At 38.9% G+C, this 144,179-nt stretch overlaps 3 protein-coding genes and 1 long non-coding RNA gene across 7 annotated transcripts; 1 reads left to right on the forward strand and 3 right to left on the reverse strand.

Annotated features, from left to right (window-relative positions):
- Positions 1 to 1,919: 1,919 nt before the first annotated feature.
- Positions 1,920 to 25,164, reverse strand: TGFBRAP1 (transforming growth factor beta receptor associated protein 1). Its single transcript, XM_034419692.3, has 12 exons — positions 24,518 to 25,164; positions 21,093 to 22,038; positions 19,374 to 19,568; positions 18,177 to 18,331; positions 14,699 to 14,781; positions 12,143 to 12,484; positions 10,508 to 10,565; positions 7,795 to 7,938; positions 7,017 to 7,163; positions 6,107 to 6,266; positions 3,515 to 3,948; positions 1,920 to 3,039 (listed from the first exon to the last, which is right to left on the reverse strand). The coding sequence occupies exons 2-12, from the start codon at positions 21,775 to 21,777 to the stop codon at positions 2,851 to 2,853; spliced, it is 2,592 nt and encodes an 863-aa protein (XP_034275583.1). The 5' UTR covers positions 21,778 to 22,038; positions 24,518 to 25,164; the 3' UTR covers positions 1,920 to 2,850.
- Positions 25,165 to 29,356: 4,192 nt separating this feature from the next.
- On the reverse strand, positions 29,357 to 32,515 carry LOC148113536 (uncharacterized). The gene is made up of 2 exons (XR_015734538.1): positions 32,064 to 32,515; positions 29,357 to 31,671 (listed from the first exon to the last, which is right to left on the reverse strand). It is a non-coding gene; the product is annotated as an uncharacterized LOC148113536 (long non-coding RNA).
- A 512-nt stretch (positions 32,516 to 33,027) lies between these two features.
- On the forward strand, positions 33,028 to 40,080 carry TSLIG2 (tRNA splicing ligase complex subunit 2). The gene is made up of 4 exons (XM_034419678.3): positions 33,028 to 33,209; positions 35,224 to 35,390; positions 36,890 to 37,253; positions 38,539 to 40,080. The coding sequence occupies exons 1-4, from the start codon at positions 33,045 to 33,047 to the stop codon at positions 38,584 to 38,586; spliced, it is 744 nt and encodes a 247-aa protein (XP_034275569.2). The 5' UTR covers positions 33,028 to 33,044; the 3' UTR covers positions 38,587 to 40,080.
- Positions 40,081 to 43,432: 3,352 nt separating this feature from the next.
- FHL2 (four and a half LIM domains 2) lies at positions 43,433 to 76,189 on the reverse strand. 4 transcript variants are annotated; one of them, XM_034419644.3, is made up of 7 exons: positions 76,099 to 76,189; positions 64,941 to 65,018; positions 57,719 to 57,898; positions 52,713 to 52,887; positions 50,506 to 50,675; positions 46,491 to 46,677; positions 43,433 to 43,655 (listed from the first exon to the last, which is right to left on the reverse strand). In XM_034419644.3, exons 3-7 carry the CDS (start codon positions 57,872 to 57,874, stop codon positions 43,504 to 43,506), a joined length of 840 nt encoding a protein of 279 aa, XP_034275535.2. In that variant the 5' UTR covers positions 57,875 to 57,898; positions 64,941 to 65,018; positions 76,099 to 76,189; the 3' UTR covers positions 43,433 to 43,503. The 4 variants fall into 4 exon arrangements, with proteins under 4 accessions (XP_034275535.2, XP_034275553.1, XP_060542597.1 ...); XM_034419662.3 differs by lacking the exon at positions 76,099 to 76,189 and adding an exon at positions 62,131 to 62,189 and having other exon boundaries at positions 64,941 to 65,146; XM_060686614.2 differs by lacking the exon at positions 64,941 to 65,018 and having other exon boundaries at positions 76,099 to 76,174.
- Positions 76,190 to 144,179: the final 67,990 nt, after the last annotated feature.

Here is a 144,179-nt window from a genome sequence, read left to right on the forward strand (position 1 = left end):
GCAAAGGACTGGCCCGCGGTGCCTCTGCCAGCGAAAATGGAGCTCAGAAGGGCCACGTGAGGGTTGCAGATGGCCATCCCAGCCAAAAACGGAGCTTGAGAATCTGTTTTTGCTGGCGGAGTGCTCGGGCCACCATAGGCGCCCCTGACACAAGTGACATCAAGCTGGCCACACCCACCCTGGCCATGCCTCCTGGCCTTCCCGAAGTCAAACACAACCCTGATGCGGCCCTCAATGAAATAGTTTGACCACCCTGCCCTAAACCGAGGGCACAGATAAACCTCCAAGTGGCCTCAACAAGTCTCAGACCAGATGACTGCAAGGAATATAAATCCTTCCATTCTCCACCACAGTCAGAAGTGAAGCTTTTTGGATGAGAAGCGAAATGTCTTCAAGGAAAAACAAAGTCCAGTTGCCTTTTGAAAAAGCACTTTTGGAATATTAAAGCTACACAACATATTTTCATTGCACAGAAACCTCCTAATCCAACTGGATTTAGTTTAATTGAAGTAGATGGGAACTGTTGACTAGAAAACTACACACACTTGTGCATGTTGTTGCCAGGAGTCAAGAAGGACTTGAAGGGACAAGCATATATGTTGAGTCATAATGCCTTTCCTCAGACCAAGGTGATTAGTAACTGGAGGGGTCCTTGGTGCTCTCTAAGCTTGCTTTTTTTATTGCAGAATTTTCAGTAACCAAATTAGGTAACATCGTCAGTGCAAGAAAACAAGCTCAGAAGCACCAAGGACCCCTCATGTCAATCCTGAGCTACAAATATTCTTCTTTATTGATGATTAGTAACTGTTAGCCCTAGAAGCTGTATAAGGCTGTAGCTGGTGAGTTGCTTGCTAATATACATTCATAAGCATGCAAATAATATAGTTTATTCTTCCAAATGTTTACAGTGCTCATTTTCTAGAAGACTTAATAACTGTAATGTTCAATTAGTATGAAAATCAAAGTATCTGATTTCTAGCATTCACACTGAGCATCATCTATACAATGTCCTTTTAAGAAGTCAATAGTAAATGCAGATGGCCTAACATCTGGCATTGGCAAAGGAACCGTATGTAGCTGAGGGGCCGGTTGCCTGTTCTGCTTTAAACACCCAATTTCATAAAGCAACCTGTTAGTTTCTTTGGTTATGTACCTAAGACAGCTATGAACAGCAAAAACTGCTATTGTGTGTTTCCCTTTAAATAATTCTGTTAAATTGAAAAATTGAAGGAGCTCAACAGAAGAGATCCATTCTAAGACTTCCATGTGGTATAGAAAATATGAAGCTATATAGTGGCGAAACCTATAAGTTTAAGCAATCAAACAAAAGTTAAGTTCAGAACTTGAAAAAAAAATTCTTATCCTGACCACCTGAACACTCTTCTCCTTTTTTCCCTATTAAGAGAATGGACTTCCTTGCTACACGGTCTACACGGTGAAGTGTGAAGTATGTGAAAAACACCTTAAAAGAAATAAATGGGATTCTAAAAGAAAGCTTTCCATCTGCTGAGCTTTCTGAACTTTATCTTATTGTCAGTAAACTTGCTAAAAGACAACCTTGCTTTCAGTTGAAATGGGTTCTCAAGAATATGAGCAAAAGCCTGTTCCGAGTTTTAAGAAAATAAATTTAAATCTAATTCATCAGCTAACCCAAGGACACAGTGTTTCCCTCTTTAAATTCGGTAATAAGACCGAATTGGAGAAGCAGATTCAAGTTTGTGGATATGAGAGACAAAGAGAAGGGGGAATATAAATGAAAAAGCAACTTCACGTCATCATATTTTTGATTTTGTACTTTTAAACTTATTTGCATATATGTTCAGAGTTGGTTCCGATTGGATGGGCATATAAATTCTGCAGATTTATATAATGTAGCAGGTATTACAGATACATGGCAAGTTTCAAAGAGTTTGGCACACTTTCAGAATTCTTGAAGTATTTTATTAACTGTTACCAAGCATACTCAGCACCTTGAGAAGTCACCTGTTGATTTGTTATTTTTTTTTTCTTCATTTTGTTATCCCTTCGAATAAAAGTTTTCATGTCATTCCTGCAAAGGAGAGGCACTGGTTTCTTTGCTTGCAGGAAAGATTAACAATGGCTCTTTGTAATGATGGGTATAGACTCTTAAACAAAACAAAGAACACTACCCAGGAATCACTGATTAGTTATGTTAGTTCTAGAGAATGTTGAGATATAAAAAAAACCTTTTCATTCAACAGTATTTACAGAACATTTGTATGGTAATAAATAAGTCATTACAATTACTACAGCCTGTTCCACCAGATCTCCCTCCCTCCCAATCCCAAATGTTATATGCTTCCTACATGAGAGACACCCACATTTTGACTTATTCCTAAGGTTGGAAATGGTGAGTCAGTGGTCTTTGCATTGTCCTGCCTTGCTCATAACTAAAGCAGGAATTACTAAGAGCTCAGTGCTTCCATCAGTTTGTAATAGGTGAACATCCAAGGCAGAAAAAGGAGGAGAACAAAGGCTCAAAAGTGCTTCAAATATTAACCATATTGAGGGCACAGAACAGTGATGCTGTCCCCTCTCATTTCAAGACCAGTTGATAACCAAGTTCAGTGCAAATTTTAATTAAAAAAAAGTTCTTTCATGCTGAACCACTCACCCTTCCTGTGAGGAAAGGATCCATTCTACATAAACCCCTGTGATTTCTTGTGCTGTCACTTTTTTAAAAGTTCAGTGGCTCCGTTTCACATTGAGCTTGTGCCTTTCCATCTACGCCAAGCCAGCCTCTTCTTCTTGCCTTGTTCTTTTTCCTCCAGATCCTCCTTTGTTACTCCCAGGAATCCAATTCTAGCACAGCCACTGACTCACTTCATTTCATGTCCGTCCACTGGAGCTGGATAAGTGATGGTTTGTGTTGGAATTCACAAGTCTCTTTGCAGCACAGTGCGTGTGGACCACAGTGTCGTTGGGATACCGGACAAAGGCAGGTTCACAGAAAGGTTTCTGGCACACCTGGCAGAGCTTTTTGTCAGAGAGAAGGATTGGGCTTTCTCTTAGTTTCACCTAAAAGCAGCAAGAAGAAGAGAAAACATCTGTAAGGTTCTTCCAATTTTGTTTTTGCAAAGCCACTGTTGGTGAGGTAAGAAGTTGACTAGAGGAGGTTGAATGACCATTCTCTTACACTGGCTTTCAGCATTCATCGCGATACAATTCTAATGTTCCTTTAGGGAAACCCTAATACTTAATGGAAATGATCACACTAGATCTTTGACAGCACCCTGGCAAAGGCTTCTTTGAGGATTGGTTGGATCCTTGGAAAGCTTGGGAATCTAATTAGTGGAAAGGGAAAAGTAAATAAAATTCAAGAAAGGTAGACCCACTCCTGCTCACACTTTTTAATACACAAATAGCACAGGAAGGAGAGATAAGAATCATAAATTATCATGTACATATCAATCAGAGTATGTTGTTCTACGATGAATTAAAAAGGAGAAACTTGCAAGCAAAACCCCCCGTTAATTAGCCCCTATAAACCTACCTTTTCATGCTTGTAAATAAGGTTCTCAGCTTTCGCTAAATTCAGTGCAATCTCAGCCATTCTTTGTGAATGGAGACTTTCCCTCATTGCACCCATCAGAAACGAGGAGAGAAGCTGTACAGACCAGCTGGCAGGAATTAGCTGCAAAACCCATGCAGCATCAAATTCAGCTGCATGATTGTTCAGTAGGTCAATGGCTGCTATATTCAGTTCATGGTTGGGTGTGCTGGAATTGAGATATGTTGAGAGCAGCATATGAAAAAGCTTCCGTCTGTAGGGAAGGCCTTTGCTCTCGGAATTCCATAGGCAGTAGTCCTCAGCGGCTGAGAAGTCCTTCAGTTCATGGACCAGAATCTGTAGAGCTTTGTCATGTTCTTCTAGCTTCCCATACAGTATTGCACACTCAGCATGAAGATCTGTGCCAGCAATTTTATCTGCCAAATGTAAATTTAAATATAAGCTTTGTAAACAGAAGGGATGCTTATTTCACTTGGGTTGGCCTGCAATACATTTCATATCCAGATATTTTATCTCCTTCCATAGATCAGGGGTCTCCAACCTTGGCAACTTTAAGCCTGGCGGACTTTAACTCCCAGAAGTCCGCCAGGACCTTTGCTGGCTAGGGAATTCTGGGAGTTGAAGTCCGCCAGGCTTAAAGTTGCCAAGGTTGGAGACCCCTACCATAGATGCACACCTCTCTCAAAATACTTCTACATCTAGTGAAATGAATCACAGTTCATGAAATCTACAATCAATCTGTGAACTTTTAAGGTGCTACAAGACTCTTGATTATTTTATGCAATAAAAAGTCAACTGAAAAATACATTCAGAGCAAGATGCCTACTAGAGTTCTGACCCATCATGACCTCTCATAAAGCAAAACTGGAGTGTGTGAATTCACATTTTGTTCTGAAGATATGTCCAAAACATTACACATGCAGTATACATATAATAGTAGGGCATCATGATTATTCATCACAAAAGACTGATAACACTAGTTTAAAACAATATTTTTTATCAGCCTTTTCAGTAGAAAAGCACGTTTGCTTGCTCAAAACAAAAACATACAAAATTATAGTCTACTTGCATTATAAAGATGATTTCTTTAAATTGAATCCAAGTGGATAATCTAAGAGATAATGTATCCTGACAGCAGTCATATTCACATATCAAGTGACTGCTCTTCGAGGATGGTTCTTAGACAAGCTCAAAATATTACTTACTATTATGTAAATATTCTTAAATATCCTTAAATATTTTAACAGCTATTTAAATTAAGTAATCAGCATGAACAGTACCTCTGTCACAATCTAGGTGACATGGAAGTAAGCAAAACATTTATCATCACAATCTGCCTAACAATAAACTTTACCCAAACCTTTGCCACTTATAAATAAAAATTCTTAGGGTGAGGAGAATTCTTCCAGGCATATTTTGCCAACATGATCACAAATCATATTGGAGAAATGTATGATTTCTTACACGTAAGGCCCAATGCTGAAGAACTATCTACTCTATTTAATTTGAATCAACTATTAAATCTTTTCTGATATAACAGGCAAATGGAGAACAACCTATTTCTCTTCTAACTACACAGATATGTCACCTCTTTAGAAATCAACCATACATTTTAGAAATGAATTTTCCAACCATATTAATGCTTCTTCCATGGTTGACTCCCAAAATGCACTCAGAGGCAATGACTGATTACTTTAACCTCAATGCTTTTTCTACATGGGAGAATAAAGCTGTCTAATTCCCAAATGTTACAAACTTCATGAAAAAAAGGTTTAGCAAAATACTGTACAACACTTCCTGAATCTTAGAACCTAGATTAAAGTATACTCCCAGATCCTTAAAACATATAATAGTTCAAGGAAAGTTACGTTAAAAATGGCAACATAGGATCTTGGTTCCATTTCAATTAAGGTTTAATACAACCAATTAACAGTCATCCTGGAGCAGTATTCAAGTATTCTAGCGCTAATTAATGGAACCATTTGTAATGGGGCAGATTAATATACATCCTTTTACCCTAAACAACCAGTATTGGCTGTTTGCTAGAATTAAATTTCTCAATATCAAATATTGTGGCAATATACTGTATGTTTTCTAATAATTACTTGAACTGCTTCGTATTGCATTTTACCAGACTTCAGATTTCAGTTTGTTGGATCAATTATGAGTTATCCTGAAGCCTAAACTGACTATAAAGCAACAAAAACTGGTCTCAATACAAGATCTTAAACATAATTCCTCAATAACATAACTTCACATCACGTTATACCTTTCTTGGCATCATACCTTTGAGCCTCTATAATAAATTTCAGACTGTAGATTCTGTTTCTTGGCAGCCCACCAGACAAGAGACACAAAAGGAGATAAAAATGTGTATGTGTGTGTGAGGGAGGGAGGGAGGGAGGGAGAGAGAGAGAGAGAGAGAGAGACAGAGATGATAGATAGATAGATCAAACATTTTGGAGTCTGGCAGTACATATCAGGTCAGCCCAACATTGGACTCAAAAGCAATAGATTAAACCCTGAAAAGAATAAATTTCTTGCTTCAGATTAATGTAGTTTGAAGTGTCTTACCTAAAATGAAATGAACTCGGTAAAGGTCAGATCTCTGCAGAAGACTGCGTAGTTTTGTCTGCATTTTTGTTAGCTTCCCCTGCCTCTTGGCATCCAGTGACTTCAGATGGAGCACTTCATTGAGGTAAAGCACTGTTAGATGGGTATGGTACTTTTCTTTCTGTGAAAATAAAAGTAACCAAGCCATCCTCAAAACAGTTTTCATACACCATTTTTATCAATTATTTCAATAAAACTCAAAGTATTAAGACATAATGTCAACAGCTTCTATTATTTAGCTGTGTTAAAAGTATAATACAGAAAAAAACAAAGTCATGATCAAAGTAATTCTGGGAGAACAATATTTTAATTTCTAAAGTTGTCCAAATATATACCTCTGAGATTAAAGGGAAGTTAAAGAAAATTAAGTCAAAATCTTTATTTCATATCTGTGCTGCAGTGCACGACACAAGTACAGCATTAGACAAAGCAGAGAAGGATACCTATTTTTATAGGATTTTATCTAGTTTTTTTTTACGCAACTACAGAAACTAACAGAGGAAATAATGTAAAAAGTAATTCTTTGTTTTTAAATTTATCACGTGTACCATAAATACAAAAACTTGTATGTGTATTTAAAAAATGTGAATTTTATGCCATTTCCACCATTTACTTTTAGTTTAGTTTAGTTTACTTTTACAATATCCAATGTCATTTGGCAGTTCTACTTAGAATTTGAATAAACAAGGGGGGATGAGAGAGGGTTCAACCCTCAAGTTACCCTACAGAGAATAAGAGAATTAGACAAAGATGTTGAATATAAAACACAAAATGTAAAGGCACAAGTATAGCTTGGAACATTCAGACAAACACATTTACATAATTCCTTTCAAAGCATTGATATTCTACAGAAGTCCTCACCCAAACTTACTTTTATTCTTTTCTCTAGAACTAAGTACTCCAAGTATTTTACTAGTGACACGGGATATTTTTTAAGGCATTTGATGACATCATCTGGGTTAAAGCTGTTTTTCTCTTGGTCTTCCAGGGGCCTTTTAGTGAAAATGTATACACCAACCTAAAACAATATAACATTTAGAGATTCCAGAACTGGATAAGTCCACTTGACAGACAATTCACAGATTGTTCTGAAACACTTGACTCTTTTCTTGCTTTATTCATATAGAAATTTAAAAAAACCTCATTGTGTAACAATGACCAAAAAAAAGCCCAGAATAAACTTGTGCAACATTTGCTAGATACGTTTTTTGGTCACATTTTGTAATACACTGTATTACAACTGAATGTAATATTTGAAAAAATCAAAACAAAACCTAACATATTTGCACTTCCCTCCTTAAAGTGAGGAATACAATTTAGACTTCATAAAAATTCTAGAGAAAATATTGCATTTCCCAGGTATTGAATTCTATGCTCCAAAATCAAGGAAAATAAACCCTGCCTTAAATGCAAGAGGAACAACAAAAATGAAGGTCCCTTTTAGGGTTACACACTAGTACCTACAACTATAATTTCATCCAAATGATAGTTTTGACACCTTAAGCACTGTGACTTTTGCTTGGGGCTTATGACACTGGAATATCAAGGGGACAGCATTAAAGATTTCAGGAATAAAACCCAATGTACAGATCTAATATTCTAGACAAGGTATCCAAGCAACAGCAGTTTTAAAGGATTTAGCCACATACCTCCTCGTTATGCTCTAAGATCCATTCTGCGTACTTCCACACCAATTCATGGTCAGAACAGGAGGTTAGGAAGTCTACGATATAGTCATATAGATCTGTGCGTGTAGAGTCTTGAATCTCCCCGTTGACTATCTGTATCCATATCTAAAGTAAAGAAACAGAAGTTTCATTTCAATCTTTAAAGGACAAATGCTATTTTTCTTTTATTCAGCCCCAGGCTACCCTCCTAACAGGCCCTAAGGAACAGGCCCTAAGGAATAGAGGAGAGCTTCTTAAAGCCATACGTAACAGTTAAGGCTACGCAGTGTTTCACATTCAAAAGCAAGAAGGTGCTTTAGAGATGAAGGTTGATGTTCTGTCCCCCTTCCTCACACAGGCAAACGTAATACCAAGCACACCTGCCAATATTTTATTAGGTAAACAGATTAGAATTCTTGGCAGACCAAGGTTTTGGCAGCAAACTGCCGAATGCCTGCCAAGGCTGGTTTCACTCCCATAAAGCAGAAGAGGACTTATCTTCAATCTGTTCCAGGAGCAACAAATTATCCACGACACAAGATTAGTCAATGTTCAGTCCAAAATATATCCAAGCTGAATTTCAGAGATCATGATGTGACTTTCAGGGTTTAACTTTGTCCGTCACAAAGCCTGAAGAGCAATCCCACCCATTTCTGGTGGGGCATGGCTCCGTGACTCAGTTCAATCTCTGGCCCTCCCACGCCTCTTCCATTGCTGCGCACACTTCTCCCTCCAACACTGCCTGGGATCAAGTCAGGATTCATCATCCTCGCTCCCTATCAATTGGTGCTCGATATGCCTTCTTCCTGGCACATCCCAGGCTGTTCCTCCTGGCCTTCGGATGCAACCTGAGGCATTGCCAGAAAGGAGGGTCCTGGAGAGGGAGGCCTTGTCAGTTCCTTCCTATCACCTTCTGAGTCCTCTTCCTCTGTTAGGACAGGCTCGGGAGTCGGGGTCACAACAGTCACCAGCAAACCACCTAGCTGCTTTCATGAGTTACAGACAGGTTTAACTCCTCACTTCAGATTATAATATCTTCTTCTTAGTCCACAGAGCAGTGATGGAATTCAAATTTTTTTACTACCGGTTCTGTGGGCGTGGCATGGCAGGTGTGTCAGGGGAAGGATACTGTAAAATCTCCATTCCCTCCCCACTCCAGGGGAAGGTTACTGCAAAATCCCCATTTCCTCCTGATCAGCTGGGACTCGGGAGGCAGAGAATAGATGGGGGTGGAGCCAGTCAGAGGTGGTATTTACCGGTTCTCCAAACTACTCAAAATTTCCGCTACCAGTTCTCCAGAACTGGTCAGAACCTGCTGAATACCACTCTGCCACAGAGTAACCTTATATTCTCTATGTATTTATGTACACATACTCTCACACAGAAACACAAATTCCCTTTTATCTATTGGGGGGGGGAGGCATATATTTCAACCATACAGATCTTTCTTCCTCTCTTTCAATGTACAAATCTTTATTTTATTTTGTGTAGGTCTTACTAAATACCCTCCATTCCCAATATTTTTCCATTTATCTAAAATGTATATTAGAATGGCAATTAAGTTCTCTGCTATTTCATATTAACAACCTTGATCCAAAGTCATGTGATATTTGCACTGAGCTGATTATAGGCAGCAAAACATTTTAAGTTTCTGAAGTGCACACTGTCGCCCCCCCCTTTTTTTTTTTACATTGGAAAAGTAACTACAGAGGAAATATTACAATAGGACTCCCCAACTTGTGGGCTAATTGCTATTGGACCATGTGAATGGTCGGCCGGTGCATGCGCCTTCACGTGTCCATACGACCCCACTCACATGAGTGTCGTTGCAGGCGCTTGCAACCCCACTCGTGCTAGTGTTGCCACGAATGTCGCAGGCACTTGCATGCACACATGTGATTTCCTCTCCCACAAAATCATACCGGAGAACCGGTAGCAAAAATCCCTGCCCCCCCCCCGACCAGCTGAGCCGTGCGATCATCAGAGGCTTTTAAAATTTTTTAAAAGAGGTTGTAGAAAAAAATGTTTTTAAAAGGAAAAAAAGCCTCTGCCGATCAGGCAACTCATCTGGGATCGTCAGAGGCTTTTAAAAGCATTTTTTTTACAACCTCTTTGGCCAAAAGAAAAAAATGGTTTTAAAAGTTAAAAAAAAAGTTGGCCACACCCACTCAGTCACATTACCCACCACCACCAAGCCACGCCCACAGAACCGGTAGTAACAAATTTTATATTTCACCACTGATGGAAGAGCTAAACATTTTTAAAAGTGAATAAATAGAAGAGGAACACAGAAATAAATCAAGGATTTCATTTTCTTTGCACTGTCGAAGTGTTTGCTAACAATGAATTTACTGGCTTTAAAAATGTCCACTTGTGACTACTTTGTTGTTGAGTTCTTAAAGTTATCCTACAAGGTTGCTGAGTGTACTTCTTTTGCGCCCTGCACTTACCTAACTTACAGCAAAGCTATCAATGCATGATATAACAACAGGTTTTGTTTATCAGCTGGTTTGTTGCAGAGACTGATGCTGATTAAGGAGTGACTGGCTTAAAAGTTACACAGCAGGCTTACATGCCTAAGGTAAAAGTAAAACCAATCTCCCATCTGCAGGTTCAGGACCTTCATCACTCCACCACAAGTTTTGAATGGACTTAAAGTGGAAAAAGAAAGAGCTAAGCCATTCTGTACACTAACCTGTAGTGCTGCAGCATCTTGACCATTTGAGTGATACAGGAGCCCAAGTGCAAAAAACCTGTACAACAAGGAATATGAAATAGCAAGTGACTTAGGCAATACAGCAGGAATAAGTATGTATTATTTTAAGGACTTGGAGAAAAGTTCGAGAGCCCTTGGTTTAGGTTTTCAATACATCCCGATTCTTCCAGTCTCAGATTAGCATAACTTTATTCCAAAATTTGCCTATAGCATCTACTTCCTCTACAAGGTAGAAGAAAAATGAGGGCTTAGCAATGAAAGTGTGCAAGGAAACAAACTCTATCCATAAGATGGCCTGCTACACTACCTGCATTTCATTTAGATAGCAGAGATTTACCAGGAAGGAGTAATTTTACTAGCTCAGCAAAATTGCCCTCACCTCAGAAAATGGGAGTCCGTCCTGGGCCACCAGTCATGCAATGGTCCTTTGAAAAATTAACTTGGATATATCTTGAAAATCAGATTCTTTCTGATTTATTTAATCCTATCTTTATGAATTTTTATAAATAATTCAAGGTGGCAAACATACATATTAGTTCTTTTTTCCTCCATAGGAACCATGTGAGGCAAGTTGGGCTGAGAGAGAGTGACTGGGCCAAAATCACCCAACGGACTTTCATGCCTAAGAACTCACAGACTCCTGGTTTCTAGCTTGGTGCCTTAACCAATAGACCAAAGTGGCTCTTATGACTTTTATTTCTGTAAGCTACCCGGAGTCACCATGAGTTGGGCAGTCATATAATTTTTCTAATTAAAGAAAAAATAGAATAGAATAGAATAGAATAGAATAGAATAGAATAGAATAGAATAGAATAGAATAGAATAGAATAGAATAGAATAGAATAGAAAAGAAATTAGAATGTTGTCACTTTAAATGTACACCAAACATATAAACCAAACAGCATACATTAAATGAAATTTCGTTGTATTCAGCTCTCAAAATATAACTAGTTGACAATTCTAGCAGCAAAATAGTGCACATAAATTTTGAATCCAAAGGATCTAGTTTGGAAAACTAAGATGATCTAACATATGATTCAAACTCTTTGGAAATTGTGAACCATATAAATTTGAAGGCAAAGAAGCAGTAATAGTAGTATGTCTAAGGAGATTCTCAGTCATCCAAGTCGTGGTTGTCCCAAAGATGCTTTTACAAAAGACAACAGGACTTTGTTTTTTCCTGAAGACATTTTGCTTCTCATCCAACAAGCTTCTTCAGTACTGACTGAATGGTGGAAGATGGAAGGATTTATATTCCTTGCAGTCATCTAGTTGTTAGCACTTTCTCTGAGCATCTGAAGAACTGAATAAGTTTCTTGGTTGAGAAGTAAAACATATTCAAGAAAAAACAAAGCCCAGTTGCCTTTTGAAAAAGCATCTTTCAGAGTATTAGTTGTAGCTGCGCAGAGGTAGTATTACAGTATCTGTTTGTAAAAGGATTTATTATTTTTTATTATCAAATGATAATAAAAAAGATGGCCACTATGAGTGGCTTATGCCAAAGAGATGCAGGCCTCTGGTTCAGTATACCAAAAGGTGAACAGCAAAGTTGACAGGGCAATTAGGATAAGAGATGTACAAAGCATAGGATTATCTGGGGAATTTTGTGCTTACTTTTTGTGCTTCTCCAACCATGCAGCACTGTCTGCCAGAAGGCAAGAATTCTCAGAGACCAGAAGATCCAGAAGACTTTCATGATTGGACTCTGCATAGAGTTTCAACAGGGCTGTGTCAATATCCTCCTTGTAGCCATTTGTGACGTCAGTGCTGCGGACCTCACTCAGATAGGTCATGAGAAATTGTTTGCACTTGATCATCTTCTCCTGGTCCCCTTGTGTAAGTTGGTTTAGGTCAGCATATTCGTGCAGAGGAGGGTGTGACCGCATGAATGAAGAAGAAGTAGGCAACAGTAAAGGGTAGAGAGAAATCAGCTCGCGGACATCCAGCTGGCTGCTTCTGCAATTATAATGTCAAAGGAGATGTAATAGAAAGGAAGACAAGCATGCCTCACACACACACACGCACACACACTAACAACAATGCTCCTTCCTGGTCATCTCTTGGTTGGATTACTGCAAGATACTCTACCCGGGGCTATGCTTGAATAGTATTTGGAAGCTACAGCTGGTACAGAATGCAGCAAGTTCTGGAAGCCCCTTAGATGGCACAGGTGACACTGCTTTGCATGAGCTACACTGGTTTCAACTTGCTTCTGGGTCCAATTGAATGTGTTGGTCATTACCTTTAAAGCCCTTTATGGCAAGGTATCTGAGAAACATCTCATCCCGATGGGACTAGCCTGATCACTCATTACAGGGGGAAAGGTTTACTTTGGATCGTATCTGCCAAAAAATTTTGACTGGCATGGTCCAGGAGAAAAGCCTTTTCTGCTGTGACGCCTACCCTCTGGAATATACTCCTGTTTGAGGTGAGATCTGCCACCACACTCCTGGCTGTCCGGGAGAGCCTGAAAACTAATCTTTGCCATCTGGCCTGGGGTCCCAAGAGAGATCTGCTACATTGGGGTAGCTGAGGAGGTAGAGAAAATGCCTACCTTCATGCTACCATTGTCTTTTGTTTCTAGCTTCTCTATTTAACTCTCTTAAATTTAATTGCTTCGTACAACTTTTTTACTTATTATATTGTAAGCTGTCTAGAGTCATTGTACAAGTACAACATAAAAAACTAATACACAAAAAATAAAAACAACAAAAAAGACAGTGCTTTCTAATTCAGAAATCCTACACTTGGGGTTTTTTTGTATACAACAGCTGGGTGGCCATCTCTAGCCAAACTTGGTTCGTCTCAAAAAATTAAGATTTACATCCAGTTAATATTTGGATGGAAAACCACTACAAAAACACGAATAGACTGGGAAGTCAGAAAGTTTTCCAGAAAAAAGCGACAAATTACTCCAGCATTATTGCTAAAAAGTTACAGAGATGTAACTTTGTGGACAAATGTCCACTAAATTACTAGAAATTTCATCTGGGCTCAAAGAAATAGTAAATGAATTCTGCTAGGATTGTTAATGTATATCCAATGTGTGCACTTGAAAACTTAAGAGGCAGATTCAGCAAAGAAAACCCAGAGAGGTTTTATAAAAGTATGTTTCAAAATCCTAATCCGACTGTAAATCACTACTTAAAAAAAAAATTCTGCACAAAACAACCTGTTTTCAAATTGTGTGCCCCCACCATTTTTAACAAAATGGAAATTTGTTTGTTTTCTCCTATTATGAACAGAACAATAAAATATCTATTTATAAATTAAAAGTGCTTTTAACAAAGCCAGGCAATAATTTCAATTTCCTTTTTTTAGTCAAAGCAATTTTTTAAATATGACAATGGTTTAAAATACATCATATAATCGGAAAACTTGGACTGTACACATTTCAGATCAATCAAACGGTCATTTGAATAATATATTAATGTAACTGTTTCTTCTTTGAGAACAGCCTACAAAATAATTTCTGCCTGTTTTGATCTTGGCTTGCTTTTACTGTATATCTCATACAGTATACAAGAAACTTGGACTGCAGAGAATGTAAACTGGCCAAAATTGTTATCAACCGCATAACACTGAGAGGTACAGGATGTAATCTAGTTCCGAATCGGAATTTGCTTAGCCTAAATACTCTGCATTAGAAATCCAGCTCCCAAATTTCTCTCCCAAATTCTTCTTGGATTGAGAAATTTAAGATTCACTTATAATTATCAAGTAACTCACACTCAGCTGCTTGAGTAGCAAATACACAATCTTATTTCAGTATTAACTCTCTATCCACTGTATCCAACTAGAAAAGCAAGTGAATCCACCGGCAGATGAGAAAGACAGCAGCTTACAGTCCTGTCACAAGCCCAATGTACAGGAATCAAGATTAGTCTGTTTCCTTGGATATCACTTAAAGACCAGCTCCAATTTCATTTGGTCCATTGACTAAATCTCATGCTTTTTATATGCTTTGGGCCAATGTCCTAAATTTTTTAAAGCCAAATGTATGAACCTAATCAAGCAATGGTGAGCTAGACCAATATTTCTCAATCTTGGCAACTTGAAGATGGGTGGATTGCAGTTTTTATAACTCCCTAGGCAGCATCTACTCATCTTCAAGTCACCAAGGTGGAGAACTAGACTGCAAGAATGTTTCTTACCCCATGGCAGCATTACCTGAAGAGTTCTTTGGCTTCAAGGAACTGGAGCTGTGCAAACTGGATAAATCCTGCTTGCTGCAAAATTCGCTTGTACATTGTCTGCAAAGGAAACAACGAAAAAATAATTTAAATTGAAAAGGCAACTGCTAGAAAGTGACTAATGAACTACCTGGTTTCATTATAAGAAGAAGAAACAACTGGCCCGATTCAGAGGTCATTTGCACATTGTGTGCCTGAGATATAGATTGAGAGAGCTGGGAATGGATTGCCCTTTCACTTTGGGACTGCACAGCACAACAGTCGGGCACCAGCTAGTTCAAAGGAATCCTGAGTACATTCCAAAAAAAGGTAATTGCAGTAGAAAATTCTGCAGGGCATTCAAATGACTTCTGTACTATTATCAAAAGTATGCTTTAAAATGAAGATTCTTCTTGAGAACCACTCACAGGGGAAATAGCACTAAAGTATTAAGTGCACTTACATATCTTAGAGCACTCTTTCTCGACCTTGGCAACCTTAAGATGCATGGACTTCAGATCCCAGAATTCACCAGCTAACCTGCTAGCTGGAGAATTCTGGGAGTAGAAATCCACGCATCTTATAGTTGTCAAGGTTGAGAAACACTGTCTTGGAGAATGAACATGTGTTGGAAAAAATCATAGTTTCACACATGTATGCCGCATGTGCATTTGCAATTTTAAGATCTTGGATGCATATTCTTCCTTCCATGAAATGCTTGCCAAAAGTTCTAGGCACGCAGAAGCACATGTTATTATTTTAATCAATTTATATCACTAGCCATCTTTATTAAGAGGAAATAGAAACAAAAAAAAATCTGAATTAAGACCCAATATTTTAAAGTGTTCCAATTATATTTTTATGGCCATACAATAATTAACCATTTTCAATTATTTAGTCCTTTCACTAGTTCGAGCACAAGCTTGATTAATCCTACAAACCACTCTTGATTTATAGTCCAGATACCCTCTATCAAATATAAAGGTAGTCAAACTATTGTAACTGAACTTTGTTACACATTCAAAACCCAGGCTTCCCGTTTCTGGAAGAAGATAAGCATGTTTACTGGGACACGCCAAGACTAAAGCCACAAAACTGGAATGGAGGTATCAAGACTTAAATTAAAATGACAGTCATTACAGGTAGTCCTTGACTTACAACAGTTCATTTAGTGACTGTTCAAAGTTACAATGGCACTGAAAAAAAGTGACTTATGACATTTTTCACAGTTATGACCTTTGCAGCATCCCCATGATCATGTGATCAAAATTCAGATGCTTGGCAACTGGTTCATATTTATGACGGTTGCAGTATCCCGGGGTCATGTGACCATCTTCTGTGACCTTCGGACAAGCCAAGTCAATGAGGAAACCAGATTCAACTGGGTTATTAATTTATCAACTGCATTGATTCACTGAAGGACTGTGGCGAGAAAGGTCCTCAAATGGGGCAAAACTCACTTAACAAATATCTCACCTTGGAAGAATGAGGTGGAAGTTAGAATGCGATAGAATCAGGTTAGGTGGGAATGGAAAGAGATACTATATAGGTATTAGAATGTAGGTATTAGAATGAAAGATAAATTTGATACTCTAGAACAGTGTTTCTCAACCTTGGTAGCTTGAAGATGGGTGGACTTCAATTCCCAGAATCCCCCAGCCAGCAGCGCTGGCTGGAGGATTCTGGGAGTTGAAGTCCACCCATCTTCAAGCTTCCAAGGTTGAGAAACACTGCTCTAGAATACGATGGTCAGAAATAACTGTACAGCACTAGCACTGTTTAAAATAGTACATATGTTAGTTTGTTTTTATCTTTGTTTCCTGGCAAGTGGAAAGCCAGGACAATTGCACTGTATTCATTATTTTTATATTTAAAACAATAAAAATATATTTTAAAAATAACAAATGTCTCACTTAACAACATAAATATTGGGCTCCATTGTGATCGTAAATCGAGGACTGCCTTCATTTCTCTGATGAATAGAATCTAATGTATATTTTGGCTTTTTATTACTGTAATTATATTTGTCTAATCACATGCACTACCAATTAAAAAGCAATTTCTTAGTAACCATAGTAGCAACTACATTCTATTTAGTACTGCAGACCTACAAGATGATTTTATTAGTTCTGCTGAGGTATTAACTCCATTGGGCACTTCAAGTCCTTTAATTCAGGCTGGTTATCAGAAGAATTTCAGGAATAACTGGTTCCCTAAGTTTGCTTGCCTCCAATTTCCAGCCATTTCTCTTTTTGCATCTTTGAATTTGCAAGCTTTTAGGCAGAGATCCCATTCTTTGATTGTGCTCAGGACAAAAGAACATGATAAAATCACATACTGGAAGGCAAAGCAATTGGATGCCTTTACCAATGCAGGAAAACCAGTTGGATATAAAAAACAGTGTGTACCATGCTTCAAATATGTGAATTATCTTTGATAAATAGATATCAATAGATATATTGGTGACGCATATATTTAAATGTTAAGTAGCACTTAACTGCCAGCTGCCTGCAATTACTGCAAATTCAAATCTCACCAGGCTCAAAGTGAGCCTTCCATCCATCCGAGGTAGGTAAAATGAGGACCCAGATCGTGGGGACAATAAGCTGACTTTGTATAAAAAGAACACCGCTTAGGGGGTCTGAAAGCCCTACTAAGCAGGTATATACAAAAAGTATGAAGGCTATTGCTTAATGCATTGTAAGCCGCCCTGAGTCTCCAGAGAAGGGCGGCATATAAATCGAACCAATAAATAAATAAATAAACAATAAACACCTTAATCTTTGTAAGTGTGCTAAATGAATAAATTGCATAGGTAAACAAGATTTGATGAAGTCAGTTGTCTTCAGGTAAAAACATTTAGATCAAGGGTAAAGCAAGCCACAAGAAGTTTCAAGATGTTTTTTAAAACATTTGTTTTTTGTTTTTAATTTGATTTATATGCCGCCCTTCTCCGGAGACTCAGGGCAGCTTACAATGCGTTAAGCATTGTTAAAATGTTCATTACAATTACAATATCTTAGGGTAGTTCATCACTCCTGACACAGCTAATTTAACCACAGAGCTGGGGAATTCACTCAAGTGCACTCCCAGGATTACTACTGTGCAAACATTTCAAATTTGAACCATTTAAATGTTCACAACACCCCCATACACCCGAACATAAAATAGTTTACTTCAAGGAGCAAAGAGACTGCTTCACACATACAATATTTTTATAATATTAAAAAAAACTTTTGAACTTGTAACAAGGCTTTCTGAACTCAAAGCACGCTTGGAAGTGCATACTGGAAGTACCCCATTTCATATTCAAAGCAAAATAATATTCTTGCTTAAAACAAAAGATTCAAATTCAAAACGTCCTTACCTAGATCTATCTCTTGAAGAAATAATACATTAACAAACACACAGAAGTATATTTTTAACTTCATAGTTATCTGAGTACAGTCAGAGACGTTTTAAAATCAGAGGCAGACCTGAAACTTCTCCTTTGGAATATTCCTTTCGGCTCCCTTTGCTAACACTAGTGCTTCTTCAACTCTTCGGCTGCCCAAAAGGTCTTGAATTTGTTTTTCCAGAGGCAGTGGGACCAAGAAGTATACCCCTTTGGTAGTAGCTACAATTACTTTCCCTAAATTTAAAAACAAAACAAAATGTCCAATTTACAAAACAAAGCATGAGAGAGAGAATACATATACTCTTTTAAAGGGAAAATAAATATTTCCAACGCTATACAGTAGAAACATACAAAAACACAGCCATTTTTCTCAAATTCAAATTGTAAAAATATAATTTCTGTTAGGGCTGAATAACTCTCTTTCACCATTTCAAGGGAGAAATAGTGATCCCAGATACAAGTGCCATCAGTTATTCAGAAGGTCTTTATGGTCACAAATGTTTGCTGATCTTTCACAAATAATTTTCCTTTCATTCATTTAGATGAGGAAATGAAACTCCAGTTTACAACCAGATTTGCTGAGGTTTTCCTGTTATTTATATATGATTGCCAACACAAACAGAAGCTTCATGCAGCAGTTAGCAAAAAGTACTTGTGATGTTTAGTGTCTTACACAACAAACCAATCAATATAAAAGAAATAAAGGCAGATTCTGGGTCCTCTCAATCAAACAGTTTTGACTCCTGGAGAAAAGTCCCTGCAGTTTTCTGCAACATTTTTGGAAGTGACTTGCCATTACTTACTATATTCCTAGGCCTGAGACAAAGACCTGGGCCACAGTCAACCAACTGATTGGTTGGTTGGTTATTAAATTTACCCTGTTTCCCCAAAAATAAGACATCCCCTGATAATAAGGCCAATCGGGCTTTTGAGCGCATGCGCTAAAATAAGCCTCCACCCGAAATTAAGCTGTCCCCAAAAACATTTAAACGCAGAGCTGGTAATCAGGTAAGACGGCAAGAGGAGCCCCATCTTGCTCCACACACCCCAAAATAATAAGACTTCCCCGAAAATAAGGCCAAAAGCTTATTTTGGGGTTCAAAAAATATAAGACAGGGTCTTATTTTTGGGGAAACATGGTATATGTCACCCATTTCACTATCAAGCAACTCTGAACAGTTATTGTGCCCAAGGCAGGATGAAACTCCAGAGTCTCCCACCTTTTAACCCACCACTTCAATCACTAAACCAGACTGATTCTCTCCCTCTTATGTACCTTCAAAATCTTGTAGGATATGCCCATCCTTAAAGGGCAAGGTTTGTTTCTGCTGCTGGTCCAGCATACTGTGCACAGTAATGAATTCTTCATCGAGAGCAATTACATATGGAAAATAGAGGGCAGCCCCAATCACCTTTTCTGACCAGCGAACAGGAGCCCGCTGGGAAATGCCATCCACAGTTGCAAACATACCTGCCAATGTATAAAGAGAAGAAATTAGAACTTTCTCACCCTGAATTCCAAACTCTTGTTTGTATGTAAACCTGCTGCAAAAGCAGGTGATGGAGCATCATGATAATTTCCAAGCATGACCCAAATATATTCTGCTGCCTGAAGAAGTGCATCAGATGTTCCTACTCCATTCTGTAATTTTAGGCTATAGAATTGTAGCATGCTAATTATTTGCACACTGACATGCAATCTTCCAAAATTATCTTGTTTCCTTGATGGCAGGGCTATTGGTTTTCCTTAAAGTATGGCTGCCTCTACAGATTTCTACATTTAATGCAAGATCACAATACAAAGACTCTATTGCCCCAGTTCAGTCAATCTCTCTGTGCTTTGGTTGTCCTTTATTCTTATTGCTAGAATTAAATTTCACTCTGAAGCACAGAGTTGGAAGGATCTTAGTTATTACTTGCTCATCTCCTGCTCAATGAAAGAATTATATTATTCCTGGCAAATGGCCGCCCAATTCAGCTACTAGCAGTGAAGGCCTGCCTACATCCTCTTGAAGCAGTTCATTTCATTGTCAAAAAGGTTTTTAATAACAGTTCTTACTGTCAGCATTATTTTGTCACTTACGTGGCGGTTTTTGTTCAGAAATAAGTGCCATGGAGTTCACTAGTACTTACTTTTCAGTGGAACTATTTAGCAATCACAGTTAACACAGAACTTCCTGCATCATATAAAAAAGAGGCAATAGCTATTGATAAAATCCAGACAGTCCCATTTATCAATAGAAAGAAGAGGACAATTGCAGATTCTCTTCTTTATAACATTATAAGCTATTTATCTGGTTAATAAACAAGTTAAATCACATATTTTATGTTTTAACAAGTTTTTGCATACTTAAATAAGAAATTCATCCCAAGAATTCTTATTCCATTTATGAAGAGCAGTTTCATAAAAATTGAACTGATTACCTTTCAGAAAATTCAAGCAAATCAGAATTTTGAAGCCGAAATTCTAATTTTAAATACCCATAGTAGAAATGCTACTGTTCTATGAAAAGAACATTAAAAACATTTAATGACAGCTTTTAGATGATATTTAACAAAGCTTATCTATTTGCTCTTTTATATTTTTACTCCATTTTACTATTGCTATCTTGATTCTTTTGCAGAATGTTAAGGATTTTAGATTCAGAAAGTAACCAATTAGAGTTTATTTAATACTTTAATCCATTTCTTTTTTCGATTGCACTTATTGTTAAAAGTCAGAGGGGTGTACTTGTCACAGAAATGTGGAATGGACCCAAATAAAATCCTGCACAGGTTACTAATTCCATAAGGAGAGGTACTTTCCTAAATGAACAACTAATTCTAGATATTTTTAATGATAAGACAGCAATACAGTCTAACATTCACCAGCATTTTGTGAATTTTGATTTTACAATTTTTTTTGCAGAAGTCTTGCAAAATTATTATGCAGGAGGAGGAAGGGTTAAGAAAAGGTAAAGCAAAAGTTCCCAAATAATGAGCTGAAGCAGCTTACCTAATCCTCCAGGTGCAGCCAACAGGAACTCTTCCCTGCCTATTCTTTTCACAATTGGTCGCTTCTGTTCACCAGTGTAAGGAAAGAGCTCCTGGGAAGCGCCAGTACTGTAGTTCAGTATAATATATTGGTTAATGAAAGCAAGGCATAAGTAATAGCCATCCACCGCTACAGCACAAGGCTGTTCTCGCGTGCAACATTCTTTCAAAATCTGTACTTTGTCCTCGTAGACCAAATATATTTGGATGGTCCTCCGTTTCACTGAAACAATACACACTTCCACACAGAATGGATCCCCATTCACAGGGTTCTCATTCAATGTGAACATCAGGGCTCCTTTGATTCTGGCCCCAGTGGAGATGGGTTCCAAGTTGATCATGTTCATTAAAATGATGGTATTGTCACAGAGCACCAGAAGTCTGTTAAGTGCAGAAGCTGCTTTCAACTCTCCCACAGCCTTCCGGCAACTGAGATACTTATGCAGCTGCTTGGAAATAGAAAAAGGTGTTTTTTCAGAAGGGGAATTTTTCTCCTCCAAGAGAAAATGGCAAATAGAACCCTCATTTGTTCCAATGTAGAGGTTTCGTCCACAGCACTCCACACATTCGATACGGATTTGAGATCTGTCACCCATCAGCAGCTCCCACTCAACTGCGGGAACAAGCTTGAAGGCTTTGACACTCATTGTGCTTTCCAGAAAATGGCCTACTAAATTAATAAATAAAAGAAAGAAACTGGAGATCTGGACTTCTGGATTGAAAGCTACATTGTCTTTTCATCATTCAAAACGCCAGGCTTCCTGTCTCTTCAAAGCTTTAATGGTATGAAATTGACAATTTTCACAATACCTGTTCACCAAACTGCTGAGGAATAAATTTCTGAAGATAACTATTTTAATATAATTGAACTCTTGCATTTGCAGCTTGGACAGCCATAGAAATTGTACCTGTAAATGTAAATAAATACATACATAAATAAACACTGCTCTAGAACACAGATCCCTCAAAATAATAAGACAGAGGTTAGTTTCATGACTGCTTAGCACCCAAGACTTTGGAGCATACTTCCATCTTCTCAAGAAGTCCTCAAGAAGTTATCATTATGAGAATTACCGGAACTCATGTCCAATCACAACAAGTAGCCCTACCGATGGCTCAAAGCGGTATGCAAGTATCTTCTAGCACTGGTCTCAACACATCTGTGCCACACGGTTACCTAAGAGAAATGCTGGTATTTTCATTCCAAATTTTTGGAAGCATGCTATAGGCCACTGTGCAAGACAGGTATTCTTCCCCAGCTCAGTCCTATTCAGATATGCTCTATTTTCATGGTTGATAAATTCTGTAGTATTTAAGTTGCCAGTTTTCAGATAGAATATATTCTTGGTAATATTGTATATTTTTTTATAAACAATGCAATCTAAGTATGCTTATTTAAAAGTAACTCTCATCATACTGGACAGGCTTTAGTCCAGTGGTGAAATCTAAGATTTGTTACTACCGGTTCTGGGGGCCTGGCTTGGGGGGGGGGTAATGTTACTGGGTGGGCGTGGCCATTTTTTTTTTAACTTTTAAAACCATTTTTTCTACAACCTCTTCAGTGAAGAAGTTGTAAAAAAATGCTTTCAAAAGGCTCTGACGATCCCAGCTGAGTTGCTTGATCGGTAGAGGGTTTTTTTTTCTTTTAAATGCTCTGACGATCAGGCAACTCAGCTTGGCTCGTCAGAGGCATTTAAAAGAAAAAAAGCCTCTGCAGATCAGGCAACTCAGCTGGGATCGTCAGAGCCCTTTGAAAGCATTTTTTTCTATGCTTTTAAAAGCCTTTGACGATCCCAGCTGAGCCGCACGATCATCAGAGGCTTTTTTTTAACTTTTAAAAGCATTTTTTCTGCCGAAGAGGTTGTAGAAAAAAATGCTTTTAAAAGTAAAAAAAAAAAAGCCTCTGATGATTGTGCGGCTCAGCTGGGCATGGGGGGGGGGATTTTTGCTACTGGTTCTCCGAACCACCCGCCTCCATCGCTACCGAATCGGGCGATCCAATCCGAACCGGGAGCATTTCACCCCTGCTTTAGTCCCTCTTCACATTGTTGTCTGCAGTTCTAGACACTATAACAAAAAGACCACTGGCTGAACAGTCATAACAGCTTATAGGTTAAGCCATTTTGCTTTTACAACAGATTTTACAAAACATGTTATCATCTCATTTACATTACATTTTGCAGGTGCAGAATGCAAGACACTCTGACCCACCTTTCCTCGTATTGGATGAAACCAACATTCTAATTATTTAAACAAAATTTGTATGAATATAAGTATGCACTATATTTAGATCTAAAAAAATCCAACATACTCTAAATAATATTTGATTAACGTGATTAACATGATTTTGAATGATTGCACCTTTTAAATTTTTTTTCTTCTTCAATAGTCAATCTTTATTTACTAACATAAATATATAAGTAACCAAAGTATGGGAAACTACAATTAAGACTATGATTACAAAATACATCATTTCTATATATATACAGATGAAACTGTCTTTCAGTCTCAGCCTCATGTACATAGGAGGAATACTAGTCTATTTTATGGGGCTGTTGTAAGAATAACTAAAAATTTATAATCTGCATGCACTTAAATATTAATAAGTCTATAAGTAACCAATTTGCTGTAATGCACAAAATAGAAGTAACAGTGGAACCACATGGAGCCCTAATTAAACCTTTAAAGCAAGCATCCTAATATAGTTTAATTAGGAAATATAAGGATATATATTCAGAAATCCTGATCATCACAATGAAAATACAGCATCTTCCTTAGGGATTCTATCATGCCTTTAAAATGGCACTGCTTCAGTAAGTGTTCAATAATGCCTGTCTTTAAGGCAATTTTTTTCCTCAACTGATGTCTGCTGGCCTTGCATACTTTTAACTTCAGCTGCTATAATCAAACACATCTGGAAAACATCAGATGTGATGCAAGATTCTGGATATTTTTGTAAACAGCTTGAATGCAGGGGTTAAGATGCTGGACTAGAAATGGGGTTCAGCCCACATTAAGCCAAAGCTCATGGGTGACTTTAGATCAGACATCTTCTCCCAGACCTACCCAACTGATAGGATCATTGGGGGAGGGGGGAATTGGAGGTGAGAAATATCCTTTTGAGCTTCTGCAGGAAAGGCAGAATATACGTCATACATACAAATAAATAAATCATCCCAAATTATTGTCATTTTCAAGAGCATCAGCCCGTCTTTGGTGGGTATAATTCTTTCTCCTTCAAAAACGGAGCAATAACTCTGGCACCGGCTGTCATTTCAATTTTATGGTACCCACGGAGGGATTTGGCGCAAGAGACCACCTGCCAACTCTCATCTTCCACCTGAAGGAGATCTCCCTATCTCGTCTCCATGAGTGCCCCATCCTTACCATCAGCGAAGCCTCAGCTCTTCTCCAAATCACCCTCCTTAATTCCTCCAGGCTCAAGCCAGCCTTGGCAGGATCCCGTCCTTTCCTGCTTCCTCGCCCACGGAAGATGGGTGGGACGTGGCGTTCCGCATCCTCTCGTTTCCAGCGGCACCTACCCTGGCCAGGTCGGGCTTCTGCGCCACACACGCCCCTCTCCAGGCTGGGTTAAGCGCGCGGGTGGGAGGCTGCTACACCGGCGAGGGCCATGGGAAGAGGCCGGAGAGCGAGGGGAAGGGGAAGGCAAACAGCAGGTCGGGCGCAGGAGTGGAAGTGGAGATGCAACCTGCCTCCTCCGTCCCTCCTCCCAAGCCGCCCCCCGAGGCCTCCGCTCAGGGCAGGCCAGCCGGCGCCACCGCCTCCGCTCCCCGCCGGATCCCCGGGAAATCCGCGGCTCCTCTGCCAGCGCCGTGCGCTCCTGCAGCTGGCTCTTCCTCCGGGGGCGGCTCCCCGGCCCTTCCGGTCACAAGGCAGGCTGACAGGCGGATTCTTCCCGCTGGCTGGTGCGGGGCGGGCTGAGGGTGGCTCGCTGGGCGGGTTTGACCGGCGCCAAGTTTCGTTAGAGCGAAAGCCTCGGCTCAGCAACCGGATGGCTCTCGGAGACGGTGTTTGGGGTTGGGTTTCCACCGGAAAGCGGGGTAGAGTTTTGTCCGTGGGTGGGAGAGCGCAGCTTTGGCTCCTGTGCGTCGAGAGCTGAAGCTGGTTCCTAATCCTGGGTTTCTTGGATGCAATTTGGAAAGAGTAAACGTTGACCTAATGCTTCTCTAATGTTGGATTTAAAACCACGCATATAATTATTTTAACAAAAGTGATGCAAAAAAAAAAAGAAAGAAAAAAAGAAAAGAAAAGAAAAGAAAAAAAGAAGAGAGGAGAGGAGAGGAGAGGAAAAGAAAAGGAAAAGAAAAGAAAAGAAAAGAAGAAAAGAAAAAAAGAAAAGAAAAGAAAAGAAAAGAAAAAAAGAAAAAAGAAAAATAACTGCCCTGGAAATCGAAGAAAAGATCTGGAGGTCTCTGTTCCCACAATTAGTTTTTTTTTTAATTTAATTTATATGCCGCCCTTCTCGGAAGACTCAGGGAGGCTTACAATGCGCTAAGCAATAGCCTTCATACTTTTGTATATTTATACAAAGTCAGCTTATTGCCCCCACAATCTGGGTCCTCATTTTAACTACCTTAGAAAGGATGGAAGGCTGAGTCAACCTTGAGCCTAGTGAGATTTGAACTTGCAGTAATTGCAGGCAGCTGATGTTAATAACAGTGCTTTAGTCTGCTGTGCTACCAGAGCTCCTGGTTTTTGGCCAACCTCTGCTGTGTACTTAAAAGTCCAGGACAATGATCCTTGTAATACGGATCTAGAGCTTGCTGTAGGTACACCACTCCATGAAGCAAACAGCAGCAGCAAAATGGGCAGTGGTGGGATTCAAATAATTTAACAACCGGTTCTCTGCCCTAAATGATTTCTTCCAACAACCAGTTCATCAAACTGCTCAGAACGTTAACAACCAGTTCTCCCGAAGTGGTGCGAACTGGCTGAATCTCATCACTGAAAATAGGTGTATAAAAATAAGCAGTTAGCCACCTTCCATCACAATTTGCATGCCCAGGTGAGGGTTTTCTGTGAAGGAAGACTAAATTATCTCAGGTTCTGTGCCTTTAGCACAAGCATGGCTCTCCTAATCTTTCCCCCTTGTGTAATGTATAATTGGCCCAAATGCTACCAGAAAATAAGAAATGATGTCTTGAGCCAGTCACAGTGTCCACAGGGTGCAAATCAAAAAAGTGAAAGCAGTGGTGACATGCAGTTGAAGCTTCTTTACCTATTTTTATGTGAAACACTTGGCTACTATTTTTTTAAACCATAAACCCCAGATCTCCTGAAGTCAGTCCAGATGATATCACAAGAGTGTCCAGATGAAATGAAATCCTTGATGAACTGAAATAGAATCCCATCTAGTCCAAAGCCTCAGCCATTATAAGAAAAAAATGTTCTCGGTTCTAATTTAGCGTGGGAAACCAAAATGTGAATTTTAGGAATGTTTGGTTATGCCCGGCTATTGAGTCAAGGCCAAAAATAAAAGGTGATATAAGAAGAAACATAAAAAAAGGATGTTACTTCCCATCAGGGTGGATTTGATTTAAATCGAGTTGATTTAAATCACAATTTAAATCATGATTTAAATCACTAGTAAAAAGGCTTGATTTAAATCAACTCGATTTAAATCATATTTTTTAAAGAGCAACTGTCATCTCTGCTACTCCTTTGACCCACTGTTGACTCACCGATAGTCCCAGTGTTGCAGAATATACAGCCTCATGCTACATAACTAAGCTCCATTTCATGCTGAATAAACTAAATTATTTATGTATCTTAAATAGAAAACTATCTTACAATAGATTTGTACCCCAAAAGTTTTTTATTAAAATAAATTCAATTTTAATCAAAAAAATCCGATTTAAATCAAAAAAATCTGATTTTTTTGATTTTTTAAAAAAAATCATTGATTTTTATCCACTCTGCTTCCCATTGACCAGACATAAAAATTAAGAACAAAATTGAAAAAGATCTTAAAGATCAAATGCCTAAACAAATATACTGATAACTTTAATCTTTCTTTTTAAAATAAAAATGGCAATAATTCATAAAGCTCTTTATAAAAATGAACATTTTTAAATTAAAAAATCAAGCTTTTGTAAATGTTAAGCGCCTGCAGCTCTTAATGATAATATTGAGTATGAGTAAGATTAGAATAGAATAGGAATAGAATAGAATAGAATAGAATAGAATAGAATAGAATAGAATAGAATAGAATAGAATAGAATAGAATAGAATAGAATTTTATTGGCCAAGTGTGATTGGACACACAAGGAATTTGTCTCAGTGTACATAAAAGATACATTCGCCACACCTGGTAAATGCCTAGTTAAATAATTGCCATCTCTAGTGGTAAATTTTAGCTCTTTCAAAGACATTTCTGTAATCTTACCTACCATCTTCTTCCTTACTTTCCTTAAACTGGCCTAGTTTAGCAATTTGTAGTCAAAGACTATCTGTATTACCATATAATAATTAAGCACTTAATTACTACTACTATATGCAGCTGGTAGTTATGTTTCTCCTGATATACATATATACAGCTCCAACTTCCATATAAAAAACAGAAAGCAGGCTGGAAACTGGGAAACCCCAAGTTCTAGTCCTGCTTTAGGCACAAAATCAGCTGTGTGACTAGGGGCAAGTCACACTCTTTGGCAAACCATTCATGAAAAATGATGGCAAGATGCCTTTTCCTTGTCTTACTTACCTTGGCGATGGGAGCCATGTGGTCCATTGGGGACCAGACTGAAATTTAGGACTCACATAGTAGAAGACTTCTTTTCCCACATACGGTTCCCATATACCCTAGTAGTTGAGCTGTGGGAGTGGGGCATCTTTAGAACTGTCCTCTGTGGTACTGTTTAGATTGAATGAACTCCAGGAATTCCATTTGAATAGGATAAGCAAGATAGCCAAATATTAACGAGTACATCAAGTCTGTAGGTTAATGATTTCTTTATGATATCTATTGCATATCAGATATTCAAGTTTCTGACACTGCACTATGAACGTTCTGAAGGCCAGCATGAATTAGATAAGCAACTGATTTTAGAACCAGTGTTCTAAATTTGGGAGTAAACTCTTAAATCAAAACAACATTTTTCAATATTGTATCATATTTCTGTCTTTTACCTGAAAAAAAATCTGAAATATTTGTAGCTCTCAACAACGACAACAAAACTTCTAAAACTTTCTATATTTTGAAGGCAATCTAGAAATTATTTCTGTTAATCAGAAATGTTCTAAAATTTAAAAAAATAAAAATTTTCTGTCATGTTTTCACATATTTGCCGCTGTATAATGAATGATCGATTTAAAGTTTTGTTATATTTAAAGAGAAAAATTGTGAAATGACTGAGTATTCCACACTGAATAGACTGCCTTGTTCATGAATTGTTCCATGCAGAATATAGACAAAATAAAGGAGATGCATGCAGCCAATTTTCTTTTTGCTGAGATTTCTGTCTGAATGCACAAAAAATAGCTTAAGTAAGATAAACCCATAAGGATGTGTAAAGTTGGGTTTTACTATTTATTTCCATGCCTTATTGGTATTACAGAATGTCTGCAACTGAGATGAAATTATTGATAACGAATTGGATTAATGAGGTCAGAAGGTGGTCTAGGAGAAAGCCAGGTTCAGATGAACTGAATTATCTTATTCTTAGAGAAAGGGGCTTCCAATGTCATGAACCCACATTTTAAAAGTGTGATTTAAACTGAACTGGATTTCTGGTGACTTCAGATATACATCCATGGAGATTTCCTGGTAACTGCAGAATTAGTTTACCGTTGTCTTTTTGGGGGGATATTTTTTTAAATGCTGATTTTCATATAAAGCCATAGACTTTTTTGATGGTCTTCAAGACAGTTAACAAATCAAAACAGATTCTGTTTACCTTTTCAAAATCAATCAATGAGTTCCTCCCCAAGATGGCTGGTGAGCAGTAGGGAGATTTTTCTCTCCTGCTGATGATCTGCTGATTTTGCTACCAAAAGCTGGTTCTTTGACAGACTTGCTCCCTGGATTTGAATAGGAGCACTTAGCCAGGATGTCTTTGGATAAGAGTGGACCCACCCAGGATGAGGAATCTTGAAGATTACTGTTCCAAGTGGGAGTGGCAGAAAATTAGGTCATCGTCTTTTTCCTTTTGGCAAACAGTTCTCTTAAGCACACCTGGGTTTCAACTACACTTTTTAAAGTTTCTGTTTTGTTTAGTTTCTTATCTCTAAAAGTTGACCAGCTGGTTGAACGCTGATTTATTTTAACCCCTGCTGGATTTTATCTGTTTCTTGTTCTTTTCCTTAAGATCTTTTTTTCACTTTTTAAAATATCCTGTGTCATAAGAAAAACAAGACATGCCTTGAAGTAATGTGTTTGGACTTGATTTACATTTATTTTGGACCTTTATATTACTCTGAAGATTATTTTTTCAAAAATCTTTTTAAATCTGGATTGAAATAGTGTCCTTGCCTCTCTATTTTGACAAATATCCTCCTTGTCTTTGAGCTTTATTTGCCAAGTTACACCAGAGCAACAGAACCTTTTGGTTATATGCAAATCCAATTTGAAAACTTTTAAAAACAATTTGACAAAATAATGCTTGCAAAACAACCCATCCAAATGCAAGTAATTGGAGTTAAATTAGATTCACAAAAGGAATTGGATTTGAAAACAGTAGATTCAGTGAAGGAGATTAAGAGGTACAGATATTATACATTTAGAACTACTTGAGGAGATTATACATTCTTGCATAATGCATGTCTTCAGGCTTGCACTCTCTTACAACAGCGGAAAACTGAATGATCAAATGAAGGGGACTGGAGAATGGATTTATCATACTCAACTCGAAAACAACTTCAATTGGCCTTTTTGGGGAATATAGATCAATTTTGGAGAATGAATCTAATATATTTGACTGGACAACAATAGAAAAGAGATGGCATTTGGAAATAATCCTGAATATTCAATCCAGAATAAATCAATTAACTGCTAAATTAACTGTAGATAAATAAACTGTAGTAAACTTCCTGCAAGTTGAATTACAATAGTAGTAGTTTGTTAAGAGAATTCTGATATTTTACTCTTGCTTTTTTTTTTTTTTTTTTGTTCACCAACTTGGGTTATTTGTAAAAATAATAAAGGCAGGAGATAAAGTAAATTAATATTTCTCACATTTTTGGGATTGTAGAATTTGCAGATATTTTGCAAGCAGTAATGAAAAAATGTGGTCTTCAGTCAAAGTCTCATATTCAAAGTTATATTCATATATACTCATATTCAGTCAATTTAGTTTAGTTTAGTTTAACTTTGTCATTGTAGGCATATACACATTATATCCATACAACGAAATTCACTTAACACCCAAAGACCAGGCCCAACACACATAATCCCCAAACACCCCCCACCCCCCACCCATCACAAACTTTCTCATATTGTTTTCCAAGTACGCATAAACACCCATAATTTCTAGCTAGCATAATCATAACATCCATAATTTCTAGCTAGCATAGCCCCAACAAAATTTCAGGAGTTGTAGTTTAACACATTTAGAATCAAGTTGGCGAAAATTTATTTAAGATACACAATTGAGCTCATTTTAGAATTCATACACAATTATTTGAGATTGCCTTGAAAGGCTCGCTTGTGCCATCACATCACAGTGCACTTTGTCACTTTTACACCAGCGTAACCAATGGTGGGTTTCAAATTTTTTTACTACCGGTTCTGTGGGTGTGGCTTAGTGGGCGTGGCAGGGGAAGGATACTGTAAAATCTCCATTCCCACCCTACTCCAGGGGAAAGATACTGCAAAAGAGCCTTGGTAGTACAGTGGTCTAAGGCACCCTGTTATTAAGCTGGTTATTAAGACCAGCTGCCTGCAATAACTGCAGGTTCGAATCTCACCAAGGCTCAAGGTTGACTCCGCCTTCCATCCTTACTAAGGTAGGTAAATTGAGGACCCAGTTGTGGGGGCAATAAACTGACTTTGTATAAATATACAAAAGAATGAAGGCTATTGCTTAGCGCATTGTAAGCCGCCCTGAGTCTCCGGAGAAAGGCAGCATATAAATCAAATTAAAAAAAAAAAAAGAAAATCCCCATATCCTCCTGATCAGCTGGGTCTTGGGAGGCAGAGAATAGATGGGGGTGGGGCCAGTCAGAATTTTTACTACCGGTTCTCCGAACTACTCAAAATTTCTGCTACCGGTTCTCCAGAACTGGTCAGAACCTGCTGAAACCTACCTCTGAGCGTAACTTGTAGCAGTTGTCTACAGAGACATTATACAATTCTTTTAGTTCATTAGTTTTAGAAATTTTTCTTAACAATTTGCATCTGAAACTGCAAAATGCATTGCTAATAGTTATAGAATGATTGTTATAAGAAATATCTACAGCTAGCTGAACACATAGACACCTTTCTATTAGCATAGCCTGCAAAATCCACGTTAGCCAACAAGATTTTGAATAATTTTCTATAGATGACTCTCCTTGTTCTTCATAGTCATTCGTGCATATTCAAGCTGAAATATATAAGTATTTCAAAATACGGGGGTAAATATAATTCATAACTTTTTAATTAAAAACAATTTGGGTCAAAACCAACCTATCTTTCTAAATTTGCACGCACGACCTTTTCTAACCCGGATGTTTTGCAGTTGGGAGGGGGGGAGTTGCTTCTCTAAAAGTGCTTCCCAATTTTCTCTTTCGTCATTTAGATGCGCATCTTCCAATTCTCAAAGATATAGAAAAATGAAGCATGGCACAAAATGTGCATCTCTCAACATTTCCCCTTCGTGTGTAACAAGCAGGGGTGAAAAGACGGCTCCATCAAGTCTAGTTTGGCTTTTTGATCGCCTTTATATGACTACTTTGGCAACAGGGACGATGGATTTTGCCAGAAAAATTGGGTTACCTGCTCCTGGGATCTCCTAGCCTAGCGCCTCCTTTCTCCAAGGGAGGTGGTCTCCCGATCCGCTTCACGAGATCTTCTGCGGTGATCAGGAGAGCGACTTGAACAAAATAACGTAGAAATTCAATATTTAGTTGCTGGCAAATAGCAATATGCGGGGTTATTCCCACGCTGCAGCATGGGGGGCGGAGGGGAGGGGAAGGCTGCTCGCGAGCCGATATTTGCAGACCGTCAAAAAGAACTAAATTCTTCCCCTAAAAAAGGAATCTCTGCAATGAGAAACTCAAAGCGGTTAACAGGAACTCAACATTCACTTTTTGCAATGGCTTTTCAAACTTAGCGTGCTTGCCTGCCCGCATACAATCTTTTGTAACTAAATGTGATCGACGTTATAGAGACCATGTTTCATACATCATTTCTTGTCCTGCCCTCAAGGTGCTTTGGTCGACCGCCTCTTCTCTGTGATAACCCTCACTTATTGGAAGACTGTTATGTCATCCCCTTGTCCTTCTTTTCGTATGACTAGACCAGGGGTCTCCAAACATGGGACCTTTAAGACTTGTGGACTTCAACTCCCAGAATTCCCCAGCCAGCCATGTTGGTTGGGGAATTCTGGGAGTTGAAGTCCATAAGTCTTAAAGGTCCCATGTTTGGAGACCCTTGGACTAGACTTACCCAGTTCCTGCAAGCGTTCATAGTATGGTTTAGTCTCCCTGGCCGCGATTCATTTTAAAACTTAAACGAGTATTCACATAGGAAGTTGAAGTTTCATTTATTGGGTCGAACACAGAAAGTAGGAAAGTGAAGAATTCTGCACTTTTCCTGGGATTTGCCTCAACGCCGGCTACGCTGAAACTCCCCTGTTCGTTCTTTGCAAACGGGAACCCGAAAACGGACACCTTCGTTCATTCTACATTTTCCTACCTCAGGGGCGCTTCCTCTGAACGTCGCTCGTGACGTCACCGGAAGGAACCTTTCGAAAGAATGCTCGGGCGGCCAATCAGGATCGCGTTCGGAAAGATGGCGGCTTTCGGGGACCGTGGGCTCTCCGCGAAGGATGGAAGTGGCGACGCGGCGCGGGTGGACTCGGACCTCCTGTTGCACCCGGAGCTGCTCTCGCAGGAATTCTTACTCTTAACGCTGGAGCAGGTAGCGAGAAGGGGAAGGCGGGGCGGCGAGGAAGCAGGGGCTGGGCTCGGGGTTCCTGGGTATCCACCTTCCAGGGTCTCTGCCGGGCATCTCTGGCTTTGCCACAGCCCTGGGAAAAGGAGGCTTGGCTTCCTGACCCGCTTTAACACTCCCGCGACGTTCTTGCCCCAGTCTGCAGTCTGGCATTCTCCCTTGCTGTTGGTAGCAACCCAGTAGAAGAAGTTCGCTCCCTAAGTCATAATCGTAAATTTATTTGTCAAGCATATATAAAATAAGAGGTAAAAGTATAAATATAATTTGAATACATGAAAAGAGTAAGTAAAAATCAAATAAAAAGTAAAGTAAAAAGGAATATTAGGACAGGGACGGTAGGCACGCTGGTGCCCTTATGCACGCCCCTTATAAATCACACGTCCTTTTTATATATATTATGTGATCACATGTCCTTTATAAAGGACAATCCTTTATTTCAGAAATGATGTTAATTATTATAAGAATTGAGTCATTTAATTTTCTTGCTTTTCCTTGGATTTTTCTTTGTAAACCAACGTTATAATTATACACCGAGACCACCTTCTACCGCATAGCTCCCAGCGACCGGTAAGATCCCACAGAGTTGGTCTCCTCAGGATCAGCTAAACAATGCCGGCTGGCGGGCCCGCGGGGGAGGGCCTTCTCTGTGGCTGCCACAGCTCTCAGTTACCTCCTGAGGTCCGGACCATCCCCACCCTATTGGCCTTCCGAAAAGCGGTGAAGACCTGGCTCTTCCGGCAGGCCTGGGGCCGTTGATCTTGCTGCTGCGATTTGGCGAGATCCGGCCATGAATGATGTGAATGGGTTTTAATTGTTTTTAATGGTTTAACTTTTAATGTTTTATATATGGTTTTTAAATGCATTGTAAGCCGCCTTAAGTCTACGGAGAAAGGCGGCATACAAGTTGAACAAATAAATAATAAATAAATACACATTTTTTTAAAAAAAAAATGTTTATTCATCTCTTTATCTTGCCCACTCCCACCGCTCCCAGTTGATCTCCCGCCTTCTGGCTCCTGCTGCTTGCAAGGTGTTCCTGGCATGAACCTTCACCAGGTGGCCGAGGGTGCCAGGCTTGGTGGAGCCAGCCCAGGGCAGAGGGCAACACAAGGAGACAGTGGAGTGTAGGCAGAGGGTGGGAGAAAAGGTGAGCCAGGCAGGCGAAGTGCACCTTGTCAGCAGTGAGAGGTAGAAGATGGAAAAGATCAGCTGGGAGCAGTGGAGGTGCAGGGCAGTAAGAGTGGCGGAATGGCAGGAGTAGAGGAGTACAGGGCAACAGGGATGGCGGAGAGCACTGTGCCTGGGTGGTGGATGGAGAAGATAGGCAGGTGGAGAGAGAGGAAGCAAAGGTGAGGAGAGCAGGGGCAAGAGAACCGGGACTATTGAAACTGCCATTGTTAAGCAGTATGATCACGTGATGTTTTGTTTAATAACTGCATCCCTTAGCAAAGGAAATGAAGGCCCCAATTAGGCCCGTTAAGCAGGGACTACCTGTATCGCCTCTGTTATCAACATGATACCTAATCTTGCAGATCTATAACATGTACATTTATCATGACACATAAGAGATGTCTTTTGGGTTTTGGGTCTCCCCCCCTCCATATTTTAACCAGCAGCATGGTGTGTTGAGAATAAGGAAACGTGTAGCTTCTCTTGCTTCATCTTTGTTCCATCTAGTAAAATTTACCACCTTTCTCCTAGAAGTGTAATGTATATGGGTGGAATAACCAGAATTTTTATATTAGGGAAACCTTCCGTCATATTTGATAACCAGCTAGTATTATAGGCTCCTTCTGTTTTTGTAGGTCTGGAGTAAAATGTACATTCTGTACAAACTGAACTGTAAAAACATGCCAGCAAACCTTTGGCAATTTTCTATCTATTGTATTGTACAAAGTATATTGCTACACATAGAATTGCTTTCAAGCACATTATGAACCGTAATATTCATAACATCATGATTTCTATTGTTTTTCATCAGAAGAATATCCCAGTAGAAGATGAAGTGAAAATCAGTAAAGATTGCCTTACTGACTTGTATATTCAACATGTCATACCATTGCCTCAGCGTGATTTGCCCAAAACCAGATGGGGGAAACTAATAGAAAAGCAAAGAGGTCAGCAAGTGTTGAAACACGGCACCCAAAGGTAAGTTTGCTTTGTTTACAGTACTTGGATTCTCTTCAAAATCTTTCAAAAATCTGTGACGTAACAGGAAACCAACTTATCTTGAATTAGAGAATATTATTTCCATTTTAATTTGTTGTTATTAGATTTTTGTCCTGCTTTCTTTATATATAACTCAGGACAGTGATATACTTCATATTCCTGCCTCCTATTTTCCCCACAATAACAACCCTGAGAGGTGGATTCAGCTGAGAGCGAGTGACTGCCCCAAAGTAACCAGGTGGCTTTCACTCCTAAAGAAGGCCTAGAACTCACAATCTCCTGCTTTCTAGGGCAGTTTATTAAATTACTGTACTAAATTTATTATTTGCATCCTCCCAAATTGTCTTTCAAGTAAGGAAACAATTGTAAAGTACAGTAGTAATTGGTAAGTAATTGACAGCCCATTTCTGCACTCCTCATCAAAGGGCAGAAGAGGTAATTACCCTGTAGGTCAGAGGGAGGAATGAGTCCAGTTGAGCAGACCTCAGTGGGGAGAGGGGGTTTCACTTGGTTCTTGAGGCCCACTTTCCACAGGACAGTTGGTGGTAATGCACCTGTACAGCTCTCAGCTAAACAACACTCTTTGATAGTAGTTCTCTGTGAGTTCAGACTCTCTCAGCTTTATCTGAGAAAAAGTCTGCCAATTGAAGAAAGGAAACCTTGATTATTTTGACCTACTCTTTGTCAGATAAATAAAACAACTATTTTGTTATCTGTATTGGCAGCTTAATGTTACACATTATTATGAAAAGAAATTGGACGTCAGCAGTCATAAATTAGCGTTGAGATCAAGAAGGGTTAGCATGGAACTGCTTTCAATTATCTGTATATAATATATTTCATGCATAACCCAAGTACCTAACTTCATCCAGGGAATTAAATCAAAAAGAGGTATGCCACATATATTTATACTTCATTAAGCAACCTGTTGCTCCAGTTGTAGCATCTTATCTGAAATTGGTGGCACCAATGCAAATCATAATTAAAAAGAATTACCCCCAACTGAAAGTAGATCAGTTCTGGAAAAGAATCTTGATAAATTTCTAAGCAAAAACATCAAAAGTGGTCAATGCTGAGGCAAAGGATTTAACTGGGCTCTGGAATCTTAGGCCAAGATTATTATCTTTCTTTGAATTAATCTTTGGAGAACATATGTACAGATTTGGACTATTTCAGTTTGGTTTATCCAGTTCTTCATTATGTTTTGAAATGATTAGTGTTCTTTATTCTTAGACTGGATTAATTGTGAAATAAATGCACATCTGACAATACAAAAGCATTGCCATTTGTGTGAGATTAATTCCTCATCAGTTTGAATAGCTACAGTCCTGATTTAAGTATGCATATGGGGAAAAGTTATATTGGAATTGACTGAACTCTCTTCCAAATAGTTATTAAAATGGGATGCTATTTAGAATATTCTAACAATTTTTGTTTCATATATATGATTAATTTTTATGTCACTTTTTCTTGTTCAGCATTGTGGCAATGGAAAGTCTAAGAAAAAGGCCTCTCATTGTGTTTGATGGTAGCTCAACAAGTACAAGTATTAAAGTGAGGAAGACTGAGAATGGAGCTGCTGATGGTTTAAAATTCCTTTCATCTGGAAGTACCAATATCACATGTAAAAGACTGCCTGTTCCTTCAAATTCCACATTGTGCATATCTGCTTCCACTTTTTCATTGGATGTTAAGGGGGAATCTAGGAATAATGAGGGTAAACAGAACAATATTGTAGTTAATATGTCACCTGATCAAAAGCCATCAACTTTAGAGCCTCTTACAGGAACTACTGTTGGGAAATTTAAGAGAACTGCTCCAAAAGAAGAATTGGATTCATCAGTAAGTATATCTACTATTTTATGAGGTCATTCTTGAATGATGTCCCAGTAAATGTCTCGGTAGTTAACAGCTGCCATTTTTAACAACAGAATTTAAACTTGCACCAGCTTTTCCTATCTTAATTTAGTTCAAGAAGCCGGTAGACTTTTGTTCATTATTACCATGTTGTTGTTGTGTTATCTTGATAGAGATTTATTATTGTTAAAAATAACCCTCAGTTGGCACAAAGCAAGTAATATGCTTTGCCCTAAAAGTGCTTTGCAAAAATCTGTGTGAGATGTAAAGGTAATTATTTTAGAAATAGCACAAATTTCATTTGATTTTTTTTGTGTGTGTGTTTTGAAAATGTTTTCTAAAAATAAAGGTTTTTTTTTGACATTGATACATACTGAGATATATACTGAATATATAATAATCTGTATTCTCCCTCCCCATGTTCTAAATTCTCATTCTCTGGGATCCTAAAATATGTTAGATGTCAGGTGCTAGCAACTACACCCACTCGTGGATAGGCCCAAGATATTTTATTATTGGTTACCTATGCAGATACAAATATAAGGGTTTGATCTCAAATGTTTACTTTCTGGAACAGATTTTAAGATGGAATGTCTCTTTACTCCCACTAGAGGGGCCCCCTCCCTTTCAGCTGGTGGCTCTACCTCATTGGCTTAAGAGAGACTGCCTCCTGTGCTGCCACAAGTTGTGAACTATGTGGGATGGAGCATAGAGGTTTATGGAGGAGATTTTATAGAGGAGAATGAGAAGCCTGCTGAGGAAAGGAGACATTAGTGTGCCAAGAGATCCCATTACACATCTTAAGTGGGACCTCTTGTTCTAAAGCACGGGTGTCAAACTTGATCATGTCTTGTGACATATCATGACTTTTTTGCTTTTGCGGAGCCAGGCTGCAAGTGACGCATCCGACCCACAGGCCCCAATTTGACAGGCCTGTACTAGAGAGACTGCAGCCTATGCCCCTAACTCGTCATCCACACTTTTCATTGCATCACTGGACATTGTGGAAGATACAGATGAGTGCAGGAAGTAAGAGACAATAAATAGTAATGATAAACGTCCTTCAATTAATTTGGGATACATACTAATATTTCCTTCATTATGTTCAGTCCAGACAACTTGAGACAAGAACTTAATATGTTATGGAAAATTGAAGTCCTTTTTAAAGATTTCAAAACACCTTCGTTTTAGCCACTAGATGGAAACAGAAATCGAGTTCTGGATGCTTTAACATGTCTCCTTAAATAATCTAATTCTTTTCTCCCTCCAGAAGCCTCCTGAATCAAAAAGGAAGATCCAGCATGTAACATGGCCATGAACCTACAAGAGTTAGAAATGCAAATGATGCTTAGTCTTCATTTCAGTACAGAAGAATTCTACTAACCAGAGATGCAGATTGCAGTGGGTAGTTGCTTAGAAGTTCACGGTATAAAGAAAGCACCATATGTTCACCATCAACCTGAGAGTATTTATCTTGCACTTTGAATTTATTCCCCATTTTAGAAGTTAATTTTGGTAGAACAAAATTATTTTACCAGCCTTTCTTCTGCATTTTTAACTGTAGTCTATACATCAAATCTTTGCATGATTTGATATAAAAAGTTTCTAACTATTCTGTTCAGTTGTATAATAGTATATTTTTTTAAACACATACCATATATTTAAATAGTATGGAAGACTGTTTCCCTATTCTGCTGATTTTACTAAGATATTTGCACATAATAGTTCTGTTGAAAGGCCTAGAAAAACAATTTCTCATTTTTAGGTGCCAATATTATTTTTTGAGAAACTATTTGGGTCCTTTCCAGTTTTCTTTAGGTGAAATCCTGAACTGTACACTGGTTTTGCTTCAAATTGAAGTTTTTGCTAAAATGGAAGATCAAATGGATTTCTCTTGTCTTTAGAGGCCCCCACCCTCAAGATTGTGTGTTGGGAAAAAAAATTGTGTGAAGCAGAACTGCATTTTTATACAGTGTGTGATCGGTGTTTTATACTAGCATTTTTAAGGAAAGCTTATTTAACTACAATTAAATAATGCCTGACAAAATTGAGAAGAAAAGCAATGCTTGCTCTATTTATTTATGCAGCTAGAAAAGAGATGAACTTAGTGGATGTCTGTAGGGATGAAAGTTCTGTCTATGAATAAATTCTTTGAAACTTTCTGTATTTTTTTCTTATATGAGGTAAAAGCATCCCGGGGTTTTAAAATATTAGAATCACATTTGTATGCACAATGTAGTTTTAGGTCATTAATGAAATTGTATTAGTTAAAGGCTCTGAAGAAACTGGCAGCATCTTGGTGATACAGATAATTTAGTTTCAAAACCTTTAAATTTTAGCAGCTTCTTCACAATGAACACAAAGCAAAAGTAAAGTGAGATATAATTGTTGTAAAATTGCTCTTTGTATTGGGAAACAAAAAACCCAATTTCAACAGACACCGAGTACATTTAAGTTGTGTTGATATCAGTAAGGTAGATAAAAGACATACCACTTCTGAACATTTATAAGATTTAGCCCATATTCTTGTATGCTACTGCTTCACAGTAAATTTTATTTAACTTATGTTTAACTATTCACTCTTATGATTGCATTAACTGACATATAATTTCCATTGCCTCCATTGTGCCCCAAGACATCACAGAGCACTTCAGAATATAAAGAATGGTGTATTAAAGTGTAGTTGAATTCATTTCTTAAATAATTGTACAAGTTTTCTACTTGAGTACTGTATACAATTTAATTTTGTGTTTTTGTATTTGAATTGCTGTCATTTTATTAGCTTATCTAAATTAAATTAATTTAAGTGTGATCTCTTGTATAGATCATCTTTATGCTATAATTTTATCTTGTTAGGCTGATTCAGCTGAGTTTTTTTGTGTAATAGAATTGAACATCTATGCCAGCATTGGTGGATTAAGGTACACCTAACAGCACTGTTGCAATCCTGGAAACATTTAAATAGTCTTTAGAAGTGGCGTACAGTAGCTTTACTCTGTGCTGTAAACAACTACATTGATTTTTTTTAAAAAATCAGCACTTTTGATCATAGCTTGATGTTGTTATCCTTTGAAATGCATCTTTGGTCAGTACATGTATAAGGGTTTGTAATTCATTTTTAAAAATCTAGGTTTGTTCTACATTTTTAGGAATTGCAGTAGATATTCCAAACTAGCAGCTGTAGATTGTAGATTCAAATAAAAAAGTAATTATGCTTACAAAGACCATAAAAGATAAGTTCCTATATGGTCACCAAATGTTCTTATTAAAAATAAAATAACACAATAATTGTGTTCCTGTCATGAAGGTGATAGAAAGACAGATTTTAGATTCCAAAGATTTTGTTTACATGTCACTTTTAGTGAATAATTATCTGGTGAGACAGCCTTAAAAATATCCTGAGGAAAGGGCAAGAGCTGATACAAAGATTTGAGTTACTAATATTTTCACGTTTTTAAACATGCAAATAATTTCAAAGACAGTGGCTGATCATTTTTGAGAAGAATTGAGATGGTAAGCCAAGTGGGATTGTTTAGTAAACAGTCCTTAAAAATAACATGAATTAATTTTTTGTCATCTTAATTGAAGCCCAAACGTATTGTTGGTAACTCCTGCTATGAAATAAATGTACTGTATAGCAGTCTCAGTCCTAAAACTCAGCTATCAAGGGTCATTTGGGACAATAGATAGTGATTTTCTCAGAAATGTAATTTCATGTAGCCACCACACTGTATTTGGGCATCTTCATATGTAGTGCTTTCTTTTTGATCCAGTGTTATGGAAAATCATGTTATAGGTGGCATGCTCCATGCTGCTTCTTTTTCAATTTCCTCTAGATTGAGCATTGAGATATGCCAGGAAAGGGCAATGTAGCTAATGTGAAAATGGTACTTTGGGCAAAGAAAAGAGATTCTCTTTCTGGGATGGGATGTTTTGCATTTCCACCTTACATGAGATCAGAGGATGAAAGCATAGAAACAAAACGTTTACTGACCATTATCTGCTCTGTTTTAATAGTGAAAATAGTGATAGTGAAAATGTTGCTCTGGTGGTTTTTTTTATAAAGATGCTTGGGACTTTTTATGTATTGTTTTTATTGTGCTGTTTGTTCTTAGTCAACTGACAAGAGTCTTGGAACAGTGTGATTCAGAGATATCCTATAATCCATCTATCTCCAATTGCCTTGAATTATGGCCATGTCCGCAGCTGCCAATTATAATTGCATGGACTTAGTGCAGCTCTCAAGGGAAAGTAAATTCTCCCTTCCTGAGCTGGGAAAGAGATTTAACCCGTGCAATAACCTGGCGTCCAGAGAGATGATGCTTAATACTTCTGTTCAGCTGTGTTTTTAATGCACTTACCAAAGAATCCCATTTATTTATTGATGAGTATTTCTCAGTAAAACATTAACTCAGTAGATTTGTAAAGAGATTACACAGTGAATCACCTGTAGACGAACAACCCAAGTTTGGGGACCGTGGTCTACACAAATAAGGAAATGCAGCAAATAGATATCATTCATTATCACAACTACAACAGCACAAGAAATAGAATGGAAGGTAAATTTTCATTATGGTCTATTTCAGGAAATTAGAGCAATTTGTTACCTCCATATGAAGTAATTAACTATGTCCCATATTTTATGATACAGTGTGTAATGGTGAAACCAATATAAAATGCTTTGATTTTATATTGGTTTCTGAAAATTGGCTTCTTTTAGAAATCAACAGTTCCTCTTTTTATGTAGATTCATATTTTTAAAGAGAAGGAGTCTACTCAAGCTTTACCTTAATGGTTAACATTTATTAAAATGTCCGAATTCACAAAAATACAACACTTTGCTAGAAATACATTTATTACTTTGCAATCTCTAAGGTGCAATGAAATTTCAAAAATCTGTTAGGAGTAAAAACTTTATTTTGTGCAATGATCTTGCAACATCCTGAAATAATGTATATATTATACATTATTGTATATTTGCATCCACCAAACTTGGGCATTCATTTGGAAACAAGTTCATGTGTTTGGAAATGGGAATAGCTCCGAATGCTGATGAAGAAAATCACATTCTTTAATCAATCTTTTTAAGGTATGGCACAAATATAGTATTACTGATATGTATCTAAATTAACCTACATTATTATCATCTATACATTTGTGAACTGGGAAGTTTAAATATTTATTCTTCCTCCACCAACACTCTAATCAGTGGCAATTGTAATTCTTCAGAAAATCTTATTGTATCTGACAAAGAAAATTATCTAAATCACTCAAATTTTGTATTGGTTGTTTTGCATTTAGGAATGAGAAGTATTGCTTGATAACTGATATAAAAAGAATTACCTTTTCTCTTATACCATGTTTTCCCGAAAATAAGACCCTTCTTATATTTTTTTGAACCCTGAAATAAGCATGGCCTTATTGCCATGCACTCAAAAGCCCAATTGGGCTTATTATCAGGGGGTGTCTTATTTTGGGGGAAACAGGGTATCTACTCCAATACCTTTCTACAGTCTAAAAAGAGAAAAAAACTCAGATATAATGCCTACACAAGTTCTCCCTGTTAGCCAGGCGCCATCATCCAGACCAAACCTTTTTATTCCCGATCTCTCAGTTGAGCTCAGTAAGACCTCTGCACAATTTGAAACCCTGCTTTAATTGCTCCATAACATCTGGAATATATTGTAGTGATGTTTTTACTTCCTTTCAAGTGAATGAGAGTAAAAAGGTCTCTTTCAAATGAGTTCAATTCCTTGGTGACTTAATGGAGATGAACTTTTCTTCTCAATGCCAAAGTGGCTTGCCACTGCCTTCCTTCAAGAATTTTTTTTTTAAAATTCTCAGTCAAATCTATAGCCTTGGAATTTCGAGTAGTTTCCTATCCAAATATTAAACAAATCTGAACTTGCTTAGCTTTTCAAGATCAGCTGATGTTGGCTAGATTCTACCACCTAATTGTTTAAACTTGAGTAGATACTCTCAAATCTGCTCTATGAAGGGAGGCTGAGGTCTGAAGGATGAGCTCTAATGTACAATACTGCAGGTGTGACCAGCAATCATGGCTTTGTTTCCTTTGTATAAGTATATTGTGTTGAGGCATAGCATCCAAAAAGAGCTAGTGTTAACTATTGCTGAGGGAAAAAAATACTTTCTGCACTTGATCAAAACATGCACATCATTATGTGTATTAGAAAACATTGTAAATACAACTTTTTTCAAAAATGCTTTTCATCTTTTAAATGTCTTTCCCACATTCGGGACACAGGATGTCATCTCTTTCTGTGAGGAAACCACGGCCCACCAACGATAGGGAACATTTCTTGCAGTTGAAACAATCATTGTGCCATTGTCGTTCCTCAAAAGAAATATACTTGGTGCCACCAAGCCCTGAAAAAAGATGGTATGAGAAAAAAAGTGAGGCACATCAGTGTGAAATAGTTGGAACTGGATCTTTGGTTATGAAGCAACCTTTTCTGACCTAATATCCCCAGATATGTTTGACCATGACTTCCAAGGAGGAAATAGCAGACTGAAGATGGCTCCAAAAAGCAGAGCCAATGACAGCATTGGAATGAATAGCCAGTAAGAAGACTGGATATTCAATAATTCTCTAGATGAGAGAGGACTTGAGATTGTCCATAGTTGCTCTAGAGCAGGGGTGTCAAACACAAGGCCCCAGGGCCAGATCCAGCCATGATGTGGTCGGATCCGGCCTGTGGGGCCATCCTGGAAAATATATGGGGCCGGCACGCATGGTTTTGGCCCATTCTACCCAATGCGAAGAGGAAACATGCCAGCTGTTTGGGGAGTGGCGTCAAGCTGGCCATGCCCACCCAGTTGGCCACACCCACTCAGTCGCCTACGCCTCCCGCCCCAAGGTCAACCACAGCCCTGATGCAGCTCTCAATGAAATTGGGACAGTTGCTTATTGTGCAATGAATGCATGACAGCAACCTGCACCAGATTTAGAGCTCTGGGAGACAAGGGAATAGACAGCCTGCTCAAACTGCAGTTGGCACCTTTTAGTTTGCATACTTGCATACTTCATTTTTTAAAATTACGTGTTAACTGCTTTCCAGCTATTAGGAACATTTGGATCAACGTGTTTTACAGAACCAGGTACATTTCCCTCAATCCTTTTGGAATTATTTATTTTAAAAAATCCTGATTGGAAAATGCCTTTGTTTCACTTTAAAAAAAAAAACAGTTTAAAAAATTGGACACCTAAGAGAAGTAGAAGCAATTAAAGTTTACAATCAAAAGCAAAAGGATACTTAAACTCAATTTGCAATTCTAGAATGAAGCAAAATATTTTAACGTTGGACATACTAAGGGATATTTTTGAACGATGGACCCAGAAGTTAATTTTTATACTGTCTGCCTTTATAGAAAGATCGTGTCTAAAAGATATAGAAGAGAAACAACCTGTATTTGACAAGACTGAGACTTAATTGAAAGTAGACCTACAAATGACAGATTAAAGAATGTTATAAAACTGATTGATGTCTTATTAATTAAAATCAAATCAAGAGAGTGACCTGGCTAATTTTTTATACTGCATTTATAAAAGATGTTTGTTAAAATTTGGAAAAAAAATTAAATGAAAAGAAATCATAGTCTGCTACATTCTAAATTGCTAAAGATTAAGATTATTAGATGTAAAAGGAAGGAATATAAAACTGGCCTATTTAATCAAGGTTAAAATAAGATACATGACCATCTCTAGTAATCTTTAATAGACTTTTGCTTTCATGCTGTTTCTTGAATGCAAAAATAGCCACTTGTATCAGAATGTAAATAATTGTTTTGTGATGCTGCAGCTTATTTGGGCTACATCAGAGCTGGATATTTTTGGATGAGAGTTACATATCCTTGTTCCATAACCTCATATACATGCACATACACACCCCCTTTCTCTGGCAACAAGAATGGGAATGTGTGATTGATTGTATACAATACCTGTTCCCCAATACTATGGACACTATTCAGGGGTATTTTCCCCAGCCCATTCTCTGCCTCCCACCTCTCCAAGTAATCTTGAGTGGATAAGGAATTCCCAAACATACTTTTCAGATTAAATGAAGTTGCTGGGCATAGAACCACTGGAAGCGGGAGCTAAATAAATTGACAGAGGAAATGGGAAACTTTGGAATACAACCGAATAATAATGGACTGAATGTGATGCCCTTTTTGTAACTAACTAAAATGAGGTGACCAATGAGATGTGAGGAATCTATGGACACTGCAGTGGTTGGACTGAATCATGGACACAAAACCCTTTAATTCTTCTCATTCCTTTTCCCCCCATCAATCGCAATGTTTTCTGATAAGTTCTAGCCATTATTTCAATTTCCTGCACTTCCCCAAACAGGCTTTAGATAAAAACAATTGTGAGCCTTAAATAGACACCAGAAGGAAACTGTTAGGAATCATGGTCCTGCCAGTTATCAAAGATGCCAAGTATTAATGGTAAATAATGGCATCTGAGTGATAACAATAGCTCTACCCCATTGTTGAAAACATGATTTCAGTGCCATTGACTCTTCAGGACCTCACAATCTACTGTACTGGCCATAAGGGGCAATGAGTAGAAATAGAACTAAGGGTTTATTTACTCGGTGTTACTTCTGACTACACTTTTTTGACAAAATTATTGATTGCATGTGACTTTCTCAGACTCTTCTGCTGATAGGAAGTAGCTATTTAGGCACCAGTTTTTACATTTGTCTATTGTGTATTTTTAAATAATTCTTTTTGAGTTATAAACCTGCTTCATCATCAATGTTCAGGTTACAGTCCTTCTTTTAGGAATACTCATAGGCAGATGCCAGTGCTTCCCTTCCAACAACTAGTGCACTGTTTTTCAACATTGGCAGCTTTAAGATGTGCAGAATTTTGGGAGTTGAAATCCAGACACCTTAAAGTTGGCAAGGCTAAAAATCCTGAATTGCACTCTTCTAGGATCTGGCACTTACAGGCATATAGTGGATATCAAAAATGGACTGTGTACATTCTTGGAACTAGTATTTCCCCCCTCATTTAGATCTTTGGGGACCAATCTAAAACTTTATGTACCAGATTTTTAAATTAAACATTGCTACAATTTTTACAAACTATCACCACTACGGTAGAGCATGGTTTTGCTCATGATGATGATAATTTATATTGACTACCAATAGAAATTCTTCCTATTTTCAAAGAAGGCAATATCAAAGTACCTACCACTTATTGGGTTAGTGCACCCTGCACACTTCTTGGCATAGAGGCTACAAAAGCAGTTCAGACAATATGCAAACTCATCTCGGGAAGTGAAACGTTGTCCAGATAGCTGTTTTTTGCATCCAGTACACACAAAACACTCTTTGTGCCATGGTTGCTCTCGATAAGTAATTCCTCCAGTAGTGATTGGCTGTTTATTTAAAATAGGAATCGGGGGGCGGGGGGAGGAAAGAAAGGGAAGAGTTCATTTTTTGTTTACTATGTGCCATCCATGTTCTTTAACTTAAATAAAATGCAAATGTTTTAGAAAGAAAGAGCAAAGTAATCTTGAGCAGTAGCTCCTGATTTTTTAAATTAAGATATTGTCCAATGTCCAATCACTCCAAAGGTTTCTATTCAAGAGTTCAAGGTTACAAGCACAAGAAGGCAACACCTTCCATCTCCCCAAAACATACACATATTCATGTGTTACATTTTCCATTATCTCCCCAAGATAATTTCTATTCTCAAACCAAGTTCCCAAACCAACAGGCTTCTCCAAAGGAATCAGTATTGACCGTCAAAGCTTGATATGGCTAGCCATTGTTGTTGTTATTCATGGTTCTATTAAAATAGTATTTCTTAAATTATTTTCATATAATAAATGTTTTTGGGGGGTCAATAAATAACCTGAAACTTCATGAGAAGGTCAATAGGCTCAAGAATTTGTGGACTCATGCCTTAGACAGAATTATTCTATTAAATGTAATAGCGGTGAAGAGAAAGATCAGCACTGACTTTGTATCTTCCACCCTTCTGTTATATAACAACACAAATAATATTCTGGACTTTATACTGGAATAGCAATAGATCTGTAGAATTTGGACAGAAACATGATCTTCCATAAAGTGTCCTATAAACATTTTGCCACTGAAACTCTACTTAATTTTCTCTGTGGATCATATTGTAATAGTGTCCTAAGACCATAATGTAGATGTAGGATAGATAGTAAGTTGGAAAGGCTCATGGCTGTTGCGTGGTTTGAAGTTCTATGCTGTTTCAATAACTATGCATTTTACTAATCATCCTGAGACCAGATTTCAAGTATCAGATTTGACTTCCTCTTTATCAATTGACTCAGAGGAAGTGATGTCTTTTCCTTACTATCAAACTATATTATTCTGTACCAATTCCTGAGTCATCCTAAAAAGTCTTCTGGCAAGAAATTTGCCATCCTTGTTATTTATCCCCACTTATCATCATTGACTTTCAGTCCTAAGCATCTGAATTCCTCTCACTGTAACAAGGTATGGCAAAACTCAACAGATTTTATATATTCTAAAGCTAACTTCAGCTTAGTAATAAGAAGAAAATCCTATTTACTTGAACTATAATCTAGCCCAGGAATGCGGCCCGTGGGGTGCTTAGATCTGACCCGTGGGGCCACCCTGGAGACAGTGAAGGACCCGCCTGCGGTGTCTCTGCCAGCAAAAATGGAACTTGTGAGGGACGCTCACAGCCTTCCCGAATGTTGTTTTCACTGGCAGAGGGTTGTAGGAAGCTGTTGAAGCCGAAAACGGAGCTCGGGACTCCGTTTTTGCTAGCAGAGCACTCGGGCCACCATAGGCCTGACGAGTGACGTTGAGCTGGTCATGTCTCCTGGCCACCTCCCACCCACCCCCCAAGATCAAACACAACTCTGATGCGGCCCTCAGTGAAATCGAGTTTGACACCCCTGATCTAGCCCAAGACAACTTAAGGTTTAGAGAGGCTGAAGGCAAGATAAAGACAACATAATGGAGACATGATATTGCCAGAACATGTGTGTATTATGGTTAGATGCAAGCAGGAACACAGTTGCAGCCGCAGGGTGAACAATGCACTAACAAACTCCTAATCTGATTCAAATGCTCACTGCAGAATTCAGGCAACTGCAACATAAATGGTAAAGAACAGATAAGAAGCCTCAAGATAGATTCTTTCTCATAGTTCTTGAGTTTCTGTGTGGACTTCAAGTTCCAAAACTGGTGGACTTTAACTCCCAGAATTCCCCAGCCAGACATGCTGGCTAGGGAATTCTGGGTTGAAATTCACCCAAATTAAAGTTACTAAGGTTGAGAAATGTGATTGTAATGAATAACTCAGAGAGCACAGCAAAGGCAGAGTTTTCTCCCTGTTCCTTTCTCTGGTCTTATTTCTCTTCCACAATTATGCCATTGATAAGAAAGCGTTTATTTTAGATCAATTTATCTTTCAGTATCAGATTTAACAAAAGAAAGGGCAGGTTATGGTAGGATAATAGCCTGGAACAATTGGCTTATATAAAGAGGAGAAGCAGACAAAATACAGTCAGGTCCAGAAATATTGGGACATCGACACAATTATAACATCTTTGGCTCTATACACCACCACAATGGAGTTGGAATGAAACAAACACAATGTGCTTTAACTGCAGACTGTCAGCTTTAATTTGAGGGTATGTACATCCAACTCAGGTGAACGGTGTAGGACTTACAGCAGTTTGCATATGTGCCTCCCACTTGTTAAGGGACCAAAAGTAATGGGACAGAATAATTATCATAAATCAAACTTTCCTTTCTTAATACTTGGTTGCAAATCCTTTGCAGTCAATCACAGCCTGAAGTCTGGAATGCATAGACATCACCAGACGCTGGGTTTCATCCCTGGTGATGCTCTGCCAGGCCTCTACTGCAACTATCTTCAGTTCCTGCTTGTTCTTGGGGCATTTTCCCTTCAGTTTTGTCTTCAGCAAGTGAAATGCATGCTCAATGGGATTCAGGTCAGGTGATTGACTTGGCCATTGCATAACATTCCACTTCTGTCTGTTCAAAAACTCTTTGGTTGCTTTTGCAGTATGCTTTGGGTCATTGTCCATCTGCACTGTGAAGCGCTGTTCAATGAGTTCTGCAGCATTTGGCTGAATGTGAGCAGATAATATTGCCCGAAACATTTCAAAATTCATCCTGCTGCTTTTGTCAGCAGTCACATCATCAATAAATACAAGAGAACCAGTTCCATTGGCAGCCATATATGTCCACGCCATGACACTACCACCACCATGCTTCACTGATGAGGTGGTATGCTTAGGATCATGAGCAGTTCCTTTCCTTCTCCATACTCTTCTCTTCCCATCACTCTGGTACAAGTTGATCTTGGTCTCATCTGTCCATAGGATCTTCTTCCAGAACTGTGAAGGCTTTGTTAGATGTTGTTTGGCAAACTCTAATCTGGCCTTCCTGTTTTTGAGGCTCACCAATGGTTTACATCTTGTGGTGAACCCTCTGTATTCACTCTGGTGAAGTCTTCTCTTGATTGTTGACTTTGACACACATACACCTACCTCCTGGAGAGTGTTCTTGATCTGGCCAACTGTTGTGAAGGGTGTTTTCTTCACCAGGGAAAGAATTCTTTGGTCATCCACCACACTTGTTTTCCGTGGTCTCCTGGGTCTTTTGGTGTTGCTGAGCTCACCGGTGCATTCCTTCTTTTTGAGAATGTTTCAAACAGTTGTTTTGGCCACGCCTCATGTTCTTGCTATCTCTCTGATGGGTTTGTTTTGTTTCTTCAGCCTAATGATGGCTTGCTTCACTGATAGTGACAGCTCTTTGGATCTCATCTTGAGAGTTGACAGCAACAGATTCCAAATGCAAATAGCACACTTGAAATGAACTCTGGGCCTTTTATCTGCACATTGTAATTGGGGTAATGAGGGAATATCACATACATGGCCATGGAACAGCTGAGAAGCCAATTGTCCCATTACTTTTGGTCCCTTAACAAGTGGGAGGCACATATACAAACTGCTGTAAGTCCTACACTATTCACCTGAGTTGGATATACATACCCTCAAATTAAAGCTGACAGTCTGCAGTTAACGCACGTTGTGTTTGTTTCATTCCAACTCCATTGTGGTGGTGTATAGAGCCAAAGATGCTAGAATTGTGTCGATGTCCCAATATTTCTGGACCTGACTGTACGTATTTCAGAGCATAACATTTCATAGCATAATAAACTTTACCTTCTTGCACTGTACACACTGCATAGCGAACTGCTTCTCATAGCAGGGCACACAGAAATTCTGATTGTCCTTGGGAATAAAACTCTTTGTTCCAATGGGCTGTTGGCACCGATGGCAGATAAAACAGGTCTCATGCCAGCTGCTTCCCTTATATTCCATCTTCCGTGTCCCTATGAGAAGAATAAACCCAGGACCACCCTTTAAGTTGTTACAGCACCAAAAACATAGAGATTCCATGTTTCATTTCTACCTATTCCATTTTCCAGTTAGTAAAAGGGAAGAATCTGGACAGGTTGCCAAAAATTAATCAGGAATAATGGTACCCTATAATCTTTAATTTCTCAGATCCTCAATAGCAATAGCAATAGTGCTTAGACTTATATACCGCTTCATAGTGCTTTACAGCCCTCTCTAAGCGGTTTACAGAGTCAGCATATTGCCCCCAACAATCTGGGTCCTCATTTGACCGACCTCGGAAGGATGGAAGCTGAGTCAACCTTGAGCCTGGTGAGATTCAATCTGCCAAACTGCTGGCAGCCAGTGATCAGCAGACGAAGCCTGCAGTACTGCACTCTAACCGCTGCACCACTTTGGCTCTCTCTATACTAAATACTACTAAATACTAAATGCTAAAAATAAGCCCTCTGAAGAATAAGTTTCCCTAATTTGATGCCCTTCAGACACCACAACAGATATTGCTAACCCAAGTGGCCACTAGATGGCAGGAAAAGATATGAGATTTTTTTTTCTGCCACCTAGTGGCTGTGTGTGTTATTGCAGTCTGGATATGGCAACCCTGGGCATTGTAGAATAACATTTCTAATTGACCCCAAAGAGGATTATTTATTAAATGAGTTCACACAATGGAGCTAAGGCATCATGGTTGGTCTCCAACCATGGTTGGTTGAAACACAGCTGTTAAAATCTTGGGATTTTTGCTTCTTTTTGAGGGGACAGGAACTGATTTTTATTGGAGGAAGATCATTTCAAGTCGTACACAAAAGGATCTATGAAATTCCCTTTTAAAATGAACAAACATGAAAAATTGTTTTGCCCTTCATAATTCATCCTTTTTTGTAATAGCAATATGGCAATATTGGTTTATAAGGAAGCTTAAGGAAGACTGAAAGGAGGATAATATAGAACTAGTTAGAAACCCTAACTCCGTAAAAAGAAACAGAAAAACTTCTGATTGTACCTACAATATATATGTTGCAACTCTGCCTTTTCTGCAGCTTCTCTGCACTGTTGTTCTTGGCCTTTCAAAAGACATCCAGTGCAGTTCCCACCCACCCCTCATCCCAGCTTAACTGCCCTGTATAAAAAACATTCTCTGCTGGCTGAAGAACACATTTCTACTAGATCAGTGGTGCGTTTCAAAAATTTTCACTACCGGTTTGATGGGCATGGCTAGGTGGGGGGCATGTGACTGAGTGGGTGTGGCCAACTTGATGTCACTCATGCCACGCCCACTCAGTCACATGACCCCTCCCCACCTAGCCATGCCCACAGGAAAAAGTAAGAAAATTTTTGGAATTTCCACCTATCTACTCCCGCCCTCCCTTCACCAGTCGCCCCCGTTTCCCCTCCTTTAGCGGCCCTGGTCCTAGCCCCGCTTCCTCCTCCACCACCGCCTCTTTGTTCGGGCTGCTTACCTTCCGCAGCGGCTGGCCAGAGTCTGGAAGGCAAGCTGACCAGAGTTTACGGTAGCCCCTAGCCAGCCTCCACTGCTGGAAAGTGGCTGGCAAAAAAGCCTCCCAGCCACCACCTCTTTAATAGCCACTTTGCGGTTGTGGCAACTAGCTGCAGGTTGCCGAAAAGTACCGGAGGTTGCAGAAAAAGCTGCTGCCATTGCCGTCATGTTCTTTGCTCATGCGCATCCCATTGGACTTGCAAGGCAATGGGATGCGCATACGTGAAGAACATGGCGGCGACGAACATGGTGGGTGGGGCAAGCGAGCAGCGACCGGGGGACTGGTTCGGGGGCGTGGCCAGCCGGCCATTGCTACCAGTTTGGCAACCTTGGCCCAAATTTCTGCCAACGGTTTGCACGAACCGCTGCGAACCGGCTGAATACCATCTCTGTACCAGACCATTGGAAGGCAAATAAAAGTCTTGATAAAGCATCTTACAAAAGAACCTTCCTCTGGTTTTAGAAAGTATTTCACAAAAACCCCTTTGTGTCTCCAAAGCAGACAAGATCTAACCTGGCATGATGGTCTTTTTGCACTCGCTACACTTGGAGGAGTATTCATTTGAGTAACATTCGGTACACAGGAGGTGCTCTTCCTTCGCAGCAAAAGGTTTGTCCACCAAGGAGTTCTTGCACTGGAAGCAATGGAAGCAGGTTTCATGCCAATGACGATCCTTGTAGGAGAGGTCCTGTGGAAATCCCAAACCACATAAACCTGTGTGAAGAAATACTCCATAACCTTGAGACAAATTGATCACATGAGGATTGACAACTAATGGAAAACATGTGACCAGATATGATATTTGAATCTATCTAAATTTAACCTCTAATTTTCTAGCCAGCATTCATTTTTTTAAAAAAATCTTTGAATAAGCCACTGTTGCTATCCTTTTAATAAACACAAGCTGTATGAATGGTCCTTTTACCCCCTTTTACCATAAAAATATTATGTACTGACATTTTTCCATGTTTTATCCTTGAGCTGTATGTAGTATCTTTGTAGTCTGTCCAGAGTTGTATCCTTGTATGAATGAAGGTGAACAGGATGTGCCCCAGGATAATGTTGCAGGATCCAATCCGGGTTGGTCACCAGGATCAGCCTCCAATACTTCCAATGTAATCTACTGAATCCCCTGCATGGATTGCCTCTGGTTCAGAATGCGGCCGCATGGGTGGTTACGGGGGCGACTCGGCGCTCCCATGTAACACCTCTCTGCGTGAACTGGACTGGCTCCCGGTGGTCTTCCAGGTGCACTTCAAGGTATTGGTTACCACATTTAGAGTGCTCCATGGCTTAGGACCCGGGTACTTACAAGGCCGTCTTCTGCCACTGCTAGCCTCCCACTGACCAGTACACTCCCACAGAGAGGGCCTCCTCAGGATGCCATCAGCCAGACAATGCTGGCTGGCGGACCCCAGGGGGAGAGCATTCTCTGTGGGGGCACCTACCCTCTGGAACGAGTTGCCCCCAGAGATACGGCGGATCCCTGACCTTTGTGCTTTCCGAACTGCCCTAAAGACGTTTTTGTTTCATCAAGCCGGGCTGGCCTGACCTACTCTTTTTAAAAAGAATTGTTTTAAAAAATTAGGGGTTTTAATATAAGGTTTTTAACTATGGGCCAAATTGATTTAATTGGATTTTAATATTGTTTTAAATTTTGTATCTGTGTATTTTATTTGCTGGCTGTTCACCACCCCGAGTCCCTTGGGAGAGGGGACGGTATATAAATATAATAAACTAACTAACTAACTAACTCTGTGACAATGTAGGACAGATGGGGAGGAAGCTAACCATCAGATTGCAAGAACACATTGCCTGCTGATTGTTGAATCAGCAGGCACAAAAATAGCCAGAGAAGTGATTGAAGCCTGTCAGTCAACAGGAGTGCTGATTTAACACCAGCTTATCAAATACTTAGGAGGTGAGGGCTTGGCAACACAAGGAAACAATAGCCAATGACTTAATAGCTGGTCATCAACACTCCGATCAACAACTAAAAAGTCATACACAACCAGGCACTTTATAATACCACACACAGACACACAAGCATACACTCTGCTAGAGAAAAGTTCCCAGAAGATGAGCTCCAGCACGAGTCCGAAAGCTCAGAAGATTAAACCTCTCGTCCTGGTGACACACCCAGATTGGATCCTGTGTCCTTGTATGCTATCCAGAGTCACTATTGTAAAATAGATGGCTATATACACATACAAACACACATACAAACCACGGGTGATATCCAGCAGGTTCTGACAGGACCTGGAAAACAGGTAGTGAAAATTTTGAGCAGTTCAGAGACCGGCAAATACCACCTCTAGCTGGCCCCAGAGTGGAATGGGAATGGAGATTTTGCACTATCCTTCCCCCAGGAGTGGGGTGGGAATGGGGATTTTGCAGTATCCTTCCCCTGCCATGCCCACCAAGCTACGCCCACAGAACCGGTAGTAAAAAAAATAAATAAATGGATTTCACCACTGATACAAACACATTGTGAATGCAATTCTATGCATCTCGCTGGAGCAGAGAAGTTTGGGACCAGGTTATTCATGCGTTTGCTGCTAGGTTTATTCACTCTTGATATCAACTTCAAGATTTTCCTTGCTCTCTCTCTTAGGGTTCTTTACCTAAAATCCATATCGGATTTTAGGTAAAGATTAGGGGAAAAATGCTACCATATGACATCTCCAATAAAGCCAATTCCCATATTAGAAGAGCCTTACTCTACAAGATGGCTTGCACTTTACTAATAATCAAATTAATAAAATAATCAAATGAACATTACTTAGAACTGGGCTGCTGGAAAATTTTTACTTTTTTATTTCTCATGGAATTTTATTTCAGATTCAGTCAAACATGCCTTCCTGTGTTCATCAATTTTTTTATTTTCCTGCTAAACTGAGTGGAAAACAAACCATAAAATACGGACAGCTGCTGACCTTTGCAGAACTATGCATATACAAATCTGTTTTACTGGGGTTTAGCTTGATGTGATTTATTATTTAATGCAAGAATGGGATCTTAGAATTGCATTATTTAGCGTATGGCACGTGTTAGCCAGGGATCACCGAAGCAGCTGGCTGCCTCTGTGAAAGGAATTTTATTTTACCCGTGGGACTCCTGAATGCCTGTAGGCAATCTGGGGAGGCTCCTTTCCTGTCCCTATGCGGTTTATTCACTCATGGGAATCGAACCGCCGAGCTGCCATCCTCAGTGGAGTGCAAGCTCAGCGTCTTACGTGAGCCACCATGGCCCCCTTTAGAATTGCAATTAAGGAGTATTAAAAAGATATTATGAGAAACCTATATGCCAAGCTTGTCTCCTGCACACAAGTAAAGATGTACCAGGCACTCAAATCATGTATCATCAGGAGAAACTCACATACTTATTATTTTCAATAATTTTGGAAAGTACTGTCTACTGAAATGTTTCTCAAGCTTAGCAGCTTGAAAATGTGTGGAATTCAACTCCCAGAATTCCCCAGCCATCTTGAAGATATGTGGACTTCAACTCCCAGAATGGCTATTCTGGGAGTTGAAGTCTACATATCTTCAAGATGCTAAGTTTGAGAAATACTGACCTATTGTTTATCATTTCTGTGAGTTACTGGATGGTTAATACCGTACAACCATCAATATCTGCTTGGTCATTCTCTCCCATTGTAGTTAAGACATCAAGTCAATGCATAAACAAGCATGTGTGAACACACCACTTTTCACCTATATTCCCCCATCGCTAACAAATATTTTCTTAGTTGTTCACCCAGAGAGGAAGGGGCCCACCATCTTCTATGACTCACTTATTTGCTCTTGCAGAAGGGCCTGTGGTGTAGGAGAGATCAGGTAGCATTAAGCTTCCACAATCCCTCTGTCTGAGTTGAAAAGTTCAACTAATTCCTGCCTTGCTTTGAGATATCTTGAAGACAGGCCAGCAAAGGGATTCAGGAATGTCAACACACACAAAGTGCACAAGGGATTTTTTTTTTTTTAAAAAAAAAATCCTACTCAAAAGAAATTCTGGGAAGAAACAGTTTGTCAGCTTCAGGAATTTCCACATACTAACCTCTCTTTTTTTGGCTTTTTGGGTTTGCTTCTGCTGGCTGCCCCCCTTCCCCAGAAGTCTAAAATAAATTAAACTAATAAACTAATTAATCATATTAGTTTATTTTGGACACTTGGCAATCAGCTCATTTTTATCAACATTTGCAGCATCCAGTGGCCACATCTGCAATTTTTGCTGTTTTTTGCTAGATTTTGACATTTACTTCCAGTTTTCAGCAAAAAAGCACCCACTGGATATAATGGCTTCATTTAACAACTGTGGCATTTGCTTAAACCGCCATGGTGTTTGCTTAACAACCACTGCAAAATATTTAATAAAATCAGGTCTGGTCACATGATGACCCACTGAAGGACTGCAACAATTAACAACCATAAATCTGGGCTCAAATACGGTCATAAATCAAGGACGACCTATAATATATTTTTGCAATTTAGATTTTCAGTTATATAATTTTTAACATTTTATAAAAATAAGGGAAGTAAAAAGGCCTATTTGTTACTTGGTTACTTTTATGAATGGGAACAAATAAGTCTTTGTTGCTTTTATTAAAGGGTTGTATTCTTTCCCTTTATCCCACGTCTGTCCTCCTCACAAATCAAGTTGATTCCTTGTGCCTTAAGCTGGGGAATCATTCAAGCATCTTGCCCAGGCTAGGATGAGTACAGTGCATGGGAATGGGTTCCCTCAAATCCAGCAGCACTTCTGGTCCTTCTTGGTTTTCGTGGTATTTGTTTTAATATAGAAAAGAAAAGAAGCAGAATGCATCAGAAGGAAAAACAAAGTCAAACCAAAAAATTGCTTATCTCAGGACTAGAGAAAAGCAACATCTGGAGCAGCTGTTATAAGGAAACTCTGCTTTGGCTGTTTTGAAAAGTTCCAATGAACCAAAGCCATTCGAAATGCATATATTTCTTGCACCACTTGACATGGGGAGAATCAGGGGTGGGCTTCAAAAATTTTAGCAAGGGATTCTCTGCCCGGTTGCTGGGTGGGCGTGGCCATGGTAGGTGTGGCCTACCATGGCCACGCTTCCTGCACCATGACAGGGGGCGAGTTTTTGCCCTCCCGGGCTCTGGAGGTTTTCCTCAAGCCTCTCGGAGGGCGAAAACGGCCTCCCCAGCTCCGGAGGCCCTCTGGAGGCCGGAAGCAGGCCCGTTTCTGACCTTCCCGAACTTCCAGTAGGCCTGTTTTTTACCATCCCCGAGCCTCCATGCACGCCCTACGCTTACCTGCATCCAAAATGGGCCGCATGGGGATGCCTGGGAGAGACAGGGTGGGATGGGCCAGCCAGGAGTGGGATTTGGGGGTTCTCCAAACTGCCCAGAATCTTAGCTAGAGGTTCTCCCGAACCCCTGCGAATCCCCAGCAGTCAACCCCGGGTAGAATCCTTGGGGAACCTTTTGGAGAGACCCGATGGCAAGTAAGGAAGCTTAGGTCAGAGAAAAGGCAGGGCAGCCTACCTTACAATCACAGCCAATTGGCTTCTTACATTCTTCACAGTTGTTGGAGTACAAGCTCTCATAGCACTTGATGCAGTAGGGACTCTCCTCCTTCAAAATATATTTCTTGCCAAACAGCGTCTCCTTGCAATAGTGGCAGTCAAAGCGTTCAGTCATGTTGGCATCAGGGATTTGATCAGGCTGTAAACAAAAAGATGAGAAGTGTTAAGTTCAAAAGGGTGGAACATCAGCAGGGAGGAGGATGAAGATGATTCCACGATTCCTTCTAGGAGCCTCACTTAGGATGACATATGAAAGGACCCTTCAGACAGTCATTCAGATGCCTTGATCATCTCATGGCTTGACTAGTGTAACCCAAAAGCTTCAATGGGCCCAGAATGCAACAACTATAGGCAGCGATGTGCATGTCTTGGAATGCCTATGTAACACCTCTGCTCCACAAGCTGCACTGATTCCCAATGTACTTCCAGGTGCAATTCAAGGTGCTGGTCACTGCCTATAAAACCCTACTTGGCATAAGGCCTTTTAGCCTGAGAGAACACCTGTCTCCCATAGTATTTGCCTGGCTGGTTCAAGGAGTTGGCACACTCCAGATTCCTTCCATTATACAATGTTATCTATCAGATGCGTGCCTTCTGTAGTTGTACCTGCTCTCTGGAACCTGGTTTCCACCCAGATTCCAATGGTCCCTACCCTATGTATTCAAAGGACCCTGAAGACGTGGCTCTTCAACCAAGTCTTTGGTGAGGATGATTGACCTCTCTTTTCTTCTTTTTCTTTCTTCTATTCTGGGTTTGCTTTCTCTGTCATCTTTGCTTCTTTTGTTGTGTTGTGTTTGGGTTTTTTTGTCTTTTTGTGTCATTTCTTTGTTTTTAAAAGTTTTTAACGATTTACAAACTATCCAAAGTCACTGAAAGGGGGAAGCATATAAATTCAATAATATTATTATTATCTTCTGATAGGAAAAGAAGATGAGCTTGTGAATTGACAGCTTGCTAACCCCAGGATAGGATCTTCACCAGAGTTCCTTTTGTGTGATAAATACAGTAAGGATAGTAGCTTTCCAAAATATAATAGCCTATCAGAATACAGATGGATAAACTGTATAGTCAGTAGTGGGTTTCAATTTAGTTTGCTACTGGTTTGCTCATGTGCGCGTGCTCGCGCACAATGCTTCTGCACATGCGCAGAAGCGTCCGGGCTGGTGGGTGGAGCGTCCCGCTGCCACTGCTACCGGTTCACCCGATCTGGGGCAAACTGGTAGCAACCCACCACTGTGTATAGTGCAATATCCTTTCTGCTTTGAGCATGAGCACAAGACTGATATCTTCTGTAGGGGAAACAAGATGAACCGGGAAAGCCATATATTTTCGTTTTCATGGGGAGAATAATATCAGGAGCAAATATCAGGTTAAATGGCATCATTGCATTGCTGTAAATGTCTCCTAACTTTAGAAACTCTAGATCTGTCATGTAAAATTAACCTTGGTGATTAAGCAATGTTGTGAGATTTTCTCCCAGTATAAACATAGCCTAGTACGGGTAGTGTTTGTAGATCCACCCCTTGTTTTGATCATGCCTGATAATCGAGGAGACCTTTGAAATCTACACATATTTGCAACCATTCTCTGTGGATATTTGAACAGTCACAAGCATGATAAGGAAGCCTGTACAGAAGTCCTGCTGATTTTCACCACAGAATGGGTTTTTTTTTAAAAAAAAAAAAAAAGAAAAAGAAAAATGTTGTATATTTACTATTCTGTATTCAATCTGAAAAAATGTTTGGAATGTTTCCTTGCAGGCTCAAAAAACTGCAGGTAGAAGATCCATCATTCCATTCCATTGTTCAATTGCAGATAATGGGAAATGGCCACTTTCGTTCTATCAACTTGGATTGCTCCTGTCAATCAAGGGTTCAGAAATTTCATTTCATTGATGGGGCTTCTAATGTTCCTAGGCCTGTCATACAGACTGATCTTCAAAGCAAGTTGCTTCAATGGAGCAACTTTCCTAATCATTGTTGAAAATCTTCTTCTATCATCGTTAATATTTGTAAGATACCCAGGAAGTTTGTTCACATGCATAAAGTAATCATGAGAATACATCAGGGTTGAGAGAGAGGGAAGGAGGGAGGGAGGGAGGGATTTTTTCCCCAAAGCCTGCCACATCTATGTCCTTCTTTAAATCAAGTGTAAGAAGTTAGCTTTCTTCCAACACAAGCATTCAGCTTTATGAACATAAGAACATCGGCAGTGCCTGTAGGAGACCAAAAAAACCATAAGAAACAAAATGGGGACTGCACCAATTTTCCCCTTTGTCTTTTGGATATGACCAAAGTCAAATTTAGTTCATCTCTTGGCCTAATCCCCATCAGACTGAAATGGACCTTCCTTATCCCCAGACAAAGCCCAATGCAAGCTCATCTACACCAAAAAATAGTTGGCCTCATCTCACCTGCCCTCAGTCTAGTCCAAGACCAGTGAATTACAACATAAAGAAACTCCAATATTCCATCCTATATCAATTGATGACCTCAACATTCCATCTCCACTGCAATGGACTTTCCAGCTCTGCTGCCCTCCTGAAAGGTCTATTTACCTAATAATAGAACTAACCACAGGTACACTGAACCTGACAGGCAGCCAGCAAATCAGATCCCTAGGATTTCCTACCTTGTATCAAAATCTTTGTTTTTCCTTTGTTCAGGGTCCCTCTTTTTGTAAAGCAGCCCCTCAATGATCCTTGATTAAACATGGTTCTTCTCCTCAATGACCTTTGGGACAGTCAGACTACCATCAAAACTAATTTACAGCCATTAATTTACAGGATTTCCATGAATGGTATACTAATTTTTGAAGCCAACACTATATACCATGGCAGAAAATTCCAGCGCTCAATTGTTTTGTGCAAAAAATATGTCTATTTGTCTGTCCTGATTCTTGCAGTACTCAATTTCATTAGGTGACCTTTGGTCCTAGAATTTTGGAAAGAGGAAAATAGCTTCACCTTGTCCACTTTATCCATATTTTGCATACCATTGTACATTTCAATCATGTTCTCTCTTATATGTCCCCTTTCTAGACTAGAAAAGCCCCAAATGTCATTCCTTTGCAGAACTGATACAAGAGACAGTAGCAGTTATCAAAATAATTCTGCAATGGAAATATTTAGTAACATTGTCCTGTTAACTCAAATTCTTAGGATGGTTTTAAAATGAAGAATGAAACTAGGGAAATTGTGGGAAAAGAGCAAATGTTGTCATGGATAATTTTAAGTTGCCTCACATAGTCTGAACAAAATAATGTCTGGTCATGAAAAAGAAATAATGCATCTAATGGACTGTGCTTTGAAGACAGGACAAGAAGCAATAGAGAGAAACTAAACTAAGAGAGAATCAGCCTACAACTTAAAGAGTTCTACAATTTTTTTCTTGAAGATCACCCAGAAATTACCATTGGTCCAGAATGCAGTCACTTGCACAGTGCTAAGCATCCTTCAGTTTGCCTATGTTGCATTTTCTCTGTGTGAACAGGAGTGGCTCCCAGTTTCTTTTGGGATGTAATTCAAGATGTTGAAACTTCTGGCAGTGAGCTGAATTAGCCTGCAATACTAAATTCTAACTACTGCACCACAACAGCTCCTCTGCCTGTTCTGTCAGGCTGGGCAACTCCAGATCCCTTTCCTTAAAGGCTGCTGTCTAGTGGGGTGTAAGAAGTGTGCATTCTCTGTAGCAGCCTCTGCATTGTGAAATATCCAACCCTTTTAGACTTCTGAAAAACCATGAAGGTTTGGCTTTTTTCTCTAGCACTGAGATAAAGTGAGGTTGAATTCTATGAATTCTATGGTTTCATAGATTGGAAATTGCGGGTTTTCTAGCATTTGGTTCTATTATTGTTATGAGCTACCCACAGTTATGTTTTACAAGATGGGATGCTATATAAGGTGTATGTATGTATGTATGTATGTATGTATGTATGTATGTCAGGGGTGGGTTCTACTTACTTTTACTACCGGTTCGCAATGGGGCCGCGTGCTCATGCTCATGCGCCCACGCACTCTTCTGCACATGCGCAGAAGCATTCTGATGACGGCGGGGTCGGTGGGCAGAGCCTTCCATCGGTTTTACCACTGGTTCTATAGAACCGGTGCGAACCAGGGGCAACCCACCACTGATGTATGTATGTGTGTGTGTATGTATGTATGTATGTATGTATGTACAAAGTATATAAATAAGACTAGACTGGCACCTGATGTCCTTCTTTCCCATTTTGGGTAAAAAGATAAAAATTTTAAAGAGCTCAAAGGATATAAAAATATTATTGTCTTCACAGTGATATCTATAAAGTTCCCAGCAGCAGATAAATTTTTGTCTTTCAACAAAGATACTAAGGGCAAGAGTGCGGAAAACATACCTTTAATCCACAAGTTTTAATATCCATCAGTTGGAATAATCATCTCACTTTCCCTGAACCTGCACCAGAAGAAAAAAGTGGTTTCCATGTCTGTCTATATATTAACCAACTTTTTTTTACACGGAAATCAGTTTTATTAGAAGACAACTGAATTATGCTACATTCATAGTTTAAAGTGTATCAAATGAGAACTTTGACTCTCCTGAGGGTGTAAATTATGTCAGCAATCAACCAGTGTCATTGAATTCCACACACATTTCACTTTCATCATACTGACCCCCATCCCCTGTCTCCAAATTTTCAAAACAAGAAGCGAAAGAAGGCAATTGGGCAACAGCAAAGAATTACCAAGACATTATCTAGGATTTTGCAATCTAAATAGATAAGTGAGATTCAGTTAAAGAATACTATTGCTAGGAAATATCAAGTTGGCTTCGAAAAAAGTTCCTTTTGTGCCTGGCTCAGAGAAAAAGAGCCACCAATTGCTTCAATTATTGTTGATCCTGCATTTGGCCACCAACCAACTCTTATAGTGGTATAAAATTTTACAATTATCCATTGGAAAAATATATTGTACTAAAAGGGTATGACTAACTTGGAAAGTATAAATGTTTATAGTTGGCAATAGACTGATGTCAACATGTGATCATTCTTTTAGATACTTTAGGATTTCATTCAGTCATTTACAGTACAAGATTTCTATTTCTCTCCATCTCTTAATCATATGCCTACAGACGTTTGACTCATGCATTATGCAGCTAAACCATAATGCATTTTGCTTAGATTTAGCTGAGAATGTGAACTATGAACTCTGTCAAATAATGATCTCAATTTAAGCAATACAGCATTATGACATACAGTAAGCCAGGTTAAAGTAAAACTCTATTAATGTCTGAGGTTTGGCATCTCTCTCATCCCTCTATCAGCTTTTGGAAAAGAAATAAAAACTTTTTTAAAAAAAAACACCAAAAGATATCAAAGAATTATTGTTTTGGCAGTCACCAAATTGGCCAGAGACTTCTAGAAAGATCTCAGGCACATTCGTTCTTCTTCCTTCCTCTTTACACAATTAGTTTCCTTCCCACATAAAGGAAAAAAAATGACTAAACATATTAAGGATTTGTCAGCTCTACACAACAGGAAGAAAGAGACCTCCTTTTAAGAACTCCTCACCCTACTTTCTTTGGAGCATGTGGGTTGTTTTATAAATCTGTGGTGATTTATTCAATCTGTAGAATGCAGGCCAGCTCATACTGGGCTATTTAACCTGGGGAATGTTTAGAATGTGCACTTTTCCTTCTCATGCAATAAATTGAAAGTCCGAGTTTCGATCAGCAACAGGAGCTTGGCGTGGGGTGCAGATTTTTCTAAGGCTGCGGGGGACAGGCTGCTATAATTTTTCTTTTCTATGTTCAGTGTTGAGTTTCAAACTGTAGGATAGAATCCAGTCTTTCTATCTGAAAGTATCCCTAAGTAGTGTCTGCACATTAGTTTAGTTCAGAAGACATATATTAAGGCCATTTTTGAAAGTGTATCTCTTTATACAATATTTATTGATATTATAATAATTTTGTATTCAAATAAATCTCCTTGTAAATGCTAGAGTCCAGGCCTGTCAAACTGGTGGCCCTTGGGCCGGATGTGACACACACACAGGCCACGCCTACCCCAGCTCCGCAAAGGCAAAAAACATCACGCTACGTCACATGACGCAATCGAGTTTGAAACCCATGTGCTAGACAAATGAGGAAAGTACTATAGCAAGTTTTTTCTATTCCCATAATATAATCTAGCAGAAGTAAATTGTGACAATGTATAGTTGATATCAATGGGAGTAAATGCACTGATTAAACTTTTAACCAGATTTAAATGGGGCATGAAGTCCTTTTGATAGACTGAATTTCAAACCTTCAAGCTCTGCACAAAATTTATCTTGCTTCAGGGGAAGAAGGATAATAAAGTAATATAATGAATGATAAACCAAATAATAATTTCTTTTAACAGCGTTCAGAGATGATTTTGAATATCATGGGCAGTAATCCAAAGATATTCTGAATAAAAAGGAAAATGCAGTGGTAATAATCTACTATGGTGGAAAGAGACATAAAGCATTCTGGATTAACAATGAAGTAAATATGTAAATAACTCACAAAACATGAAAATAGGTGCTGACTGTAACATATATCATGTACCGGCATGTACCACAGAGAAAATAGTATAGCTGTCAAAGGGTCAATGGGAAAAAAAACTTTGCTCCATGCTAATATGATAAATTGTGAATGCTATAATTTTTCTGATGTGTAATACAGAGATCACAAGAATGCAAACGGGCAAGGCACCCTTTGTTTTCTGTGCTTCTGCAGAACTGGAAAATCTAATAGGGTTCTTTGTTCCTGTACGGATCAGGATATATTTCCAGGAAGACAAATAAATCAAGATGTCACCCGTTTCTGATCGTCTCTGGGGCTTATTCAACATAGCATCTGCCGGGGGAAAAAAAATGTCCTAATACACAATGACATGCTGGGGATATCCCTTGGCTAACTTGTCACAAGCAGAAAAGAGCAATTTCTCTGAAGATAAAGAAGAAACACATAACTCCTGCCCTATCACCAGCCCCTGTCTGGAGTTTTTTTAAAAAGGGCAATCATTCCCTATTTGGATATCTATATATCTTATGCTTAGGGTTTTTCTGTCCCATCCAACCTCACAGCACACAGCCTTTGTTAATTACTGAAAAACCTCTCAGGGTTCATTGATTGGTTCAAAGATTCTTTGGGACAAAAAAAAAAAAAGGGAGGTGTACTTACAGGCAGATAATTAGTAGCAGCCTCTGGAGCTGGGATGGAGAATCACATCCATTTATGAATGGGTAACCGGGTGCTCAGCTAGAAGAGAAGGGGTGTGCGGTTAGCGAAGGAATCCTTACGTCTGTGCACTCTGGAGTCCTTTTCCACTGTCTGTGTGGTGTGGAAGCAGGCGTCTGCCTTCACAGCCTAGTGAAAAACCCCTGTGTATCATTTTACCATATATGGAGAGAAAAGAACCGAGACACTCACTCTCTGCGCTCAAAGCAGCTGGCATTCTCTGAAGAAGTCGTTCCTCTCCACACCTACCTCTCTCTCCCAAGTCATCACCCTGCCTTTGATCAGTTCCACTCCACAGGGCTTTCAATCATCATCGCCATCGTCATCGCCGGGCTCCCCACTCCTGTATTTATTTCCTTGTGACAGATGTGCCTAAACATTTGAAATCTTTCTTTCTAAGCAATACCTGCGGCTTGCATCAGAAAGAGAGCAAGAAGTTCACAAATGAAGTTTTTCAATATTTACTTACGTGTCCACACCCTCGTCTTTATTAATCTTACACCTCTTCACCTAGTTAAGGTCATAAACAAGAGGAGGATGAGATTGGATGGCTCGTTCTTTACTGCCCATTGAGAAGTAATCTAATATCTAGAGCAGCCTTCCTTCATCCGGATGTTGGTGAAAAGTGGTAGGCAACAAGGGTGGGCAAAGGCCACATGTCCCAGAATTCAATGAATTAAATCTTCCCTCCCCTCCCCTTCCCTTTCTTTTCTAAAATTTTTTAAACCTTTTAATAGCTGAAGCTATCTGGGTGGTTTACAATAAACACACCAAAAAGGAAAATAAATAAGACACCATAAAAGTAGGCAGCTGCAAAGTGGTAATTCTCGACTACAATTGAGCCCAAAATTTATGCTGCTAAGTGACATATTTGGTAAGTGAGTTTTGCCTCATTTTACAAGCTTTCTTGTAAAGTAACAGGGTTGTTAAGTGAATCTGGCTTCTCCATTGACTTTGCCTATCAGAGGATCATGAAAGGGGGTCACATGACCTCAGGACACGGCAACTGTCATGAAACGGTTGCCAAACATCTCAATTTTTATCACGTGACCATGGAGAAGTTGCAACTATCGTAAGTGTTAAAAAACAGTCATAAATCACTTTTTTCAGGTCCGTTATAACTTCAAAATGTCACTAAATAGACTGTTGTAGGACAAATATCCAGGAGGAATATACAGGGGTGAAATCCAGCAGTTTCTGACAGGTTCTGGAAAACTGGTAGTGGAAATTTTGAGCAATTCAGAGAACTGGCAGCGGAAATTTTGAGTAGTTCAGAGAACCGGCAAATACCACCTCTGGCTGGCTCCATTCTGGTGGGAATGGAGATTTTGCAATATCCTTCCCCCAGGAGTGGGGTGGGGATGGAGATTTTGCAGTATCCTTCCCCTGCCACGCCCACCAAGCCACGCCCACCAAGCCACACCACGCCCACCAAGCCACGCCCACAGAACCTATAGTAAAAAAATTTGGATTTCACCACTGGGAATATCTATAGTTAAAATTTAAAACATTATGAATTAAAATATGAAATGATCAAAGTATGGTTAAAAAGTCTGGGAAATACAGATAGTCTTTGACTTACAACAGTTCATTTAGTAACTGTTCGAAGTTACAGCAGCACTGAAAAAAGTAACTTGCATCCATTTTTCACACAACCATTGCAACATCCTCAATGTCACGTGATCAAAATTCAGACCCTTCTGAACCGGTTCATATTTATGATGGTTGCAATGTCCTGGAGTCATGTGATCCCCTTTTGTGGCCTTCTGACAAGCAAAGCCAATGGGGAAGCCAGATTCACTTAACAGCCCTGTTAACAATTTAACAGCTTAACAACTGCAGTGATTCACTTAACAACTGTGGTAAGAAAGGTCGTAAAATGGGGCAAAACTCACTTAACAAATGTCTCACTTAGCAACAGAAATGTTGGGCTCAATTGCGGTTGTAAGTCGAGAACTACCTGTAATAAGGGTTTTTTTTTCCCATTACAGAGTTAGATTGCTTTCCATTCAACACTGAGCTGGCAGACAGGTCAACATGAAATTTGTTGTTCCCATTTTTCATCCCTTTTCTTTCTCTTCTATGTCTTTCCCCAAACATGGCCCAGGATCTGACGTTCCTCCAAGTTAATGTGAGAACAACCCTATTCAACTTCAAGTTGCCCGTGGAAGGCTACTCAATACATTGCCTGATAAGAAAAATCAGCTCTTCCCTGTTCTTGCCACACTACTCCGGTAGTTAAAATTTTTTTGAAACCCACCACTGCCATAGTCACATGTTCAAAATTCAGATGTTTGGCAACTGGTTCGTATGACGGTTGCAGTGTCCTAGAGTCATGTGATCAGTTTTTGCGAACTTTTGACAAGCAAAGTCACTGGGAAAACCAGATTCATTTAACAACCATGTTACTAATTTAACAAATGCAAAGATTTTAGCTTAATTGTGACAAGAAAAGCTGTAAACTCACTGAACACATGTTTCACTTAGCAACATAAATTTTGGGCTGAATGTGGTCTGTGGTCATAACTCAAGGACTACCTATACCCTCCAAAAAATAGGACTTCTGTAGCTGGGGATTGATACAAGGTCTTTGCTTACCAATCTTAACAGCTTGACAGATTCATAATGGGACAGGTGTTTCCTTGGTATCCACATTTTAACTAATGGCCAACAGCCATGTAGAAACCACTCCAGATCTAGGCAACAAGTTTAGACTTTGCACCAAGGCATGGAAAGACAGGGATGAGAGACAAATACAGCATTGGCTTGTGTTCTGGACAATATTGGTCTGACCAGGACAACAGGTAAAGTGAATGAACATATAGCATTCTGGTATGGTAGTAACATCTCCAGGCATTTCCTGCACTCAACCATTGCTTTATAATGCAGACTAAAATGGAATGCAATGGACTTTGTACACTGGTAGGAGCACTGCATTTTGGGAAGGAAGGGGGAGAGGGGAGTGGAGCAACGTCTGTTGGCAGAAGATCTGAACAAGGTAATTAGAATTGTGACCTTGACAGCTTGGTACAAAGCAACGATTATGAACAAATGTAAAGCAGCAGCAACCAATTTTAAACACCATCTTTTCCCAGTATGGTAGTAGATCAAACAGATTTAAGAACTGAATATATAACCATGTATATATATTTATGTATTTAAAACCATGTATATATATTTATGTACTTAAAAATGGGCTGGGCTTCCATCACATGGTTGCAGCTACTATCCTGCCTTTTCTGGGGGTCTCTGTAGATGCCCCTGCTTTCTTCCAGTTGCTAGGCAACACGCAGAGAGAAAGCAATCAGAACTGCAGCTTGTATGACTCTTCTTACCAAATATGTTACAACTTGAAGAAGAAATCTTGTGCTTCCTTTGCATGATTCCAACACTGGATTCTGACACTGTTATTATTATATACAGGGCTTATTCTCCTCCTCCCCCCAATTTTAAAAACAAAAACAACAATAGGAGATCCAGTTGGGAAGGAGCAGCCTACCGTCCCTGTCCTATGGTCCCCATTTATTTGTACTCATTTCATGTGCTCATGTCCATGTTTATACTTATACCTGTTATCTCGTACATGTTTGACAAACAAATAAAATAAATAAAAAATAAAATAGATGATGAAAAGTTTCTTCCTACTTTTCTGTTCAACTTTCCATACTGTCACAAATGTCATTTTTCTTTCTCTCAAGGAAAAGATTCCAGTCCCCTTATTAACTTCCATTCAAGGAATGAAACTGCTGAGAGCCCCTCACTCTTTTGCTTAAATTTTCAGGCTCTTATATGTAATTTTTTTTTTTAAGTGTCAGCAGAAAAATGCCTATCTTCTCAAATGGTTGCATGCATCCTACCATTCTCACAGTAACCAGATTCTTAATAACAATACATACGTGTTTAAAGTATTGGATCCATGATCAATTTAGTTAAGAATCAGCCAAAGTGATTCTGTAGCCTCCAACAGAAATACATTCCACCATGTAGCAACTGGGTTGGGTGGGGGCTCAGGGCTTCTAGTATGTCAGGAGACAGATCAAAGTTCATTCAGTAAGTGATTATTACTGGATGTAGCTCAAGTTTGAAAAGAATCAGTTATGAAGTGAGATCCTTGACAAATGTGTTGATCTTGCTGAAAACTTTCCAGGACAAATATAATAAACCTAAAAGTTCCTGAGCAAGCGCTAGTTGGTAGCACTAGGACTGTAACATGTCTATGTTTGTTTTAAAACAATGGCTGCAGTGAGTTTCCTACAAATCTTGGAATAACAAGTATGATGGATCATATGTCAGCGTGTACCCATAGTTTTCCACAAACCTACTTGCCGAAGGCCTAAAAGAAGCATAACTGCAAGTTTTTTTTTTTTTTTTATTGAAAAGGTTTTCAAATACAAATTTTTCCCCCTTTTTCCCCCCCCTCCCCCCCTCCCTAACCCCCCCTCCCCACCCTTCCCCCCCTGTGACTTCTTCGTAACAAAAAAAAACCCTAATTCATAACAGATTACTTACTCCCTCCTCAAAATACTGACCTTTACTTACTAAAAGTATTATAAATCCCCCTTTATCCATACATTTCAGAAAAGAAGAAGAGAAAAAAAACAAAAAAAAACAAACACATTATACTATAACTATTATAAAATAACTTCTAATTTAGCATAATAGTGTTTTATATCTATACATTATTGCAACAATTCAAAACCACCTTCCACTTTAAAACTATACGATAAGTCCTACTTTAATAACATTTCAAAGCGGGCTCCCCATAAAATCTAATTTAACATTTATTCCACTCTATCCATTTCCTCCACTCCCCTAAATGTATCACTTAAAAATCCCTTTTCTTAAACTAATCAGTCTGTAGCTAGCTTATTCACCCACTGTCTTACAAATTTACCATACACAACAATTCTTGATATCTTTAATTCACTGCCCACACTACTTAAAAATATATATATATATATATATTCCATTATATCTAAATAAAAAAAGAAAAGACAATAACTTTAAATTTATAGTCCATATAATATCTTCTTGAAGTCTTTCCACTGGATTGTTAAAACCAACATCCATAATAGGGTAACATAGCTTGCTGATAACTGCAAGTTTTAAAGCTGGAAATGTATTTGATGGAAATTAAAGAGGATGAAATAGGATTTATTTATTTTTTCGTAGAGAGCCTTCTCTTCCACTCAGAAAGGCACAGGGGTTCTCTAGGGAGTCTTGCAACTCTTTAAATGCTTTTTTTTCTCTAATCTGAAAAAGAATAGCTGGAAATTTAATCTTTGAAGTTGTATTCCTCTAGATTAGAAGAAAGGAAAAACTATTTGTTTCTATTTTAAAAATCAAATATATTATTAAAAATCTATGTTAAACTTTCTGACTATGAAAAATGTCCAGTTTATTTCTATTTGTTTTTATTTACTAGGAATTTTAGCCAAGGATGCAGCTGAAAATTACATATTTTAAACTAAGGGAGCCATTACTGTTTGCTTCTTCATTTCAAGGAGTCTTGAAATCTTCAGAAATCTTCATTCAGAGCCTAATTTAAATGCTTGCATACTTCATACTCCACATACCATTTCAGACCAGTACTGGATTCACATAACATGCAAGCTCATGGATGGTTTTAAGCATGATTTGTTGAACAAGCCATAATCTCATGATTCACTCATAATTTCAAGCCATAATGTTTTTTCACTGATCACAGCAACTGGGTGCAATTATCATGCTACTCTGAAATATAATCCACTAAATTACACCTAACACAATGTAATGAAGAAAGTATAAAGCCTTAATAAGAAATATAATCACTCATAGAAGTTTCATAAATGTACAAAAGGAATAGTGGTTGTACTGTGACACTAAATCTGTGATTTTGAGGTCTAATACATGCCTTGCAAACTGAGGAATTCAATATACAAGACAGGCAGTCTATAGAAATTCTGGTCTATAGAAATCAGGCTTATACAGGATAGAAAATGACAAAAGAACAGCAGAAAATGCTGCTTAGTTTTTCACCTTAGTGGAAGAACAACTCTGGCAGGCCAGGAAAATGTCTGTAAAACCTGTATCTCTTGTACCCCATTCATGTAAATAGAAGGCTCTGCTGTCTTGCATAAGGAACGCCCTTTGACTTTGATGAATCTCATTCAGCCTGTAGAGAACCATCAACATTTTAATAATAATAATAATAATAATAATAATAATAATAATAATAATAATAATAATAATAATAATAATAATAATAATTATTATTATTATTATTATTATTATTATTATTATTATTATTATTATTATTATTATTAAATTTATATTGCCATCTATTTGCCCATGGTGACTCAAGGCGGCTATCTGCAATAGGAAATGTTGAGATCTGCCTTCTGTATTTGTTGATTCATACCTAATGTGGAACATTTCAAATATATTATCATTTCTGCATATATCTTCTAGTCTTGACATAAAAAATGTTTTACCACACACTGAGTAAAGTACCAGTAACAGCATTTGAAATCCATGCAATCTACTTTTCTCCGAATACAACATAAAAGAAATACTACAGCATCCCTCATAATAACTCAAATACAGAATCAAAATCAATACTGAAACTGAAACATGATGTAGTCCCATTCTAAGGTTTTAAATTTAAGCCTTAGAAACACTTTCATGGAATGTCTGCAAAATATGGTTAGAAAACTACATTTCATTAAAATGACAAATATATCATCATAAGGTTTTTTAAAATATATGTTTATTCCATATATAATTTTCAAGGTAAAACAATTCAAAACTGTTCAATATTTCAGTACAATTTACAATCTCTTCTGTTTTCTACAGAAGATAACTACCAGTGAACAAAAGGATTAAGTTATCTTCTTGATTGGCCTAATAAAATATATTTTAAGAGCACATTATAGATATATATTTTCCTCTGTAACAATAGATATAGTTATTTATTTGGAAGAAAGAAAATAAATAAGATTTTAGTGGAAAAATGTGGATCATAGAAGATGTGTTAGCAAATAGAACTCTAACTTTCTATCTGAACAGAAACCGCAATTGATTTATAGGTCAATTTACAACTTGATCTAGAGCAAGTCTAGGTACCTAAATCTAGAAATAATTTGTTTCACCTAAAAGCAAACAAATACAATTTTTATGGTACATTCAGAAAGCTGCATCAAAGTGACTTTCTCTGTGCCATTAAAAATTATACTGCATTCATGTCAATTTATGTTCTATTCATAGTTAAGCCAATGAGTTAACTTCTCCTTATAGTTCTTTATATATTAAGCATATGGAAAAAATGTTAAAAAGTATGTTACAATTATATTTTCAATAAGCAAATATGAAACTATATACAAATTCAAAGGTAGACTATTTATATAGTCAATACATGATGAGTGGCACGCAGAAAACCTCTGAGGTTTCCCTGATAGATATTATATGCTCAGAGGGCACTGTTCCACAATATGTCACACTGTCTGCTGGACCGATTGTGGTGGTGCTTATAATTAACTGATTGTGGTGGTGCTTATAATTAATTTCTCTTTATAGATTTAATGCAGGACAAGCTAAGTAAAGAGATTAATGGATCTCTAAACTTGTATCTTGCGGTAAGTGTCACCTGCTTGTCAGAGCCATCACTCTCCTAGTCATGTGATTGCCAAGGGTTTTCAGCAGGGATATTTAACCAAGATTTAACAGGGTGTAGGTATAGAGGTGCTCTATACCTTTTACTGTCAGTCAGAATACTCCTGAACACAAAACAATCCTAAACCCTTGTCCAAAAATAGCTTGGTCAAGAGGTTGCACATAGAAGAAAGTTACATAGTGAAGCAAGCATTGATAAAGAGCAAAATCCATCATTGGCCAGGATGCTGTGGCTAGGAGCATCTTGACATTGCTCATGAAATAGTCAAAATGGCGCCGCCTTCCCCTAAGTAGTAAAAATAGGAAAAAGTGAAACCACTTGTTAGCAAAAGCAGCAAAAAAAAAAAAAAATCTGTAATGTCTTGATAATAGCTAGCAGAACCTCATTCTCTTTTCCTCATTTAAATCAACCAATCATTAAATCAACCAGTCTCTCAAGGAGAGGTGGGGAAGGCTGGTCTTGTGTTTTAATTATAGGTCTAGTGCTCTTTCAAAAAAAAAAAAAGTCCTAAATCTATGAATATGTTAGACCTGATAAAAATGTGTCAGTCAGGCATTGCCCAAGCAAATGGCTGTGCCAAAGTAAAGAGTCTCATATCTAAACAGCTATAGAAAGCAGCAGACTGTGACTGTATTTATTTATTTTATTTTATTGGGTGGTGCACAACTCCAGAATGACTCTGGGCAGTTCCAAGTACAATAAATAGAATCTAAATAATAAAATAGGAGCTTCCTTCTCTAGAAGAGGGGATGCCCACAACAGCTTATGCCAGGCAGATTTCAACTCCTGACTGAGATTTCAACCACATCACTGATGAAGAGTCTAAACTGGGTCCAGAGAAGAGAGCTAATATTACTCAAAGCTGGGACTACTGAATACTTACTTTACACTGTCTGTCTCAGCTGTGGGCCTGGGATGAGATGAAGCCAAGATCTTAATAGAGAATGTTTGCGCTGCAGTTAAGTTAATGTGAAGGCAAACTCTAAAAAATAATACTTCTCTCTTCCCCATAAATTCTGGTATATAGAAAACTCAAACTCTCACAGATTTGAAATTAGATTTAATGTTCTAGACATAATATCATACAAGGACATTTGCTGTAGAGATCATATGCATAAATAACACTGTGCAATAGAATTAGTTTGTGAGACTTACGGAAAAGGGTCTTATTTTAAAGCATCAACCATTCTGGTGAAAACTTTACCCAGTAATCGGTTTGTTTCTATTTTCATTTATTATAATGGAGTTAAATCTGTAAAATGTCAGATCTTGTCTTTTTCTGTATTTTTAGCTATAGGAGTGCTATATATAATGTACAGAAAAATAATTGCTATGTTCATTTACAGTGTCAGAAAATACTCATAAATAACCATGCTAAATTCCCATACAGTATAAACACGTTTGACAAACTAAACATAGTAGTCTCGTGAGATCACTTTAAAAGGCAATGTACTAAGTATGCAAAGCATTTCATCATGGATGTTTGGCAGCTCTGGGTGCTGTTTTTGCACAAAGATAGCACGAAGTCTCTTCTATTAAAAAAATCTCACAGAAATCAGTGGTGGAAGCCTTTCTTGGCAGCACGTCTTCTTTCCAGCACAAGAATGTTGGATTGCCAATCACCTTTGCAGGATATTGGGAAACACCATCAGGGAACGTATATCAAAGTGCCAAAAATAGATGTGTTACCTTTTTATATCATAATTTGAGAAATATTGACAAAGCTTTCCAGTTTGACGAATAGTTGCAAAGGGAAAATTCAAAGTTCCCCTCCTCCAAGAATATTGTTCCATTTTGTACAATCAAAAAAAATCATTTTTTTCTTTTCTATATTTTACTTAATATGAAGAAATTTGATAAGTTTCCAAAGGAATGGATTTCCCCCCCCCCAAAACAACCATTTGTAGAGGTACAGTAGGAACTATCAAGGTAAGACATCTAATACCCTAGAGGAACGTTTTTATACTTTAGGTCAGGGTTATCCAACTTTGGAAACTTTAAGACTTGTGGATTTCAAGAATTCTTGGAGTTAAAGTTCACAAGTCTTAAAAGTTTCCAAGTTGGACAACCCTGCTTTAGGTTGTTCTTGATCCTGGGCAATGATCTGGCAAGTCCATGAATTTTTCTAGGTAACATTTTTCAGAAATAGTTTCCCTTTGCTTCCTTCAGAGAGCTGAGAGTGATTACTCCAAAGTCACCCAGCTGATATTTCTGGGTAGGGCTAAAACTCACAAACTTCCATTTCCTAGCCTTATGCCCTTAACCACTGCACTTAAACTGCAGGTAGAAGAAGATACAATTCATTACATGTTATTGTAGTTCTACAAGTCAATGTTGAGTCCGGGTAACCATACAGACAAGTATACACAGTTTGCTTGGCAACATTTTCAGAAGTGTCCCAAAGGTGCTTTTTTCAAGAGGCGACTGGACTTTCTTGTTTTTCTTTGAAGATGTTTCACTTCTCATCCAAGAAGCTTCTTCAGCTCTGAAGAAGAAGAGCTGAAGAAACTACTTGAATGAGAAGGGAGACATCTTCAAAGAAAAACAAGAAAGTCCAGTTGCCTCTTGAAAAAAACACTTTTGGGACAACCATGACCTGGATGATTGAGAATCTCCATAGACATTTTCAGAAGTGATTTTCAGTGCCTTTTTCTGAGATATTTTTCAGAATCCCAAGCTAGATCTGACAGTGTGACTAGCTCAAAATCATCCCCTTGGCTTCTGTGCCTATGAGAGGACCAGAACTCATGGTGTCTTTGCTCCCAGTACAGCACATTTAATGCTCCATAACACTGTCTCTCATTAAACGTGCCCTCCCTTTCGGTGAGATGGGCAGTGTAGAAATCTGAGAAAGAAATGTTCAGATTTTTCCTTTATTGTGCAAAAACAAACACCACATAATACAGGAGAATTTGGATTTGGAGTAGAGAATAACCAGCCACTTTGAAGGAAAAATATTTTTCAAAGCTGAGTTAGATAAACACAATAACTAGAAACAGATGAAACATTTTTCCTTGCATTTCAAGGACTGCAGTTTTTTCAAGCAGCCTTATTAGAAGGGCGCTTCTGTTTATGTTTATGATAATTGAAAGTCCCTATTAGGAGTAAAAACTATGCATACTTAAGTGCCATTTAACCGAAAAGGTTTTGCTTCTGAGTAGATGAATATTGGATTGGATTATAAGCCTGCAATCTTACTACCTGGGAATTCATGATCCGAATCCACATGCAAAGTTAGCCTTTCATTACTCCATAACTAGGGTAAAAATACAGCTATATTGAGATACAATTTATGCAGTACAATGGTTACCTATTCAAAAATGTAAAGATCCCATATATTGTGCATTTTCATGTTTCTTCCAGACTGTGGGGTGGGAGTGGGGGGGAGTGAGGGAAAATTTGGTTGCCTGCAGCTGAGTGGAAAAAACACACAACACTTTTAGCTCTTACCTTCAGACATCTGTAAGTTCACTTGGAGAATGAAGAAGACAAAGACATACAGAGTAACCGTGTTATTGGATTACCCAAACTATGCATTTAACCATCTGACTGTCAAGGGTTCATTTGCCATATGAGCTATAAATACAGTAACTCTAAAGAAAGAGCCATCCAAGGAGATAAGAACCCTCAACATCATTACAAGTTCCAGCCTTTTAAGGCATCACTAAAGAGGAGAACCCAAATTGGCAATGGAAGAGATCCGTTGGTCAAGGTCTTCCACTGTTCTAGTCAGTTTATATCCAAGTGTACACTGTGATAAGCAACACTTTGAAAACCAGCAAGTTTATTGTGGCAGATACTTTCGTGAGCTGGAAACCATGTCATCCATTACTATGCTCCATTTCTTAATCATAATCATAAGTTTATTTGTCAAGCATATATAAGATAACAGGTAAAAGTATACTTTTAATTTGAATTTGAATATAATATAAATATATATTTTATATATATAAATATAAATATAAAATAATTTGAATACATGAAAAGAGTAAGTAAAAAGGAATATTAGGACAGGGACGGTAGGTACGCTGGTGCACTTATGCACGCCTCTTACAGACCTCTTAGGAATGGGGTGAGGTCAACAGTGGACAGTTTAAGGTTAACGCTTTGGAGGTTTGGGGAAGAAACTACAGAGTCAGGTAGTACATTCCAGGCATTGACCACTCTGTTACTGAAGTCATATTTTCTGCAATCGAGTTTGGAATGGTTTACCTTGAGTTTGTATCTATTATTTGCTCGTGTATTGTTGTGGTTGAAGCTGAAGTAGTCATTGACAGGAAGGACATTGTGGAAGATAATTTTATGTACTATGCTTAGGTCAGACTGAAGTCGGCATAGTTCTAAATTGTCTAAGCCCAAAATTTGGAGTCTGGTGGCATAAGGTATTTTATTGCGGTTAGAGGACTCTTCTTGTAAAATATCTCTGGACTCTCTCAATTGTATTTATGTCCGATATGCAGTGCGGGTTCCAGACAGATGAGCTGTATTCAAGAATTGGTCTAGCAAATGTTTTGTACACTCTAGTTAGTAGTACAACATTACCAGAGAAGAAGCTATGTAAGATTAGGTTAACAGCTCTTAATGCCTTTTTGGCAATGTTGTTACAGTGGGCTCAGGCACTCAGATCTTTAGATCTTTAGATCTTTAGAAATGAGTACTCCAAGGTCCTTGGCAGAGTGAGAGTCATTTCATATAGTTTTAAGATATATTTGCACCTTATTATACTGCTTTGAATTGTGCTTTGCTGAACAAACAAGGGACAAAGCACAATAAGTTTTGAAGAAAAGTCAAAGTAATCATAACTTTTTCAGGCATTACTTCTGCTTATAACCAAAATAAATCAATAGAGCAAATAAACCTGGAATAAACCCAGTATTCTAAATTCAGATATAATGGCGAGTGGTGGTCAAAATAAGTCAGAATTGATAAAACAGCAATACTTGACGTTTCTTTTTCAAAATCAACCATAACTTCCTTCTTGGAGTGGGTTTATACATTACATTGGGTCAAAACCAGACAAGTTCGATTCAACTCTTCAATAAATAAATTGTTGTACCAAATGCAAACTGACTATGTGATGATCTTTGTGGTGTGGGAATACAGCCTATATATCTGATCCCATATTTATTTACCCAAGGTTAAGTGAATCATGGTTTATTGAACTAATTCAATGTTCTGGGTTTGAGCAAGGCATCAGACACAAGGCACAGGCTAGGCATAAAGCCTGCTGGGTCAAACATGCCCCTTGCCAATTTGGGGTTCAATATAATGTACAAACACAGCATTTTTGTCTTAAGTCCAGTTTATAACATGAAAACCTACATATGTTAATATCTTATCATTATAGGAGACAAAACAAAGGAGAGACACTTGTAAAACAAACAAGTCTTCTCATCAGGGTAAGGAATGAATCAAGAGTCACCTCAAGCCACATGTGGCACATTTCTGAAAGTCTCAGATATTTTGAGAGAGAAAAGCCTATTAAGACATATCTCTAAGTTCAAGAGCTGGTGATACTTAGTGGTCTTAGCAGTAGCAGGTGTGTTTTTTTGCAGCCATATGCCAAAGTCATGAGGCTCCCCTTGAGGAGCACTCGGAGGCTCCAACTGGCACAGAGTGCGGCCGCGCAGGTGGTTATGGGAGCGATGTGGCGTTCCCATATAACACCTCTCCTGCGCGAGCTGCACTGGCTCCCGGTGGTCTTCTGGATGCGCTTCAAGGTTTTGGTTATCACCTTTAGAGCTCTCCATGGCTTAGGACCTGGTTATCTCCGGGACCGCCTGCTACCACCAATAGCCTCCCACCGGCCAGTATGCTCCCATAGAGAGGGGCTCCTCCGGGTGCCGTCGGCCAAACAATGTTGACTGGTGGCCCCTAGGAGGAGAGCCTTCTCTGTGGGGGCACCTATGATCTGGAATGAACTCCCCCCGGAGATACGGAGGATCCCGGATCTGCGCACCTTCCGCTGCGTGCTCAAGATTTTCTTATTTCATTGAGCTGGCCTGGCCTAATCTTTTCCCCTTTTAAATGTAAATTTTAATTTGTTTTTAAATTATTGGGTATTTTAAATTTGTCTTAGCCAAATTATTTAATTCGTTTTTATTCTATTTTAAATTTTTGTATTTATGTGTTTTATTCTGTGGCTGTTCACCGCCCTGAGTCCTTCGGGAGTAGGGCGGTATATAAATCCAATAAAAACAAATAAAAACAAACAAAGTTTTGTAACTTTTTGACAAAGATGTAGCCCTGTTTTTGGTGCGCGGTGAACTTCTAGATCAGGGCTGTCAAATTGCAGCCTGTGGGCTGGATGCGTCACACACTGGCCACACCCACACCCAGTTTAGCGAAGGGGGGGAAGTCACGATATGTCACATGACGCCACTGTGATGACGCGAATTTGACACCCCTGCTCTAGGTCATGTTTCTGAGTATTGGCAACTTTAAGAGATATGGATTTCAACTCCCACTATTTCTCAGCCAATCATTCTAGGAGAATCTAGGAACCAAAGTCCATACTTCTTAAAGTTGCTGAGATTGAGAAACCCAGCTCTAGATGACCAAATGACAACTATGAGTTTACCACTGAATGGAATTTTTGATGTATCCCCATTGTTTTCATAGATGTGGACCAGAGGTGGTATTCACTTACCTTCCCTACTGGTTCGCAAATGTGCGCATACAAGACGCATGCATAATGCGCAATGTGCAAGGCCTTATGCACAAGGCACATGCACAATGCCTTCTGTGCATGCGCAGTCTGAAAAACGTGGAAAAATGGGACATCATGAAGTCCGCACTGGTGGGCAGAGAATCCTGCAGTTGCCCCTACTGGTTTGCCCAAACCGGATAAAACCAGCTGAATACCACAACTGGTGTGGAATATCCTCTGCAAGGCAGTTATTCTCTCCAAAATGGACAGAGCATGTAACCCAGCTGATTTGTTCCCTGGGGAAGAACAGGGGCTTTTCCTGTCTAGCCTGCTGAAAGGAAAGACAATTTCAGCTAGTCTATTGCTACTTTAGTCTAATCAATTTCATCTTTGCTTGCTTCGGCTCTGCTCTTACCGCCAGGAAGAACAGCAAAGAAGGAAAGAAGGAAGGAGAACGGCTCTACAAATAATTAAAACTGCCTGGAGGCATCTCAAATGGAGTTTATATTTGAGTTAGAAAAGTTGCCAGATGCAAAAGCAAATCATGAGTCTTCGGAGAGGGGTGGCATATAAATTGAATTAATTAAATTAAATTAAATCATTTCAAAATTCTGTTTGGTCATTTTTTTTTTCTCCTGACACATTGGGGGCTTGACATTATCCAAAAGGATGAGTGAACAATAACAAATTTTATTTTAAAATTTTATGTCAGATGTTGTGTGAGTTTCTCTCTCTCTCTCTCTCTCTCTCTCTCTCTCTCTCTCTCTCTCTCTCTCTCTCTCTCTCTCTTTCTCTCTCTCTCTCTCTCCTTGATTCCTTAAGCCTGAGGCTCAGCACAACTATTTTCAATTTTTAAAAATATGGATTTCAGCAATTTGATGTCACACTTTGGCAGCACAATCACAGGATGGGCTCTGTGGTCTGCAAAACAAAAAAAGAGTTGGCTGGGTAGCCGTATGTAAAATGTGCACAGATGTTTTGCATCCTGGTCTTAGTGCATTGGACAGAAATTTAGATTGTAGGTTTCATGGCTGAATGAGGATCTGAGGTACAGTAAATAAAGATGACCATGGATTATCTAAACTTGTGAGAATAAAATGCATGCTACTTTGTATGCTATTTTAAAGATAATAAAAATGGTGCTTTCTATTGCATTGATAACTTAGTGTTCATTAAAATCACATCTCAGGCACATTTGGCAGTGCACTGTCACAAGTAAATGCCTTATTCTTTATTATGTAAATAGTACATGACCAGGATATCAGGGGTTAACTTATTCTTCACTACTTAATATATTCATATTTAACCACTCCCATATCCAGCTCCACCCCATGTATATATAAGGAGCTGTATGCATTCTTTCTGTGCTTCTATCTGTGATTATTCAGTGAATATAGAATGCCTTCTGTAAATAAACAGTGCTTTATTTGAATATCTAATTCTTAATTCATTTATTGAGTCTGATCCTGAAAATATCGTAACATCTGGTAGCAGAGGATGGTTGAATTGACTCAATAAAACTTTAAATATGTCTGAGAGAGAATCTGAAGACTGCAGTACTGACAACGAAGAAATAATGGATGAAACTGATGACCAAGAAGAAAACGAAATAGAAAACAACGAACTCAGGTCAGAGATACTAAAACTCTTAAAAAGCCAAAAGAACGATGAAAATCTCATCGCGAACCTCCAAGACATATTAAAAAACAACGGAGCAGCGAGAGAGAAGCACATCGTTACGGATAAATCTAAAGACTCAAAAACGGTGAGCGATCTGCCTGCAGATAAAAATACAGCGAAAAAGAAAACTAACAGTCCCGCGCAAAATTTCGAATGGCAACCATCTTGGTTTCAACAGACCCCTAAGATGAGCGAAGCAGAGCCAATCAGAAAGCAGGATTCAAAATATGTGGCGCGAAAAGCCTTACTCGATGCAAGAAATGAAAGGGAGAAAATTTACACCTCAGAAGAATCAGACACAGAAATCGAAGAAGCTTCAATAGATATGCGGGTAAAGTCAGCAATGAAAACGCTCTTTGCAGCTTTTGGACCAAAATTGAAAATCACTAAAGAATCAACGAAAAGCAAGCAAACATCTCAGAATCTACCCGCTTCTATCCGAACGACGAGAGCACCGACGCCTGAACCCAGAGAGCCCTGCAGATACCACCCCACACCACAGACAATCCCAAGGACCAGCGTCCTCAACGAAAGAAAGCGAGCGCCCGCTATCACCAGGACTCCCAAGATCAAGCCGGAGACCGATTCCTCAGAGGAAGAGCAATGCGGGGGAGCTGCAGCAGCGAGAACCTCTCATGACGGCTTCAGGAGCGAAATGAACAACGCGCATGTGCAAGACTACGCAGACAGCTTCGGGGGACATGAGGAACAGAGAGAACCATTCAGACTCGTTGCAAGCATACCTACGCCATTTTGCAACTTTCAACATTTACAAGATCACGGACTACCCCCAGTTGTAAGTAATGGATCCAACAATATTGGGAATTTGCCCAATGACTTCCCAAAACTGAGAATAGATGGTATTAATTTACAAGAATGGTGTCAGCAGCTCCAGGTTGTCTTTCTAAAAGAAAACTTATTATTTTTTATTACTAACCCCCCAAAAAGACCTTGGACTCTAAAATTGGACTGCCTACACCATAGAGCATTTTTCTTATTAATTTCCAGTATATCTTCTGCCATGTACCACAGTATTAAGCAAAATCTGACTGTCTCAGAAATTATTCAATGCATGTTTAAATTGTTTCACAGTGAAAGTGTAGCCACTACAACAAGAATGTCTAAAGATTTCTTCTCAGCTAGGATAAAGCCAGGGGTTACCATAAGTGAACACTTAATATCTTTAAACAAAATTAGAGCAGAACTGCATTTAAGGGGGGAAATAATTTCAGATCAAACAATGAAGAGTGTTATCATTAACTCACTAGACCCATCGTGGAATAACTATATATCTCATTTAGACACAATCAATTTAGGATATTTATCCATAGAAAATCTATCTAATAAGCTAATAGCTGAAGATAATTCAAGGAGGAGTCGTTGTAACAATCACATGGAACATAAACAATATAAGAGGGTAGCATTTCAAGAAAGATATCATGAACCAATTGGATGCCACAACTGTGGATCCAAGGAACATAATAGGAGAGATTGTCCTAAACTCCTCAGAGATAGACAAAAATCAGACCATAGAAATAGATACCACAACAGACAGTCATCAATTGATAGACATAGATATAGAAGTCCACCCAACTCTAGAGAACATAGAGGGGGCAGGGATAATTCAAAGGATAGAAGGTCTGGTTCACTGAATGGGTTAAACAAACACGACAACACTAACATACAACAGACAGAAGACAACGATTGGCTTATCGATTCTGGAGCAACTAATCACACTACAAATAATAAAAATATATTATCTTCATTTGTAGAAGATAAATTTGTAATTAAAGTAGCTAATCAAGAAAAGGTCCAAGTCATAGGTAGAGGGAATATAACTTTACCTGGCCTAGGAAAAATAGAGGGGGTATTGTTAATACCTGAAATACCTCATAACATACTTAGTGCAATAAAACTAAGCAGAGATTCTGACATAAATATTGTGTTCTCAAAAGGAAAAGCAACATTAGAGAAAAACAGAATAAGCATAGGTACTGTGGTTACTAAAGGAGGTCTACCTTATTTAATGACAAAAGAGAGATGGTTACACAACATTGATTCCAACATGGAAGATAACGATAACATAGTTAATGGAGACAATAGTAATAGTGACAATGAGGAACATGAGATTATTCATAATCACAAAGACACACCCAATGACAAAAAACCTAAAATTGGTAAACCAATTCATGATGAGTGTGCTCATATCTTACATAGGAAATTAGGACATGCCAGTTTTCCTGTAGTACAAAAGATGACTGAACATACTGAAGGTGTTAAAATAAAAAACTGTAAAAACTATTTGGAATGCTCAGTATGTAAATCTACAAAACTCAAAACTAGTCCCAAACCCAGAAAGTCAACAAGATCAACCAACAAAATTTTTGACTTGGTACACATGGATCTAGTTGGTCCATTAACACCATCAATCACATATAGAAAACGTTATTTTCTAACCATTGTGGATGACTATAGTCGTTATGGGTTTGTCTATACACTAAAGCACAAAGATGAAACTTTTCAGAAATTTAAGGAGTTTTACAAACTGTAGAAACACAACATAATATTAGAATAAAACAAATTATGACAGATAGGGGATGTGAATTCATGTCAAAAGAATTCTCCCAATGGCTAAAAGACAAAGGGATGTTACACTACACATCTAGCCCTTTCTCTGCGTTCCAAAATGGAGTGGTAGAGAGAAAGAACTCAACATTACAAACCATGATTAGATGCACATTAGAAGATGCTGGCTTAGGTAAACAATTCTGGTCAGAAGCTTTACAATATTCCAATTATACACAAAACAGAATTTGGTCCAGCATTGTTAACAAGACACCATATGAAGTAATGTATAGTAGGAAACCCAAAATAGCACACATGCACATATTTGGAGTCACTGCAGACGTACACATACCTAAGCAATTGAGACGTAAAGGTGAGAACGTATCCAGAAGACTCAGGTTCATGGGATACGAAACAGGCACAAAAGGGTACAGATTTATCGATAATAATAACAAATGTATAGTTTCCAGAACGGCTGTATTCCATGAACAGGCCAACTGGTCTAAAATACATCTTAATGAAATATTCCCAAACACTAATACAGACACTAAACATCAAGAAAAAAAGACTAGAGAAGAATACAATCACAACTCACATAAAAACAAAATCAAAACATGGACAAACAGTCAACACAAAATAAAGACAGATTCATTAACAAAAAAGGAAGCAAGATATTTACATGACAATGATAGTAAACCAGGAAGAACGATCAGAAGTAACAGAAATCAAATGCCAAAGAAATACAAAGATTATGTAATGTATATGGATGGAGAAACATCAACACCAAACACATACGAGGAAGTGTTAAAACTTCCCCCCGAAGAAAAGAAAAAGTGGGAATCAGCCATGACTAAAGAGATGGATAGTTTACGAGAATTAAATGTATTCACACCTACACCTGCACCTAAAGATAAAACTGTTATTGGCACCAGGTGGATATATAAAATCAAAAACTTAGAAGGAGGCAACACCTTATACAAAGCTAGACTAGTTGCACAAGGTTATGCACAAAAATATCCCGAGGATTACACAGACACATACTCTCCCACAGTAAGAACTGAGAGTGTTAAAACGGCTCTGGTTATAGCATCAGCACTTAACCTTGATGTATTCCAATACGACATACAGACTGCATATCTACATGCAAAATTAGATAAAGAAATATATGTAAGAGCACCTCATAGTCAATACACAAATAAAAATGAAACGTGGTTGCTAAACAAAAGTTTATACGGGTTGAAACAATCTGGCAAACGATGGTATGAATGTTTAGTCAAAGTACTCAAAACTATGAATTTCAATGCTACTACTGCTGATAACTGTTTCTTTGTCAAAAAAGAGGGTGATTCTCTAGAATTTGTGTTAATTTATGTGGATGATATTTTGTATATAGGTAAACATAAAGAGAGGAGAGAGACATTTGTAACAAAACTAAATGAACATTTCTCTTTGAAATCGCTAGGTAAGGTAAATAAGTATCTTGGAGTTCAAATCAGTAAAACAAAAAGGGGATTCAAACTTTCTCAAAGAGATAAGATTATAGAACTTCTGAACAAATGTAACTTAAATAATGCTAAGCCCTGTGACACTCCCATGCAAACTGATTTCTTGAGGAACACGGATGAATCATCCCCTGAATTTAAAGATAATACACTTTACAGATCAGTCATCGGTTCCCTTCTATATATTTCCAATTGGACTAGACCTGATATTGCTTTGCCTCTCAACTTGTTGTCTAGGCACGTCAGCAAACCATTATTATATCATTGGGAAGCTGTCAAAAGAATATTAAGATATTTAAAGAATAGTTTAGACTTCTGTTTATTATTGGAACCCAATAATGTCAAAGAGCCTATCCTCACATGTTATGCCGATGCGGATTGGGCTGGCGATACCACATGTAGAAAAAGCACATCTGGCTATATATTTTTCCTTAACGATTGTCCAGTTTACTGGTATACTGGTAAACAAGATTTAGTAGCCACCTCAACGACTGAGGCAGAATATCTTTGTCTGTCTAAAGCCTCAAATAACCTCATATGGTTTAATGACTTATTGTCAAACACTTGGAAAAAACCTACATTACCATTTATCATGCATGAAGATAACAAGGCTGCTATTGAAATATCTAGATCTGATGCTATTGGACAAAGGTCCAGACATATAGATATAAAATTCAAACATGTAAGGCAGTTATCTCAGGATGGATTTATTAAAGCAGTTCATTGCGAAACATCAGAGCAAATAGCTGACATATTGACAAAGCCTTTGCCTTCTAAGCAGCATAAATACTTGACTTCTAAGTTACAAGTTTTATATTGTTCTGAATCTGAATGTAATTGTTGTAATATATCAAATCGGCATTTAGAGGGGGATTTGTCACAAGTAAATGCCTTATTCTTTATTATGTAAATAGTACATGACCAGGATATCAGGGGTTAATTTATTCTTCACTACTTAATATATTCATATTTAACCACTCCCATATCCAGCTCCACCCCATGTATATATAAGGAGCTGTATGCATTCTTTTTGTGCTTCTATCTGTGATTATTCAGTGAATATAGAATGCCTTCTGTAAATAAACAGTGCTTTATTTGAATATCTAATTCTTAATTCATTTATTGAGTCTGATCCTGAAAATATCGTAACATGCACTTTACCATTATTCTAAGATATTTAAATCAGAAAGCAAGAAAGGGTTTATCGTTTTAGTGCCAGGATTGATTATAGGAAACAGCCCTTTGTGTCATCAGGAAAAGGAACAAGTAGCAGATTCCTCCATAGCTGGTCTGGAGAAAGAGAACAATTTGACCTGGGTAGCTCTGACAAGTTCATATCAGAATGCATTGACAGCATGCCACATTCTTCATCTAGGAGAAGAGCTTGCCAAATAGATGCTCTTGGTAAATTGACATCACTCTCCTGCTGCTGCTGAGAGTTCATTGGGTTAAAATCTTCACTGTAGTGTTTTTAATGTCATGAGTTTAAAAACAGGATCTTCAAAAATAATAGTACTGTAAGGAACTGTGGTAGAGGATGTAACATGAAAAGACTGAAGCATGGGAAGATTTTATGACTTAGGCCAAGACGCCTTTAAGACTCCTTTCCTTTCAACTTCCAGAATTCCACAGCCAGCCATGGAAATTGAAGTCCACAAGTCTCAAAATTATCAAGGTTGGACACTAATCAATCACTAAAGAATATATTGGCCTTGGTCTCACAATATAAATGCCCTAGTTATCTGCTTCCCCACTTTTGCCATTTTATATTGGCAGAAAAATGGGAATATATTGGATACGTATTGCAATGGTCCTCCTAATTACAGAGAGACCATCCTTTCCTTTCCTTTCCTTTCCTTTCCTTTCCTTTCCTTTCCTTTCCTTTCCTTTCCTTTCCTTTCCTTTCCTTTCCTTTCCTTTCCTTTCCTTTACTTCCCTTTTTCTTTTTCTTTTCCTTTCCTCTTTTGTTCCTTTCCTTTCCTTTCCTTTCCTTTCCCTTCCTTTCCTTTCCTTTCCTTTCTTTTCCTTCTTTCCCTTCCCCTCCCTTCCCTTCCCTTCCCCTCCCCTCCCTTTTCCTTTCCTTTCCTTTCCTTTCCTTTCCTTTTTTCCCTTCCCTTCCCCTCCCCTCCCCTCCCTTTCCTTTCCTTTCCTTTCCTTTCCTTTCCTTTCCTTTCCTTTCCTTTCCTTTCCTTTCCTTTCCTTTCCTTTCCTTTCCTTTCCTTTCCTTTCCTTTCCTTTCCTTTCCTTTCTCCTTCTTTCCTCAATGGCATGATCAGGGTTTCCACCACTGCAAATAAAAAGAAAGGATTTACCCACTTTCCCTCCCCCCCCTCATTCTGTACATCTTTCACTTCTCTATGGCCTATCCCCCCTATGGCCAAGGGGGATGAAAATCCAAACAATCACAGAGATGTAAATGCCTAGAGAAACTCTCTCTAAGACTCTGTCTCAGTCTTGGAAGGTGAAGTTCACATTGTGATGAGCAATTTCCACAAAACATTTGACCACTTTTTGGTTTGGAAGTTCATCTGTTTAGTCTTACAATTACTGGATTGGGATCTGCTAATGATGTACCACTTCCATATCTCAAAAGTTGGTTAATTATGAGCTAGTAATCCAATACATGTCTACTCCTGAATATGATATACCATCTTTCTTTATTGAGCAATTCCAATTTTCTATTTATTGACAGAAAATAGTGACATATAGTCTGAAATATTTTAAGGGGGTTTAGTGCTGTGGTTTTTAAATCAAGTGGTTTTATCCCTAAATAGTGAATTAATCCTATTTAAACCTCCAAGAATTAAGATATTCCCCTCTACAATTTCAGGAAGGGATTTAAAAAAAAAAACACATAAAATTTTACTCTGTCATTTGGCACATAGATTGAAAATATGGGCAGGCTACTCCATTTCGTCTAGAGGTTTTGTGGATGAAGTGTTCCACTGATGATGTTACTAGAATGCCTAATTTTTAAACAGAAAAAGAATAGGGATCAAAAGCAGATAGAAGATCAAAAATGGACTAAGCATATGCTATTTATTCCTCAATTAATTTAAGAATTCATATATGGATCAAATCAAAATAATTTTATCCAATATTAATGAGTTCAAAAACCCATTCAAAAGGGTACATTTTCCAATTACCTTGGAAAAAGAAAAAAAGGACATATTATGTGTTCAAGAAACACACATGAAAAGCAATAGTATAAAACTGTTGGAATACAAATATCTTGGTTGAATATCTGTGGTCTTGGACATATTGGAAAAAATGGAGTAGTATATGTAATTTTTTTATTATGGACTCTGTAAAACCAAACCAAGAAGAATAGGGATTTCTAATACATTTTTATACTGAACATGGAAACAGCCTTTCTATTAAATACATTTTCCCCACCCTCCCTGCTTGCCTTAAGGGCTACATTGTATGGATTACTATGTGCAGGATGTTTATGTTTTGAAGATTTTGGTCTGGTAGACTCTGTTTTTCCACAAAAGAACCGCTGAGCGTAGCTGAAATTTCAGTTGGTTTACTGTCAATTTACATAACCAAAAATGTAGCATTAAACTAAGTTTACAATACAGAGCGGGGCATCTTTTGTATAAAATAACACAATTTAATTTAATTTAATTTAATTTAATTTCGAATTTATATACCGCCCTTCTCCCTGAGGACTCAGGGCGGTGTACAGCCAAGATAAAAAACATAGAATACAAATATTAAAACATTTAAAAATATATATAAAATTTGGCCCAAAAAATTAAAAATCGCAGACTAATTAAAAGGATTTAAAAATTTTAAAATTTCTTCTTAAGCCAACCCGGCTTCCTGAAAAAGATAGGTTTTCAGGGAACGACGGAAGGCATTGAGGTCCTGGATTCTTCTTATCTCCGGGGGCAACTGATTCCAGAGGGTGGGAGCCCCCACAGAGAAAGCCCTCCCATAGTTACAATGCAGTAACTATGTAGTCCCAGGCCAAACAGCATTGGCAATCATATTGAATTTTGCAACCATCTTCGATGCCATTATTGACTTTTCAGCTAGAAGGAGAATAGAGTCTTTCTGTAATTAAAAAGATTTGGTCTGTTTATCAAAATAAATAGAAGGAACAATGAAGAAGAATATAGTCATCTTCCACGAATAGACATAGATGAAGACATGCCTGCAGAAGAGTATGAAAAAAACTCTACTAGTAGGATGTCAATTGTATTCTAATAGGATATCAGTCATAACTCAAATGAAAACTCTGCTGTTTAAGCAATTCTTTTAAAAATCAGCTAGATGAAATATAAAATGTCTGCTGATGTCGCATCCTGTTTTATTAAAAAAAAACCTTAAGGGCAGTGGTGAAATCCAAATTTTTTTACTACCGGTTCTGTGGGCATGGCTTGGTGGTTGTGGCAGGGGAAGGATACTGCAAAATCCCCATTCCTTCCCCACTCCTAGGGGAAGGATATTGCAAAATCTCCATTCCCACCCCACTCTGGGGCCAGCCAGAGGTGGCATTTCCCGGTTCTCCGAACTACTCAAAATTTCCGCTACTGGTTCTCCAGAACCTGTCAGAACCTGCTGGATTTCACCCCTGCTTAAGGGGATAGAGTACACAGAACGTTGCATGCTGAAGGTCCACACACTGAAAGTTGACTCTAGCCAAAAACCCTGAAAGATAATATTTTGGGTGTTCCATGCAAAATCCAGTGAAACTTCCATGAAATAGCCAGATCTTCTCCACAATATGGAAAATAGGAACATAGACAGAAAACATGGAGATAGAAATTTTAGATTTAAGATAATAGTAGTTGTAAATTCATAGTAATATGAAGACTCTAGATTAAGATAGGTAGTAGGAAATTAAGTAGAATAAGCACACAAAGGATGCCCACATATATACTGGACCTCCTCCATGTTTGGGGAATACCATGAGTCACAAGAGGTGGCTTAGCCACTATAGTCATATATTTTAAACATGATGTAATTTAACTGCATTGAATGATCACATTTGTGTTTTTGTAACTGGGCAACAATGGTCAGGGTCCAGATGCTATAAATGAGGAAATATCTTGCTTGGAATAGGTTACAAAGCATATTTAACATGAGAAATCTGTTGGGTAATGATGATACTGAAGCAAATGAAGGTTCTTTTTGAGCAGTGTTTCTCAACTAGGCAGAGAGATGTGGATTTGTTTTATTGTTAAAAATGTTTACTCAATTGTTTTAGAGCCCAGCCTCAACAATATCTAAGAAAAAGAAAATGCTGCTCAGGTAAGCAAGTAAGACATAGAATGATTCATGATGATTCACCACAACTAGGTTTGCATAGACTTATGCTGGTTTCTGCAACAAAGTTCAAGGGAATTTCCTGTCCTTCATCCAAATGTTTCTGATATCCAATTAGCCTGTTAGTTTATAGCACTAGCAAAAAATGAATAATCAGCTGGAATCTGTTGGCCTTTCATGAACTAGAGAGTATGTCCGTTCTTCCCTGCATATTTACCAACCCAGGGATAGTTGATGTCCAGGGCTGTATTTTAAAGACTAATGTAGCACTGTCTGCAACTGCCTTTAGCTGTTGCCACATACATATGCTGCAAAGGAGTTGATGGGTAAGCATAGGTTGCAGATGGGCCAATGCAAACACCTCCCAAATCCCAACTGCATGTTATATGGAGGAGTGCTTCCTGCATTCTTTGATTGATCTGTGCATTGCTGTTTGAGTGCCTCCTAGCCAGAACATTACATAAATGGAATACCTATGGAACAATCCCTGAACAACAGACACATATGCTCCTTTCCGGGCAGTATTGGAGAAGTCTGCTCAACCCTTTAGACTGATCATCTTTCAGAAATGCTATTCAGTTGCAAACGGAAATGAAAGACATCTGTTTCCAATTCAGGAATATTAGCCTCTTTCCTGAATAATCTCTCTAAAATGACTTAGGCGAGAAGTAATGCCCAATCCTAGCAAATTTGTGTATTACTGGCAGAGGAGATATTTCAACTACGCCTACAAAGTTTCTGATATTTTTATATTATACCTAGCAAGCCATACTTGGAATTTGTTTGATATGCTATCTCAGCATCTTTCTGTTTTCTTTTTAAAAATACAAACAATTGGCATTTTCAAATTTCAGTCAATATTTGGAAAGGCTATGCACCCTACTGAAATCTAAATAGTAACTTTGAAAGGAAAAGGAAGGGACAGAAGAATGAGAGAAAGTAAATATTGCAGTTTGTGGTTTTAGTGATGTATGAACTCTAATCAAAACCAGCAGTACTTTCATTTTGGCCAAATGAAAGTTAAAAGCCCGTCAAGAATATTTTCTAATTCAGTGATTTTATTTACTCTTTCAAGTGGTTGTTATCAAATAGTTTTCTGAACTAAGGTCACACTGTCCTATTAAGCCCGTTGCTTCTATTTTTGTTCTCCACAAGAACAATACACACAATTGCATTTGTGTACTATGATACAATCAGCTGCTCAGTTGGGGATATTAGATTAATGAGGACATGGTGTCTCCCTAGATTGGTGGCCTCTGAGTATTTGGTATTTAATCATGCTCTGATTTATAAAACAATCACTTCATAAAATTTCCTATTCTGACTGTAAGTTGAATGCATATGTGTGTATATGTGACTGTAGGGCTGTAGGTTTTTTGTTAATATAAAACAAAAAACAGAGGCCAGAGAGGGGATAAAACTCACCTGATGTTTCCCAAGTATTAAATCTAGGCTGATATAGATTACTTTTATGAAATACAGCAAATACAGATTATCATTAGGAATATTTAATGCAATAGAATAGAAAGAAACAAGGTTAAAAGAAGGAAGTGAACCTTGTTCCTATCCTTCATATCAGGGGTGAAATCCAGCAGGTTCTGACAGGTTCTGGAGAACCGGTAGTGGAAATTTTGAGTAGTTTGGAGAACCGGCATATACCACCTCTGGCTGACCCCAGAGTGGGGTAGGAATGGAGATTTTGCAATATCCTTCCCCTGGAGTGGGGTGGGAATGAGAATTTTGCAGTATCCTTCCCCTGCCATGCTGACCAAGCCACGCCCACCAAGCCACCCACCCCCACCAAGCCACGCCCGCAGAACCGGTAGTAAAAAAAATTGGATTTCACCACTGCTTCATATGCTAATTTTATTGTTAAAATATTCATTTCTGTTTTCCACATTTAAAGCAAAATAACTGCTCACAGAATTACTCCTGTACCCAGATTTAGGTTTTATTTAGTTTTAAAGGAGCCATGAATAAGTGTAGATGTCAGCTTCCAAGCTGCCATAAGGAAGGAGAGGAGAGGCTTGAACTTTCACCTACTTAATTCCCCTGAAGAACTGTCTCCACGGAGATGGGATGGGAGGGGGGACATTCCTGTGAACTGACAGAGATGGGATGAGTAGAGTGGCTTGGAAGATGGCCAATGAGATGCAGAGAATTGGGAACCGGAAAGAGAGGTTTTGGGGGGGCCAAAGTTCAGTGCTAAATGCGCATTGAGTCAGGGTCAGTTCATTATGCTCAATAAAGAGAAAAATTGCCTCAAAGATCGGGCGTTTGGAAATTCATTTATTTGGAGATAACAACGAAGCTTGACAGTAGTACAATGATCAGCCTTTCTGTTGGGCAGCTGAGCCTAGCACTCAGATCATGGCCAGACATAAAGAGCAAGGTTCCTCATGACATTTCAGCAGAATAGCCTTCTAAAATTAAATGGCTGCCTTTTCCTACTCTCGTTACCTAGATAAGAGTCAGACGTTCTATGCTTGTGACAGGTAGAGTTAAGTCTTTTCATTAGGCAATGCTATTCTTGGACATATCTGGCAAAATACATTGTTCAGAAAATGAATTGTTTCTCATTGTTTGCTGCATCTGTGCATACAACAGGACCTACACATGCTGAGATGACTGAATGCTGCAAGATCCCATTGCATTTGCTTCCCATCATAATGAACATTATAATTATTTTAGCATGAAAGGTAAAGGATTAGAGCTTTTACTTTTTATTTATAACTGCACTGCAGATACCTTTTACATGTCATTTATACATCAGATAGTATCAGGCCCTTCCAAAGGTATTTATTGTTGCTCAATGAATAAATTAGAATCAAATTTTAATTTTCACTGAACAATACAATTGATGACTTGCCCTGTTGAATGAATTGGGGTCAGTCTTGCCATGGCACTTAATGAAAACTTGCTTCAGGAAACATTATAGTAAGGTATAAATGAAGGCCTAGGGAGCTCCTTTTAATTTTGCATTGCATGTTCTCTCCCTTCTCTAACGCAGCAAAGGAACAAGATGACAGAAATTTGGTAGTTATACCATGTTAATTAAGCAGTGAATTAAAACTTAAGAGTCTTTTTTTTTCTATGCCGTGATCAGTGCACTTTTGCCATATGAGGGTTGTTGCCCTTTTTAAGTCAATGTGCAGCAGTGTTGCTTATCAGAGTCACATTTGAACATGGGCCTAAACTTAGAAATTGGTTGTACTGCTGCTGTCCAAAGTGTCACGTCTCACAGTTGCACTCTGCCCAATTTCCTCTTCCCATCTTTATATGTAAGAAAAAAGATTCTGAGAAGAGAACTGTTTGCTGCATTTCACTGATTCATCTTTAGAGGTGATGAATTGTTACTGATGTATGACTGGGACTGAAGTAGCTTGTATCTTTTTACTGTTTTACTCATCAAGGCTTTCTGGAATATCAGAAATATTATACCGAATATCATTATGGACCATATGTCAATGCCTCACTGCTAAGAGTATTTCTAGATTAAAAGATCCAAAATTTCAGAAGACACAGCACAGCTATTTGATCTTGTCAGACTTACAAAAGGAAGATAAGGTCAGGTTGTCCAGTTCTATGGACAAGCATTATCTCGTTGGCTATAAGAAGTCCCTTGCTATATGCCATATGGTCAAAAAACTTGGATTTCATAGTACAAAGTCTTCATCTCTCTCTCTCTCTCTCTCTCTCTCTCTCTGTGTGTGTGTGTGTGTGTGTGTGTGTGTGTGCGTGTGTGTGCGTGTGTGTCTGTGTGAGAGAGAGACAGACAGAGAGGAAGAGAGTTTATTCTTTCTCATGAATGAATTCATATGTATTGCGCCAGTCTTTGAATCGACAGAAAAATATGCCACCATAATCTTCACTACTTGACAGCTGGGGTCCATCTACCTTTGTGATGAGGCTTGCAAGTGGTCCTGTCTTTACAGCTCTACTGTGGCAGAATTTAAGAGCAGCAATTGGTGGATTGCCTGGCTTTGTTTCCCTGCCCACCCAGTGTCATCAACCAGTGGTGTAACATCATCACCAATTTCCTTACTTAAAAGTATGGCAGGACGGGCTTAAGCTGATATGAATGGATAACTACAGTCGAAGCTTGAGTGACATTTCAAATTGCCTGATCAACGTCACTAATGCAGAGGTGCTTGTTGTCTTTCTTGCCTATTTCTCAGTCCAGCTGGTTGTCAGGTGGGGGGAGGGGGGAGAGAAGGAGAAGGAGGAAGTTCATACAATACATTGAGAAAGATCTCTTCCACTTCAGCTCAGCCAGTTGTCCATCCCAGTTACCTCTCATCTGGCCTATTTTTTTGATAGAGGTTATTGTTCTTCCAGAAAACTGATAGTTGTGTAGAAAGGTATAAGTATTTCTGTCATTTACTGATAGTCTTCAACATTGGCCAGGTTAACAGACACCATAAAGACTACAGGAAATCTACTTTATTGTTGTAGGATATAATAACAGAACCTTGAAAGCCAGACAGAGTTTCCTCTGATCCCTCTTATCAACAATAATCCATCCACTTTTGAGTTTCTTTCTCATTTTCTTTCTTTTTTAGAGCTAAGCTGATGCTTACGTAACCAGCTTTGCATTCCTTCTTCAAGGTTATTATAGCTGGGAATACACCTAGGAAAAGACGGGAAAACTGATAGAACTCTTGTCAATTTCAAGAGTTCCCAAATATCTCAGAAAATAAATGCTGCAGAGGAATGGTAGTGTGTAACAGAACCCAGAGGTATCCTATGAAATGATATCAGAACAGGAGAAATGGCAGAGTCTGCCTGCCAAAGTAATAAAGGCACAGAAAGCAGGGCCATGGAAGACTTGTTGAAAGAAACAGCAGAAAAGAGTATTCATTTGGGATAGAGCTACAATCAGAGGTGGGTTTCAACAGGTTCTGACCAGTTCTGGAGAACTGGTAGTGAAAATTTTGAGTAGTTCAGAGAACCAGTAGTAAAAATTCTGACTGGCCCCGCCCCCATCTCTTCTCTGCCTCCCAAGTCCCAGCTGATCGAGAGGAAATAGGGATTTTGCAGTAACCTTCCCCTGGATTGGGGAGGGAATGGAGATTTTACAGTATCCTTCCCCTGGAGTGGAGTGGGAATGGAGATTTTACAGTATCCTTCCCCTGCCATGCCCACCAAGCCTACGCCCACGAAGCCATGCCATGCCCACCAAGCCACACCCACAGAACTGGTAGTAAAAAAAATTGAAACCCACCACTGGCTACAATACATCTCTTTTTCCCAGTTTAAATTATCAGCTTTTCTTTTTTTTTTGCAAAACAGATATACAAATCTTCTGAAAATGTACAGTGTAGGAAGAAGTCTAATGGGTTTCCAGAAGATTGATTTACTAATGTATGTAAGGATCCATGTATTGCCTGAATGGTTCAGGCATTACACTGGTTAGATTCCTTTGTGGAAACAAGGTGCCTGGTTTTTCTGCAGCTCAAGACCAAATGGCCTTGGAAGCCAGCAGCTAATGACTAGGAGTGGGGAGGACGTGTGCCTTCAGCAGGCTTAGCAAATACTAATCTTTTATTGCTGAAGGTAGATAAACTGAATGAGGCACTCTAGGTGATTCCTATGCCAAGACTTGTTTTGAGATAATGTGCAAAATGCTACATTAAACTTGAAACTATTAAGGAAGAAATTAAGTTCCCTCCATGATTGGTTGGAAATGATGAATGGGCATTTTTATGCTGCAGTTCAAGGGATTCAAGGATAAAACCAGCAAAAGAAGGAAATAAAATTAGTTAGTCTTTGGAACACTGCAATGGATCTTTCAATTTCTATTTACCCAGAAGAGTCTTAACCCCAGTACCATCAGGACATAAAATTTCTCTAGTCTCTCGAAGCATTGCTTTTGCTACATCAAAGTTTGTGACATCAAAGTCACAAACTCACATCGTCATTGTTAGATCAGGTGAATCCCACCTTCGTCGCCAGTGTTAGATCAGGCGCAGAGAAAGAAGACGCGACCAGCGATGGTCCATTCAGTACTTAACCAGCTCAAGAATAGACTGCCGGCTGCGCTGTCGGAGCTCTCTTTTATAGCGCTCCGGCAGGCTGGGCCGCCCAGTGACAGCAGTTCATTTTTCCCGCCAGTGGATTAGTCAATCCCCAACGGATGTCCTTATAAGGACATAACAGTCATGGTGGCATCATTTGACGTATCAGGACTTTTTCCCCCTTCGCTAAACTGGGCATGAGCGTGGCCAGCGTGGGCCAGGAGTTTGACAGGCCTGATCTAGACATACTTTTTTTTTTTGTTTAAAGATTATGCAATTATTTAATTATAAGCAGAGCTTACAAAGAGAGAGGGAAGATAATGGAGATAGAAATAAAAATAAATTCTATAATTGGGAAAGCAGGAACATCTGGGACAAAAAAAATGCAGAGAACAAATTGAAAGGTCTTCATTTGGATTAAGATGGTCATTTTTGACAGTTCTCAGAATTTTAATTCCCAGAAAGGACAACATGCAAAAGAAATAATTAAAATTAATTTGTATTTTCAGTAAGGGAACAAAATAAATTCTCATAATATCCTTTAAAAATTCTTTAAATATTTCAGATACATCAGACTGGAATCCAATTCCTAAAGCACAGTACTAGCTAAGAATGCATATGATTTAATAGGCAAAACCCTCCAGGTTTTGCAATTCATATTTCATGTTTCAGTAACTTTATTCCATCTGGAAAAAGCAACCACAGGTATACTAGGGTTTATGGAGATTCTCAGTCATCCAGGCCCAAAAGCACTTTTGTAGAGTAGAGTTGTACAAATGTGAGATAGGATAACATTCACTTGGACTGGATATGCTATGGGGTTCATCCAGGGGTGAAATCCAGCCGGTTCTGATAGGTCCTGGAGAACCAGTAGTGGAAATTTTGAGCAGTTCGGAGAACCGGTAGTGGAAATTTTGAGTAGTTCAGAGAACCAGCAAATATCACCTCTGGCTGGCCCCAGAGTGGGGTGGGAATGGAGATTTTGCAATATCCTCCCCCTGCCACGTCCATCAAGCCACACCACGCCCACCAAGCCACGCCCACAGAACCAGTAGTAAAAAAAATTGGATTTCACCATTGGGTTCATCTATGTACATAATGTTCTATATATACATTCCCTTGGTTTACATATATGCCAACCACTTCATCTAACTGCCTGCTTTAAGTTGAAACCTCTCCAAAATTCATCATAATTTGGTTTAGTCATTCCAGAAATGTCAAGGCTAACATTAGCAATGGGAAGCGACATTTTGTTCACTTATAACCTGGTATACCAGAGAGTTGTCAATACGGAAGGTACCAAATTAAGAAATAATTCTGAAGAGTTCTTGTGCAGATGTGCACAGTTGGAGAGAAAGAATGAACAAATGGAACATTATCAGGAAACTATTTTGTTTTTACTTGAAAGTTCTAAATTATACATTTTAAAGGCAGGATTATTACAAGATCTGTTCAGGAAGAAAAATTGCCAATACCTTTTATATTTATGTTAAGCTTTGAGATATGTTCTCTGTTTGGCCTTAACATATGAGTGGCAAACAATGGCTAGTTTCCAGTTTAAGAACAAGTTCCATTCCCAAGGTCTGTCCTCAAGTCGAATTTGTATTATTCATGTATTTAGAACAGTATTATTGTAGAATACTGTACAAGTAGTATTGTGTAATGAATTTGAACCATTGTGTATTTAATTTGAATCATTGTGCATTTAATTAGGCTTTGTTCTTAACTATGGGCCATGCTTAAACTATGGCATTCTTCAACTGCAGACTTGCTGTACTACTGAACCAGAACTTCTTGAAGCCCCTGGTTGCAAGGCTACTATTGATGCTGGGAGCAGCAGTTCCTTGGCCTTTCTTTAGCATCTGGAAAAGTTTCCAAAATTGATTCTTCAGCAGCATGCAGAATATCCACACCCAGGTGAGCCACCTTGAGTATCTGACATTACCATACATAGATATTCTTAATCATTAAGATATGAAACTGAAAAACCATGAGCAAAGATTACTTCCTTATAGAAAAGATACATACATGCATTACCAGTCAGCTCTTGGTGGATACTTGTATAAATGTGCTATTATCATTGTGCATTTTAATATTGACTCAGTGCTGAACTCAACCAACCAACAGCTCAGTCCAGTGCCATACAAAATGACCTTTGTCAAATCATTAAAGTATCACCTTTCTATTTATTTATATTCAGAGGCCAAATGTTTAAAAATGCACATAAAGCAGATTAAATTAAAAACATACAATAGAATAAATTATATACATACAGACAGATGGCAAAATATTAGAACAGTGATAAGTAGTAAGATAGTAACTGGTGTTAGAGAAGTTTAACTATAATCCCTTAAATGTTGGCTAGATGACCCAGCCTGGGTGAGTTTAAGCCACCTTAAGATTTCTGAAGCAGTTGCAGAACTGAACTACTTTCTTAGAAGTTTCTGCAAGTAAGAACTGCATAATCTTAGATTCAATCCTTTCTACTACCACACCTACCAAGGAGTGGATCGGGTAATGTAGGTTGCCACTCCTGATATAATTGGCAATTCAGTAGGGCGTGGGCTATTGTTTTCATGGCTGTGAACCAGCATATGCAGCAGTGATCTAGATAGGGTGTGGTATTACATTTCCTCCCCATTAGGTTCGAGGTTAGGGCATTTAGCTTAGGTAAATACATTTCTGTTAAAAGGGAAAGTATCCTATAATTTTTATTTTTAATAAACAAATAAAACTCTTTCCATCATCAGTTTCCTATCTTTAAAAACAGATTGAGTAAATCGTGAAAAGTTCTTGGAGTTTTTCAAGAAATGCAATATATTTAGGAAGTCCCTGAAGCCAAAGGGTTGGGCTATCAAAAAAATCAAATGAGTCAGTGGAGAGCAGGTGAGCCCAGAAAATGAAAAGTTGTTGAGAACTGATCTTATGCCCTGAGACCTTCCTTTATTCCTCAACCTAGCCTACTGCCTTCAGATTTAATGAAGATACTCTTCTCTTACTGTATTTTAGTTTGACTAGATTCTTTTAGAAGAAATCTTCTTCTTTGATCTGAATATGCGTTCCTTTTTAAGGGAGAGACTAGATCAGTGTTTCTTAATCTTAGCAACCTCAAGATATGTGGACTTCAACTTCCAGATGTGCTGGTTGGGACTTCTGGGAACTGAAGTCAACACAGCTTAAAGTTGCCAATGAAGAGAAACACTGACCTAGGTTAATGAAGACAAAAAACAATCTCACTTCCACTTCTGTTGCCTGCTTGGAAAGAAAGTAGCAGACATAAGGGGCTTCCTTCTTTCACTACTGAAGTCTTACAGACAAGTAAAACTTGGAGAGAGATGGAGGGAGCAAAGCAGGGGTGGGATTCAGCTGGTTCAGACCAGTTTGGGCGAACTGGATGCTAATTTTACAGGGCCTCCGGAGGGCCTCAAGAGCCCAGGGAAGGCCATTTTTGCCCTCCCAGAGGCTTGAGGAAAGCCTCCAGAGCCTGGGGAGGATGAAAAATGGGCCTACCAGAAGTTCCGGAAGTCCGGAAATGGGCCCATTTCTGGCCTCCGGAGGGCCTCTGGAGCCCGGAGAAGGCCGTTTTTGCCTCCTAGAGGCTCAAGGAAAGCCTCCAGAACCTGGGGAGGGTCAAAAACAGTCCTACTGGAAGTACTGGAAGTCTGGAAACAGGCCCATTTCTGGCCTCTGAAGGGCCTCTGGAGCCCGGGAGAGGCCGTTTTTGCTTCCTAGAGGCTCAAGGAAAGCCTCCAGAACCTGGGGAGGGTCAAAAACAGGCCTACTGGAAGTACTGGAAGTCTGGAAACAGGCCCATTTCTGGCCTCTGAAGGGCCTCCGGAGCCTGGGAGAGGCCGTTTTTGCCCTCCTGGAGGCTTGAGGAAAGTCTCCAGAGCCTGGGGAGGGCAAAAACACCTTCCCTGCCATGGTGCAGGAGACCGAGTAGGCCATGTCCCCATGGCCATGCCCAACCAGCAACCGGGCAGAGAACTGGTTGCTAAAATTTTTCAATTCCATCCCTGGAGCAAAGCCCTACATGCCCACACAGATCTTCCATATGGTTGCTGGGAAGTTAAACAAAACAATAACCAGTGAAATTTGAAATGATTCATGTGATATGTATTAAATAGCATTGTTATAGAAATTCCTTTTGGTAATCCATGGACAACAATATAAAATGTTTTATTCTTTGTTTTGTCTCTCTTCTTCATACCTTCCTGAAAACCAGACTTCTATTTCCCATCCCTATGAGCTAATATAGCTGACATAAATCTGTCATTCAAACCTTGATCAACTCCTGCTTAGCTGCAATAGTATTCATTATGGCATCAAGAGATTTCCAAGAATTCTGCAATTTATAATTACTCATTCAAAAACATGTATGTAGTTAATATATTCCCCAAATAGGGAGGCTACATCTGCTATAAACACCAATGATGGAACATTTGCAAATGGTTATAAGAAATAATGACTGAGAAAACAAGGAATTGTTTGATGTGAAAATTATACAATCCCTCAAATTGCTGTTATTTGTAATATATATACAATTATCCAGATATTGTTAAATCCAGATACCAGTTAAATGTCACCTCTTGTTGAATTACAGCTACCCTAGAAAGTCTAGCCTATGATAACCAATAGTTTAACTAGAACTCTAAACCCACTCTTTCCATGTTGTAGCCTTTTGAAACTGCAACCCTAAAAGCACAATTTGCATATCTGGTTGCTTGATTATCTAAACATTTTGAAGCCAAGAATAGAAGGAAAGAGTTGTAACTTCTTATGAGCCAGAAAGGAAAAGCTATAATGGAAATGTGCAAACTGGACATTGAGAAGGCCCCAGTTTCAATCCCATATGGGAAATAAAAAATATTGATGTCTCTTGCCACTCTGTTTCAGCTAGGAGTAAACAGTCTGGGGTTATTGTCATCCAGATATTTTGGATCATAAATCCAACAATTCCATGCCATTGGGCCTGCTGGCTGGGGTTGATGGGACTTCAGGTTACCCATTCTTAACTTTGACAACATCAGACTAATCATCTGTCTCTGTTCTATGTTTTTACAAATTCCACTGTTCATAGAGGACACCCCCCAGGCCCTGGCATTTCTAGAATTAACATCCATAACACTGTTTGTGAGATTGGTGATGACAAGCAAATACATGTCTAAAGACCTCCTCACTCGTTCTTGATTCTGAGTGTTTAAATATGCATTTTTCTAGATCATGTTTCTCAACCTTGGCAACTTTAAGATGTGTGGACTTCATTTCCCAGAATTCCATGCTAGCTGGGGAATTTTGGTAGTTGAAGTCCACACATCTTAAAGTTGCTCGGGTTGAGAAACACTGTGTTTCCTGCCTTTGTGGCATTTCATAAACCATTCTAATATCTGAAGATGAAACACAGCATAATCGTACCGTATTTTGAATGAACAATAATCTCATCTATACTGTTCTCCATTGAAATAAAATGTACCTGAAATTAACACCATTTCACTTGGGAACCTCTCGGACTCAACTGTTTATGCATAGATAAATGTCTGACGTGAATGGTCTACTCTAAAGCATATTAGTGTACTTCACAAAATCCACTTTATAGGCTGGTCCTGGAGCTGGAGCTTCTGGCTCCAAGGAAGTCCTCTGTGCAGACATTTGTCAGTTAGGCAACACTACAATGTCAAGTAAATAAGAGTCAATCCAGCTTGCATTTCACAAGCAAGCCACCAAGAGTCCAAAGCTCAATTAATGACCCTTCAAACTGAGGGATTAGCCAGACCTCCTCACTGGAATTCAGACATTCTTTATGAATAGAAGGAACTCGGGACATCCGGATGTATTTTTAGAGAGAAACAAACAAACGACAAAAAATGCCTCATGGGAATTTTCACTGATCTCTTTTGAAGATATTTGTCTCAATGCATTTTTCCCCTTTTAATGAAGGTTTGCAAATGCATTTAGTTGATAAATGCACATAAAAATGGATGGAGATTCAACTGCATCATTACAACCAGCTTCTTGATATTTTATTTTTATTTATTTTATTTAGTTTGTCAGACATGTATGAGAAAACATATATAAACATGGACATGAACACATGAACGTGTATAAACATCGACATGAACACAGGAAATGAGTACGAATAAATGGGGACAGTAGGACAGGGATGGTAGGCACGCTGGTGCGCTTATGCACGCTCCCTACAGTCCTCTTAGGAATGTGGCGAGGTCCACAGTAGACAGTTTAAGATTAAAGTTTTGGGAGTTTGAGGATGTAACAGAGTCAGGTAGTACATTCCAGGCATTGACCACTCTGTTGTCATATTTTCTGCAACTGAGTTTGGAGCAGTTTATCTTGAGTTTGTTTCTATTGTTTGCCCGTGTATTATTGCGGTTGAAGCTGAAGTACTCATTGACAGGTAGGACATTGTAGCAGACAATTTTGTGTACTATGCTTAGGTCAGACCGTAGACAGCGTAGTTCTAGGTTGTCCAAGCCCAAAATTTAAAGCCTGGTGGCATAAGATATTCAATTTTGAGCAGAGGAGTGGAGTACTCTTCTTGTGAAATACCTCTGGACTCGCTCAATTGTATTAATGTTCTATATACAGTGCAGATTCCAGACAGAGGAGCTGTATTCAAGAATTGGTCTAGCAAAGGTTTTGTATGCCCTAGTTTGCAGTACAATGTTACCAGAAAAGAAGCTTGGGAAACTTAGGTTAACAACTGTTAATGCCTTTTTGGCAATGCTGTTACAGTAGGCATCCCTGAATTCTGCTATGAATTATGTCAGATAGTATCTCTTAACTTATAATTCTTGCCAGAGCTGTCAGGAGGAGGGATTTATATGCAATTCCAAAGCTAGAAGAGAAAAATATAAATATACTCTTTATTGTTACAAGGCCTTTCAGGGAAGAATGGTTTAAAAATGTTTTTTTGTAAAATAACCAACACCCTCCCCCATCTCTCTCCTCAAAAAAAAAAAATCTACCTTAAAGATTGGGGGAGTTTTCCAGTGACCTAACATTTCCCAAATTCTATACCATATTTTGCAACAAAAAATCTTGTGCAACCATAAAGGATAACAAATCTATTAACACATAAACTCTGATGGACCACAGTCCACCTTTTCTAAATTTTAGGAATCATATTGTTGATCAAAGTTTGGCTTTGAAAGCAATAAATCTTTTTTTGAGATGTGTATCTTTGTCTTACAGTAGTAAAAAAGTTTAATTCATTTTTAAATGCATATCAGGATATTCAAGTTAACTTGAATTTAATTCAAGTTTTGTATTCCTAAAGGAGGGGAAGGTTAAGGTGAAAAAATAATTAAGTCTTATAGAGATGAGGGCAAAGCAATATGGAATTTCTTTCACTTTTTAAATAATATTTTTCTCATAACCTTGTAATATAGAATAGAATGCAGAAGCCTTTTGCCCTAGCAGCAACTAAATCTCTCTAATTTTTTAACTGCAGGAGAAAAACTTTCTCAGGCTGAATAACAAACTGTAGGTGCCAATTGTTTCAACTGATTGCAACTATATCTCTTCACAACTGATTCTATGTGACTGTGATGCCTTTTCACATGGTAACATTTTATGCTTACCATTATCGGAGATTTAACTACTGTATTTTTCGGAGTATAAGACACATCAGACTATAAGACACACCTACCTTTTTTGGTGAAAAAAGAAGAAAAAGAATTCTCCCTCTGCCTCTGAGCAATTTTGTCTCGTTGCAGCAAACAGCCTGCTTTACTTTCAGTTTCGTTTTCAGCATAGCTTGATTAGCACAAGGGGAAAAAAATCTGTTCCAGGAATTTACCTCTTTGCAGCAAGCAGCAGAGCCCTGCGCAAAACAGTTGAGAGCAAATCAGCTGAGAGTCGGGAGGCCAATCCAATCAACATGCTAATTAGGCTGTGCTGAAGCTGAAATGAACTGTTTTTTCTTGCTGTTTGCTTTCAAGGAGGTAACTGCTGCAAGGCAGAGGCCAAAGGGTGAGGACCAGTGGGTGGGCGGGGCTGTATTCAGTGTGTAAGACGCACCTAAATTTTCATCCCCTTTTAGGGGGGAAAAAGGTGCGTCTTATACTCTGAAAAATACAGTAACCATCCATGCCTCTGATGTAATTGGGCAGGATGATTTCTTCCATCCCATCAATTTTTCTTTTGTACCTCTTTCTGCTGTTCTGACTATAAAGGGAAATTGGAGGCTTTGGCTGAGGTTCCCTCTTTTTCATAAAGAGATCCCTTTTGTCAGGGTACTCTAATAAATTGTATAAAAGATCTTCCGAATTGGTTGCTTATTGCAGAGAGTGTACTGAGGCAGAATCTAAAGCCAATTTGGCCATTTTTATTCACTGGAAGGGAAGGGAGGGGAGGGGAGGGGAAGGGAGAGGAGAGGAGGGAAGAGGAGGACAGGGGAGGAAGGAAAGGAATGGCAGGGGAGGGAAGGATTTGCAGTACCACATTGGGTACTTTGATAAATGTGAGGAAAGGGTATCTGTGAGGCATTAAAGAAACCAAGATGGCAGCCACTACAACATGATTAAAGGTGTACACCTTATTTATAGACACATCTAGATTTTCTTATCCTGCCTCCCGTCCCCCTTTCCCCACCTGAGATACCTTTCCTTTGAGAGCGGAAAAATGGAGCCATCTAAGGCAAGCGGCTTGTAAATTGCGGCCATCTTCTGGCAGAGAGACAAATAGAAAAGAAGAAGTAGGAAGCAAATGGGATCATGAGGAAGCAGTTCACACTGTCCTTAACAGTGACCTTTTAAAGAACATTCCAAACTATAAAATTAGAATGTTTCACAGCACTTAAAATGTTTCCTGTGCCAACGCATTGCGATGTGCACGACTGGCATAAGATTATCATTTTCCATCAGTGTAATTAACACACACTTGTTTCAGTTGGCTTTTAAGGGTTAGAGCAGCTTGGGATCTAGGCAGAAAAGTACAATTATCTTAAAATGGACATACATTCCATGGATTTCAGCAGTGCTTAATAAGGCACTACTTCTAGGCACCCTGCAACTGGAATAAATAGTTCACTGGGAAGAATAGGAAATATTTCCTTTTCTAGTACAGAAATTGAATTATTAGTTTTGCTATTTTTTAAATCTCTAATAAAACAGTGTGTGGACTAATAAGTAGTATCCAGGGGATTCTGGGTTCAATCTCATAATTCTGAATTTTGAAGTGACACTTGAGCTGCTCAATTAAAGAAACCTCAAGTTAGAAATTTCAGCTCAACCTACCCAGATGTGTGGAATTAAACATGCCTCTATCATCCAGCCTGTCCACATTCTTGCTGGCTGGAAGTAATCAGGATTGTACTTCAAAAAACAGATAAGACTTAAGGCACTTCTCTGGTGGCATCGACCTACCCCTGCAGAAAGAATGCAGAGAAGAGCAACAAAGATGATTAGGGGGCTGTAAGCTAAAACATATGAAGAATGGTTGCAGGAATTGGGTATGTATAGTTTAATGAAAAGAAGGACTAGCGGTGACATGATAGCAGCATTCCAATATTTAAGCGGTCGCCACAAAGAAGAGGGAGTCAAGCTATTCTCCAAAGCACATGAAGGCAGGACAAGAAGCAATGGAAACTAATCAAGGACAGAACCAACCTAGAACTAAGGAGAAATTTTCTGACAGTGGAACAGCTTGCCTCCAGAAGTTACGGGTGACCTATCACTGGAGGTTTTAAAGAATAGAATGGACAACCATTTGTCTGAAATGGTATACGGTTTCCTGCATGATCAGAGGGTTGGACTAGAAAACCTCCAAGGTCCCGTCCAATTCTGTTATTCTGTTATTTACAGATACCAGCACATTATACAGACATACTGTAATGTGCTGGTATTGTATCCTGTGAACACATCAGTAGCGCAAGCTGTGTGTGATAAATGCATAGCATTTTTGGTAGGTTTAAATCAATAGCTTCCTAAGGCAACTCTGGAATATCATGGTTGCCTCTAAACGTTACCTGGATGCAAGATTTTCACCCATTGCCAGTGCCTCTGGAGATGTTGAGGATATGCAGAATTAATGTCACCTGATCAATCTGCTCACAGAGAATAACAATGCAGCTTCACAAGTCCAGATAACCTATATGAGAGTTGAATGTATGTTTTATAACAGAATTGTGAAGAATTTCAGCCCATATGGTTTGTAATATATTGGGAAAAGGTTTTGTTTCCTTTTTTTTATTCTCTCTCACACAGCATAACATCAGAAAGGAATTAGGGGAAGGGACTGAAAACTCTATCCATCCATTTGGATAGCAATAGGGAGTGATAAGTCCAGCCCTCGGCCACTATTCTGTGGTGTACCACAGGGCTCGGTACTTTCTCCCCTCCTTTTCAACTTCTATATGAAATGGCTGGGTAAGATCATCCGTCACCACAGATTGAGATATATACTGTATGCTGATGACACCCAACTCTATATTTCCATTCTTGGTGACCCAAGTGATGCTGTGGCTTCCCTTTCGCAGTGCCTGGAGGCTGTGGGAGCCTGAATGGGGGACAACAGGCTTTGATTGAACCCTGGTAAGACCGAATGGCTTGGGTTCGTGGGGCTCTGGGATCTGGGACTTTGTTATCTTTGACTCTGGATAAGGTGGCACTGCCCCAGAAAGACCCAGTCTGCAATATGGGGGGCTCTCCTGAACTTGTGACTCCTGTTCAATGAATAAGTGACAATCGCAGCTAGGAGAGCCTTTACACAACTTTGTGTTGCGAGCCATTTGTAGCCTTTCCTTACACTCAGTTGTTCATATTGTAATGCGTTCTACATAGGGTTTCCCTTGTAGACCATTCAGAAGCTACAGCTGGTGCAGAGTGCGACAACAAGGGTAGTGTTGGGACCGCCAAGAATGGCCACTGTGATATCACTGCTCTGCAAGCTGCACTGGTTGTCTGCTTTCGGGTGCAATTCAATGTGTTGGTGATCACCTTTAAAGCCTTTCTTGGCCGGTTTCTAGATTATTTTTGAGGGACTGTCTTACCCCATTGGAACTGGTCAATACCACTCGTGCTGGCAGAGGAGGCATGCTGCGGGTCCCGTCAGCCCAAGTATTCTGACTGGCAGAGTCCAGGAGGAGAGTCTTCTCTGTTGTTGCTCCTGCCCTCTGGAACATCTTGCCCCTCGATGTGAGGTTGGGCCCAATCCGCCAATCGTTTTGTAACGCCCTAAAGATGTCGCTGTGCAAATCAACTTGGGGCCTCAGTGGGGAAACAGTGCAATGGAGGTGGTGATTGAATAATAACAGATCCCACCTTCTCCCCCCCACCCTACTCCACCTCTGCCCTCCCCACGTGTTTTTGGCTGTAAGGTTTGATTTTAACATTTTATGTTTTAATTATGATGTAATGGTAAGCCACCCAGAGTTATCCTATGGTAAGATGGACAAATTTATAAATAAATTTGTCCATCAGCAAGCTTATTCTCCAAACAAGGAACCAGGGGTGGGTCCTACTTACCTTTACTACCAATTCACATCACGCCCGCATGCACGCTCACTTCGCTCCTGCGCCCATGCGCTCTTCTGCGCATGCGTAGATCACCTACGATGATATCAGTGGGCGGAGCCTCCCACCAGTTTTACTACCGGTTTTTGCAAACCAGTCCAAACCGGGGCAACCCACCACTGCAGTGAACAGTTTGGTGGGGGACAAGTCAGCAGAATGAAGATTGAGTTTGAAAATGAGCCAAATCAGGTTGGGAATTGTAAAAGAAAAAAAAGTAGAGAGAAAATTTCCCATTCTTCCCTATGAGAGAAGCTTTGGACAGGGATTTGGGAATGTTGATGACTATTCTAGTCTAAGGCCTCTCCCTATTCCCCTCTGATCACATGAGCCAGATCAAGTGTATGCAGCCTGCCTTGTGCTGTGTGGCAGACACGTACAAATGAAGATATCTAAATATCTTTTGCTGGCAAAGAGGCAGGAAATAATTCCAGAAGCTATGCTCTGCATACTTTCTCTGCTTTCTGTTTTCAAGCAGAAAAAGATTGTCACCCTAAATTCGGATTTTATAATCCAGGGGTGAAATCCTCCCGGTTCGCACCAGATTGGGTGATCTGGTAGCAATTGTGCTGAGTGGTTCGGCGATCCGGTAGCAATGGCGGAGCAAAGCTCTGCCCACCTGCCTGGGTGTCATTACTTTCCTGGTTTTGCGCACACGCAGAAGGTCTGCGTACGAGCGAAGTGAGCATGCCCACGTGGCGCATGCTCTTCCGAACTGGTAAGGAAGGTAAGTAGATTTCACCCATTATAATCTTTCTTCTTCTGTAGTTTAGATATTTAGTTGTGAGTGCAAACCTTGTAGTTGTAATCAGTGGTGGGATTCAAATAATTTAACAACCAGTTCTCTGCCCTAATGGCAAAGTGGGTAGGTGTGGCTCAGTGGTCATATGACCATGTGGACGTGGCCAACTCAACATCACTCACGTCGATGGGCGCTTCACCTTAGCTGTTACAATGTAATAAGGGTTAACCAGAGAGGCAGTTTCTGTAAGCAGGGCAATAAAAATTAGGCTAGAAACAACACCAGAATGTTTCCTTCCTGCCTTCCTTACAGGATTAGCCCTGTAAAGTGGAAAAAAAATAAAATAAGATTTCTTCCAACAACCGGTTCTCTGAACTGCTTAGAAAGTTAACAACCGGTTCTCCCGAATAGGTGCGAACTGGCTGAATCCCACCACTGGTTGTAATTCATGGGAAGAAGAAATATTGCCTGAGCTCCACAAATCATTAAATTAAACCTGGTTCCAGATAGTTGGCTTGGCATGTACAAAACTCTGTCTAGTGTACCTGTGTGGCCTCTTCTTGAACAGGAAGCTCTATGCGCAGTCAAACATTGCCTGGACTATTGCAATGTGCCCTACATAGGGCTGCTCTTGAAGAGGACTCAGAAACTGCAGCTGGACCCTTCTCAATCTACCCTTATAACACCACTGCTTTGAAAGGTGCACTGGTTATGGTTGGTCAGACATTTTGTGCCATCTCACAATATAATCTCTCTGCATGGTAAAAACCAGTGCATCCCCTTGTTTAGGGATTGTCATTTGCGGGGCCCAAGGAAGTTTGACTTTTCCCTCCCTCTCTGCTTCTTCCTTTGGACATCTGAACAGGTCTCCTCTTTTAGCAGGCTGCAGAGTTGATTGTTCCAACAGATCTTAGGGACTGGGGTGACATTATCATTCTCTAGCAATGAACAGTGCTTTAATTCTTATTGGATTGTTGGATATTATGGATTTACATAAATTTTATACAGGTAGTCTTCGATTTAATGACCACAAGTGAGCCCAAAATTTCTGTTGCTCAGTGAGACAGTTGCTCAGTGAGTTTTGTCCCATTTTATGATCTTTCTTGCCACAGTTGTTAAGTGAATCGCTGCAGTTGTTACGTTAGTAACACAATTGTCAAGTGAATCTGGTTTTCCCATTGACGTTGCTTGTCAGAAGATCACAAAGTGATCCTGGGACACTGCAACGGTCATAAATATGAAACAGTTCCCGAGCACCCAAATTTTGATCACATGACCATGGGGAGGTTGCAATGCTTGTCAGTGCAAAAAACTGTCATAAGTCACTTTTTTCAGTGATGTTGCAACTTTGAACAGTCACTAAATGAACTGTTGTAAATCAAGGACTACCTGAATTCTGTTTTCTGTTTTAATCTGAGTTTTCAGAAGTGAGAATTGTACAATATGCTGTTCTGAGTTGGTTATGGAACAGTTGATATGCCCTGTAAAATACATACATATCTGCATAGTGGAATTTATTTTTATTTTATTTTTATTTTATTTTATTAATTTAATTTGTATACCGCCCTTCTCCCAGAGGGGACTCAGGGCGGTGAACAGCCAAAATTAAAAAACATACAAATGCAAAAGTTAAGATAATTAAAAGAATTAAATCATTGGCTACCCAAATTTAAAACCCCAAATCCATAAAATTTAAAATCCCAATTTTTTTTTTTTTTTTTAATTTGATTTATATGCCGCCCTTCTCCGGAGACTCAGGGCGGCTTACAGTGCGTTAAGCAATTAAAAAACCATTTAGGCTAGGCCAGCTTGATGAAATAAAAATGTCTTCAGGGCTTTACGGAAGGTCTGGAGGTCCGGGATCAATCGTATTCCAGGAGGCAGCTCATTCCACAGGGCGGGTGCCCCCACAGAGAAGGCTTGCCCCCTGGGGGCCGCCAGCCGACATTGCCTGACCGACGGCACCCCGAGGAGGCCCTCTCTGTGAGAGCGTATTGGCCGGTGGGAGGTTATCGGTAGCAGCAGGCGGTCTCGCAAATACCCTGGCCCTAAGCCATGGAGCGCTTTAAAGATGAGAACCAACACCTTAAAGCGCACCCGGAAGACCACCGGGAGCCAATGCAGCTCGCGCAGGAGAGGTTACGTGGGAGTGCCACGTCGCTCCCATAATCACCCGCGCGGCCGCATTCTGCACCAGCTGGAGCCTCCGAGTGCTCCTCAGGGGGAGCCCCATGTAGAGAGCGTTACAGTAGTCCAGGCGTGACGTAACCAAGGCATGAGTGACTGTGCACAAGGAGTCCCGATCCAGAAAGGGGCGCAACTGGCGTATCAGGCGAACCTGATAAAAAGCCCCCCTGGCCACGGCCGTCATATGCTCTTCTAAAGACAGCCGTGTGTCCAGGAGGACGCCCAAGTTGCGAGCCCCCTCTGTGGGGGTCAGTGACTCGCCCCCAATAGCCAGCGATGGCACCAGCTGGCTATACCGGGACGCTGGCATCCACAGCCACTCAGTCTTGGAAGGGTTGAGCTGAAGCCTGTTCCTCCCCATCCAGACCCGCACGGCCTCCAGACACTGGGACATCACTTCGAGGGCATCATTGGGGTGGTCTGGGGTGGAAATGTACAGCTGAGTGTCATCAGCGTACAGATGGCATCGCACCCCAAAACCACGGATGATCTCACCCAGAGGCTTTACTAGTCTGAAGTCTGCACAAGCCTGTCCTAGGACAGACATTAGGGTTTTCTTTAATGAACAATCTTCCATAATTGGAAGTTACAGGCAGAAGTGGTATTCAGCAGGTTCTGACCAGTTCTGGAGAACCAGTAGTGGAAATTTTGAGTAATTCGGAGAACCGGTAAATACCACCTCTGACTGGCCCTGCCCCCTTCTATTCTCTGCCTCCAGAGTTCCAGCTGATCGGGAGGAAATGGGGATTTTGCAGTTACCTTCCCCTGGAGTGGGGTGGGAATGGAGATTTTACAGTATCCTTCCCCTGCCACACCACGCCATGCCACGCCATGCCACGCCACACCCACCAAGCCATGCCCACAGAACCGGTAGTAAAAAAATTTGAATCTCACCACTGGTTATAGGTAGAATGCATAAGAATCCCTGGTCTTCATAGAGCAGCGATCCCAACCTTTTCAGCTTTGCGGACCAGGGGAGGGAGAGGGAATGGCCCACCGCTTGCACAAATGGAGTTTTGCATGCACACGTGCTCAACCACTGCTCTTGTAATTTATTTATTTATTTATTTATTTATTTATTTATTTATTTATTTATTTATTTATTTATTTATTTATTTATTTATTTATTTATTGGTTCGCCCTTCTCCGGAGACTCAGGGCGGCTTACAATGTGTTAAGCAATAGCCTTCATACTTTTGTATATCTCTGCTTAGTAGGGCTTTCGGCCCCCCCAAGTGGTGTTCTTTTTTATACAAAGTCAGTTTATTGCCCCCACAATCCGGGTCCTCATTTTACCTACCTCGGAAGGATGGAAGGCTGAGTCAACCTTGAGCCTGGTGAGATTTGAACTTGCAGTAATTGCAGGCAGCTGGCAGCTAAGTGCTATTTAACAGCACTTTAGTCCGCTGCTCCACCAAGGCCCCAGGGATTGGGCACCCCTGACCTAGAGAGAAGGGTTGTTGACAGATAATCATTCCTTGGCAAAGGACTTCATTTAAAAAGTAATTTTGTCCTCTTTAGAGAAAGATATAACTTTGCAAAAGGAATAAGAATTGTGGTTAAGACTTCAGGCTAGAAAGTGGGAGCCTGGGAGTTCTAGATTTACTTTAAAGTGGGAACTTCAGATTTACCTCAGACATCAAGTCAACAGAGTTGCCTCAGGCCTAGGAAGCAGGCAATGGCAAACCACTTCTGAAAGCTTGTCAAGAAAACTGTAGGGACTTGTCCAGGCAATTGCTGAGAGTCAAGAGTGACTTAAAGGCATTGGAAAAAAATGTATATTGTATCTGAACAAATGCTTCCCTGAGAAATAATTGATATGGCATTGACTAGATGGTGAATTATGCAATTGATATTTTACACTGCTGGAGTGGTTTATCAGTGTTCTGTTTCATCCTTTGATATGCATGGGGCATACTTCACTTTGAGAGGTCCTTGGTGCTCTCTGAGCTTTCTTTCTTTCTTGCAATGCTTCATTACCCAAACTAGGTGACATCATCAGTGCTGATGATGTCACCTAGTTTGGGTAATGAAGCGTCTGCAAAAAAAACAATCAAGCTTGGAGAGCACCAAGGACCCGCTCCTGCGCAAGCTGCACTGGCTCCCAGTGGTCTTCCGGGTGCGCTTCAAGGTGCTGGTTATCACCTTTAAAGCGCTCCATGGCATCGGGCCTAGCTATCTTCAAGACCGCCTGCTGCTACCGACGTGCGCTCCCACAGAGAGGGCCTCCTCAGGGTGCCATCAGCCAATCAATGTAGGCTGGTGACCCCCAGGGGGAGGGCCTTCTCTGTGGGGGCACCTACCCTCTGGAATCAGTTGCCCCCAGAGATAAGGAGAATCCAAGACCTTAGTGCCTTCCGCCATGCCCTTAAAACCCATTTTTTCCAGCAAGCTGGGCTGGCTTAAGAAGAAATTTAAAATGTTTTAAATCGGTTTGTATTTTTAATTTTGGGCCAAATTTATATATATATTAATTGTTTTTTAATATTTGTATTTTATGTTTCTTTAATTCTGGCTGTACACCGCCCTGAGTCCTCAGGGAGAAGGGCGGTATATAAATTTAAAATAAATAAATAAATAAATAAATGTCAACCCTGAGCTACAAATATTCTCTTTTATTAAATACTTCACCTTTTCCACATCAACCATAACTATTGTGTCAAAAGCAGGACTGCCCTCTTGTGTCCACATGTGATCCAGCAACTTCTCCCCTTTTCAAGTAATAATAAACAAATGCAACTGTTTTATGGGCACAAGAGAGCTGGCACTTATAACAGATTCATTGAAAAAAAATTTTTTTTAATCTTCAGGTATTCATTACTTTAATCATGGATACAGGATACATGAATATAGGAATAAATACCTTATCCCCAGCCTTTTCGTTCTGGATCTTCTCATGATTATGCTGACATTTGTAAACTGCTCAGAGAGAGAAAACACCACAGAGCTTTAAAGTCCAAGTGTTATTGCTATTGCTATTATGATTAAGAAAAATCTAATTATTCAGGTTTTTCTATAAATGCCTGAAAATTATCCCCCCTTAGAAGAAAGAGGGGGACACAGATATAGCATAAACTAGGGACATTGCTTAATTTAATTTTTACAAAAAGTATGCAGGAATACAATGAGATAAATTAATTGTAGATCTGCTATCTCCTTGTCCTCCTGCATACTGTAGCTCAGAGCTCATGATCAGAGCAAAAGAATCATATTCTTATTAAAACCGATGGCTATCGGTCATTTAGAAAATCCTTCCCAAGTCTTGGTTTATTTTCTGTGGGCATGTCTTAAAGTCTCGGTCCTTGGATCCATAACCTTTAAAGGGAAGTTTAAGATGTTGATTTCACAGTCAAACTGCTAGTAACTTGTATGTCAATTTATTTTCTAGTGTATTTTAATAATGATGCTCTCCCAGGGGTGAAATGCTCCTGGTTCGGACTGGATCACCCGATCCGGTAGCAATGGCGGTGGGTGGTTCGGAGAACCGATAGCAAAAATCCCTGCAAACCCCCCCCCCACCCGCACCACGCCAAAATGAGCTGCACGATCATCAGAGGCTTTTTTTTTTAAACTTTTAAAAGCATTTTTTCTACAACCTCTATGCTTTTAAATGCTTTTAAAATTAAAAAAAAAAGCTTCTGATGATCGCGCAGCTCGGCTGGGATTGTCAGAGGCTTTTCAAAGCATTTTTTTCTGCAACCTCTTGGCCAAAGAGGTGGTAAAAAAAAATGCTTTGAAAAGTCTCTGATGATCCCAGCTGAGTTGCCTGATCAGCAGAGAGCTTTTCAAAGCATTTTTTAAAAAGCCTCTCTGACGATCCCAGTTGAGTTGCCTGATCAGCAGAGGCTTTTCAAAGCATTAGAAAAAATGCTTTGAAAAGTTTTAAAAAAAAAAAGTTGGCCACGCCCACCCAGTCACATTACTCCCACCACCAAGCCACGCCCACAGAACCGGTAGTAACAAATTTTACATTTCACCCCTATGCTCTCCTACATCATTTTTCTAATGGACCCATCAGATGCAGTATGAAATAAATAAAACAAATTGGTATCAAAGAAACATCAGGCTTGTAGAGAAAATATATCCAAATAACAAGAGCCGCAGTTAGAATGCAACACTACTGGATACTTCTGCTGACTGCTGGCAGTTTGAATCTCACCAGGCTCAAGGTTGACTCAGCCTTCCATCCTTCTGAGATGGATAAAATGAGGACCCAGATTGTTGGGGGTAATATGCTGACTCTGTAAACCGCTCAGAGAGGGCTATAAAAGTACTGTGAAGCAGTATAGAAGTTTAAGTGCTATTGCTACCGGGTTTCCCCCAAAATAAGACTTTGTTTTATATTTTTTTGAACCCTGAAATATGCGCTTGGCCTTATTGCCATGCGCGCAAAAGCCCGATTGGGCTTATTATCAGGAAATGTCTTATTTTGGGGAAAACAGGGTATAATCTTCTCATATCTGCACTGAACTCGTATAGAGCAGGTAAGTGAATCATCATTAAAAGATAGGTCTATCAGCACCTGTCAAATCACTACAGGTAATATTAATTTAACAACCATAATTGGGGTGGGCAACATGGTCATTAAGCAAAGTGATCACTAAATGAAACTGTGTCTGTGCTTCTGATCCTACTTCAGTTTTCCTTTGCTTTAGAGACCTGAAAAGGTCATAAATGTGAGGATGGGATGTAAAGTTATTTTTTCATTTCTGTTGTAAATGCAAACAGTCACTAAATGAGGCAGTTACTAAATGAAGACTACCTCTATAGTTATTCTGCCCTGCATGCTGTACTTGTTTCCTCACGGGCAGACATAACTTCCCTTTTATCTCAGTTCAGAAATGGTTACAAGGTTTTTGTAAGAGTGAGGGGGAACCCCTTGTTGTGTTCTCCTTATAACCTGATCACATTAGGTCACATTATGATAAGGAACACGTTTGCTTGAAAACAACTTCCTGGAATTCCTTCCAAAGCAATAGAGCTGACAATGCAAGTTTAGTATCTGATCTCCAGTGTATATTAGTCAGGTATCATCAAGTCATGTTTGACTTCTGGTGATTGTATGGAAAAATTCCTCAGTAATCATTCATAGATCTAAGAACAGTCCACTAATCTCTTTGATCTCAAGAACTGGTTTTATCTGTTGTCTCCTCCTTCTTCTGTTTCTCTCAGTCTTGGCAAACATAACAAGTTTTTTCCAGTCCATCATCCACATGGTTAACATGCTCAAGGTATGTGAGTTTCTGCTTGTTGATCATTATCTAAAGAAAGCAATGTCTTTATTTAGTTCAGGACTTGAGGGTTTGGTTCTTCATGCAATCCATGATACAATTAGTAACCGTTTTAGATATAAGAGCTTTCAAATATTGAAGCTCACTTATAAAATAATGTAATGAATGCTTCTTCTCTTAGTAAACATAACCAACTCAGCACTTTTGCATAAAATCTTAGAATGAGTGACATGGCTCCATATATTGTATACATATTGCGGCTCATGTTCCTTCAATGTCTGAACCAGCACTGATAATCTTACTTTGCAGCTCTCCAGTTCACAGTGATTAACACCAACAGCAATGAATAAAGGTCAGTACAGATTATGTCCAGCAGGGGGCAAGAAAAACTAGAAATAGAAATAGAATATTGATAGTTGGCATCTCTCAGAGAAATTCCTTCAGTCTTTACTAAACTAATAGCCATCAGATATGCTAGGACTACAACTCCCAGGATTCATAGTGTCCATGCAAGGTATTGCAATTTATAAATTGTCTCTATGCAGTGCTGTTGTTCCAATATACCCTGAATTTTTAAGTGAAAACAGTAATGCCAATATATCTGTTTTATAAAATATAGATTAGCTCAAAAAAAAAAAATACTGTGGCAGTAGAAGTAAATTACTTAAATAGTCCAAATACAAACAGAGTTCATTTATAATCTACTTCTGAAACACAAATTTGATTTTAGAATTCTAAATCTATTCCAGAATTAAGTTTTTGCAAAGCCAGGATTGAATACATTCCATTACAGCTCCTTAATCGTTTTCCAAGGGAGAATTTATTTAATTATTAAAGTACAGATAGTCCTCGAGTTACAACCGTAATGGAGCCTGCCCATTACAGTCATAAGTTGTGACAGTCATAAAGCAGATCAGTCATGTGACTGACCCAATTGTATGATCTTGTTTGTAACGGTCATTAAGCAAACACCACAGCCATTAAGTGGACCCATGGTTCGTTATGGGTTGGTTATAAAACATGTGACTGCAGGATGCTGCAAAAGCCATAAGGGGGCCTACTTGCTGAGGTAAATGGCTTGAGAGATGCAGCTTGGTCTAGCTCTGTTATCTGGGATGAGTTTGAGTTTGTTAGGCACAAAGGAGGAACTGTTAGGTTGTAAGTATGTTTTAAATGCATGTCCCTCCTAGCTGGTCAAGGCATTCTTGAAAGGGAAAAGCAGTTGGATCCAGCCTTGGGAGAGGGGTTAATTTGACTCTAGCTCAACAGCAAGTAACAGTCTTTGTACACCTCTGTCTCTTGTTCTGATTGCACCTGTTTCAGGATCTGAAGGCTCTGCTCATGGTCACTCACTTCTTAATCACCTACAGTTTCTGCAATGTGTTCTGCCTGGGCCATCCTCAAAAACTATCTTTAACTGTTGGGATGGAGGAACATGGGTAGATTGGGCACACCTGGTTACTCATAGTTACACCTGCACTTTGTGAGCTGCTGCACTGACTCCAGTAGGCTTCCAGGTGCTATTCAAGGTGCTTGGCTGTCACTCTTAAAATTCTACATGGCACAGGGCCAAGTTATTTCAGATACCACATACAAACAATTACCCTATGTATATGTGGTTGATTGTGGTTATTTTATTATTAGAGTGTTATGTTATTTTTAATTGATGTTGACTGTTTGTTAAAATTTGTATTAATGTATGCTGTCTGGAATGATAAACTCCCCATTTACGAGGAGAATATCAGGAATTGCTTTGAAGCCCTGAACCTCATTGATAAGGGACCTGAGGAACTATGGAATGAAATTGAAGGCGTTGTCAAGGTTGACAAAGAGACTGCCAAAAACAACAGAAGAAAGTAGTGGAAATTGCCAAGAAGAGAAGAAAAGCTAAAGCCAAGAAAGACAAAGATTTCAGGAAGGAACAGTACAAAGAATTTTAGAGAGCTGTTTGAAGAGATAAGAAACAATGTTTCTTCAATGTCTGTAAAGAAATTGAAAATGGAAGCAAACATGGAAAAACAAGGCCAGGCTTAAAAAATATCTCCAAACTCAGAAGAGGTTCTAACACAAGACATGAGACGTAACATCTGTTACATCTCATGTCTTTGGTATTGGTATGAGGTTCTAATCTCAAATTGATATTTGATGGAATTGATACTAGTTCAAAGAAGCTAAAGAAAGATCAAGTGTATGTAAATAGTGATGTCAACATCCAAAAACCCTTAGAAGATATTATCTACTTAGAAGAACCTCTAGCTTTAGAAGATAAGATTACATCAACTCTCTAGGAGGTTTGAGGAATTTATGGAATATCTAAAGAAATATGGCAACAAAAGAAGGATCTGGAAAGGTTACCACCAAATTATGCATACAATACAAATCTTGAGAACCACACAATGGCCAACATACCAATACCAAAGAAATGAGACTTAACAGATGCTGTTATACTATTGTGTAAGCTTGTGTAAGCTTACAAAAAAAGAGAATCCCAGAACATCTCATTGTTCTAATGCAAAATCTGTACACCGGGTAACATGCCACAATCTAGACAGGACATTCAGCCTGCTTTAGGCCTGTGATCATTGCAAGAAAATAGCATAATGGTCTTTATGCTGCTCTAAGTGCATATGAGCACATTAACACTTAAAAAAAAAAGGAAATGACAATTTGCTCTTTAATGATCAAGGAAAGGTGGCCTCTGTATATCCTGTTTAATTTTGGACTTTATGTTTTGTCTGAATTTAAGTAGTTCTCAGCTTACAATTAGAATTTCTGTTACTAAGCAAGATGGTTGTTAAATGAATTGCAACCAATTTTACAGCCTGTTTTTGGCATGATTGTTAAGCAAATCGCAGCAGTTGTTAAATTAATAGTTTGTTAAACTAATCCAGCTTCCTTCCATTGGCTTCTTTGAAAGTTTCAAATGACCCTGGGATGCTGCAACCATTGTAAAACCATACCAGTTACCAAGCACCCAAATTTGGATCACGTCACCATGGAGATGCTGCAATAGTCCTAAATGCAAGGACTGCTCATAAACCACTTTTTTCAATGCCATTGTAACTTTGAATTGTCGTTATATGAATGCTTGTAAGTCAAGGGCTCCCTGTATGCTTTCAACCCTGAGTTACAGATATCATGTTATATTGTAATGATTTGTGGAGCTGTGCATTATCAACCTGACAGTAGATCATTTCATGCAACAGATTCACTTCATGAATCATCATCATCTTCTTTTAATGACCCCATAATCCCTGGAATCTGGACAACTGAATGGAGCTGAGTGTTTAATGGCCGGATGCCCTTCCTGTCACCAACGTGGAGTTATATTCAGCAGATATATTCTCATTTTACCCAGAGAGAGAAATATCTGCCTCTACCTAGGATCAAACTCACAGCCTCCTGATTGTGAGGCGAGAGCTCCACCTCTAGGCCACCACATCACTCAGATTCACTTCATGAATGCTACTATATAAATATGTAGCAAACAGATAATCATCACAGAGGGGCAGGTAGGGGGGCAGTCAGGGAGGCATGAGGACCCATGAAAGGCTAGCCAGAGCCAGCGTATGCATACCGGACAGCTGATTTTCGCACGCATATCTGCTTTTCTGGTTTCTGGCACACGCACATCCGCGCATTCTCGATTTTGGCAATCGGTGCTGAAAAGGTTTGCCAACACTGCCCTAGTATCTGTTCAAACTTGTTGAACAGAAACTTCCTATAATAAAATTTAAATAATTTGTCAGGTTACAGTAGCCATCCACAAAAGGAGAAAAGCAGAATAACAGGTAATTTGCAATAACAGGGCAAAACCGTATTACTTCAAACTCTGTATCATTATTACTAATATGCATTTTGACTCACATAGAATAAACACCACCACTGTAGGTTCAGTGGAAAGTAATGATCATTCACACTTTTCCTACCAGAAATAGGAATATTCATAAAATCAAAGAGGACAGAGTTTAACCTGCAGGAATGCTCTGCTGCTGATTTATGTTGGTTGAACAATGGAATCTGAAAGCTGCATTTCAAGGTGAAATACGTGGAGTCCAACTCTCCTTCTGAGACCTCAGTAGGGGTATTTTTACTAGTTATGGTGTTTTTGTGGACCAATTCGAGATCATCAGCGATTTTGTGAATGGCCAATACCAGTAGACATGGACCATTTTTTTTACACAAGTAAAAAAAAGTAGAAAAAGAATATGGTGTAGTTTATTTTTAAATAAATGTCCTTGTTTTACTAACATACATTGATTTGGATGGTGCAAGCTTATATATGCCTCTCCAGAATGCAAATCTCTAGATCTGTGCTGTTTGCTTCACCCTACTAATAATGTCTATGCAGGAATGATCAAAACCATAATATTGCTGCTAACTTTACTTTGCTAGAATAAATGCATACTAACTTTCCTTCCTATTATATATACAGTATTTAATATATACCTAATGTGCATGAATACACAGAGATATAAATCTCTTCTTCAAGTAGTAATAGATATGTGAATTCCCATGAAATTGGTATTAAGCACTAATTTCTTTCTTACTCTTACCCTTTGCCACATATTATGTTTTTCTCACAACTGACAAGAACAAAGATTTACAGTCAATCAAGTGATATCACTGGCATTTCTGTAAGATGATTGAGGTCATAAAAGAAAGCTGGCAGAAATAATGAAGGCAAACTAAAACAGTCTGGTTTTAGCAGATATAAAATGTTACTCTGGGCAGTTTCAGCTTAAAAGATTTAAAATAATTAGAGTTGGAAGAAAGGTGACTAAGTTTTCCTGCTATCCCCGAGCTTCCATTCCCTGCTTAATTGTTCTTCTCTTTGGAAACAACATCCTTCTTTTTAATCTAGTGGTACTCTGGCTCAAAGGTACAGAGGTAAGAGCTGTGGTGGCACAGTGGTTAAAATGCAGTATTGCAGGCTAATTCTGCTGACTGCCGACTACCAGCAGTTCAGCAGTTCAGCAGTTCAATCCTCACTGGCTCAAGTTTGACTCAGCTTTCCACCCTTCCAAGGTCAGTAAAATGAGGACCAAGATTGTTTGGGGCAATATGCTGACTCTGTAAACTGCTTAGAGAGGGCTGGAAAGCACTCTGCAGTGGTATATAAGTGCTATTGCAAGTGCTACAGCACATAACTACACCTGTAGCATTTTAATTCAACCAAAAGGTTGAATTGCTGAAGAAAGATATTTATCAATAGTTTAAAGCCTTTGATTGTGATCAAAAGAGTGATTTCATATGAAGTTCAATTTTAAATTTTGATTAGTTTAGGTGTACCATAAAATATTTTAAAATTGCTGAAAAAATATTTTTAGACAAATGATACCTCTCTATCCCAGCTATAAATTGTCACTAACATAGGATTAAAAACCAGAAACAAAGTGAACAAAAAAAATAACAACAACACAAAAGCTTACAACTAATTCAATTTCAAACCTCTATAGATGTGCTTATCTATCACTCTGGACCAATGCCTAGGGAAAAAGCCAGACCTTACATCTCAATCTAGGATGATGACCAAGATAGGAGTAATTGTAAGTACCATCTTAGAGTTCAGGAATGGATGCTTTTGGTGCAGAAGACAGAATTGTGCAGAAGGATTTCCAGGCCGTAACTGCCACCTGCTGTCTCCCATAGTGTGTACATTGTATACCACTTGTGCTTAATTCCCTCAACATTATCAAACTATTCACTAAATCTGCATTATTACTACTATTAATCTTGTCATTGTTCCTATCACCCATCTCCTCCCATTTATGACTGCATGACTGTAACTTTGTTGCTTGTAACCTTATGATTTATATTGATTGTTTCCTAGTATGATTTGATTGCTTATTTGTATCCTATGACTATCATTAAGTGTTGTACTTGTATTCTGGATGAATGTATCTTGCCTTTTTATGTACACTGACAGCATATGCACCAAAGACAAATTCCTTGTGTGTCCAATCACACTTGGCCAATAAATAATTCTACTCTATTCTATTAAGGGAGTGCAACCCCATCTAGAAGTGAAGTCTCCAGATCCAGGGAAACCTAGCATTGTGTAATCTTGCTCAGGTCAAGTGGAAGTCTCTTCTTCCCCCATTGGGTCCTACAGCCTTGGGTCCTACACATTGGGGAAAAAACCTCAATGGCATCAGCTGATTAGCCAAGGATAGTGATGTATAGCTGATGCAGATTGTTGTCTTGAGCCCATTGAAGCAGTAATAATTTTTGAAAGTTGAAGAACTTTCTGGTAGTTTCTTCACCTTAAACACCTGCTATCTAGGCTTTTTAGTCTTGATACTATTGCATCTTTTGAAATTCTTTAGCTGTTAAAGATTTGAGGGATTATTATCAGCTGTTCCTAAGCCAGCAATTCATCTTTACCAGAAGCTGAAAGACGTAGAGGAAATTGATATTAATATGGAATAATGGATGTTCTAGCACTGTAAATCCCTGGCAGATGTTTTTTTTTAAAAAAAACTCCTATACTTTGTAGCTGAAGACAAGTGAAGGACAAAAGCTTTTATAAAAACTTTTTAAAAAATCTTTAATATCTAGGTTGGTTCGACATCATTTGAGCTGATACGGTTCCATAGAGAATCCTCAAGCATAGACATGATGGTTGCTACAGCAACCCATTGCTGGTTGTGAAATGACAAACGTGCTTCATTTCGTGATATCCATTTCGCTCGCTGAAAAAAGCAGCCCCCTTCCAAAGGTGTCCATCTGATCTGGAACAGTGATGGATAATTTGCACGTGCAGCAAGAAATTGTGCATGAGAATTGGCCAAGGGCAAACAGACAGAAAACCATGCAAAACAAAGATGTCAGACAAACACACCTGGGAATGATGGAACTCAAAAACTGGCATTTAGAATACCATTACCAGCAAAGCTCTAGAGATATTGAACATTAAGAGGTGAGTTCTCTGAGAAATAAGCCTCCTTGCACCCTTTTCTGTTTCCCAGTTTTGGATGATGTGACAGGGGGTCTGAAGCTGTTCAGTAAATTTGTAAGTGACAGCTTGAACAGGGGAAGGAAAAAGCCTGCTCTTAAGATACTAAACTGAGCTGATGTACTAAAACAAGAGCCTTGGGGTATTTGAGTCTGATTCATGAATCTGACATGCACTCCCTGGCTGACCTTGAACAAATCACTTAGGCCATGTTTATACGTGATGCTTTGAGTGACCTTTAGCTCAACAGCAATCAGAGCTGGAAGCTTGCATTTTCCATCTGGCAGGATCTCCTTTGTTCTCCTGGCTGTGTGCTGGAATAAGAGAGGGCTTGGTAGCTTTTCCCTTGGGGCTTAGCAATGGGCAGGTTTCTTCCAATTTTTCCATTAATCATTGCAATGGAAATGATAGAGGTGTGTGTAAAGGGGGGAGGACCAAACTTCCAGCAAGGCTCTAAATTTCAGCTGAACTCACAATTGCAGGAAATGTTAGATATAAACTTATCTTTAGGCCTTTTTTAAAAAAACATCTTGAATGTTCTTAACATTCATTATGGCTACTATGCATTGTTCCTGTAAAATCAAGAAAAATTCCACAACAGAAGCTACTACTACAAAAGCTGTAACTTGGAGGCTGTACGGATCTGGATGGTGAGAAACAAACTCAGACTCAACCCCTCCAAGGCTGTGGTTGCCGGCGTCCCGTCATAGTCAGCTAGTCCCATGGCTGACTATTGGGGGTGAGACCTTGACCCCCTCAGAGAAGGTTCGCAACTTGGGTGTCCTCCTGGATTCGCAGCTGCCCCTAGAAGACCATTTGACGGCTGTGGCCAGGGGGGCTTTTTATCAGGTTCGCCTGATCTACCAGTTGTGTCCCTTTCTGGACCGGGACTCCTTACACACAGTCACTCATGCCCTCATCACCTCCCGTCTGGACTACGGTCACGCTCTCTACACGGGGCTCCCCTTGAAGAGCACCCGGAGGCTCCAGCTGGTCCAGAATGCAGCCGCGCGGGTGATTATGGGCGACTCGACGCTCCCATGTAACACCGCTTCTGTGCGAGCTGCACTGGCTCCCGGTGGTCTTCCGGGTGCAATTCAAGGTGTTGGTTGCCATCTTTAAGGCGCTCCATGGCTTAGGACCCAGGTACTTACGAGACCGCCTTCTGTCGATAGGCCGATAGCCTCCCATCGACCAGTACGCTCCCACAGAGAGGGACTCCTCAGGGTGCCGTCGGTCAAACAATGTTGACCGGCGACCCCCAGGGGGAGAGCCTTTTCTGTGGGGGCACCTGCCCTCTGGAATGAGCTGCCCCCCAAGATTCGTAGGATCCCCGACCTTCGCATCTTTCGCCGCGCCCTCAAAACGCTATTGTTTCACCAAGCAGGGCTGGCCTAAATGCTATTTTAATGGGTAGTTTCTACTTTAGCTCTTTCGGCCAAATTATTTAATATTTTTAAATTGTCTTTTAACTTTCATATAGTTGTGGGTTTTATTTTTGGCTGTACACCGCCCTGAGTCCTTCGGGAGAAGGGCGGTATAAAAATTTAATAAAATAAATAAATAAATAAACTATGACCCATTTCCACCCCCCCCCAGTGGTGAAATCCTCGAAGGTTTGCCACTGGTTTGCTGCCTGCGCATGCGCAGTGCACAACAAATACACGCTTCACACACACATATGCGCAGTGAGCATCAAACGCAATCTGCACACGCATGCACACCACAGGCACTACCATGCAGCGTGGAAAAAGGAGGCTTAAGAAGGTAGGTAGAACAGCAAGGGGGGGGAAACTGCTGTGCCACATGATTTAGATTTGCTAGAAAGCAGGATAAATTGCTAAATCGCGCGGCCCAGCTGATCATCGGAAATACCGGTTCAGAAAAACCTTTAACATTTTTTTACTACCGGTTCGCCCACACCGGTTTGAACTGGTAGAATCCCATCACTTCCCCTAACAATTGACTTCTCTGGGCACAATTGCAAACAATAAAAATAGTTCAAGATTTCAGCATAATAGAAGAAATATATATATATAATTTAAATTATATGTAATAAAGGAATAATTAAAAGTTAAACCAGGTGGGGTGAGGGGAGTAACCATTACTATTAAAATCTTTCTTTTTGAAAAGAAATGCTTTGGTCAGAGTGATCACACCCAGCAAAATTCTGCTTATATAGTATTTCTGAATTAAATAGGTTTATGGATTTGGGAATAAGTACCCAGATTTCAGCCAGCAATGAATTATCGTTACATTTTTGAAAGTGGGGTTTATTACTGCTAAAATGACAGATCATTAAATATATTGTTGTGAAAGGAAGTGGTCTGCCACTTATCATCCTTACTGCAAAGTCAAGGTAAAACAAACCAGCTATTTGTTTCTCACATACATTACATGCTGCATTGATTAAATGTCATCTGTTATTCCTAATGCAGGATTTCAAAGTTCATTGAAGATACAGCATAATATTTTCATTGTTACCTTTTCAGTCGAATGGACTTTGTACTCTATATTAATCACCTGGAGACTGCAAGAATTATCTACAGCTTTTTATTTTTTTAAAAGGATTTGGAACTCTAAGGCTCGCAATATAGCCTTAGATATATAGAGCCTCGGTGGTGCAGCGGACTAAAGTGCTGTTAAGTGCTAGCACTTAGCTGCCAGCTGCCTGCAATTAGTGCAAGTTCGAATCTCACCAGGCTCAAGGTTGACTCAGCCTTCCATCCTTTCGAGGTAGGTAAATTGAGGACCCGGATTGTGGGGGCAATAGGCCAACTTTGTATAGAATAACACCGCTTAAGGGCCCCCGAAAGCCCTAATAAGCAGATATATACAAAAAAGTATGCAGGCTATTGCTATAATGCATTGTAAGCCGCCCTGAGTCTACGGAGAAGGGCGGCATATAAATTGGACTAATAAATAAATAAATAAATATGGGCATACATCTCAACTGCAAATTATTAGTCTGCCATGTGGATAATGACACGATTGTTTGTTTATGGTGCTTTAAGGTGTTGGTTCTCATCTTTAAAGCGCTCCATGGCTTAGGGCCAGGGTATTTGCGAGACCGCCTGCTGCTACCGATAACCTCCCACCGGCCAATACGCTCTCACAGAGAGGGCCTCCTCGGGGTGCCGTCAGTCAGGCAATGTCGGCTGGCGGCCCCCAGGGGGTGAGCCTTCTCTGTGGGGGCACCCGCCCTGTGGAATGAGCTGCCTCCTGGAATACGATTGATCCCGGACCTCCGGACCTTCCGTAAAGCCCTGAAGACGTTTTTATTTCATCAAGCCGGCCTAGCCTAAATGGTTTTTTAATTGGGATTTTAAATTTTATGGATTTGGGGTTTTAAATTTGGGTAGCTAATGATTTAATTCTTTTAATTATCTTAACTATTGCATTTGTATGTTTTTTAATTTTGGCTGTTCACCGCCCTGAGTCCCTTCTGGGAGAAGGGCGGTATACAAATTAAATAAATAAATAAATAAATATTTGTGTCAGAAGCACCACAATTAAAATAAGGCATCCTATGTGACATAAAATTTAAAATATAAAAGATATACAATTAAAAATCTAAAAATCATCTTGGATTCATGATCAGTTCAATTTCAGTACATAGAATGGATTAATGTTCATGATAGATTCACTACTCAGTATGAAAAGAAGCCCACCGATCACTGGAGTTCACTTCTAGTTTTATAATTAATCCCACATTATGTACACAGATTGCTTATTCAGTAAAAATAAATTTACATTTTGTTTGTTTTATTTGCTAATGAGAGAATTTACTGATATTTTCAGAACACGAGTTCTATTTCTGAATGGGCTCTTCTCCTCCAGTTGGCAAATATGTACTAAATGCAAGATGACATAGCTGCCTAAACTGATATGCACTCCTAATTACAAATAACATGCCTTGGAAGAGAAATTGGTATTAAGGTAAACTTCAGAACAAACATGTTAATTGAATTCTACCTAGGATTTTTCTTCATAATGCTTTACATTTCAGTCTACTTTCTTTTGCATAAAATCCATCAGTTGCAACAGGTTATTCTTAACCCAGAAGTTAAGAGAGGAAAAGTTGTGCTAAAGGAAATCAAACTGCTCAGTCTAATACATGCTAATTTTAGAAAAGCAATAAGGGTCAGGAAATTGATTATATTGCTTTTCTGATTTTCTTCTTCTGAAATTCTTGTTTGTTATCTAAAGAAGCAAGGAGATAGCAGAGAATATGTTGCAAACTTTCTTCTAGCTTCTGATATTTCATATATCCTACTTTATAATAGAAAAGAATCATAAGACAAGACTCAGGAGCAACTGATCAATAGTGTGCACCTGGCCCACAAATGAGGCAGAGTCAAAGGTCATTCAGGTATTACTTCCCCAAATGTGTCTATGTATTTTTATTTAAAGCAGGAAGTCCTAAACATTCCATCTAATCCCTTCACGTAATTTCAGATTGTTCACCAAGCCCCAAACATTTATTACGGGAAAATAATTTAATAAATACTAACTAATAGTACTGTGAAATATCAACCACTACAACAATCACAATAACTGCTTGGATAGTCTAAAAGGCCTTTGGGAGTTGATGCTGACCACCTTGGTGAAGCCTGATTTTAGGCATAGCCATTGTTTTAAAATATCCATCGATTCCTAAAAACTAAAGAGGCAAATTTTAAACAAGGTTGTGTTATTTTTCATTTCTGTTTTCGTTATGTCTTTTTTGTGTTTTGGTTATGGTGCCTGTGAAGATGGCTGTGATCACATTTAACTGGATGTCTATTTTATTACTGCCAGTACTATAAAGGGTTAGATTTTTTTAAAAAAAAAATTAATCTGGTACCATAGTGGTTTCTATTTTATTCCACAATACCGGTTCCTCCATTATCAGAGTGTTATTTATGAAATCTCAAAATGCATGTAATTGTCTACATATAAACATTTTCAGATGTATGTGGATATCTTAGAATATTTTACTATCTTTCAAATGTGATCAAATTCTTCCAGGTTAGTTGAGAATCTTGGGAACTGTAATCCCTGAACATCTGGAAGACAGCATGTTGACAATTTTCTACATGCCCATGTGTCTATGATTCTCTTATTGTATGTTGTTATCTGTGGGGAAAAATAGTTTTATAGATTTTCTGTGTCAGTTGAAACAGTTCTGTTGCATCACAACAATCAATATTTTTCCTCAACAGTGACAAAGCCAGTCACCTTGGAATACATGTAAGTCCATGAATGTTGTCCAGTAGCACAGTCTCTATACTATAGCAATGTTTCTCAATCTTGGCAACTTTAAGATGTGTGGACTTTAACTTTCAGAATTCCCCAGTCAGAATTCTCAGACAGAGTTATCTCTGATGACCATATTAACCTTGACACTTCTCACTCCTAGAGCGAAATTAGGCAAAGTATCATAATCATTCTGGACTTTGTATTTGTGGATAATATTCCTTTATTTATTATCCCAGCTGTTAAAAGTGTGATTAATATCCTTTTGCTGGGGAAGTTGGCAGTAGAAGAATAGAATAGAATAGAATAGAATAGAATAGAATAGAATAGAATAGAATAGAATAGAATGGAATGGAATGGAATGGAATGGAATGGAATGGAATGGAATGGAATGGAAGGGGAGGGGAGGGGAGGGGAGGGAAGGGGAGGGGAGGGAAGGGAAGGGAAGGGGAGGGGAGGGGAGAAGAGAAGAGAAGAGAAGAGAAGAGAAGAGAAGAGAAGAGAAGAGAAGAGAAGAGAAGAGAAGAGAAGAGAAGAGAAGAGAAGAGAAGAGAAGAGAAGAGAAGAGAAATACTTTATTGGCCAAGTGTGTTTGACACACAAGAAATATGATAGTTAAAATAAGTCTAAAAATCATGCCAAAACCAAGGATCCTGGCCAGGTTTGAAAATTTGCTAAATATATAAAAGTACAAATACTGTGGATACATCTGCAAGGCTATTTTTCTGCTAAATGAAAAACAGAAATATAATAAGCTTTCCCTGGAGAACATATCGGTAGTTACTTGAAATTTAATGAACCAGGGCTGCAGTATTACCTGGTATGAGTAGCACGATCATCAGTAGGCAAACTGATTAAGGAGATTAAAGTTCAGAAGAAAGTGCATTTATTTGTCCTGCATATTTTCTCCACTAGACCTTTCACCTGGAGTAACAGCTTGGAGTTTATTCGGCGTTCTGGGTAATACTGTCTTATTTTCCCTGCCCCAATCAATTATGTGGATGGGCAAAATCATTTAGCTATACGTATCTCTGGCACAACAAAAATTAATCAGCTACATTTTTGCTGACTATTTAAACTGCAGGTTTCTATTCTCTGCTAGAAACAGTCCTTAGTTTTCTTTCACTGGGTTTTACATAGATTTTGTAATCCTTAAACCACTGATGTAGATGAGCAGACCTGGACATTTTACGGCCTGCAGGCCACAGCTAGCCCACAGTGGGAGGCAGAGGCAGCAGCAATGGGGGCCCTCCACAACTGTCCCCTTGGGTTTCTCATGTGGCCCTTAGCAGGGGTGAAATCCAGCAGGTTCTGACAGGTTCTGGAGAATCAGTAGCGGAAATTTTGAGCAGTTCGGAGAACCAGCAAATACCACCTCTGGCTGGTCCCAGAGTGGGGTGGGAATGGAGATTTTGCAGAATCCTACCCCTGCCACGCCCACCAAGCCACGCCCACAGAACTGGTAGTAAACAAATTTGGGGAAATTAATTACCACCACCACCACCCCCTGCTGTGGATAAGGAAGAGGTAGATAAGTCTCTGTGTTCTATGCTGTACATAGCTTATGCCAAAAATATCACCTATAATTATTGTTTATTGTTTGTAATTATGTTTAATAATTCTTGACATGGCAAAGACAAAGTCATTTCAGAATCTGCTTTTAATACTCAAGAATAAAAGGAAGTATATAACTGGAAACTTAAAAAGGAATGAGTCAATCACAAAAAACTGGACAATAATTAATGTAACATATTCTAGGCAAAAAAATACGCATGGAAATGTTGTCATAGATTTCTGGGAAAAGCAGATTGGATTATATACCTTGTTCAGACAGTAAATACTTATTAGGTATTAAAATCTAGCACTACAAAATGTGTTTTATGTTTAAGCTTGCCTTAATATCTTAAAGTTTAGTTTTTTAATTGTAACAAACTGGCCAGAAATATAAAAGGTGTATACAGGTAGTCCTCAACTTACACCATAATTGAGCCCAACATTTATGTTGTTAAGTGAAAAAATTGTTACTGTATTTTTCGGAGTATAAGAAGCTCCGGGCTATAAAACACACCTACCTTTTTTGGTGAGGAAAACAAGAAAAAGAAATCTGCCTCTGCCTCCCAACAATTTTGCCTTGTTGCAGCAAACAGCCTGCTTCACTTTCATTTTCATTTTCACCATAGCTTGATTAGCACAAGAAAAAAAAAATCTGCTCCCAGCAATTTACCTCCTGGCAGCAAGCAACAGAGGCCCACGCAGCAATAGGCAATGGCAATCCCTGCAGCTTGAAACAGCTGAGAGTCGGGGACAATCAACTTGTGCTAATTAGGCTGTGCTGAAGCTGAAATGGGCTGTTTCTTCTTGCTGCTTGCTGCAACAATGTAAATTGCTGGGAGGCAGAGGCCAAAGGGTGGGGGCCAGTGGGTGGGAGGGGCTACATTCAGTGTATAAGACACACCCAAATTTTCACCCCCTTTTAAGGGGGAAAAAGGTGCGTCTTATACTCCGAAAAATACGTTAAGTGAGTTTTGCCCCATTGTACGACTTTTCTTGCCACATTTGTTAAGTGAATCACTACAGTTTTTAAATTAGCAACATGATTATTAAGTGAATCTGGCTTTTCCATTGACTTTGCTTGTCAGAAGGTCACAAAAAGGGATTACATGACTTCTGCACACTGCAACTGTCGTAAATATGAGTCAGTTGTAAAGTATCCAAATGTAAATTGTATGACCACGGGAATGCTGCAACAGTCATAAGTGAGAAAAGTGGTCATAAGTCACTATTTTTAGTGCTGTTGTAACTTCAAGGTCATTAAATGAACTATTGTATTATTCCAAATTTTTAACTCAGAATAAAAGGCTTGATCATTTGGCTGTAATTTATTTTATTTTTTTACTAGAACATAAGGATTTTTGGCCTATGTGTAACATTCATGGGCAAATGGGAGATCCTGCCAAAGAAAATGCTATGTTAAACAAAAATACATCTTTATCGCATAGAACATGACTAGAATCATGTCAATAGTAGGGTGTGCATAGAGTAGAGTTCAAGATTTCTCCTATAAAATCCACCCATAAAATGATATACTTTCTTTTTCCAAGAAGTATTATCATTCCAAAGAAGTTAAAAACAGAATATCTTATCTCTGTTGTAAATGTGATTCTAACATTTGCATTCCAGATGCCATATTAATAAAAGGTCTAATGTTACTAGACTGTCAAAATACTGTACAGATATACAAGCCTTCCAAACGATAAATATCTTGGAAATTCAGGTTGACATAGACTGATGGAATTTGCACAGGGGGAACAATGATTTACAAATTCCATATCCAACAAGACACTTGAATGGCAAATGAAGAAGATTATTTGTCAAAGGTATTTGGTCAAAAGAGAAAACTCTTTTGAGCCAATAAAAAGCAGGTACAATTTGTGAAGAACTGGTTATATATAATTGAGCTTGGAAAATTGATCTGTCCACCCTATTCGCAAAAGCCCTGCCATAGAATTTATACCAATCTCAGTTCTGAGTTTGATCATATTCCTTTGTGTTTTGCATTGAGCATTAGACCAATAACTAATCTTGGGAAAAGCAACATTTACCAGCATGTCTCACACCTAGTTTGAAGACATATTGAATAATGGGTGTTGGAAAGGGAAACAGATTGGTGTTACTCTCACTGGACTCCTGTGGAAGCTGCCAGAAAGATGGGTGTCAAAATTTTTCTTCTAAGATGGGACAGTGTTAGTTAGTTCTATGACTTAGAATAGACATATGGATCCATTACCATTTAAATGATAAAAACAAAACGCTTCCTTAGAGATTAATTGTAAGATCTGTTTATTCTTGAGGTAGCAGCAATAAAGACATTTTAATTTTTAATTTGACTCTTGGGTTTCATCACATTAAGAAAATATACTTTTCTCTTTAGTCCCTCCCTCTTTTTTATTGGACTCTGTATTTTAATCACAACTGCGTTCATTTTATTTCAAATATAGTCAAATTCTTTACTGCAAATTAGTAAACCAGACCAAATAAAATGTATTAAAATGAAATACAAGAAAACAGTTACAAAATAGAACATTCAAAATAAAATAAAGCAAGGCATAAAAGATACAAAAATGTGCAATCATGCATTGTTGATTTTGCTATTAACAACGTACAGCATGAATTTTACAACCTGCATAAATAAAATGCAGTATCAAGAATTACCTTCGGGTCCTTATATGCCAGTAAAAATCGAAAATAAAAATTTTCAGTCAATTCTTGAAATGGAGTTAGAAGAGGCATTAGTAGCTCTTTATGTACATCTCGATAGATGCTATAGTACAACAGAATATGTGTTCGTGTTTTAATATTATCGTCTTTATAAGGGTAGAGCCTTCCCAAATATAGAATTTTACAAGATTTTCCATCCAACTCTCCTGATTGTATAATAAAATAATTATCACTAATATTTTATCAGTGTTTACCATTTCTACTACTGAATTATTATATGACAGTATACACAGCAAATGAGATGACCATGCTGGATTTCGTATCCCAAATCACTAGTCGAACACTTCCCAAGCGTTTAGGACTGTGTGATGTATCGGCGGATTATGCGAGCAGATCCCAGTAAGGTGGCCTTCTTCAGCTGACCAATGGTGATCTTGTCAGCGCCAATTGTTTTTAAGTGCTTGCCTAGGTCTTTAGGCACAGCACCCAGGGTGTCGAGTGCCACTGGAACCACCTGCACTGGTTTATGCCAGAGTCTCTGCAGTTCGATTCTCAAGTCCTGATATCTGGTGACTTGTTCAAGTTGTTTCTCATCAATTTTGCTGTCACCAGGTATGGCAATGTTGACGATCCACACTTTTTTCTTCTCCACAATCGTGATATCTGGGGTATTGTGCTCCAAAACTTTGACAGTCTGTATTCGGAAGTCCCACAATAGATGATGATGATGATGATGATTACAAATTGTCTTTGTATACTGAAAATTGATCTGGATAATTTAAATCAATCAATTAAATTAAGGAGGAAGACTTATTTTTTGAAAGAGTCTTGTAAAAAATCATGAAATACTTTTTGCATGAAAACCTGTTGGTTGATCCAGCCCAAATATTGGATATTGGATATGCAACAGAGAAAGATTCTTAACTCTTATGTGATTCCTTTAATATTTTAATTTGTCATGGTTTTTTTAAATGAAGATATATATATTTTTTGGCAAGCTGTAGCACTTCTTCCAGATTTAAGTGTCAATTCTTCTCTATCCCCACCTAGCATGTATTTATAATTATAATTGGATCCTCTCTGAATGATGAATAACACACATATAAGTATGTTGTTGGCTTCAAGGTGTGTTTCTTTACATTAAAACAGGAAATGGGAAGGAAAACATAGGTGTAGGATTAGACTTGTAGGCTTTGTGAGTGTGGATGAATAATGCATTGTGAAATGGCAACTCTGCTTTCATTGCTGGAATGTGCATAGTTAATAAGGTATGTGTTGCCAACCAACACACACACATAAACAAAAGTAGCTGAAAAGTCCTTTCAATCTAGTTTTAAGATGTGCAAGGAATACTCTGTTGACCAGAAAACATTTCATCAGCAGGCTTTATGGTTTCAGCAGGCCTATGAGAATCTGTCTTGACTTCATTCAATCAGGACAAGTTGAGAGAAAGCAGGAACTGGTTAGAATCTAACTGCTTCCTACCGGAATATATTATTTATCTCTCATTTTTATGATTTAATTCAATTTAATCCAATCAGATGGAATAAAAAAAATATTTCCTCCCAACTCTTTGTTGAACATAATTTGCCCAACCTGGGGCTTTGGTTTATTAAATTACTGAATTGGGATAATGAGAATTGTAGATCAACACATCTGGATGATTAAATCTGCAAAAGGTGTGGTGCATAATTTGTTATTCTTATCTTTTGTAACATATGCTAATATGGAGTATTGCTCTTATGCTGACTTAGTGACTCTTTCCAGCTAACTCTTTGTTAGCTTTGCAGTTGTGCAAAGAAGGGAGACAATTTTTCAATTCTTTTTTTAGCGTCCAAAGAAACTAATATTTAATTATTAAGGGCATAACCAATGACCTGGTGATGTCAGTCACGTAATTGGGAAAACATTCAGCCAATAGAAGAAATATTCTATTATTATATTTTACATTCCTAGATCTTAGTACACAGGATAAACACATTTACATTGTAGCTGTTAATTAAGAACATTTCTGTTTTCAGTTATTGAGCTAATTTATTTATTTATTTATTTATTTATTGCGATTTATATGCCACCTTTCTCCCTAGGGACTCAAGGCGGCTTACAAAATGACAACTTCAATACAAATCACAATACAATACCAAATTAAAATCAGTAACCCAATTAAAAAACGATTTAAAATTATACCAGTGTACCCCCAATCGGATCAGTTTAATTGGCGGAAGAGCCACGTCTTCAGCTCGCGACGGAAGGAAAGAAGGTCGGGGGCTGTCCTGAGCTCAGTGGGCAATCCATTCCAGAGGGTCGGGGCTCCCACAGAGAATGCCCTCCCCCTGGGGGTCGTCAGCCGACATTGTTTGGCCAACAGCACCCTGAGGAGGCCGACTCTGTGAGAGCGCACAGGACGATGGGAGAACGGCTGGAGATGGTCCTGCAAGTACCCCGGGCCTAAGCCATGATTTCCATACTAGGGAATATTATTGAGGATTCTAGGCAAACTATGGTGTTAGATTATGTTAGGGAAACATGTCCCTCATTTCTCATTGCAGCACACTTATATTTACATTGTTGTGTTTCCCTGAAGTCTCTGCAAATCACTGCTCTAGAATCTTATTCCACTTCAAGTCCAGGCTACTTGATTTGTGAGACAGTTTTGAAAATGTCATGAGATGGGTCTTGCAGAAATAAAATGTAGAAATTGCACCTTTCCAAGTTATTCTTTGAAATGTTTTACACATTATCTTTATAACATAATACAGGTAATCCCCAGGTCACGAGTGTTCCCTTAGTGAATGTTCGAAGTTATGTGATAAGCGTCCTCTAGCGTTTATGAACAAGTCCCGAAACTATGAATCTTGCAGCACCACGGCAGTTTTTTGCCCTTACGAACAACCGCAGAGGCTCTGCAACATTCATCCTGCACATTGCCGGCCAAAATGGAGCTTTTGAGGGATGGATCTGCCCAGTGTGAAATGTAAAATTTGTTACTACTGGTTCTGTGGGCGTGGCTTGGTGAGGGGTAATATGACTGGATGGGCGTGGCCAACTTTTTTTTGACTTTTAAAAACATTTTTTCTACAACCTGTTCAGCTGAAGAGGTTTTTCTCCAAAGCTTTTAAAAGTTTTTTTAAAAAAAGCCTCTGATGATCGCACGGCTCAGCTGGGATCATCAGAGGTGTTTAAAAGCATTTTTTCTACACCCTCTTCGACTGAAGTGGTTGTAGAAAAAATGCTTTTAAAAGCTTCTGACGATCCCAGCTGAGCCGTGCAATCATCAGAGGCTTTTTTTAAAAAAACTTTTAAAAGCTTTGGAGAAATGCTTTTAAAAGTAAAAAAAAAAGCCTCTGATGATTGCGCGGCTCAGCTGGGCATGGGGGGGGCAGGGATTTCTGCTACCAGTTCTCTGAACCATCCACCACCATTGCTACTGGATTGGGCGATCCTGTCCAAACCGGGAGCATTTCACCCCTGGATCTGCCCCTCAGCAGCTCTGTTTGGGTGTCCAGAGGCCTTGCCTGGTGTCTTGCCAACCAAAATGTAGCTTCTGAGGGGTACCATTTTGGCTGGCAACATGCCGGGCAAGGCCTGCAAAGCCCTGAACGGAGTGCCGGAGGGGCGCATGCAGCTGAGAGGCTAGAGAGGAGACTGTTTGCTAGTTTTTCAAAAGGTAAGTGACTTGGCATGGCAGGTTGGGTGGGTGGGGGAAGCAATTGTGGGGAACATGAGGTATTTCAGTGGGTCAGGGAGATCTTGGGTGGTCTTAAGTAGGTGACATGTTCTATCACTAGCTCCCCCTCCCATGGCCTTCCCCACCCTGAAATACCTCATGAGCCTCACATTCAATTAGCGAATGCATGGGTGAAAACAGGGAGTGATTCCATTCAAGGTATGAGATTCACTCCCACAAAGTCTCAGGTTATGAATGGAATAGGCAGGCTCCATTTCATTCGTAATTCGAGGACTACCTGTATTATTTTACATGCAGGTAGTCTTCAACTTACAACCATTTGTTTAGGAGCCAGTTCAAAGTTGCTACGGCACTGAAAAAAGTGACTTACAATTAGTCCTCACATGTACATCTGTCACAGCATCCCCATGATCATACGATCAGAATTTGGGCACTCGACAACCATCATGTATTTGCAATGGTTGCAATGACTTGGGGGTCATGTGATTGCCATTTGTAATCTTCCCAGCCAGTTTCCAACAAACAAAGTCAATAGCGGAATTCGGATTTACTCAACGGCCACATGATTCACTTAACAACTGAAGTGATTTGCTTAACAATCATAGCAAAAAGGTCATAAAGTCAGGTCATAAAGTTAGGCATGACTAACTTAACAACCTTCTTGCTTAGTAATGGAAATCCTGATCTCAATTGTGGTCAAAAATGGAGGATTATCTGTAATCCAAGTCTTGCAAATGGGAATAAGATTCAGAGCAGATTTACTGAGCTAGTGTTATTGTGAGGTAGGAGTCCGGGAGGTGTGGGATTGTTTTATGACGTCTATTTCCAAATTCAAAGGCAAAAGTACTTGGAAGTAAATAGTCACACATGAATCAGCATTGCTATTTTTGTAGTATAATCAGATATATTAAAATTCTCTTCCACTTAAAAATATGTCACGCCATAGCTAGATCAAACTGTTTCCTTTTTACCTAAAATCAAACTATCAGCTTAAAAACAAAACAAAACAAAACTCTTGCCTAAAAATAAAAGTGGTGCCTGAATCCCAAAACATTCGATTTTAATTTTTTAAAAAAACTTAAAGTCATAGTTTATTTCTTTGTTCTGTTAAGAAAACTATACAGATTCACGTTTGGATAGTAAATCCAAAAGAATCTGTATCTTGGTGTAGCAGAGTATTGAGTCACATCCCATTAGAACCTATTCCTTTTGTCTATTTTTAGTACTTCTGGGCTCTTCCACATGACCTGCTAGCCACAGATTGATGATTCTTCAGTAAGTGGTTTTAGAATGCACAACACCCCCTTTAACCTATAACTTTATCACTGCAGAAGGAGTATTTACTGGTGTTTTCTTCTATCACTGCCAAGTAAGTTTTTTTTCCTCCAGCCTCTATCAGTACAATGAAGTCTGTCAGTGGTATCTTGTATTAATGGAAGGTTAGGAATGGGTGTCTCCTCATGGATCAATTTTTCCCTTGTGGAGTAGGTGCCTATAAGCCCTCCTACATAAACCAAACTTGACCATAGGAACAAATTCTATCTTATTGTAAGGTTACATTAATATCTTCTAATTGGAAAGTACAAATCTCCTCCGTCTCTTTTTTTTCAATTAGGAACCTAAGATCTGACAATTAAGAAATCTTGTGATAGAGAATGTTGAACAGGAAATTAGGGCTTTGGAGGGAAAATCCAAGAAACAAGAAATTAAGTTGCCAAAAAAAAAAAAGAAACCCTTGCAAATATTCTTCCAATAGGAAGGATGATAAGATAATTGCAAAAACACATTAATCATGATATAAATAACTGGAAATGTCATAGCTAAGAAGTTCAAGCACAGACCAAAAAAGATATATAATACATTGCCAAAAAGAGTGGAACAAATAGAGAGAGATTAGTTGCAAATGCGCTTCATGGGTATAGGTCCATGCGCTAGACCTCATGGTACTTGTAATTCTTTAAATAATTAGTGTCTATGTATTAGGTTTATGTATTGTTGGAAGAAATATCCAGGTCCAATTCCAAGCTGGGAATAAAATGGAGACTGATTGGAAAGAAAGATTCTATTTATTGGTGAACAGAATCAGCACACACAGTGTTCAGTCATGGGACAGCTGACAAAATGGAGTTGAGAGTAAGGTGGGTTTTTATACCTTTTTGATTTCTATGGGGTCATGTAGGAGTCATGGCTGGCTCTATAGGCAAAAGGGGAAATGCAAATCCTAGGTGTTTGAGCTAATCTTGTCTTGCCTAATTGTTTACCTGGAGTTTCTGTCTGTCCCATTCTTTCTAAATGGATTACCAAATCTGCATTTCTAAAAGCTGGCCTCCTCAGTTTCTGCTTGGGGCAGGGAGACTGGTGCTGGTTTCTGCCTCCCTTAAGATTTTTTTCCCATTTCTCCTTTAGTGGAAATATTCTACCCTGCCTTTTTAATACTCCCCAAAATATTTCATTCTCAAGGAGGGTGGGTGGGTGCTGACTTTCTACAGTAATATAATTTTAATTATATTTAATTTGTATCTCAAATGATTGTATTTTATTCCGATTTCATTTTAGATCATATTTTATTCTAACTTCATTTTAAATCGTGCGTTATTCCAATTTCATTTAAATTGTTTTACCAAACTTTTGTAATGATTTGTTTCTGGAACTCTGCACTTTGATATGGCCCAAGGGCTAATCAATAAATAAATTCAGACTTTCTACAGCATATTTATTTTATTCATTTATTTATTTCATTCAATTTGTATACCGCCCTTCTCCTAGTGGACTCAGGGCGGTGCACAGCCAAAACTAAAACACATACCAATACAAAATTTAAAGTTTTTAATTTATTTTTAATTTAATTTATGACACCCAGCTGTATATCTCCACCCCAGGCCACCCCAACGATGCCCTTGAAGTGATGTCCCAGTGCCTGGAGGCTGTGCGGATCTGGATGGGGAGGAACAGGCTCAAGCTCAACCCTTCCAAGACTGAGTGGCTGTGGCTCCCGGCATCCCGATAGAGTCAGTTGACTCCATCACTGATTATTGGGGGCAAGTCTTTGGCCCCCACTGAAAGGGCTCGCAATCTGGGAGTCCTCCTGGATAGGCAGCTGTCTTTGGAGGAACATCTGACGGCTGTTACCAGGGGGACCTTTTATCAGGTTCACCTGATTCGCCAGTTGCGGCCCTTTCTCGATCGGGATTCCTTGTGCACAGTCACTCACGCCCTCGTCACCTCTCGCCTTGACTACTGCAATGCTCTCTACATGGAGCTCCCCTTGAAGAGCACCCGGAGGCTCCAGCTGGTCCAGAATGCAGCAGCGCGGGTAGTGATGGGAGCAACATGGCGCTCCCATGTAACACCGCTCCTGCGCGAGCTGCACTGGCTCCCGGTGGTCTTCCGGGTGCACTTCAAGGTGTTGGTTATCACCTTTAAAGCGCTCCATGGCATAGGGCCTAGCTATTTGCGAGACCACCTGCTGCTACCGATGACCTCCCATCGACCCGTGTGCTCCCACAGAGAGGGCCTCCTCAGGGTGCCATCAGCCAAACAATGTAGGCTGGTGACCCCCCAGGGGGAGGGCCTTCTCGGTGGGGGCTCCCACCCTCTGGAATCAGTTGCCCCCGGAGATAAGGAGAATCCATGACCTCAATGCCTTCCGTCGTTCCCTTAAAACCCATCTTTTCCAGCAAGCTGGGTTGGCTTAAGAAGAAATTTTTAAATTCTTTTAATTAGTCTGTGATTTCTTAACTTTCGGGCCAAAATTTATATATATTTTTAAATGTTTTTTAATATTTGTATTCTATGTTTTTTATCTTGGCTGTACACCGCCCTGAGTCCTCAGGGAGAAGGCCGGTATATAAATTGGAAATTAAATTAAATTAAATTAAATTAAATAAAGACCCGGAGATCCGATATCCTTCGTATCTCCGGGGGCAAATCATTCCAGAGGGCAGGAGCTGCCACAGAGAAGGCCCTCCCCCTGAGGGTCGCCAGCCGACATTGCCTGACTGACGGCACCCTGAGGAGTCCCTCTCTGTGGGAGCGTACTGGTCGGTGGGAGGCTATTGGCGGCAGAAGGCGGTCCCGCAAATAGATATACATTTATTTGGATATAAACACAATAATGCAAGGTTTATTCAATACATCTATAAATAGATGATGATTTAATGCAAAGTATACAACAGCTTGTATTTGGGCACAGCATAGTAGGGATTGTTTTAATCTTGTCACTTATACCACACTCCTATAATCAATTACTGTCACAGATTAGCATTACAAATAAAAGCATTAAAAACAACAATAATAGTAGAAACTAAACTAAACTAAAAATATATTTCTGCATGACAGCAATGTTGAAACAATAAAACCAATGGATAATATAATACACTAAAGGTTAATCATTCCCTGAGGCCTTGACAATACACCACATCTTACTCATTCAAGCAACATTTTGCTTCAGATTCTGTAAGTGAAAGTAAAGCTTCCTATGGAAAAAGAAATGACAAATCAACCAGATAACTGAGAAAAGGTAGAGGGAGCTAGGATCAAATGCATGCCGGAGAAAAGAAAAACATACAAGGAGTTTTGCATTTGTTTCGCTGAATACAGCAAGGTCTTTGACTATTTACACCCTGCCAGAATGTAGGATGTAATACTGCTAACAGCTGTAGCAGAAAAGCTGATTATCCTTCTAAAGAATATTTACAATGAACAAGAAACTAGTGTGGGAACAAAGTGGTTAAGAACGAACAAGAGTGTAAGATAAAGGTGCTTATTGTCTTCATATCTATTTAACTTATGCAGCAAATATATCACAAAAAGGGCAGAACTGGAAAAGATGATAGGTTGAATCTAACTGGAGGTTGAAACATTAACAATTTCAAATATGCGCATATGCACTTCTTTAGTTGAATGTCAAGAAAACTTTTAAAGCTGATGTTGAACGTATAAATAAAAGGTGAAAAATGTGCATTCATATTAATATTAAGATGCAAATATGTCATAAATATGTTATTTATCCACTTTGTATGGCTGTCTATACAAAGTCTACATAGAAAGTCCTATGATCTGACTTAAGCATAGTACACAAAATTGTCTACTACAACGTCCTACTAGTCAATGACTACTTCAGCTTCAACCTCAATAATACACGGGCAAACAATAGATACAAACTCAAGGTAAACTGCTCCAAACTCGATTGCAGAAAATACGACTTCAGCAACAGAGTGGTCAACGCCTGGAATGCTCTACCTGACTCCGTTGTTACAGCCTCAAACCCCCACAGCTTGAACCTTAAACTGTCTACCGTGGACTTACCCCATTCCTAAGAGGTCCGTAAAGGGGGCGTGCATATGCACACCAACATGCCTACCATCCCTGTCCTACTGTTTCCATTTATTTGTACTCATTTCTTGTGTTCATGTCCATGTTTATACTTATACCTGTTATCTTGTACATGTTTGACAAACTAAATAATTTTTTTTTAAAAAATTATCCAAGAAACTGACTAGCAGACAAAATAAAAACAAGGGATTCCATTGCTCATACCTCCCCAAATTCCTGGAATAAGATTAGACTGAGTTCAGTTAAACCACAAAAAACCCATAGCTGAGCCTGATACTAACATCCCAGCTGCAAAGCTTGACCTGTGTGTTTTGGAAACTTATGGATGACAAAGAGTGAAGGTGATAACTCTTTTATCTTTGGCTCAGTAATAAATAAAAATGAACTCTGTGCTGGAGAAATATGGAGTACAGTACAAAGTTAACAAAATTTACAATAGTCAAAGCCATCATTTTCTAATGATGATATGATAAGGATGTGTGGCTATTAGGATTAAAAAAACAAAAGACAGTTTAACTGCCTTGTACCATGCAGCTGTCATGTAAAACCAAGACAAAATGCAGATTCAAAGTACACCTTCCTCTTTGGATCTGAATGTTTTTATTATTTGCTTATGTTTATAGTTTGCTTTGGGTTTTTGTAGTTAGTGGGAGGAATTTTTATTCATGATTAAAAAGACAATATTGTTGTGTGTAAGACAATAAACATATATGAAGAAAATTGAATTTAAAATGTTGTGTGCTACTGTGAAACTCTAAGACAGTATTCCTCAACCTTAAGAGGTGTGGACTTCATCTCCCAGAATTCTCTAGCCAACGTATTCTGGGAATTGAAGTCCATACTTTAAAGTTGCTAAATGCTGCTCCAAGACTTTTTTTTTTAATTTAGCCTGAACAAGTCCAGACAATCACTAGATGTCAGCAAAGAAATCCAGAGAACTATTTTTTTACAGTCCAGGTATGATAGTCTAAATTGGAAGAAGAAAAAGTGAGAAAAGAAGATAGATGCCTCAACATTATGGATTTGGAAGGCGTTATAGTCAATTCAGACAAAACAATCAATCAGTCCTGCACCAGATGAAGGCTGATTGCTCCCATGAGATGAAAATCATCAAGGAGAAATTTAGATATTTGGGAGATGTGATGTAAGAGAATGATGACCTAAAAAAAAAAATTATTCTTGACAAGTATGAGCCAACAAGAAGACAATTGATGGAATACTAATCAATCAAATTAATGAAATTACTGGAAAGTCCTTAGAAGAGTTATCACTAAAGACAGATATCACTAAAGACAGATCCAGATGGTGAGCATTTGTCCACTAAACTCCAAGGAGGTAAATCCAATTTAGCAGCACCAAATAGCAGCTCTGCTTCTACTACTTAACAACACAATGGGACCAAGGAAGTCCAAGCTTTCTGGCCCTGCAGCCTTTTTTTTTCTTTAAATCAAGTAAACCAAGTTCTTAATTACTTGGATTTAACTTGCTATAGATTGTGACTTAATTTATATAACACACTAGCTCTATAATTTTGTGACTTCATCTTAGACCGTTCTAACTTGTTAATTATTATTTGGAATTTAACATGGTGTGCGCCAGCCAATGAATAAGATTTATTCAATACATCTATAAATAAATAGTAATTTAATGCAAAGTATACAATAGTTTGTATTTGGGCACAACATAGGAATGTTTTAATCTTGTGATTTATAACACACTCCTATAATCAATCAATTTTTATTACAGTCACAGATCAGCATTACAAATAAAAGCATTAAAACAATAATAGTAAAAATAAAAGACAGTCAAAACAATATATTATTATTGGTGGTGGATTATTAGTGGGCAATTAGAATCTAATTTTGCATACAGCATTGCAAATTTGGCCACATTCAGAAAAACTACTTCATACTGATCTGATAATAGAAGTTTCACCTAAAACAGATAAGTATTTCTTGGATATTTTATTAGGAAAGGTATTATAAATTGAGTCTGTGAGTCCTTATAGAAGATGCAGGATGTGAGCTATAGTTTCAATGGATGCTTGTCCACAGGGACACAGTCTCAGCTCATGTATTTTTTTGTATTGGCCCTCTGAAACTGCTTTGGGAAATGTGTTGCAGTGTGCTAAGGTTAATGCGCTTCGGATTTTGGGGATAGGGTTGCCAGGTCTGCTTCCCAAAAATAGCGGACAAGTGGGGGGGGGGTTAAGTAGTAAAAAAAATTAAAAAAATGTTTACAATTAAATTATATATTTTCTTACAAACATTTTAACACGTATTAAAATAATCACTTCAAAACTTTACTTAAAATTCAAAACATCAAATATATTATAATAATATGTAAAATATTAAATTACATTTTACTTTGCTGTCATGTGTATTTTTTATTTGACTGCGCACTTTGATCAATTCTTTGTGTTTAAGGAATAATTCTTTAATTTCAGTACAACGTTGAGAAATATTAAAAAATATACAAAGTTCACTTCGAACTGATGGTACAAGCAGTTGGTTACGTTCGTCAGTCCACAAATTTCCCATGACGCTGAAAATTCGTTCAACGTTTGCATTTGATACCGGAATTGATGCACAATATTGGAACAGTTTCAGTAAACTTGGAGCTGGCTCTTTCTTGAAAAAGTACATCCACTTATCAAGGGATGAATCGCCCTGCAGATGAACATAAACTTCTTCTAAGGCAGAAATTTCATCAAAGAG

The sequence above is a fragment of the Pantherophis guttatus genome, chromosome 5 (assembly GCF_059756535.1).
Source record: "Pantherophis guttatus breed Tessera chromosome 5, ASM5975653v1, whole genome shotgun sequence".
NCBI lineage: Eukaryota > Metazoa > Chordata > Lepidosauria > Squamata > Colubridae > Pantherophis > Pantherophis guttatus.

Coding starts and splice junctions, on each gene's coding strand:
- FHL2 (XM_034419662.3), bottom strand. CDS start 62,157: ATGGATATTAAAACTTGTGGATTAAAG. Junction 50,676..52,712: donor CAAAAAGACCATCATGCCAG/GTTAGATCTTGT, acceptor TTCTTCTCATAG/GGACACGGAAGATGGAATAT. Junction 46,678..50,505: donor AGTGTGTACAGTGCAAGAAG/GTAAAGTTTATT, acceptor TTAAATAAACAG/CCAATCACTACTGGAGGAAT.
- TSLIG2 (XM_034419678.3), top strand. CDS start 33,045: ATGCTCGGGCGGCCAATCAGGATCGCGTTCGGAAAGATGGCGGCTTTC. Junction 33,210..35,223: donor TACTCTTAACGCTGGAGCAG/GTAGCGAGAAGG, acceptor GTTTTTCATCAG/AAGAATATCCCAGTAGAAGA. Junction 35,391..36,889: donor TTGAAACACGGCACCCAAAG/GTAAGTTTGCTT, acceptor TTTCTTGTTCAG/CATTGTGGCAATGGAAAGTC.
- TGFBRAP1 (XM_034419692.3), bottom strand. CDS start 21,777: ATGAGTGTCAAAGCCTTCAAGCTTGTTCCCGCAGTTGAGTGGGAGCTG. Junction 7,164..7,794: donor TCTTAGAGCATAACGAGGAG/GTATGTGGCTAA, acceptor ATATTGTTTTAG/GTTGGTGTATACATTTTCAC. Junction 3,040..3,514: donor TTATTTACAAGCATGAAAAG/GTAGGTTTATAG, acceptor TGCTGCTTTTAG/GTGAAACTAAGAGAAAGCCC.